Source organism: Prionailurus viverrinus, chromosome C2, assembly GCF_022837055.1.
Source record: "Prionailurus viverrinus isolate Anna chromosome C2, UM_Priviv_1.0, whole genome shotgun sequence".
NCBI classification, from domain to species: domain Eukaryota; kingdom Metazoa; phylum Chordata; class Mammalia; order Carnivora; family Felidae; genus Prionailurus; species Prionailurus viverrinus.
This window is the reverse complement of record NC_062569.1, coordinates 100,545,452-100,668,905: the sequence shown is the minus strand read 5'-3', so window position 1 is coordinate 100,668,905 and position 123,454 is coordinate 100,545,452. Positions and strand designations below refer to the sequence as shown.

Sequence of the window (123,454 nt, the reverse complement as noted above, 5' to 3'; positions counted from 1 at the left end):
TTTTAACACTGTGAAGGGGCACATGGGTGGCTCAGTTGGTTAAGTATCTGACTCTTGATTTCGGTTCGGGTTATGATCCAAGAGTTGTGGGATTAAGCCCTACACTTAAGATTCTCTCTCTCCCTCTGTGACACTCTCCTGCTGTCCCTACTCCCAAATAAAATACAATATTTTAAAAACACCGTTAAAAAAAAGATAGCTTGGAAAATCAAAGGAAACTTCCTTTTGAAAGAGATTTATTAAGAGAAACAATAAATTTTGGAAAATTTTATGTTCAATATGATTCAGGAATTCATCGTTCATTTTGGGAAGTTGAGCAGCATGCTTTTTGAATCTTTCCAAATCTCCACATCAAAACAAATAGAGCAACTATATAGTGCTCACAAATAACATTCACCAAACACACACACACACACACACACACACACACACACACAACCCAGATAATGCACTGCCCAACAGACCACAGAGGAAGACAGACTACCAATAGGCATAAATCTGCATTATGTCAGGGGCACCTGGGTGGCTCAGTCAGTTGGGCGTCTGACTTCAGCTCAGGTCATGATCTCGCAGTTCATGGGTTTGAGCCCTGCGTCGGGCTCTGTGCTGACAGCTCAGAGGCTGGAGCCTGCTCTGGATTCTGTGTCTCCCTCTCTCAATCTGTCCCTCCCCTGCTCGTGCTCTGCCTCTCTCTCTCTCTCTATCTCTCTCTCTCTCAAAAATAAATAAACATTTAAAAAAATAATAATAATAAAAAAATTAAAAAAAATCTGCATGATGTCAACTCTGTGCTAGAGGAATAAGAGGCATGCAACAGGTATCTCTCAGATATGAGAATAAGAGAACCACCAAATAGCTAAGAGGACTAAATCACTGCAGCATATAGAAGGCCAAATGGAAAACAGCAGCTGAAACTGGGATGACAGTGCCCACTCAATCAGAAGGTAATCACAAAAGCCCACTGTCAGAGGGCTGGAAAAGCCTAGTCCCCATGAACCTTCAAAATGGAGCCTCATGGTCCCTCCCAGAACAGGGCCCTATTCTGAATAGTAACTATTAGGAGTGACATCAGAGCAAAATAGAATAGAGATGATAAAGATGAAGAGAAAAAAAAAGGTTCATATAAAGGTGGGGAAGGGAAACAGAGTTCAAAAAGTGAGCCACAATATTTTTGAACTGTATATAAAAAAAAGAAAGAAAGAAAATAGAGCTTTCTGAAGTTATAAAAGCTATAGTGAATCATTCTTCCTTTTAAAAATCTGGAAAAACTAAAAAACAGGAAAGTATTGATGTCAAGTCCCATACGAAATTATTAAAGGAAGGAGAATAAAAACAGAATAGCTTCCGTACAAACAATGAAAGCATTGCATAAAAGAAAGACATGTTTGCAGAAGAGATTCAAAAAAGATCAAAAAGAAATTAATTTACACAACACATGAAAGAACAATATAATTTAGATCAGAGAAATTCAAAATGAAGTGATAATTCAAAAAAGAATTAGAAATAAAGTAACAAAACTTATTTCAAAACAAAGACTAAATTAGAAGGAACACAGGAGTGGATTAGCACAACAGAATGCCTTAATGAAATACAAAGTGAACATGAAACAAATTTTTAAATTCTAAAGAAATGAGTAAGTAAAAAGGATTTGTAAACAAGAATTGAAAGTAGGCAAAGAAGATCCAATATGCAACACAGAAGAACTACAAATACAACCACAAAACAAGTAACAAAATGGCAATAAGTACATACCTATAAATAATTACTTTGAATGTAATGGAGTAAATGCTTCAATCAAAGGACATAGGATGATGCAATGGATAAAAACACAAGACTCATCTATATGTTGCCTACAAGAGATTCAATTCAGACCTAAAGACACATGCAGACTGAAAGTGAAGGGATAAAGAAACATTTAGCATGCAAATAAATGTAAAAAGAAAGCCAGAAGTGGCAATACTTACATCAGACAAGATAGACTTTAAAACAAAGACTGTAACAAGAGACAAATAAGGACATTATATAATCATAAAGGGAACAATCCAACAAGAAGACATAAGAATAAATATTTATGCACCCAACATGGAAGAACCCAAATACAAAGACAAACATAAAGGAAGTAATCAACAGTAATACAATAATAATAGGTGGCTATAATACACCACTTACATCAATGGACAGATAATCCAGGCAGAAAATCAACAAGGAAACGGTTGCTTTGAATGACACATTGGACCAGATGGGCCTTAACAGATATATTCAGAATATTTCATCCTAAAATAGAATGCATATTCTTTTAAGTGTACATGGAACTTTCTCCAGAATAGATCACATATTAGGCCACAAAACAAGTCTCAACAAACTCAAAAAGACTGAAATAGGCATCTTTTCTGACCACATATTATGAACCTAGAAATCAACCACAAGAAAAAATCTAGAAAGAACAGATACATATGGAGGTTAAATAATACACTGCCAAACAATGAATGGGTTAACCAATAAATCAAAGAGGAAAAAAAAATATATGGAGAAAAACGAAAATGAAAACACAATGGTCCAAAATCTTTGGGATACAGCAAAAGTGTTTCTAAGAGCAAAGTTTATAGCAATGCATCCTATCTCAAGAAGCAAGAAAAATCTCAAACGACTTAACCTTACATTTAAGGAGCTAAAAAAAGAACAAACAAAACCCCAAACCAGTAGAAGGAAGAAAATAATAAAGATTAGAGCAGAAATAAACAAAATAGATACTAAAAAAAGAATAGAATAGATTAATGAAACTAGGAGCTGATTCTTTGAAAAGATCAACAGAATTGATAAACCTTAGGCCAGACTTGTAAAACAAAACAAAAACAAAAACATCGAGAAGACTCAAATAAACCAAATCAGGAATGAAAAAGGAGAAATAACAACTGACACCACAGAAATACAAAGGATTGTAACAGAATATTGTGAAAAATTATATGCCACAAAGATTGGACAACTAGAAGAAATGGATAAATTCCTAGAAACATATAACTTCCAAAAACTCAATCAGAAATAAATAGGAAATTTGAACAGACCAATTACTAGCAGTAATTGAATTGAATCAGTAATACTAACAAACAAAACTCCAGGACCAGACAGCTTCACAGGTGAATTCAACCAACCATTTAAAGAAGAGTTAATACCTATTCTTCTCAAACTATTCCAAAAACTCAAAGAGGACAGAAAGCTTCCAAATTTATTCTATGAGACCAGCCTTACTCTGATACCAAAACCAGAAAAGACACTACAAAAAAGAGAACTAGAGGCCAATACTTCTGACGAACAAAGGTGCAAAAATCCTCAACAAAATATTAGCAAACTGAATCCAACAATACATCTAAAAAAATCACTCACCAGGATCAAATGGGATTTATTCCCAGGAAGTAAGGGTAGTTCAATATCTGCAAATCAATCAGTGTGACACATTACATCAAAAAGAGAAACAATAAGAACTATATGATCATTTCAATAGATACAGAAAAAAGCATTTCACAAAGTACAACATCCATTCATGATAAAAACCCTCAACAAAGTAGGTTTAGAGGGAACATACCTTAACTAAATAAAGGCCATATATGAAAAACTCACAGCTAACATCATACTCAGTAGTAAAAAACTGAGAGCTTTTCCCCTCAAGTCAGGAATAAGACAAGGATGTCCATTCTCATCAGTTTTATTCAACATAGTACTGGAAGTCCTACCCACAGCAATCAGATGAGAAAAAGAAGTAAAACTCATCCATATCGGTAAGGAAAAAATAAAACTTTCACTCTTTGACATGACACTGTAAACAGAAAATCCTAAAGACTCCACCAAAAAACTACTAGAACTGATAAACAAATTTAGTAAGGTCACAGGATACAAAATCAATGTACAGAAATCCTTGCATTTCTATACACTAATAATGAAGCAGCAGAAAGAAATTAAGAAAGCAATCTCATTTCTAATTGCATCAAAAATAATTACATACCTAAGAATAAACTTAACCAAGGAGGTGAAAGACCTGGATTCTGAAAACTATAAAACATTTAGGAAAGAAACTGAAGATGTTCCATGCTCATGGATTGGATGAACAAATATTTTTAAATGTCCATACTATCCAAAGCAATCTACAGATTTAATGTAATCCCTATCAAAATACAAATAGCATTTTTCACAGAATTAGAAGAAACAATCCTAAATTTTTCATGGAACTACAAAAGACCCTGAATAGCAAAAGCAATTTTGAAAAAGGAAAACAAAGCTGTAGGTATCATGATTCCAGATTTCACATTATATTATAAAGCTGTAGTCATCAAAACAGTATGGTAATAGCACAAAAATAGACACACAGATCAACAGAATAGACCAGAAAGCCCAGAAATAAACCTGTAATTATATGGTCAATTAATCTTTTTTTTTTTGAACTTTTTCAAATGTTTATTTATTTTTGAGAGAGAGAGAGACAGAATATGAGTGGGGGAGGGGCAGAGAGAGAGGGAGACACAGAATCCAAAGCAGGCTCCAGGCTCTGAGCCGTCAGCACAAAGCCTGACGCAGGGCTAGAACTCACGAACTGTGAGATGATGACCTGAGCTGAAGTCGGACGCTCAACCGATTGAGCCACTCAGGCGCCCCTATGGTCAATTAATCTTTGACAAATGAGACAAGAATATGCAATGGGAAAAAGTGTCCTCAACAAATGGCTTCGGGAAAACTGGTCAGAAATATGTGAAAGAATGAAACTGGACCACGTTCTTATATAAGACACAGAAATAAAATCAAAATGGATTAAGAACCTAAATATGTGGGGTGCCTGGGTGGCTCAGTCGGTTAAGCATCCAACTTCGGCTCTGGTCATGATTTCGCAGTTCGTGAGTCCGAGCCCCTCACTGGGCTCTGTGCTGACGGCTCAGAGCCTAGAGCCTGTTGTGAGTTCTGTGTCTCCCTCTCTCTCTGCCCCTCCCCTGCTCACGCTCCATCTCTCTCTCTCTCTCTCTCTCTCTCTCTCTCTCTCTCTCAAAAATAAACATTAAAAAAATTTTAAGAAAAGAACCTAAATATGAGACCTGAACTGATACAAATCCTAGAAGAAAGCACAGGCAGTAATTTCTCTTACATCAGCCAGCCATATAACAACTTTTTTCTAGATAGGTCTCCAGAAGCAATGCAAAAAAAACCAAAAATAAACTATAGAGACTATATCAAAATAAAAATCTACACAGCAAAGGAAACAATCCGCAAAACTAAAAGACAACCTACTGAAAGGAAGAATAACATATTTGATAAAGGATTAGTATATAAAACATATAAAGAACTTATACAACTCCACACCAAAAGCCCCCAAATAATCCAATTAAAAAATGGGCAGAAGACAGGAACAGACATTTCTGCAAAGATGACATACAGATGGCAAACAGACACATGAAAAGATGCTCAACATCACTTTTTATCAGGGAAATTAAAATCAAAGCCACAATGAGATATCACCTCACACCTGTCAGAATGGCTAAGTCAAAACCATAATAAACAGTAAGTGTTGGTAAGGATGTGGAGAAAAAGGAACCCTCATGCACTGTTGGTGCCAATGCAAACTGGGTGGCCACTGTGGAAGACAGTATTAAATTTTAATTTAATTTAAAAAATAAAATTAGAACTACCATTTGACCTAGTAATTGTACTACTAGGTATTTACTCAAAGAATATGAGAATACTAATTTGGAAGAATATATACACCTCTATGGGGTGCCTGGGGGGCTCAGTCGGTTAAGCGTCTGACTTCGGCTCAGGTCATGATCTCACGGTTTGTGAGTTTGAGCCCCGTGTCGGGCTCTGTGCTGACAGCTTGGAGCCTGGAGCCTGCTTCAGATTCTGTGTCTCCCTCTCTCTCTGCCCCTCCCCGACTCATACTCTGTCTCTATCTGTCTCTCAAAAAAGAATAAACATTAAAAAAAAATTTTTTTTAAAAGAAAGAATATATGCACCTCTAGGTTTATTGTGGTATTATTTACAATAGCCAAGTTATGGAAGCAGTCCAAATGTCCATCAATAGGTGAATGGTTAAAGAAGACGTGGAATATATATACAATGGAATATTATTTCAGCTATGAATGAAATCTTGCCATTTGCAACAACCTGGATACTCTAAAGAGAGTATAACGTTGAGTGAAATAATTCAGTCAGAGAAAGACAAATACCATATGGTTTCACTCATATGTGGAATTTAAGAAACAAAACAAATAACCAAAAGGAAAAAGGAGGCAAACCAAAAAACAAATTCTTAACTACAGAGAATAAACAGATGGTTACCAGAGGGGAGGTGGGTAGAGGGATGGGTGATATAGGTGAGGGGGATTAAGAGTAAGAGTATACTTATCTTGATGAGAACTGAGTAATGTATAGAATTGCTGAATCACTACATCTGAAAACTAATATATCACTGTATGTTAACTAAAGTGGAATTAAATTAAACTAAATTAAATTAAAATTAAAAAACAAAAAACAAACCAAAACAGAAGATGCAATATGGGATTAATATAAATCCTTGGTGAAGAAAAAAAGCAAGAGAATAAAAATACTTAAAAATATAATTAAACAGTTTTCCTGAAAACAAACAAAATATTGGCATCCAGACTATTATGTGTGTAATGTGGGATAAAGTAAGTATGTATTTATAGAATAGTATAATTCTACCAATTCCTGTGTCTCTAAGAACCATGAGTCCCAATGAAAGAAAGGAGATAAAGATGTAACATAGAGGTCAAAGACTGTAGCATCCTCAAATTTTGGTTGGTGGTATTAAATATTTTACGCTAAAGTATGTATAAATATATTTTTAAACATGGAACTAGGAGATAGTTGGATAGAAAAAAAAAAAAAGGAAAGAAAGGAGGGAAGGAAGGAGGGAGAGAAGACAGAAGGAGAAGGAGGGAGGGAGATCTTTTAAGATCTATCCACCCAAGAGGCCTAAAAACTGACCAACCCAGTAGCAATAAGCATCTCTAGTACTGAACTGTGTGGTCTTAACATTTTCCACTTGAAAACAAAACAAAGCAAACAAAGACAACAACCAAACACCAGGGCCTGTTGGAGAAAGTTAATTCAGTGCGTAGGGCAGGAAATGTACAAAATAAACCTAGAACATCTTGTCAGAAAGATAGCAAGGAAGTTATGAAAGATTACTAGGTTATATCAAAAGGGTTTGAAGAAAACTTGAAGAGGATCCTAATGGCCAAAGGTGGAACAATAGAGCATTTAAATAGATAACTGCAATTTATTAAAATCTATCAAGTGTGAGGAAATAAGTGAGCAGGAAGAAAACAGAAAGCAGGGTGCTTATCCCAGCAAGACCAAGACAGAAAACCTCATGTCAGTTTGTGGGGTTTGTCTTCTAGGTGGATTGAGCACAGTGATACTGAATCATGACTGTGTTTGCAGACATGATTCTAGGACAATCTATTACTCAAGAAAAATCAGAACAGCCATGGACCTGCTGGAGACTTTACCCAGAGTCAGGGAAGGATTATTCCTACTGAATAAAGTTTCAAAGAATGGTGAAGGATAAAAAAAAAATAATAATAAATAAAGTGATGTTTTGATTATAATCCATGTGACTTGTTTATTCAACATATCAGTTACATGCATAAAATATAACTCCGTCCCCATGGAGCAGACAATCTAGAAAGATTTTACATGCATACAAATAACAATAATGCAAAATAGTATGAAATTTGTGCCACAATAGAGGCACAATCAAAATTCTATAGTTCAGTAGGCAGAAATATCACTTCTGACAATGGTGAGAGAGAAAAGTAGGATCAGAGCTGGTCTTTCAAGGATGAGTGGCATCTAGTAGGCAGAGATGACAGGGAAATCATGCTAGTCTAAGGAAATAGATTGAACAGAAATGCAGGATAGGAAAGTACAGGGACTGTCTTGAATTGCAATAGGAAATTCCAACTGTCTGGAGAGAAGGTATGTGATGAAGAAGTGAGAGACAAGACTGGAAAGATGATTTGGGAACAGGCAGCTGCACAGGCCTGCATCATCAATGTAAAAGCTTGGAATTTATCCCATAATAGAGAGTCACTGAAAGTTTTCAAATGAAATAAAAGTCCTACCAACTAAAAAGCATTTTAGAGTACATGAAGGATAGGCTCAAAGAAAGAGCATGCAGAAACAGAGGGACCAGTGAGGAGGCCATGGCAGTCATTAAAGAACCGGGCTGCCATGGTGGCAGTGGGGATGGAAAGGAAGAAAGGGGTGCCAGAAATATTTTGAATGAAATCTCAAAATAGATTTTTGATGAATGACTAGATACGGAGTTGAGAAACTTGAAGCAGATGAGGTTAACTGAAACTACATGATCAGAAAGAGCTACAATTGGAGAGGAGAGAATTTTGTGTCTTCTCAACTTGCAGTATGTTGAGTGGGAGAAGCAGGAATCAGAGAAGAGCTGGGGAGAAACTGGAATCAGAGAAGAGCTGGGGCAGGAAACAGTTTTATGAGACAGGCCCAAAATGCAACTCTGGGAGAGTAAATGAGCACTCAAGGAAGTGCAGAGGAAGAAAAGAAGGGAATCAGTGACAGGCTCTTGGGAGAGACTGGTATTTGGTGAGGGCGGAAGGAATCAATGGAGAGTAGGGTAGACCCAGTGCAAATTCTCCGGCATAGTCTCCCAGGGCTTGCACTGCCTACCCTGGGTTGATTACATCAACCTATCCGTTCCACTAGACACTCACTACCCAACAGAAGGCACACTGTAGAGTAGCACTTCACAACCTGTGACGAAAGACCCATTTTTCCTTTTCGATTTGTTAGAATCAATACTTGTATAAAATCAATATAAGTTAATCACTAAAAAAGAAAATGATCAAGTGCTTCGATGTTTTGGCAATATAAACTGCTGTGAAAATTTTTGAAAGCTTACTTTCAATTTCTGTACTTACACCGTGGTAAATATAAACACCAATATATCCAAGTAGTGTAAGAGGAACTGACACCAAGACAGGATGCTGTTTCTAGTTCTGTTATTACCACTGTGACTACTGACAACCCTTTTAACTTCTTTGAGCTTACAGTCCCTTGTTTGTAAAGTAAGAGGATTAAATCTGTCCTATAAAGTCTAGATTGTATGTGTTTAAATGTTAGTTGAAACCACAATGGCCTGATTAAATTATCATTCTGCCCATTCTCACTTCCATGCCTAAGTGGGAAAGAACTGTTTCATCTCCTGGAGTATTTCCCCCCTCCTAATATTTTAAAGTGTATTGTTGTATTTTGAGGCTAGGAGCCTCAGGGAGCCAGATTTTCTGCAAAACTATTCTGAGCTAATCTCTAGTTGTCTCTAATCATGGTACATCAAAACCACAGGAAATCTAAAACAAAAACCTTAATCTGAATCACAGAGCCAGTTTACATAACAGGATCCATGATTCACCTACTCAGGATTCCAGGCTACCAGCACCCTGCACCGGGCTGAGGGTGTGCACATTTCCACATGCCCCAGTCGATTTGAGATGGTCAGTGGCATTTATCATATCCTGTTTATCTTCTTGCTAATGGGCATACAGTAAATGCCCAACAACTCTTTCCCAAGTAAATAAATGAATGAAGGTGAATGCCTCATGTCCTACAAAAGCCTTCCACACCCCAGGGTGACATTAAGTTTCTCTTTATTCAGTGTTTCCCTAGCACTTATTCCTTGAAGAAATTACCTGTTTCCTGTCATTTGCTGTAGGAATTGTGATTCACATCTCTGAAAAATGCCTGTCTGGACTGAACTGTGTCCCTCCCCTTTCTCCAAATTCATATGTTAAAGCCCCACCTCTCAATGTGACTGTATTTGGAGATAGGATCTGTAAGAGGGTAATAAAGGTTAGGAGAAATAATAACAATGAGGCCTTGATATGTTAGGGCTGGCATCCTTATATGAAGAAGAAATCTCTCTCACTCTCCCTGCACATCGCAGAGGAAAAGCCACATGAAGAGACAGTGAGAAGACAGCCATCTGTAAACCAAGAAAAAAGTCCCCGCCAGAAACAGAATTTGCCAGTATCTTGATCATGAACTGGGATCATGAACTAGGTGCTTAAGCCACCTAGTCTGTGGTATTTTGTTATGGCGGGCCAAGCAGACTAATACAATACCCTTTCCTGATTTCTCCCATGCATGCATCAGATGATCGAATGAAACTAGTTCCATAAAAGCAAGAAAACAGGACTATTCACAAATACATGAAAATTAACTCTTGAACAACTATTGAGTCAAAAAGGAAATCAGAAGAAAATTAAAAAACATCTCAAGACAAACACAAATGAAAACAAAACATACCCAAACCTATGGGATCCAGGAAAAGTAGCAATATGGATGTTTATGATGATAAATACCTATATTAAAAAAGAAGGAAGATCACAAATAGTAACTCTACACCTCAAAGAACCGGAGAAAGAATAAACTAGGCTCAACATTGGCAGAAGAAAGGCAAAACAAGTATCAGAGCAGAAAAAAAAAAAAATGAAAGAGACTAGAAAGACAATTATAAAGATCAATGAAACTAAGAGGATAAACAAAATAGAAAAATCTTTATCTACACTAAGAAAAAAAACAGGGAAGACTCAAAATCACAAATCACAAATAAAAGGAGACATTATAGCTGATAACACAGAAATACTAAGGATCATAGGAAACTACTATGAACAATTATGTGCCAACAAATTAGATAAACTAGAAGAAATGGATAAATTACTGGAAGCATATAATTTATCAAGATTGAAGCAGGAAGAAATAGAAAATGTGAACAGACTGATAACAAATAACGAAATTGCATCAGTAACCAAAACATCTCTCTCAACAAAGAAAACTCGAGGACTATCTGGCTTCACTGGTGAATTATACCAAACATTTAAAGAGGAATTAATACCAATCCTTTTCAAATTCTTCCAAAAAATAAAAAAAAAAGGAGGAAACACTTCTAAATTCATTTTACAAGACCAACAATATCCTGATATTAAAGACAGACAAGGGCACTACAAGAAAATTACAGGTCAATATCTCTGATGAACATAAATGCAAAAAATCCTCAACAAACCAAATTTAGTAGTACATTAAAGGAATCTGGGGCACCTGGGTGTCTCAGTCTATTGGGTATCCAACTTTGGCTCAGGTCATGATCTCACAGTTTGAGAGTTCGAGCCCCTTGTCAGGCTCTGTGCTGACAGCTTGGAGCCTAGAGCCTACTTCAGATTCTGTGTCTCCCTCTCTCTCTGCCCCTCCCCTGCAAATGCTCTCTCTCAAAAAATGAATGTTAACGGGTGCCTGGGTGGTTCAGTCAGTTAAGCATCTGACTTCAGCTCAGGTCATGATCTTGCAATTCGTGAGTTCAAGCCCCACGTTGGGCTCTGTGCTGACAGCTCGGAGCCTGGAGCCTGCTTCGGATTCTCTGTCTCCTCTCTCTCTGCCCCTCCCCCACTCATGCTCTGTCTCTCTCTCTCTCTCTCAAAAATAAACATTAAAAATTTTAAAAAAATAAATATTAAAAAAATTTTTAAAAAGGAATCATACACATGATCAAGAGAAATTTATTCCTGAATGTTTCAAAATATGCAAGTCAACAAATATGTTACAGCACATTAATACAATTAAGGACAAAAAGAATATGAGCATCCCAATGTAGGAAGAAAAAATTTTGGACAAAATTCAACATTCTTTCCTGATAAAAACTCTCAACAAGTTAGGTACAGATGGACTGCATCTCAACATAATAAAGGCTATCTATGATAAGCCCACAGCTAACATCATACTCAATGGTGAAAAGCTGAAAAGTTTTCCTCTAAGAGCAGAAACAAGTCAAGAATCCCCACTCTCATCACTTCTATTCAACATTGTAGTGGAAGTCCTAGCCCAAGAAATCAGACAAAAAAAAGGGGGGGGGCATGGAAATGGTAAAGGAAGAAGTTAAATCTTCTTTGTCTATAGATAATATTATATATAGAACAGCCTAGTGTCTGTCAAAAAACTATTAGGCTAATAAATTTAGTAAAATTTCAGGATACAAAATCAATACACAAAAACTAGTTCTTCTTCTATATACTAATAGTGCACTATTCAAAAAAGAAATTAATAAAACAACCCTATTTACAATAGATTCAAAACCAATAAAATATTCAGTAATAAATTTAACCAAGGGGGTGAAAGATCTGTTCCCACAAAAACTATAAAATATTGATGAGAGAAACTGAAGATGATACAAATAAATGGAAAGATATTCCGTGTTTATGGATTGAAAGAATATTGTGAAAATGTCCATACTACTCAAAGCAATCCATAGATTCAATGCAATCCCTATCAGAATTCCAATGGTATTTTTCACAGAAATAGAAAAATCAATCCTAAAATTCATATGGAAGCACGAAACACCTTGAACAGCCAAAGCAATCTTGGGGAAGAACAAACTAGAGACATCACACTACCTGCTTTCAAACTGTATTATAAAACTGTAGTAATACAAACAGTATGGTATTGACATAAAATCAAACATACAGACAAATGGAACAGAATCAAGAGCCCAGAAAGAAACCCACACATACATGGTCAATTAATTTTCAACAAAGGTGTCAAGAATAAACAGTGCGGAAAGGAGAGTTGCTTCAATAAATAATGTTGGGGAAACTGGATATACACATGCAGAGGAATGAAATTTGGGACCCCTACCTTATACCACACACAAAAATCAACTAAAGTGTATTAAAGACTTGCAGATAAGACCTAAAACCATTAAGCTCCTAGAGGAGAACATAGCAGACCACTGGCATTGGTTAGGCAATGATTTTTTTTTGGATTTGCCAACAAAATCTAAGGCAACAAAAGCAAAAATAAACAAATGGGACTACATCAAACTAAAAAACTTCTGTACAGCAAAGGAAACGATCAACAAAATAAAGGGCAACCTATGGAGTAGGAGAAAATATTTACAACCACATATTCAAAAAAGGGTTAATATCCAAATTATACAGGAACTCCTACACTTCAATAGCAAAAAACCCCACATGACCCAATTAAAAAATGGGCAAAGGACTTGAATAGACATTTTTTTCCAAATAAGACATACAAATGGCTAACAGATACATGAAAAGATGTTCAACATCACTCACTAATCATGAGGGAGATGCAAATCAATACAGTAATAAGATATCACCTCACATCTGTTGGGATGGCTATTGTCAAAAAGAGATAACAAGTGCTGGTGAGGATGTGAAGAAAAAGGACTTGATACACTGTCAGTGGGAATGTAAACTGGTATGAAACTGGTATGAGACTGGTATAGATGGTATGAAAAACAACACGGATGTTTCCTCAAGAAATTAAAACCGGAACTACCATATGATCCCGATACCTCGCTTCTGGATGTGTATCTCAAGGAAATGAAATCATTATCTCAAGGAGATATCTACAATCCCATGGTCATTGCAGCATTATATATGATAGACAAGATATTGAACAACCTAATTGTCCTTCGAAAGATAATGGATAAAGAAAATGTGACACACACACACACACACACACATCATATACACAATAGAATATTATTCAGCCTTTAAAAACAAGAAAATCTCGGGGCACCTGGGTGGCGCAGTCGGTTAAGCGTCCGACTTCAGCCAGGTCACGATCTCGCGGTCCGTGAGTTCGAGCCCCGCGTCAGACTCTGGGCTGATGGCTCGGAGCCTGGAGCCTGTTTCCGATTCTGTGTCTCCCTCTCTCTCTGCCCCTCCCCCGTTCATGCTCTGTCTCTCTCTGTCCCAAAAATAAATAAACGTTGAAAAAAAAAAATTAAAAAAAAAAACAAAAAACAAGAAAATCTTGTCATTTGCAATAACGTGGACGACTCTGGAGGGCATTTCACCAAGTGAAATCAGCCAGATAGAAGACAAATACCACACATTATCACTTATATGTAGAGTCTTAAAAAAAAAGCCAAACTCATAGAACTAGAGAGTAGAATGGTGGTTATCAGGGGCTGGAGGAAATAGGGAGGGGTTGGTAAAAAGGTACATTAACTTTTAGTTATAAGATGAATAAGGTATCAAAATCTAATGAATTGTATGGTGACTACAGTTGCCAATACTTGAATGGATTTTAAGTGTTCTCACCCACCTACCCTCACCCAAAAAAAGGGAAATATGTGGTTATGGGTGTGTTGGATGTGTTAAGTCTAAGAATCCTTTTGCAGTTTATTTATAAATCAAATAATCACTTTGTACACAGTAAACACAATTATACTTTGATAAGACAAAAATAATTTGAGTCCATTTTCCTAATTTTAGAAGGATAAATATGAAGGGTAGCAAAGGTGTTATGAGATTGAAACTGCAAATAATTACAAAAACAGAACCACAAATATTTGCAAACCACGTATTTGATAAAGGGATAATAACCAAAATAAACTGGATGCATCACTGTTATTCAATAAATGGACGGATGAGAATCTCAAACGCAAAGGATGTTCACCAACATCATCCATTTCCTTCCTCCATCACCACAAGAAATACCAGGAGAGAGAGGTAGTGATTTTTGGTAACTGACATCTCCAGTATGCTTAAATACTTAATTCTTGTGCTGTTCTACTGCCCTCTGCTGGACGTATGTGATACTCAAAACTAGGTCTAGGTGGTGGCAATAGTGCTCATTATCATATTAGCAGCAGCATTAAAGGTCAAGCACTGTGCTAAGTGCTTTACATGCACTATTGAATTCAATCCTCTTAATAACTCTATGGCTAGAAAATGTTATTCTCATTTTGTAGGTGAGGAACCTGGAGGTTCAAAGGCAAGCAAACTAAGTTTACACAACTAAAGAAAGGGAACTGGGAATTAAATACTGGCTCTAGAACCCAGCTCTCAGCTACCTCTTGTTCACTAAATACAAAACTTTCATACTATCAACTGTATTAGAAATAAACCTGGAAAGGTATTTTCATTTGAGACCTGTTTATTCACTAACAATGGAATCGAGAATATGACCTTTATTCTAAAAGCCCAAATGTGTATCTTCTAAGTTTTCCCTCTTAGGAAGCCCCCAAATTATTCAAAAAGGAAAAGTTTACTCCTCAATCAAAAGCAGGAGAGTGTTTCTTAGGGGTTCTCACGTGTGATCCATGAATCTCCTGCATCAGAATCATGTGAATTACTTGTTCAGTACACAGAATCCCAGGCATCCAGATGTACTATTGGAGGTAGAGAGGACAGAACGTTACTATGGCATCATGTGTTACTAGTGTAGGGATGGACAGAAAGAAAAATCAAAGATGATTCCTAGGATTTTTGGCTCAGCAACAGGATTGGTAGTAATGACATTAATTGAGATGGGGAAAATTGGAAGAAGAGAATGGGTTTTTAGCAGTTCACTTGTGATAGGTGGGTGTTTGGCAGTGGATACAAAACTGGGAGCTTTGATTTTGACATGTTAAGTCTGTAATGTCTAACAGACAGCCAAATAAAAATGGAAAACAGAGGAAACTACAAAGGAAGTAACTGAGACTTTTTTAAATTCAAAACTGTGTAAGATCAATCCATGTTGTGTTGTTTATCTATTCTGTTTCTAATAGCCATGTAGTACCTTGTAACACTACCAATGAAAATAGCCAGATTGCTTCCAACTTCTGTTACCACAAACAATACAGCAATGGCATCCTCCTATCTGTTCCCTGTAAAATAATAAATATATATTGATCCTTGCCCTCAGCTCTTAACACAAGGCTCCTAAACCTCTTAGAAATTCCTAAGTGATAAGAACATTAAGAGCATCTTTTGTTCTACTGAGGTGATTCTGGGTAGGTTCTTGGTTGGCTGCTGGTAACCAGGAAGACCAAGCCATGATTAGAAGCTTGGAATTTTCAATCCCACCCGTCATCCTCCAGAGAGAGAGGGGCTAGAAATAGTTAATGATTGATTATGCCTATGTGAGGAAGTCTTCATAAAATCTCAATAGTACAGGGTTACTTTCAGTTGGCCAAACACAGCCACACCGGGAGGGTGAAGCATCCCAATTCCACAGGGACAAAAGCTCCCACACTCAGGACCCTCCCGGACCTCATGCTATATAGATCTCTTCATCTGGCTGTTTATCTGTATCCTTTATCATATCTTTTAATAAACCGGTAAAACATTAAGTGTTTCTCTGAGTTCTGTGAGCCACTCTAGAAAATTGAGACCGAGGAGGGCATTGTGGGAACCTATAATTTGTAGACAAATTGGACTAAGTTGTGAGTAACCTGGGGACCTATTACTTGGAACTGGGATCTGAAGTAGGGTGGATAAGTCTTACAGGACTGAGCTCTTAAACTTTGGGACTGATACCATCTCCAGGTAGTGAGAACTGAGTTGAATTACAGGACGCCTAACTGGTGTCACAGAAAATTGCTTGACGTGGGGAAAAACCTCCACACATTTGGTGACTAGAAGTAAAATGTTCTACACAAGTAGTAAAGGAGAAACACAGGTGCAAAATATATCCCTATAAGATCTTCTGCATCTATTCCTTTGGATTATACACTCAAGAGTGAGACATTCTTAATTTGACCAGGTATTACCAGATTCATCCCTAAAATGGCTGTGTCAGTCTACACTCCAGCAGTGCACAAGGGTTGGTTCCAATATCTTCACATGTCTTTGAATGCCTGCCATTATCCAACAAAATGTTTGCCAACTGAATAGGTACAAAGAAGCATCTTGTTTTAACATCTTTCTGGTAAGTTTGACTATCTTTTTTTCTTTTTTTTATTGTTTGTTTATTTTTGAAAAAGGTGGGGGTGGGGAGAATCTCAAGCAGGCTCCGCTCCATCAGTGCAGAGCCTGACATGGGGCTCGAACTCACAAGCTGTGAGATCAAGACCTGAGCAGCAATCAAGAGTTAAACACTGAGCCAATGGAATCGCCCAGATACTCCAAGTTTGAGTATCTACACATCTTAGCTTTTTGAGTTTTTCTTCTATAAACTGCCTATTCATATTTCATCTTTTTAAAAAAATTTAGAATTCCTGGCTGTGGACTTTGAGTCTATAAAGTGACCCACAACGATCCTTGCCTCACAGCATTCACATCTTTGTATAGTTGCCTTCCACACTGGATAGGGCTGACCTGTGCAACCACACCAGATAGGGCTGACCTGTGTAACCACACCGGATAGGGCTGACCTGTGTAACCACACTGGATAGGGTTGACCTGTGAAACCACACTAGGTAGGGTTGGATACCAGGGAAACCACGCTGTGAATTCTCAGACTAGGTCATAAAATATACTGTGGTTTCTGCCGTACTCTCTCTATGACTTGCTCTTGGAAAAGCCCCGTCATGTGGCGAGGACACTCAAGAAACCTGATGGAGAGGGTCCACATGGTGACAAATAATCACTAGTCAGCACCAACCTGCTGGTCATCTACCAAGAAAGTCATCTTAGAAGCGGATCCTCCAGGTCCAATCAAACCTTCAAGCACCTGCAACCATGGCCAACATGCTGACTGGCAACATCACTAAGACCTTGCCCAGAAACACAGCTAAGCCACTCCCAAATTCCTGATCTACAGAGACTGTGAGATAATAAGTGATTATTACTGTTTTAAGCCACTAACATTTTGGGGCAATTTGTTATGCAATGGACTGACACCCTGATTTTTCTGTTGTTGATTTGTAGGATTTCCTTGGATAGTCTAAAAAGATGAGTCTCCTGTCAGTTTTAGACTTTATAAATATCCTTTTCCAGACTACCATTTAATAGAAAATTTGTCTGTATTGTCTTTTTAAAACAAATTCATAATTTTCATATAGTAAAATTCATCTATTTGCTGAATTATGGTTCATGCTGGGTAGGGGAAGGACTGGTTTTCAAGGAGACTTCTACATACTAGGTCACAAGGTATTTCCTATATTTTCTTCTAGAAAGTTTTTAATTTTACCTGTGATGGCTGTTCTGGCCTACTTCATCCTCTCTTCAGGGAAGGTTTACCTCAATTCAGGCATATGTAATTTTTTGCTGCAAGAATATGCCCCTTCAAATCTTTGCAAGTAGAAAGAGTGTAAGTTATAAATTCAAAGCATTTTCCATTCTGTAGCTTAACAAGTAATAAGCTTTACCTATAAAGCTCACGTGCTTTTAAGAGTTCCTTCTAACAAGCTGTTATTTTTACCTAATATTTTAGGAAAATCTAGGCTTGAGTTGCTTGGTTGTCTGTCCTTACTTCAAATAGAAGTCTATATCCTAAAAAATAAATCAAGCATTATTTAGGTAAGTGAGCTTCACAGAGTGCTTTAGGAGCTCTCAAGTCATTATCACATCATCATGTATTTCCAGAATAAATCATTCATGTGCAGAGGTCACAATAAACATTCTTCTATTTGGCTTAGCTGAGGAGTATATTTTGAAGCTAGTGTTTTAAAGTTTATTTGAGAGAGAGAGAGAGAGAGAGAGAGAGAGAGAGAGAGAGAGAGCACACATGAGTGGAGGAAGGGCAGAGAGAGAGGGAGAGAGGGAATCCCAAGCAGGCGCCATGCTCAGCACAGAGCCCCATGTGGGGTTCAATCCCATGGAGCTGTTAGATCATGACCTGAACTGAAATCAAGAGTCAGATGCTTAACCAAAAGAACCACCCAGGCACCCCAGAAATTGATGTTGTAAAAAACATAAAGACCTCTGCCTCAAGATGTAGAGAGCTGAAAAAAGTATTTCTTCTGTCCTTGCGGCAAAAAAAGAAAACTAGCTTCAAATTTAAGAATTTATGTAAACCCACAGGAGACCTGAGGTTGCAGAGAAAACACCTGGTCCAAAAGCTTCCCTCCAGGAAGAAAGAAGGGTGGCACAAGCCCACCAGAGGGAGTAAACTGGTATGGCTGGGAAGCAGTGAAGGCAGACTCCAGAATGCAAAATACTGTGAAACCTTTGGGGCCAAACATACTGGGGGGGAGTCCACACCCTCTTCTTCCATGGACTCCATGCGGCACTCACAGAAGAGATCAGAAGGAGCCTTAAGAAGTATCTGCTGTGGTGCTGACCCAGGGTGGGGGAACAGCTATGCACGGGGGGGGGGGGGGGGAGGGGGCAGAAACTCCACCAAGATTGTTCCCCTCTATCTCTACTATAGAACAAAATCCCTCCAAAAAATACAGATTACCAAACTCAAGAATAGTTATGTCATAAACAAAGTAACTATATTTGTATTTAAAACTTCCCCAGGGGTGCCTGGGTGGCTCAATCGGTTGGGCATCCGACTTTGGCTCAGGTCATGATCTCATGGTCTGTGAGTTTGAGCCCCACGTCGGGCTCTGTGCTGACACCTCAGAGCCTGGAGCCTGCTTCAGATTCTGTGTCTCCCTCTCTCTCTGACCCTCCCCCGTTCATGCTCTGTCTCTGTCTCAAGAATAAACATTAAAAAAAAATTAAAAAACAAAAAACAAAAAAAAACTTCCCCCAAAATCTCCAGGCCCAAATGGATGATTTCACAGGAAAATTCTATTTGTACACAATATCTTCAAGAAAATAGAGAGGCAACACTTCCCAACTCATACTATTGGGCTAACATTACTGGAAAACCAAAATCAAAATTAAAGACATTAGAGGAAAACCATTGGCAATATCCCTCATGAACATAAATGTAAAACTCATCAATAAAATTTCAGCAAATTTGAATCCAGCCATAATAAAAATATGTGGTTCATCTGAGGAATGCAAGGCTATCTCAATAATCAATGTAATCCTTTTTTACAGGCATAATACAAAACACCATATGACTGTTTCAATAGATACAGAAGACAAATTTGACCAAATTTAACATTTATAACAAAAATTCAGCAAACTAGGGATAGAAGAGAGATTCCTTAACCTAATAAAGGCATAACACAAAAAGCTACAACTAACATCCTACTTAATGGTGAGAAACTGAGTGCTTTCTCCCAAAGATCAGGAACAGGAAAGGATGTCCACTCACATTACTCCTAATCAAAACTGTATTGTTCAATTAGGTAAGAAAAATACAAGACACATAGATTGGAAACAAAAAACTAAAATTATCTATATATGCAGATGATATGATTGTCTATATAAATAATCTATAGGACCTGCAATAAACAGGAATTGAAAATGAATTTAGCAAGGATACAGAACACATCAGTATATGAAAGTCTGTTGTATTGCAAGCAATAAACAATTGGAATTTGAAATTAAGAAACCTAGTCTGACTTCAGCTCAGGTCATTATCTAAGCTCATGGGTTTGGGCCCCAACGTCGGGCTCTGTGCTGGTAGTTCGGAGCTTGGAGCCTGCTCTGGATGGTGTCTCCCTCTCTCTTTGCCCCTCCCCTGCCCGTGCTCTGTCTTGCTTTCAAAAATAAATAGTAAACATTAAAAAAAAAAAAAAAAAGAAACCTAGCAGACACCATCTTAATCAACTGCTTCCTAACATAATGTTAAAAGGGCACACCAGCTCTGTGGTATTCTTTCCCAAATTTTTTAACCTCAGTCTCATCATGAGAAAACATCAGATAAATCCAGATTGAGGGGTATTGTACAAAATTTCTGACTATTACTCTTTAAAACTATCAGGATCATGAAAGATAAAGACAGAAACGGTCACAGATCGGAAGAGACTTAAGACAACTAAATACAGTGTATCCTAGATTGGATTCCGGAACAGAAAAAAGACATTAAGTAAAAAAAACTCAGGGGAGTGTGAATAAAATCTGCAGTTAATAGTATGATATCAATGTTAATTTCTTAGTTTTGATAAACATGGTTACATAAGATGTTACGACAGAGGATGCTGGGTGAAGGGTATACAGGACTTGTAATGCTTCTGTAAATATAAAATTATTTCAAAATAAAGTTAAAAAATAAAGAAAACTATTGCCATCTGCTACTATTTATACAAATCAGAGTTTAAAAATACCACCACAAAGCTAATATAAAAAGTAAATTAGGTGCAAAGGCTTTAAGACTGTCATCCATGATCCAAATTTCATCAAAACAATTATTGTTCTCATAAAACTCATGAGTTTAAAAACACATTCATACCATTAACACATCCATTTTGTATATATTAAGGATCTATACAAAGATTTCAATTGGAAAAAATTACTGAAACTAAAAAAAAGTTTGACCAACAAAATGGCTTATGCCACCTAGTGGTGACTGAAATATGACCTTTACTTGAAAAGATTTGAGGCTATCTATATTATTGATAAGACTAACTGGGAAAAAGTGCTGACTATGTGATAATATCTAATAATGGACATAATTTAGATTAAAGGTATTCAAAAACAGAACACTTCAGTAAAATCAGTTTGGAAGATTAACAAAGGAAAAGAGCTGGCTGGCTTTATGAGCAAGCAGGATATCTGAAGTGTATTTGATGATGCTCATTTTTGTATCTCCATATGACACCCTATCAGACAGCATCTTAACTCTACCAAAAACATTATCTTTATAATGGAGATTTCCTTGCAATAAAAGAACTGAACTACAAATGGGAAAAGGAGAAAAGTAAAGGGGCGCTGAAAGAAAGGAGAGTATTCTTGAATGATGAGAAAACAGCAACAACAAAACAAGGAAAGTTCCTTAGAGGCAGGGTTAGCCATTCCATTATATGCAGAATGGAAAGAACAGAGCCAAGAGGCAAAGTACAAAGAGAATATATCCTAATGGGCATTCTGGTCCTTCTCCCTAGTTGGTCCCACAGTAGAATGCATTTGACCTTTCTGAACTTCTACACCCAGATCTATACACTGATGTGATACAACCAAGAGATCCCTTTAAATTCTAATATTCTACCATGCAATTTCCAGAGATTTTTTTTTAATGTTTATTTTGAGAGAGGGAGATGAGAGAGACAGAGAGACAGAGAGAGAGACAGAGAGAGAGACAGAGAGAGAGAGAGAGAGAGAGAGAGAGAGAGAGAACGAGCACAATTAGGGGAGAGGCAAGGAGAGAGGATCCCAAGCAGGCTGTGCACTGACAGCTCGTTGGGCTCGATCTCAGGAACCGTGAGATCATGACCTAAGCCGACATCAAGAGTCAGATGCTTAACCAATTGAGCCACCCAGGTACCCCCCATTTCCAGAGTTCTAACATACTACTATCATCTTTTGATAAGAAGCAAGAAAAACAGTCTCTTTACACTCATTTTTATTAAACAAATAAGGCTGGTAGTGGAACTTTTTTTATTTAATGCATAAACATATAAGTCCCTTTATTAGAGAAATTGTACATATTGGTGTATATGGTCAATGTCACATCTATGGGTTAATTCTTTAAAAATCAGAACCAGTAATTAGGATAAATTCTATGCTCTCTTCGTTACATTGTGAAGTGTCTTGTGTAGTCATATTCTATTGTTGGAATGACAGCTTGTACGAACTTCAAGAAAATTAGAAGATACCTAAAGGTCTTTAGCTAAGGAAAATTGATTGGTAAATAGTACTAGGATTTAAGCTAACATTGTAATTATCCTTATTAAACAATTTCTCAGAAAAAATACATAAGACAAAATCTTAAGTATATTAAAAAATAATTCATGGAAGTTTGTGTCTACTCAACATGAGGTTCTCTGTAACTTGAAGACTGCTTGACCTACTCCCATTTAGTATTTAAATGTGAAACTTCCTAATAAGTATGAGTTTGCATGAGCCCATTTTTTTTTTTTTTATATAAAAGTGAGAACAAGGTTGTTCATGTTTAAATGAGTGGGAAATGGTTCCTTTACTGCCTATTAGTTTGTTAGAAAATAAGACAGGGTAAAAAATATAAAAGCACTGAAGCAAAAGAGAAAAAAATAATTAAGTGGAAACCCTCCATAAGGACTGATTGTAGTTAGTGTATGTACTTGCCATACAATCTGCTACACTAGACTGTGTTTAATAAAATCCTGAATTTTTTTTCTATGTTCCACTGCACCTGAAAATATTAAGACCTTAATTTTTATTGGGGGAACTGATGACTCAATTATTAAACACAGAGTCTTATAAGTCGCTACCCAGTCTCCAACACAGAGATGAATGCTCAAGTTATGCGCAATAGGGTTTCAGGAATCAGACTGGCTTGGTCCGAGGGTTCCAGGTTTGTTTCAGTGTCAAATAAGCCCAGTGTTCCTCTGAGGGACATACTTTATTAGTAATTTTTAGGTCCCCTCACAGTCTACATCTAACACTGAGTGGCAAGAACCAAGTGTTATATCAATCTAGCACCAAACTTATGTAAACTATTTGGCATCTACATTATTGACTTTGGCTGCTTTTGCCAAATCCATGCTATGGGTACATGTATTTCAGGATCCAGCAGTTTACTTAGTTTATTCTTGTCAACCCCAGAAGTAGGAAAACCATAGTAAGATATAAGAAGGGTGCTCTTAAAATAAAAAAGATACTATATTTTAAGAATATATGAAATATACTTCGTGTGCTTTACTTTTTATTAACCTATTAAGCTGAATTCTGTTTCAGAGACCTCAGAATGACACAACCTAACTTTACTTTTACCTGATGGGAAGCACATTTTTTAATAATAGTTAAACTGGAAATATACTTAGGGAAAAGATACTCATGTGTTATCCTCTAAATTAGTAGGTTACTCTTCTTTTTGCCCGTTTTTTTCCATTAAGAGCAATGGTTCTATATTCACATACTCTTAGCCATTGCCTCTTCCACAAACAAAAGCAACTAGCAAGCTGCTACCTAGACAAACACACTGACCGAGGTTCTGTCATAAGGCAGGGCTGATGGGAGCACAAAGGAACATGTGCTCATCATCTGGACAAAGCATAACTATCACAATATGGCATTTTCTAAATAAGGACCCCCATTAAGACTTCCAGATATGAGGGGCTAAAACAAGTTATAGGTACTGTGTCATTAACATTATACTACATGTCCCAAAGAGGAAAACAATCCTAGGAGCCAATGTGCCACTAATGACATACACAGATAAGGATACATATGAACACCAAGTTCTCCCCCTCCTTCTGCAACAGTCTCAATGATTTTCTTCATCACCTCAGCATGCCTAAAAGCCAAAGAATAAATAAATCTTATCAGCATAGATTAGATCAAAATAGGAAAAGCAAGGAATCTACCTTATTAGTGTCAGTGAATTAATTTTAACGTAATAGTTATATTATAAAATATTCTCCTTCCTATTCCCAAACAAATCAGATTGTTGAGTCATGTAGAATATTTTACTGGAGCTCAGGCTAAATTTTAAAAGCTATGGTAGTCACAAACACAACGGCACTAGTTAGCTATCCTACAACGCGGGCTGAAGGAGTTTGGAGGATAGTGCAGCAGAAAACTAGAGAAAAGGGAAACCATGCCAGGGTATAATTGCAGAGCAAGGGCTGTGTGCTCTAAGAAACAAGAATTATACCAGGCAAATTCAAAAAACCTACATGGTAACAGCTAATCAAAAAACAAAAATAAATAAATAAAAGACATATTTACAATGCTGGGATTTCAGCTGCTCAAATATTTAGCTGAGAATAAGCCCCTGGTCACTCTCTCTCAAAATAAAAATAAAATACAGTTTAAAAAAAAAAAAAAAAAAAAGATTCTCAGAGTCCTGAGAATCCAAAAACATAATCTGAGGTGGCCCATGGCCAGGCCTAAAATGTACTTGAAATCTTACCTTATAGGCCCCCAACTTTTTGCTACTTACATTACATTGTATAATACAGCCATTTATTAAAACGTTTAACATTAATTACCAGTTAAATTACTTATCTCTTTTCCCTAACACAGCTAAGAAAGAGACATGCCTCAGTTTGATAAGCACCATCCTAAAACCTCAAACCATCAGAGAAGGCAACAAAATAAAATGAAAACCTTTCAGATAATCCAAAACTAAAACTAAGGACTCTTGAATTACTTTTCAGTTAGCAATATTAACAACTCTTGACATAAATGAACTGGAAAAATGAACTAGGCTTTCTATTGGATAAAGTATGAGGACAAAGAGGTTGCAAAAAATAAGAGGAGAATACTAAGAATTTTTAAAAACTAGAATGTTGCATCTAATTAGTCAATAGAATACCAAAGTTTTCATCCAAAAAATATTGTTACCAGAATTTCTCAGTGATTTGTAAGAGTTACCCATTAGAAATAACAGAGTAAATTGTGCATATAGAGCCCGCTTCACTTACTTGGCCCTACGAAAACACAATGATGCAAAGAAAATCCCAAATAGTAGGGCTGAATATCTCTTAACTGGAGACTAAAGGAAAATAGAAACTCTGAATACATCTTCCTTCACTAACCAATAAAAGGAGATAAATAAAAAACACAAGGATAACTTTATACTCCACATTCATAGCAAGATTTATCACAATAGGGCAAACCATGTCTAAATGATGAGTACTTTTTAATCTAAAGAGCATCTTCTAAATTATTCTTGGAGCTGAAAACAGTAAAACCACAAAGATCTATACTACACTATAGCTAAACACACAAAGAGAACAAAAAATAGTCTTATTAATTAAACTTAAAATGAATTGGGTCTTTTTCCTTTGTTCTTACATATTTAAGCACAAGAACCTTTCTAAAAAAGACAAAAGAGAATTTTACTTGCTTATTAAACTTTTCTGTTAGGACACTTTGTTTACAGACTCTCAAGTAATAAATCCTTATGGACACACAACACACACACAACACACACACACACACACACACACACACACACACACACACACACACACCTGCACGGGTGAACTGAACACATAGGAGGAGGTGGGAGATGAGGGTGATTTTCAATGGTCACTGTTTTCTTCACATGATCTTGACTGATGTCTTCATACATGTGTTCAACTGTTAAAGGCTGCCTTTGCTGAAATGATAAAAAATGTTTTGAAATCACTGTTTAAAATCTTTTAAGCCTGGGGCACCTGGGTGGCTCAGTCAATTGAGCATCGAACTTTGGCTCAGGTCATGATCTTGCGTGGTTCAGAAGTTCAAGCCCCACATTGGGCTGGCTGCTGTCAGCACAGAGCCTGTTTCAGATCCTCTTTCCACCCCCTGCTTGCGCTCTCTCTCAAAAAACAAAAACAAAAACAAACAAACAAAAAACACTTTAAAAATTTCAGGCCTAAACTTCAATGTTTAAAATAGATATATCCCTCCCTCCCATATCACCTGCAATACACTATTACAGACTATTTCGAATCACCAGACTCTTTGGGGAAGAAATTACAATTTATTTATACTAGGGAAAGGAGGAAGGAGTCTGTACACCAAGGTTATATAACTTCAGCTGCAGTAAAGATTCCACAAAAAAGTAAGTTCATAGCTGTCAAAACAATTTTTTAACTTTATAATTCATCTTTGGGGACTATTTTGTTTTACTTTTTTATTTTCCCATTTATAGTCATAAGAATGACATACATGTTAAAACAAGTTGATTGTATTTCAGTTATCCCTTAATTCAATTACGTAAACAAGTTAAAAAAAAAAAAAAAAAAGGTTTTCCGTCTTAAGGAAAAAAAACACACGCAACATGATCATTTTGTAAATGTCTTATGTACGCAACAAATGTAATACCCCCAAAATTTAATACAAGAAACTAAGTTCAATTTCTCTTATATTTTGAATGAATAACCTCAAGAACAAAGCAATAAATATGTAGCAGATTATTTCTGTTTAATTCTTAGTAGTGTTATTGTCACACTGAATAATTCATAGTTTCTTTAAAATAAGAATCAAGTTCAGTATTAATCATGAAATTATAAAACAAATGATTTCTAAAATTTAAAAGGTCACAGTATATACACATGGACCTAATGACAAAGGAATTAAATCCAAAAATTTTAAATATATTTTCTGTTTGTACCTCATCATAGCCGAACAACCATAGCCGTGGTGTCTGGTAATATTTATCATAAGTGATATAAAGGTCGTAAGTTCGTGTTTGCAAAATAGCATCTTCACCTCCAGCATCAGTTTTAGCTTTACAAGCTTCTACCATTTTCCTTGTGTCTAGGGTAGCCTAGCAATAATGGAGAAAAATTTACAGCCGTTAAAATTAGTATGAATGTAACAATTTAGAAAAGGTAATTTTCCCACCTTATATTTTTTTCCAAAAACAAATAGAACTTAAAAGTCAAAGCTAAAATGTTATACGCTATAACCAATGTAAACATATAAATAAAAGTTTACTGGAAAGATCAAGATACTATTAGAAATATTAATCAGCAAGTTTATTCAGTAAAAGTTAACTAAAAACTCAATTTACAAACCTCATCTGTTTCCAACAATCCACTCTCTTCATATTCTGTTATAAAAAGCAACAAAAGATTAATCAAGTACAAGATTTCTTAAACCAAATAACATATATTACTTCAGAGTATCATTCAAAACCTGGGTTTTGCTTTTGTTTTTACTTTATTTACTTATTTATTGACTTTTTTATTTTGAGAGACAGAGACAGCATGAGCAGGAGAGGGGCAGAAAGAGAGGGGGAGAGAGAGTCCCAAGCAGGCTCTGCACTGTCAGCACAGAGCCTGACACAGGGCTTAAACTCACGAAACCATGAGATCAAGACCTGAGCCAAAACCAAGAGTCGAACGCTTAACCGACTGAGCCACCCAGGCACCCCTGCTTTTGTTTTTAACTGAAGATACTGAATAGGTATGAGTGGGCTAATTCCACACTTCCAAAGCAGCACTATACCTGACAAAGCCAGAGAACATTAGCATGGCAAGGCTTGGTCCACACTACTGTCTATTAGCAATACCAAATGGCATGATACTGTAGAACCCTCAGTGACTCCACTGTATAACATAAGGCTGTTTATATAATTGCATAAAGTGTGCTTATTAAAATCATCAGTGACTTCCTCTTTGCTGAATCCAGGGGTAAATTCCCAGGTTTCATCTTAACTGACCTTCCAAGACCATCTGGATGATTTATTCCCACCTTCCTGAACACTTTCCTTGGCTTTGCCTCTCATCTCAGTGGCTTCTCCTTTACTAACTTCTATGTTTGGTTCTTCTTCATCTCAACTTTATTTCCTTTTTTTTCTTTCTTTTCTTTTAAAAAAACTCTATAGTAACCAAGGGCTCAGTTTTTGGACTTTGTCTTTTCTCTATCTACCCTTACTCCCTTGAGGATTTCATCCAGTCTGAATAGCTTTAAATGCTACTGATCCCCAAATTTACCCCTGCTCACAATATCTAACTCTTTACCTATGGCTCCAATGGAATGACTAATGTACATGGCAAACAGCACACATCTAAAACTGAACTCCTAAACTCCCCCTCCAAAGCTATTTGGTCCTACAATTTTCCTCATCTCAGTTCAAGACACCTTGCCAGACACTCACACCAAAAATCTTTGGCTACTCTGTCTCTCCCATGCCACTTCCCACTCAGCAGCAAATCCCTTTGACCCTACCCTCAAAATATGTCCAGAAGTCTATTTTTCATCACTTTCAGTGTTGCCACTCGAGCCCAACCTCTTATCATTTCTTGCCTAGATTATCCAAACAGCATCCTGTTGTCCCTAATCCCCTTCAGCCTGTTCTCAATACAACAATTACAGTGATTCTGTTAAAATAGTAAATCTTATTCTAAGTTGCTCTTTTAGTTAGAAAAAACCTTCCAATAGCTTCTCATCTCACTGAATTAAAGCCAGGGCCCTACATGATCTGGTCCCAAGGTTACCTCATTGACTCCATGCCTTACTTCTCTGCCCTCGCTCATCTCTGGACACAGGATTTTTTTTTTTAAAGTAAGTTCTATACCCAATGTGGGGCTTGAACTTATGACCTCGAGATCAAGAGTCACATGCCCTACCGACCGAGCCAGCTAGGTGCCCCTGCTCACAGTATTTTATATAAGCCACACAAGCTCCTTCCTCAGGGCCTCAGATATCCAAATAGCTTGCTCACTCACCTCCTTCCAGGCTTTACTTAAAATTCATGTTCTCAATGAATTTCTTGACCAACCTATTTTAAATAGTACTCATCCTTCCCCAAGACTCTGTCCCCTCCCCCTCCTTTATTTTGCTAATACTTATAACCACCTAATAAAGTATATTGCTTATCTATTTTTTTTGTCTCCCATAACTAGAATATAAGCTCCGTAAGATGTCTACTGCTTTATCTCTAACACCAAGAACAGTGCCTGCTACATAGATACTATATTGCCCAATACACATTTGCTGACTAATGAAAACTGCCTGTTACATTAATTATTATATTACCTCCTATACCATCAACACAATTTTTTAAGCAAAATTCCACACACAGCAATTTTTTCTTCAGCTCTATCCAAGGGAAATGTCACAAACACACTAAAAGGCTGTCGGTCAGATATTTAAGGCAGTCCCACAACTTGTACTCTAAAAACAGTGCTTTCTTCACTGTTTTCTTCCTACCCTCTACCCCAGCCTGGATAACTGTACACCATTCAGACAGATGGAATGCGCAAAAGTATTTGTGCAAGAAGGTGGTTCTGACAATTATGAGACATCCAGGTACAAAGGAAACTACACAAGTACCTCTGAAGTTCCGGAGATCTGGACTGGAGGTTTAGATACAGAAGTCGATCACTGGGATGATTGGTATGTGAGGTTGCTGTGAGCAATTCTGGTTACAAGTAACTCATACAGATTTCTTCCAAGAATGGGTGTTTGCCACAAAAATAAGGACAAAACTCTCACTAGAATTCAGTAACAGATATACAGCTAGGTTTCATGAAGACTCAAAAGTAATTTAGAAAACAAAACAGAAAAGTACTTTGAGTCAAGACTATGCTGGTAATTCAGCTACGCGTCATCTCCTCATGAGCAAACGCCACTTGCTATTAACAGCACCTCGACTCTCCCTGGCACCATCTTCTACTTCTGCGTGCTACAGAACATTTCTATCTCACCATAAATTCTTTGTATTTGGTCAAAAGAAGAAAAGTAAATGCATAATACAAGAGCACACTTTGCTCTGCTCTGAAATAGTTTTCAAGAATTAGCTTTTAAGTGGGCACCTGGGTGGCTTAATGGGTTAAGTGTCCAACTCTTGATTTTGGCTCAGGTCATGATCTCTTGGTCTGTGAGTTTGAACCCTGCATCCAGCTCTGCGCTGACAGCATGGAGCCTGCTTGGGATTCTCTGTCTCCCTCTCTCTCTGCCCCTCCCCTGTTCAAGCATGTGCCCACATTGTAGGCTCTCTCTCTCTCTCTCTCTCTCTCAGAAATAAACATTAAAGAAAAAAAAAAAGAATTAGAGCTGTCCCCAGTGTTAAAGATTTATGACTGAGATGTATCCCACTAGAAATAATGCTATCAAGGCTATGCCTTAGGTAAAGTAGAAGAGTCCAAGATAAGGTAAGTTCTGCACTACTTAAGTTTAAATAAAAGCCTCTGTAGGCTGTTAAATGTTAAAACCTAGAACACAATGGAGTAGAATTCTTGTCCACCTCAACTACAAATACTCCAAAATCCATATTCTAGTGTGATTAAAGCAAATCTAGAACACAAATACCTTCCATATCTGCAGCTTCTCCTTCATCTTCCTCTTCTTCCTCCTCACATATTGCTGAGCAATCTTGAAGTTTTATACTGTCCTTTGAAAATAAGTATATTTAAAGTCACTTAAGTATGTCCATTAGTTCACACACTAAGCACTCATGCATCAGCACAGTGCAAACCACCGTGAAAATAAGAGTGGTAAAGACAGTTCTTATCCTCAAGAAACTCCTACTCCACTGGAGATGACAAACCCATAAGCCAAATATTAAAAATGATATGCTAAGTGCTGTGACTGAAAAATATAAAAGTATTATAGAAGTACCAAGAATCACCTAAGCTCTCCATTTAAAAATAGTTGTCAGTTGCACTTCCAAAAAACTGTATTTTTATTTAACCAATTCATTAGTATTAGGAAACTGGTTCATAGTTATAACTTACTTACACACATAATTTAAAAGAAAAAAAAGGTATATTTTATAAATCACAATACATTTATAAGTTAAACTTATTAGAAATCAAACATTATGTTCTAATTTGTTAACAATATCTTCAGTTGAATTTAGTAAAATTATCAGACTCTACAATTACTAAAATATGTAAGATTTCAGTTCAATTTTTAACCTATATTTGCACTAGAATAAAAGAATAATGCTAACCAAAGACAAGCCTAATATAGAATTATTTCACAAAATCAATATTCTAAAAAAGTGAAGTCAATGTAGTAAAGTAAAAAAAAAAAAAAAAATCCTGGATATCTAGTTTCACCTAATTCGTAATTTTACTTAGGGAAGATTTTATTTACCACTAGAAGCTTAAATTGTATGTATCATTATTACACTCAAAATGTGAAACCAGAGAAGAAAGATAATATCTGGTTAGAAGAGCCAATATCTGACAAAGTGATTGTTAAGGGAAATTTTAATCATGTTGATGTCATGGTGATCATACTTGAAACAGAATACAGTAGAAATCAACAAGAAAGATTAATATTTGGGTCTGGACAACAAATATTCTAAGCACTAAATTATGAAAAATAATATAAATTCCATATTAAATAGGAAATGACAGGAAAGATACATTCCAGTTGTCCATTATTCTAAGTATTCACACTTTAGTAGGACATAAGGATGTTAGATGGGATATCAAGTACCATATTAACCACTACTGCATTTATAAAAAATTCTTTCAAGAATTATCATCAACCTATCATAAAATGCTACCCCACACTACACTGCCATTTATCATTCCCAAAGGCTGAAGGATACATAATTAACAGCCGGAGTAAACAAGATTTTCTAAAGTAGCCAAAGCCATTTTGGGGTTTTTCAGTCATTCAAACTCTCCAAAAAACAGAATTTCAAAAGGCTGAATTTTCAGGCCAATGAACTGAACCTTAATCCCTAGCACGCATAAAACTGTACATTAAAAAAACAAAACAAAACAAAAAGAAAACTTGTTTTAGTTTCTAACCCTTCCTGTTAAGACTCAGTTACGAATCCCAAAAGATCTAAATGATAAAAACACACAAAAAAGAGTATCTTAAACTTGTAGCAAATGTTGTATCAAGTTTTTCCTAAGGACAAAAGAAATGCAATTATTCTGTCCAAACATTCTGTTCTCTAAGAGATCTGACTATTAACAAAATAATAAAGAAAAGGTAAGAATAAAGGCATTTTGTATTTTTCATATTATTTCAAATATAAAAATATGAAGACAGCTTCAATCATCCTCTCTTTAGAAATGAAAAGTTTCTATAATAAAGTTAGCTTGGGGGCGCCTGGGTGGCGCAGTCGGTTAAGCGTCCGACTTCAGCCAGGTCACGATCTTGCGGTCCGTGGGTTCGAGCCCCGCGTCGGGCTCTGGGCTGATGGCTCAGAGCCTGGAGCCTGTTTCCGATTCTGTGTCTCCCTCTCTCTCTGCCCCTCCCCCGTTCATGCTCTGTCTCTCTCTGTCCCAAAAATAAATAAAAAAACGTTGAAAAAAAAATAAAAAAATAAAAAAATAAAAAAATAAAGTTAGCTTGAATTAACTGAAAATTTTCAAGCAGAAAAATTCCACCCAGTTACAGATTTTTATCCCCTCTCCCCACAATAAACCATACAATAAAATCCAACTGATTTAGCTCCCACTCAGTCAAAATCCATTCTGGATGATGTTAAAATTTACCTTTAAATTTTCAAAAACAAAATTTTCAAAAACAAAAACTTCCACTGAAAACAACAGTAAATTAAGAGATTACAGAGGGAATGAGTAAATTACTGAAGACAATGTTTAAACTACAAAATTTGAAATTAGTAGCTACTAATCACTGAGTACATAAACCTCTTCAAAAACTTCTATTCCCAGAAAATTTTGTACTTAAAAATAAAAAAAAATTTCTTTTAAACTAGCGTAGTAGCCTTCCCAATTAGTGAAAATTAGTTGTTTTTACCAGTTACAATCTGAAAAAAAAATTTTATCATACACAGATTTAGGAAGATAAGCACTGAGAAGGAGTAGTGTTGATATGATCATATAAAAAAGTGAGAGGAGAAAAAAATAACTCGAATTTTAAAAAGCTTGAATAAGAATATATATATGCAAATAATTACAACACTGAATTTAGAAATGTAACTAATTAACCAGTACCTTGCTCTCCAATGTAATCTCCTTAACTGCTTCAGTTATTCCTGCAATACCTGTTTAAAATTCAAAAAAATACCTGAATTAAAGTGTAAACATCTACCATTTCCCAGATTCAAACAACATATAAATTAACACTTAAAATTACCTAAATTCTCACAACTCCTCTGAAATAAGGAGGCAATGTTAGCAGTATTTTTACAAATAAACTCTAATAGGAATAAATAATGCCAAAAGCACTTCTCAAATTAAAAAATATACCAATTTGATATTTTACCATGAATTATTCTATCACTCATTTACCATTCCTCATTTACTTTCCCTGTGTGAGTCTTTATCAAATATATATTCATTCTCAGAGTGAACACATTAGAAGACTATAGGATTCATATTCATATTTCATTTAAACCTGCATTAAAATTTTCTCAAGAAGATATTAATGTTATTTGTTTCAGAAATCTAGGAGAGCCAGAAGTAGTAATACCATACCACACTTACATGGACCTTTCTATTTTATTGTTTCCATAGGTTATTTGATCCTTATAAACACTATCCTTTGAGATAATTAGGTAATCATTTCTCCTTATAAAGAAACGAATGAGACTTGCTGAGTCTCACAGTGAAGAAACTGGGACTCGAATCCATATGTGCTACCTTTTAGTTCAATGCTCTGTCTACTGCACCCCATTAAGCAACTACCTGGAACATACTTGTCTCAATGAAGGTGGCACTAAGCAGATGGCAGCACCACAAGCCAGCTAAGTACATTTTCATTTAAAATACATGTCAGTTTATTTATTTTAAGTTTATTTATTTATTCATTTAGAGAACAAGCATGGGAGGGGCAGACACACAGGGAGAGACAGAGAATCCCAAGCAGGCCTCAATTTGTCAGTGTGGAGCCTGATGCAGGGCTCAAACTCACAAATCATGAGATCATGACCTGAATTGAAATCAAGAGTCAGCTGCCTAACCAAATGAGCCACCCAGGCGCCCCCACCACCACTTTTTTAAAAGCTTCTTTATTTATTTTGAGAAAGAGAGACAGAGACAGGGAGGGAACATGAGTGGGGGAGGGGCAGAAAGACAGGGAGAGAGAGAACATGTCAATGTTTCTAATTTGATAGTTTATTTTAAAAAAATTTTTTTTTAAACATTTATTCATTTTTTGGAGACAGAGAGAGAGCACAAGCAGAGGAGGGGCAGAGAGAGGGGGAGACACAATCCGAAGCAGGCTCCAGGCTCTGAGCTGTCAGCACAGAGCCCGATGCGGGGCTTGAACTCATGATACGCAAGATCATGACCTGAGCTGAAGTTGGACACTTAGCCAACTGAGCCACCCAGGTGCCCCACTAATTTGATAGTTTAAGAAGGATGAGATACACTAGAGAAAAAACTCTACATACAAAATATGCTTTGCTCCCTTTTCAATCTTCTAAAACTTTGAGAAATCTGTTCAACATGTCCAAAGAATAACTCACTTTTTACTAATAGAAAATATCACAATCCACAGCTCTAGCACAATGCTTTTACTTCATCCTTTTTTAGAAATTATTATATAATAGATACAATTATTTCATAACATTAAGACCCAAATCTTAACATACTGAACTGGTATTACAAAATGATTCCCTGAATCCAATACATAGATACAAAGAAAATAAACTTCTTCAATTTATTTATATATAATAATGCAGTAGTATGCCACTAGACTCTTCTAAATGTAGGACTAACAAAGAAAAAAAAAGCTCAAATGACTCTAATGAGGGTAACATTCTCAAAGACTGTGATGGTTAATTTTATGTCACCTTGGCTATGTTACTGTGTCCAGATGCCTGGTCAAACACCAGTCTAGATGTAGCTCTGAAGGTGGTTTTTAGATTTTTGTAGACTCTAACATTTAAATCAGTAGACTTTGAGTAAAGTAGATCACTCCCCATAATGTAGGTGGGCCTCATCCAATCAGTTGAAGGCCTTATAAGAAAAGACTGAAGTGCTCAGAAGGAAAGAATTCTGCTTTCAGACTATCTTCACACTTAGGCGGAAGCAATCAACCCTTACCTGGGTCTTCAGCCTGCTGGTCAGTCCATCCTATAAACTGCAATCTTGCTAGCTACCACAATCATGTAAGCCAATTCCTCAAAATAAATCTATGTATACCTATATATCTATACCTGTATCTACCTCTATAATCTAATCTATATCTATATATACATTCTATTGTTTCTGTTTCTCTGAGAACCATGACTAATACAAGGGCTAAAAGAAATAAAAGAAACCTATGAGAAGCAAGGATGAAGCAAAGAGAACTGAGGTAACTAAGGAACCGGGCACATGGCCTTTTGAGTCCATCGGAAGTAGTGTTTTAATCAGATCAGGATAGAGTTTAAACTAAAATTCTAAGGATATCTCTCCAGCAGGGCAAACATTTTTTCAGTTGTTGAATTTCTTTAATAGACTTTCATCAATCCAATTGTACTAATACCTACTTACCTCTGTAATGAATGCCTTTGTAAATATGCACCAAATTTTGAGCTAGTGATTATGGAATAGAATACAACCAGACAACAGAATAGCTCATTTACTTCCATCAGAAACATACTGATACAACTAATGGCTTTGGTTAGTCAACAATTGCCTATAGAGGTCCTGCTCATGTCTTCCAGACACAGGAAAACTAAAGCAGAGCAGCTGAACAATTTTGGAAAGGTCAAAAAATAAAGGTTTTCAAACCACATTTTCTTAAGGCCTTGACTAACACTCAACACGTTAAGAAACAAACAAGTTTCAGAATATTATTCAGCCATCAAAAAGAATGAAATCTTGCCATTTACAACAACATGGATGGAACTAGAGTATATTATGCTAAGTGAAATAAATCAGTCAGGGAAAGACAAATATATGATTTCACTCCTATGTAGAATTTAAGAAATAAAACAGATGAACACAGGGGAAGGCAAGGCAAAATAAGATAAAAACAGAGAGGGAGGCAAACCATAAGAGACTCTTAACTATAGAGAACTGAGGGCTGCTGGAGGGGAGGTGGGTTAGGGGATGGACTAGATGGGTGATGGGCACTAAGGAGGGCGCTTGGGATGAGCACTGGGTGTTATATATTAAGTGATGAATCATTATTTTTGTTTTTTATATATATATATTTTTTTTTTCAATATATGAAATTTATTGCCAAATTGGTTTCCATACAACACCCAGTGCTCATCCCAAAAGGTGCCCTCCTCAATACCCATCACCCACCCTCCCCTCCCTCTCACCCCCATCAACCCTCAGTTTGTTCTCAGTTTTTAAGAGTCTCTTATGCTTTGGCTCTCTCCCACTCTAACCTTTTTTTTTTTTTTTTAAGTGATGAATCATTAAATTCTACTCCTGAAACCAATACTGCACCATATGTTGACTAACTTGAATTTAAATAAAATCCTAGAAGAAAGAAAAAGAAACAGGTTTCAAATGAAGAAGCCCAAGCACTGAATCTATGCTTCTATCACCATGAAGAAACACATGGCAGTGTCCCTTTTTAAGGGTAGAGAAAAACTGACCTAACAAGGTACTTTTTCCTGTGCAGATTACTTAGCCCTCTGACCACTGTATGGGTCTCAACAGATGGCAGCAATATGTCCTTCACAGAACACTTGGTACTGTCTGAAGGCATTCTTAATTACCACAATTGGGTAAGTACTACTGGCATCTAGTGGGCATCTAGTACCAGAGATACTGCTAAATATTCTGCAATGTACAGGAAATGCTACAACAAAGAATCACGCAGCCCAAAACGTTAGTAGTGCTAAGACTGAGAAACCCTGTGCTAGTACTACTTTTGATACAGCTGCTACTCTCTAGGACTTAGAAAATTTATTTTTAGTACCTAGATTTAAACTCAGAACACATTTTCTCCATTAAAACTAAGCCAAAAATGGCACTTATATAACTGTGTAAATTAACTAATTGTTAACTATTAACTAACATTAATTAATTCATGTAACTGTATATTATGTAACTACATACAACTACATAAATGCACATTAGTATATGCTGCTGTCCCTGTCATAAATGGTAGTTAGCTATAGCAGCATATACTAATCTACGTTTACATAGTTAAATACAGTAGCAAAATCGGTGTTTAGGACTTGGAATAAAAATCATATTCAGATTTACAACTTCTGCAAACACACTTATGAAAGGCTTAAATTTAGTCAATTTCTTTAACAAAAATCTATTGATCAACTTGTGTATCAGATACTATGTTAGATACTGAGGATTCAGCAATGAATCTCTACCTCCACAGAGTATACAGTGTTTGTCACTGAACAAATAATTACTAAATAATTTTAAATGTGGGTCTCTGAGTACAATAAATACAAGCGTAGTTCCTGTCCTAAAGTTCGTCACACAGCAATGGAATGACACATAAATAAGGAACTCCAAAGCAAAGCAGTATGCATACTCAGCAATACTAATTGTCTTTCTTTCTTTAGAAATAAAGAAAATGATATGGATATTTCTTTAGAAATAAAGAAAATGATATGGATAGTACTAAAATTCTATAGTACTGAAGTAGCAGTACTATAGAAATTTGGTATTCTCCAAAGGCACTTTTTCTTTTTTTTTTCCAATTTGTCTTCCTGCTATTTTTCAGGTAAAAGTGTATTGGGACAACTGTGCCTTATGTATCCTTTGTTGTTGTTGTTTTATAAAATCAATGCTGTTATAAAAGATTGTAAAAGGGTTTAAAACAATTTAGACTAAAATACAGTATTTTATTCTCCTCTTACCTGTGTTATGGTAAGTATCTACCCATCCCCCATCACCATCATCTTCTTCAATGATAGCTTCCAATTCATCTGAATATTCCATCTGTTTGCACCGCTTGTAGCATGGCACTGTTAAACAAGTGGCAAATACAGTTACTAGCACATAATCTGCTTCCTATGAATCCATTAGAAAAAAAGAGAAAATTTATTCCATTTTAAGGAAATACTGTATTTCATTTCTAATAAGTGCTTAAGTAAGTGTTTAAAAAATTATATTCAGCTCATAAATACATTAATGATCACACTTATCTTTCCCTAAATAGCTCTGTCAGAACACAGGTAGAAAAGTTCTACTGAAAATTTTTTTTGTTTATTTACTTATTTTGACCGAGAGGGAAAGGGGGAGGGGGAGGGGGAGGGGGAGAGCGAGAGCGAGAGCGAGAGCGAGAGAGAGCACAAGAGGTGGAGGGGCAGAGAGAGAGGGAGAGAGAGAATCCCAGGCAGGATCCACACGGTCAGCACAGAACCTGACATGGGGCTCAATCCCACAAACTATGAGATCATGACCTAAGCCAATATCAAGAGTCCAATGCTTAACTCACTGAGCCATCCAAGTGCCTCTCTACTTGAAAGTTTCTGTGTATTCTTTACCCTGATGGTCTGTGAAGAACAGCAAGCTAAAGCCAGAGATGACACTGTACAATTTCAGGCTAATGAATAATAATACCTTATTTTAATGGCTTTACTCTCAAAACATGAAGGCACCACCTGGCATTCTCAGAGGTGGTAGAGGTGACCTCCAGTTTGCAATGCTGCAGTAACTTTCAATATGTATTTCATAATTCATACCTAAGTTCCAGCTATTCATAAAGGATAAGCTAGTGTAAAAGTCACTGACTGCTAAATTTTACTATCTTCTATAATATCGGAGCCAAGTTTTTCATATAGCATATGTGTGAACAGTTATTTTTATTCACATAAACCTAGAACTGAACAATTATAAGGTAAAAACATGATGTAGAGTCGAGAAATTGCTATTCATCTCCTGATTTCTTTAAAAAACAAGCAGGATATAAATGATCAACTCTAATAAAACATATGCTGTAGGAAAGAAAAAAAACCTGGTATGTTATACATATTTTCATTTGCTGTAATAGATAAACCAGAACAAAAATCAATGTGCTGTTCTGTGATTAGATAGGGACTATAACAACCTTCTGAGGCTGTTTTCATAAATAAGAAACCACTTGTTTCAAAAAACAATTTTGTTCCTAAAGGCAATCTTTAAAAGACACAATGGATAATAAAATCTTTAGCTTGGAGCTTTTAGATGTCAAAGGTAGTATCAATTTCATTTTTCATGACAAATGTTTAAGTCTAAAGGAGATCAGAATCAAACAGCTAAAAAAATTATGACTATGAAGTCAACTTTTAAAAAAGGCCATTAAAATTCCAACTCTCCTCGGGTCCTTTTCCTCCACACCTTACAAGTGGATCTTTTTGGCAAAAAGAAGTAACAAAAAGGAAGAGGGTAAAAATCAAATAAGGAAAAAATACTCTAGCAACAGGAAACACAGCACTTCATCAAATTTTTAAATTTCTGTCTGAGAGAAGCTGTAAGTATGGCTTCAAGCATAAATTAAGTTTTATTTTTTTAAATATAACTCTTTGTGCAAGATTTACTGATATATACAATGTAATTCTTACCATTTTTGGTGACCAAAAATTGTTTGCCTGTTGGTAGATATGCCTTCACTTTCAATTCTTCCCCTGTAGCCCTTTAAAGAATAAAAAGGACCAACTATGAGAACTATTTTAACAGGCAAAGACAGAACAGAAGCTATCACATCTAAATACCAAAACTACACAATCCACACTCTTGACAAAACGGTCTCAGGACTGGTTTGGGAAGGATGCTGTTAAGTGATGTATGTTAGGGCACGGAAAGACACAGCATTTTAAGTAAAATGTACTAAGAGACACAGACAGACCTAACAGAATTTATATTACACATGAGACAAAAAAGACAATACAGAATTACTAAACAACTATTATGTTTGCCTCAAACAAAAGGAAAATGTTGTTCCTTAGTGAGTATAATCTCAGACTTTGAGTTCTAAAGTATTGTTCATCTTCAGACCAAGAGGAGGGCAGAAAAATAGTTGCATGACATTACATAACAAAGTAGGTGGTTGGCAAGATCCTTGTTTCTTCCACTCTATTAAAATTGGAACTAAGAGAAAAAAGATGCTTTGAGTCACAAGATGATAATGTTAAAAATAATGAGTGAAAACAGAAAAAATCCTTTTATCAAGTATTTATTAACTGTAAGACTTAATAACTTTTATTTACTCCTCGGAACTCAAAGAGGTAATATTAACATCTCTATTTTAGCTTAAAGAAGTCAGATGGCTCACAGTCATAAAACCAAAACACAGAACAGCAGGGCTCCTGCTCTTCAACACTATTCCCTCTGTGGGTCAGAGCCAGCTATAACCATTTCTGATTTTTCATAGCTACTTTGGACTATCAAGAATTGGTTCAAAGATTCTTCTGTGGGTCTCATAATGGAATTGGCCAGAGCTGGAGCAGCATGTGGTTTACTGCAAAAACTGAGAGTCTGCTGCCTTATCAGAGCTTCAGTCTAAAGTTTAGTACATTTGAGCACAGGAAATGACCTACTATCTTTTAGTAGCCACCTAGGCTTCTTTAGACCATTCTCAACTGTCAAATTCAACAATGAAATGGCAATGCCTTAAGTTCTGAGTGAAGAATATACAACAAGGTCATGATGGTGCCTGCAGACACGAAACTGTAACATACAAATTATCTTTTTCTAGCACAGGTTTAAAATGAATTGCTCCTTTGGCTCCAGCTGTTCGGCCAGTATGGACACTGGAGTAACTAACTTCTAAGTTACAATACAATTATTTCAACTATCACATTTCATAAAGTGAAACTATAAACTACCTGCTAAAGAGCCTGACCATATACCAAACCTCCATAATACTACTATTAATCATATGTTTGAACTAATTAGACAAATAAAGACTATGACTAAGAAACCTAAAGAAAATGTATACCTATTAAAGAAAATCCTAAATTACTTCCTTTTATAAAATATATATTATTTTAAATTTTATATACCTATTTGACTTGAAATATAAAAAATTGTAGGCTAGAACCAAGCTAAATATAGTTTTAACAGACAATTTGTAATCTAAAAAAATCAATCACCCTTACTACATCAGACAACTGCTATGATATTAACTCAATTCTAAATACAAAACAGAAATACACGTAAGGAAGACAAGGACATAAAAATAAACCTGACATTTTGGCCTTTTTTTGTACATTAAGAAACAGTGTTCTAAAAGAGCAATTGACAAAGAGCAGTGACAACTATTTTGGGTATGTGCAAATATAAAAATTAAGAAGAGAATAGGCCACAGATAAAAGAGAGTTTCAACTTTGGCTTAAAACAGTTTTAACTATTTAAGCTCTTTAGACATGAAGGAAAACAGTATCAGTTCTAACTTTATTAATTTTAGAACCCCTGCTCCTAAATCAAAACTACACCTTTCAACAACAATTGTAAAAGTGTCATTGGGGGAATTAAAAAAAAAAAAGGGGGCGGGGGGAGAAGGAGTTGAGCCACTTATATCCAAACAAGATGGTAATTCCAAAACAATTCTAGCCTTTAAATTGAAACAGCTCTGCCAGTATTGGGATCACTTTTTCAGCCACAGTCAGGTAGTTTTACTGTAAGTACTTGAAAGTACTGAAACAGCATTTGTTTTAAAACATTGTTATTATTCAGAATATTTAAAATATGTTATGAGATCTGCTAAGTTGCTTAAATTAATTTTATAATTAAAAGTGTTAATAAAAAAATTAAAATGTAAAAAGCCTATTACCAGCAAATTTCCAGTTAAGACCTTAATGAGTATCATGAACCTTCTTTTCGGCTAATTCCTAAAATGGGAACATACTTTTGAACGTGAATACAAAGTTTTATGATTAAAAAACATAAGACTGTAAAATGTCTGTGTTTATTAATGTTATAAAAATATTCAATAAACATTTTAGTTAAAAAAAAAGTGAGCTGGTCATATTTATTGAACTCTTGAACATTAATTTTTAAAGATCCACCGTAAGATCAGACCTAGACACTACAAAGAAAGTGAATACTAATAAAGGAAGACATTTATCTCAAAAATATCTTTTATTCTAATGGAGCAAAACAAAATAGGTATAACACCCAATTTGTCAGCCTTTATTTTACTTTAAGTATCATGGGCACACTGCTTAACAAAGAAATCTACTAGAAGAGGGTTAAACTGGTCATTCTAAAGTTCATGCCCTAATTTATTCTGCCAATTGCCATGATTATGAAGTCATACCTTTTACTAATTTTCGATTTCTCACTCAAGATTACTTACCATTGCCATGTTGGACAGTGGTGGACTAAGTGATCTCCAGCTGCCACAAACTATTTAGGATTTAGAAGGAATATAAAGAAAAAGGAAAAAGAAAAATTGAACATCACTGAATGTTAGATGGTAAAATACCAAAGTGACCATCTGTGTAATCTTGTTACACAATAATCACATAAATGCAAACAACACCAAACCTGCTCTACCAGTCTGGTGATTTATTTTTTATTATTACTAAAACTGCAAAATTTTTTACATCCATAAAGTTTAAATTTTGGAAGAAAAAAAGTATTGAGTGTTATTTTTTATTCTTTATTTATTTTAAATTCAATTTTTATCTTCGGATTAAATAATGCCAAAAGGATACTGTATCATGAAATGAACAAAGGTAACACTGCAGGATTTAAAATGTCAAAACCATTTTATGGATAAATAAGATGAAGAGAGATTCTTGCTAGTGGTTGAAAACTCAAAGAAGATCTTTGTGAAAAATTACTAAATAGACACAGGCCTACAATGTAAGAATAGTTTATTACATCACAGTGTATACTTCCCTTTTTTTGTTCTTTTTTAAAATTCAGATAACAGCCCATTTTGAAAGCTTTTTCATATTAACAAGAGTGAGAAACGCAGTGCCAAACAAATGGAGAAGAAGTTAGAAGCTTTTGGATTGACTCAGAAAACACCAACACAGTTAAGAAATTGAATCCTCTAACACCTTGGACTTTCTGGGCAGGTTGAACACTGCACAAGTTTTTGTTTTTCTTCAGAAATAAAAAACTGAGAAAGAAAAGAGTTTAAGCTTTTGAGAATTTCCATTATACATGAGCATGAACTGATCTTACTATAAGACAGGAATCAGGCTTATTCTTGAGAGCAGAAAATGAAAGTCTGTTAAGCGTAACTGCAGTGTCCCAACTCAAGCAATACACATGCACATATTTTCCCAATTACTTCTGTTTCACAACAGCTCTAACTTAAAATCATTGTTCATGGGTTATTACACGCCAAAAAAAAAAAAAAAAGTTACCTTTAATCTTCCAATGCTTTTCTGAGAAAACAATGTCTACATTAATACTCTATCTTCGTTTAAGAAAGTAAAATTTTATAAAATAAGAATTCTAAGAGTAATTTCTTTAGAGAAGACACATTAACAAGATAAGATTTAGCAGCATATTCCCAACAGCAACTTTTCAAATGTTTCTGTTCTTTCATTTCAAAGAATCTTTTTATTATTTAAACTAGTTAGGTAAAGACAAAAAACCCAAATGAAAACAATACTCTCTCCCCGAAGTTTTAAGCATTTTAGTTCACTGTAACCAATGCTACCATTAGCTCTGTGGTTATCAGAAACTAATTTATTACTGAAAAAGTATTAACTCAACAAAATACAATACAAAAACAGTCAAAAACTTAATTCTTTAATGATATTGCCTTGACTCTAGTATTTTATTCCATGGCACCTCCAGTAGCATCTATTGAAAAACAACAGGGGCACCTAGCTGGCTTAGTTGGTAGAGCATGCAACTTTTGATCTTGGGTTTGTGAGTTTGAGCCCCACATTGGGTGTAGAGATTAAAAAATTTTTTAGAAATTAAAAAAACTAAAAAACACTAGAAGAAAAATTATAAAGGAACAAAGAATTGTACAGATAGCTAATATATGTACACATTTATCCTCATTAGCAATGGCCTTTATTGCATGCTTTATATGCTCAAATGAAACAAAATGCAAGGCAGACTCGAGTTTCTCAAGCTGTAGTTTCTCTCAGTGATTAAAAATTGCACTGTACTGAATAATTCCAACAAGACGGAACCAATATTAACATTTTAGTCAGCAACTTTATCCTTCAAGCTATTGTATTACTGATAATCCAGTCACATATATATACACACATACATATATATATATATATATTAATTTTAGTCAGACAATTCTGTATTAGATAATGTCTACCTCTCTTTTTAAACACAGTACTTCTAATACCTCTCAATGAAAACAAAAGAGAGCTGGAGACTAACAGCCAGAAGCCCAGAAACAGTAAGAGAAAACAAATACATAGATCAACTCAGTATATCATTTATCCGAAGTAAATTATGTCTTATTTTCCTCCTGGAGACTCATTCTAATCAAACTGAACTCTGTAACTGTGTTCTATCTCAATCCAGCATTATGTGGTTGGTACCCAGCTGAGCTAGTTTTGCCTTGCATTTTTTTTTTTTTAAAGGATGAAATTTATAAACCACTTAATGATACAACTCTGTTGGAGTATAACTGTTAGTTATTCATTCTATGGTGAGTAGCTGTTTTAAAACAGTTAGCTTAAGTCTATCCAATGACCACAGACTTGCATCTCTCACTCCAACTGTCTATTTACCAATTAGTCATCTTCCCATATATAAAGCCAAAGAGTGGAAGAAGAATAGCATACTTTCATTCCTGCTCTTGATTTCAGATAGTTTTAAGAGCTATGTCTAAATTATACGTTTGTCTGGCAAAGAAGTTAAGAATATCAAAACTTAATTTTATGTGGTATTCAAAATATTAAACTCTTGGTGCCTAAGGTAGAATCGATCCTTTAGAGAATGTCTAGCCAAAACCCCTCATTTTATAGACGAGAAAACATGAGGCCTGTGTCTAGTAGCTTAACTGATTCGCCCAAGTCAGAAAAGGAGAAATTAAGAGAAATGGGTCTAGAAGGTCAATCTCCCAGGTTCTTTCTATACCGCCATCTGTCTTCACTAAAAATAAAGACAATTTCAGATAAAAAGATCAGTTCAGCACACCATTCTCAGAACTCACAAGGATTTGGAACCCAAGAGATTCCATCACAATTGAAGACTGAAAGATCAATAAGTTCTTAGGCGTGGTCTTAGAATTTCTAGCAACAGCCAGATCACAAAGCATGGCCCAATTCAAAATGTTTCTTTCAAAACAGTAAGTAAAGTTCTATTGCCAACGAGTGGTATTTTTAATGAAAGTTAAAGGTGAAGCTTAAAATTTTCGCCATTTATTAAGACAAGAAAGTAAGTCTGATGCAACTGTAACTATTCATGAAACTGGAATGTAAAAGGATTTTAGGACAGTATTTATTTCTCAAAGGATAACAAAACAAACTACCTAAAAAAAGAGAACATTTTTATTATATAGATTTGGTGAACAAGTAAAATGATTCCTCAAAACCTAATTCTATATTAAAAGTTCAATAAAACACAACTGGCCTATAAAATAGCCATCAGTTTCAGCATTAGGTAGACTCAACATTACTTGGTTAGTAGAAAAAGTTAAAGAATTGTGAGAAAAAAGTCAGCCTTAAGTATGTAGCAATAAAATATTTAAGCTAAATACCGAAAGAAAACATACAAGCAGTAAGCCAAAGTTTCCAAATGAAAAGCCATGAAATCTCATGTTTGATGCAGACAAAGGCAAGACACAGCAAACACCACAAGAGCTCCTTGCACAGCTTCAATATAACACAAATATAAGTGAGGGGTAAGTGACCAGGAATATTTTCCATTCCCTCTCCCACCATTTCTAAATCAAGAGGAACTACAGAGAAATATGAGAAGTGGCAAACTGAGAGGGAAGTTACATCTTCTTCTCACATAGGAAGTAGAAGTCCCTATAAAACTGCTAATATAGTCAAAAGAATCTAATTTTAATCAAATCAAAATTAAACTTTAAGATATTTTCTTATAAAACAAAAAAGCCACACAGTTTAATATAATTGTAAGACATAACAGCTTCAGAATATCTTTAACACTCACCTCTTCTGGTGTGATTACACCTGTTTCCTTAAATTTTGATTCCTAAAAAGAGCAAAAAGAATTAACCTATTACACTTTCGCTTTCAAATTAAAGATGTTTGTGGGCAAGTATTTGCCTGGTACCCTTCTAGGCAAAGGAGCACATACAAAAAAGAATGTATCACTGGTACCTAGAGGAATATACAAGTCTAATGAAGGAAGCTGACATGAAATAATTACAATTTGATCAGTGCTATAATAGAGCAAAGCTCTTTGGAAAAGCATCCAAAGGTTTATACATTAAGTCTTACAATGATTTTGTACACATCTTTATTTTACAGAACGATAAAGATGTCTTAAAAATGTTTAGACTTTTTACTATTTAGTCAACATCTCCAACATCTCTCTTCAATGGAGTAATATTAGAACCCAAATCTAGAGGTCATAAATTATTTAGTCCTTTCCCATTATTATATCACCAAGATATTGATACAATATTTTCTCCTCCAAAGCAAAGATGCTATTTACCAAATGTTTCTCAATTTTAAGTTACATGTAAGATTTTGTAGTACAGTCTACAAAAATGAAAGAATTCATTTATGAACATTATTCATTCAACACGTCTTTAGAATGACCAACATGTGCCAGGCACTATTTGAAGTAATGGGGCTACCGGAGTGAATAAAATAGACCAAACTGATCCTTGTCCTCATAAGGAATTTAAACTCTAGTGGAGGGAGAAAAGCCAAATGGTAATGAAAACCACGAAGAAAAATGAGGCAGAGAGGAAACTGGTCAGGGGTGGAGGAAAAGAGATGGCTATTTAAAATAGGATGGTGAGAAAACAAAGACTTCCCTGATAGGTGACTACTGAGCAGAGACCTTAAAAAAAATGAACAAGCCACACAGCTGTAAAAGAGCATTTTAGGCAGATGGAGTGGCAAATACAAAAACACAAGGCAAGAGAGCATTAAACGGAGAAACAAACAGGACAGACTAGACTGGCTTAAGCCAAAGTGAGCAAGGACTAAAGTAGCAGTTGAGATAAGGGTCTCTCCCAGTCAAGTAGAGGCTTGAAGATCATTGAAAGGACTTTGGCCTTTACTGTACCATGACTTTTCTTAATTTCTACTTGCTAGGATAAGTCACTGTTTCTTTCAAGGGATTTGGTTTTTCTTCCTTGCCGTCTTATGTCTAGTAGGAAACTACAGGATTCTCTCTGTAAACAGGGACAGGCAAGGAAAGGATCAATAATTCTGCTTTCCTTATTACTAAAAATACACACTAACAAGTACATTCTGACAAGCTAACACTTTTCAGTTTGGAGAATAAGTAAAATGATTCTTCAAAATATAATTCTAAGTTCAATAAAATACAACTGACCAATAAAACAGTAGTTTTATATTTAATTTGGGAACTCTTTTTCTTTTCCTTGGAAAAAAAAAAGTTTAAGAATATGTATTATTTCAATGCTACATACCTTGGTAGACATATTTCTGAAAAATGACATAATATGCAAAAGAATCATTTGATTTAAATGTCAAAATTATTTTCAATTTCAGAGTTGAATGAGTTATTTTAATTACAAGGGATTTCACTGTAAAAAAATATATATATCATATAACATATATATACATCATATAACATATATCATATATAAAAGCATAGCAAGAGTGAAATTCTCATTTATAAACTTATCCCCCCCCCTTTTTTTTACTTGGCCCAACAAGGTATCATTTTAAAATCAGTCTTGGAAATAAATATTAAAAAAGTAAGTACAGGGCTAACATTTCCCTTTGTCATGGAAAGGGAGCAAAATAAAGCTACCCACTATTCCTAGCATACCAGAATAACTTCTTGAATAAAGAGGACCAAACATTTCCATGGGTATTTCATCCCTACCGTAAGATTTGTAAAATTTTTACTGAAAGCTTAAAAAAATAATAAAAGCACTTAAGAACTCCCTATTCATTTATTCTCATTGCTCAGTTTTCAGAAAGGAAAAACAATGACAACAAACTTAAATTTTAAGACTTATCAAAACTTGAACGCACTTGTAGAAATTTATCTTTGAAAATAAAGTCACTGCTTGAAAACCAGTATGCTACAAATTTTACTTTAAAGACGCCGTACTGACAATGCAAAAAAATAAGTATACCTAGGAGCGTCAAGCTGCTCCTTATTATCACTTAAATCCAAGATTTACAAATAGTTTTTCGGCTATTTAAAAAACTCAGGAAAGGGAGGTTTTGCCTGGTAGGTTCAATGGTACTGTTGGAGATAATGTTGCACTTCACAGTGTTCTCTGAAATCTAACAAGATGAGACCTCAGTCACAATTTACTCTTTCACACTCCTAATCATAAGAGACTTTCTGTGAAATTTGAGGAATAGTGACATGTCATTTTAATACCAAATACTGATTTCGTTTTTAAAAAGATAAGCAATACGCTCGTTTAAAAAGTTCAAAAGACTTCCGATGTTAATTTAACATTCTCAAATCTACTTAGCTGCGGACCACCTTCCAACTTGACCTACCCAGACGCGCTGAGCTCTGACGGGTGGCGACAGCAGTGCTCCAAGTTTACCTGAAGAGCCCGAAAGCCCTACAGAGCAGCTGGATAACACCTCCGGTGGGGCTGCGCCTTTGCCTGTGTCCCATCCCACCCTTACCACCTTCCTACACTTTCCCCCGCCGGAAAACACGGTGTCCCTCCCGGCGCCGGGTCCTCAGTCCCTGCGGAGTTGAGCGTGTACCTGACAGCCCCTGGCAAGCCCGGCCTGGCTTACCTTGAGGACCGGGGTCAGGTACTCAGCCACTTCCAGTGCCTTTCCCTTCACCGTGTTAATCACATTCTGCATCCTGGGGCCGGAGAAGCGGCCGGCCCCGCGATGGGGTGGGAAAGGCAGCGGAGGCAGGGACCGGGAGTCAGAAAAAATCCCCGCTGCCCCCGACGCGCATCGGCACCCAGCCGGCGGCACCAGAGGGGACGGGACGCGACGGGACGGACGGGACGAGGGGGAGGGGCGGCTGCGCCAATCGCGAGGGCAGGGCGCACGCTGTTCACAACCCAGGCAGCGCGCGGAGGACCGGGCCTAGGTGTCTCCCCGGCCGCAAGGGAGGGCGGCGGGGACGAGGGGAGAGTTGGGGGGAGAGGCGGGCGCACGCGCACCCCTCGCCTCCTCGGGAGCTGTCTTCTCCCCCTCGCTTCACTCGCGCCCCTTCCGGCTTCCCCTTCTCTCTCTTGCCGTAGCTCCGCCGCTACCTGGGCCTCACGTGACACAGGACTCTCCCGCCACGTGACGCGAGAGAGGGCTCGCTGGGGCGGGCTCAGGCCTCTTCTCCCCTCCCTCCGGAAGCGTGACACTGAGCGCGCCTGCGCAATGGGTGCCAGGTCCGCTCTTTCCTAGTCTTGACGTAGTTGTGCTTTTTTGTTCCGGAATAGGAGGTTCAGGGGCTTTGGTTTTTCGCCTTTCTTTCCCTCCCGTAGCTTCCCCGACCATGGACCCTAAAAGCTATTGCTGCCTCTGCAGAACTACACAGTTACTGTTTCAGCTGTAGGATGTGCGCTCTTCCACCAAAAACCCTTTGGACGGACAGAGGTAACCTCGCCCGGCTGGCAAAGAAATGCGCGTGCGTATGAGGGGAGGGCGCGCCGCTCGAGATCCCTACTGCGCATGTGTGACAAGAAGGCTTTTCTCCCTCCCCCCCCCCCTCCCCCGCCGTGCCTGGAGGGAAACCTGCCTTCCTTCAGTAGGGGAGGTGTCTCTTTTACCTCTACGTTTGCGCGCTGGTGGGCTGTCGGTGTTGACGTTTCAAGCCCATCTCTCACCAGTCCTCCCGGCCCTGTGCGCTATCCCTTACACAGGCAGGCTTTAGACAAGTTACTCAGCCTAGAGTTTAGTGCCCTCAACATGTCAGAAGAGGACTCTAGAGTCATTGATTTCTAAGCTCTCTTGTACTTTTAACACTAGTTAGGTGCAGATTCACAACACTGTTTCAGATATTCCCCTTTCGGTCATTATTGTAATGAACTGTCCCTCTTTCTAGGGAAGAGCTGCTACTGAGGTGAAGGGAAATCTGACATTCTCCTCTAGGGCAAAGTTGCTAATAGGAATGGAAGTTAAAATTGGCTTTCTGCAAAATTCTGCAGTCCCCAGATGTCAGTTGCTCACTTGCTACTTTTAGCAGCACTTCTAGTCTGGCGCTGCCTTTCTTTCTTTGGAGTCCCCCCCACCCCAACAACTTTTGACACTTTCATTTTCTTTCCCTTTTCTCTGGTTCTCCTCAGTTTTCTTGGTTTGGATACAACTGTAGCCAAACATCTAAAAAATTGCTTTTCTGTTCCTCACTAATCAGTGGTGTTTGTACTATGCTTTATCTACCAACAGTGTTGCTCACGAATATGTTCTCTTTAAGACCATTAAAAACCAGTGGAATGGAAAGCAAGTGCTGTGATCATCCCACATTGTGCTCCTTGTCAGCGATGTATACATTCCTACTAGGCACCATATTCATTGCTTTGAGCTCAAGTCGAATCCTACTGGTAAAATACTCAGCCAATGAAGGTAAGTGAAGACTTGGAATATATGGAACACTTGCATCTAATCACACCTTACGTCTCCTGTCGCTGGTATCCTTGTATGCAAAATAGAGAAAATACCCTGGCAAGTACTCTGCTTCATGTGAAGGGCAAAGCGTGTTTAAGTTTGATTCTTTAACCTTTTATTCCTTAGCAAGAAAATTTTTTCATGCTGAGTGAAATTTGGGTTAAATACAGTGTCACACCCTTTACAGAACAGATCATAACATCTGACTATTATTTTAATCAACAGGTATTTCTGGACCTATAGCAATATGTGTAATTATAATTTACTTTGAAATAGGAGGATATATTTGGTCACTTGGCATTTGTGAGTTAGTCTTAATTACTGTATCATTGAGGCAGTACAGATTATTTGCTTTGGAATCTTTGAAATTATTAGCTAAGAAGTCTTCTGTGTTTTGTTTTGTTTTTTTAATGTAGGAATTTGGATTTAGACAAACAGTTTAATTCTACAAAGCTGTATTGAGAGCCTCTCACTAGTTATTCAGGACACATAGAAGTATGACATCATGACCCTTAATGGTCTGCTTGGGGAGTCATATGTGTATATAAGTCTCTACTTCGGTTAACATTTCTGTCTTGGGCAGTAGGCTAAATATTAGGAACAAAATTCAAAGTGTATAAGACATAGTCGTTGTTCTCAAGAATTCAGTTTATTAGAGGAGAGCTGTATATTTGAAACGTCATGAAAGTACAGTATAATAAATGCAGCCCTATACCAAAGGTGTGGAGATAGTTTTATGTAGAAAGTGCTATGTTCTCTCTGGGACAGGAGGATGTGGAGTGCAAAGGGATTAGGGAATACTTCCCTGAGAAGGTGAAGTTGATCCACAAGAGGACAGGTGGGCAGTGGTATTCAAAACAGAAGCAACAATCCATAGAATCAAATAGATCTGTTTAAAAAAAAAAAGCAAAGCAGGATGGATTGTAAGAACATGTACTTCAGAATGACTGAGCAAAAAGTTTAAGGACTTGAAGGAGAGGAGGAAGGAACGCATGCATATGAGCAGAGGGGAAGTAATGATCGGATACTAAGGGACTTCATATGCCACGCTAAGGAACTGGGACTTTATTTTCTAGGCTCTAGAGTCTGGGGAATAAGGAATGCTTGAAGGATTATAAACAGAATGAGAGAGACTGTTACACTAGCTGAATAGAGGATGGACTTGGGAAGAGACTGGATGCAGAGTAGCCAGTTGGGGTTATTGCAAATACAAGCCACAGATTAAGAAAACTAACCATGGCTTTGGAGGTAGGAATAGAGAAGAGAGGATAGATTCAAGAAATATACTAAACATGAGAAAAGACAGGACTCAGAGAATATTGAACATAGAGACTAAAGGACGTGAAATATTAGACAGCTCAGAGGTTTCCTGTTTGGGTGCTAAGTGGATTGATGATGCTCTCAGCTAAGATGGAACCTATTAGTAGGAATAAGCAGATAGGACAGAATTCAGAAAGATTGAACAGTTTTAGTTAGGTACCTTCCGTGAAGTCAGGAGCTATGTCCTTGTTCGTTGCCGTATTCTGCACTATCTAGCACATCACATATATGAAGGAAATACGAATTAAATTTATAAATAGGAAGTAGTACTTCATGTGGATATGTTTAGTGAGCGTTAATGTTCCAGAATACAGATTTGGAGACATGAATATTAAATTGCTATTTAAAACCGTAGGAGCCAGAGGGCTTTTTCAGGGTAAGCACACAGAATGAGAAAATGAGAGCCAAGGATACAACTCCAAGGAAGCCAACATTTAAGAGGCATGCTGACACTCAGATGTTAGGAAAGAATCATCAAAGAAATAAGAGAACTAAATGCACATGATTCATAGAAGGGAAGGAAATAAGTTTGAAGACAGAGGAAATTGCAACATCATAGTAAGATAGGGGTTCAAGCATGCCCTTTGGAATTAGAAATTAAAAGATGTTTGGTAATCTCAGAGACCAGGTAGTTTGAATAAAGTGATGGGATCAGAAACCTGATTGCTTGGGAAGAAGACCTGAATGGAAAGTAGGTACAATGGAGATAATGAATGTTGATGCTGTTTTAGGGAAAGAAGGAGAAAGTATGGTAGCTGGGGCAGGGGTGGGATCGTATATTTTGTTTTTCGGATGGGACAGTTTGAGCATCCTTAAAGACCAAGGGGAGCAAGCCAGTTAATAGAAAGATAAAAGAGATACACTGAAGCCAGAAGAAGAAATACTCACTGAAGCAAAGTTCCTGAAGAGAAAGGAAAGTTTTAAAGGGGAGAATGGGTCATCCTGGGGCTATGGCCTGTTTCTTTGGACTAATGGGAGATCAGTAAGGATAAATGCAGTGTAGATTCGGTGTATGAGTGTCAGCAGAAGGTTAAGTGGAAGGAGGTACCACATGATGCTGAATCATAGTTTGGGATCTACTATGAGAGAAATATGATTTAAAAGTAAATAAAAGTCAAAGTGAGTTCTGGAGCAGTGGTAAGAGTTTGAGACTTCTAATCTGAAGACCTCTGCCTCCATTCTTGTGTGTGCATGTTCCCTCATGTGTGTATCGTAGAGATCAATGCAAAGTATTAGTGGAAGATAGTAGAGTGTGATTTCAGTCTAGGTTTAAGCTCAGAGAAGGGAGGAGGAGATGTTTTAATTAGGCTTTGAATGATGGAGAAAGTTTAACAGGCAAATATTAAATTCAGGAGAACATTTATCAAGTGCCTACCAAGTGCAGAATACCATTAACTGCCAGTTTTATCAAGATGACTGACATGGGCCGTTTCTCATAAGGAGCTTACATTCCAAGGATAAGACATACACAGAAGAAGTAACTATAATATAATGCGACAGGTACTGTTATAAAGGTTTATAGGTAGCACAAAAGGATTAGAAATGAATAAAGAATCGACTGTGTTTAGGTTGAGAAGGTCAAGGGAAACCACAGGAAAAAAAAGAAAAAAGGTATTCTGGATAGAAAGAGTGTTGAGTTGGCATTGTCCCCCTGTACTTGGCCAGTTTTGGTTTTTCATATCATGGCCAAGGAAAATAAGGAAATGTTTCAAATGGTAGGAAAAATGCATTCCTTAAAATAGGACCTACTAAAGTTTATGTTTGTCCTTGGCAAAATTTTACAGCAAGTTGTTTGTAAGCATTTGGAATAGACGTAACAACTAAGACCAAGGCATACAAACCTAACCTCATTTTCTGATTAGATTGACTTATAAGTGATCTTTCCAACTCATCAGTGGGTTTTGATATATCAGAGTATTTCCTCTCAGCCCTAGAGGTAGCCAGAGCTCTGGGCAGTTGCCTCTTGGCTCCTTTTACCCCAACGTACCGTTTATTCCAGAGTGCCAGACCAATACTGTTTTCTGTATGTGCCGTGATGCAAAACAGATAGGAAGATTCCAAGTTAAGGGACTATCACAGACCATTTACTTTGATTGTAGCAAGGCAAACAAATGACACAAGAGGAACCATAAGCTGGGTTATAATTCCGCCAGTTAAATTCATAGGTTTTTGATGAATCAGGCTCTCAGTGCTAAATAATGGTCATGTCTGATGCCATACCACAAAGCCTTCTGTGCCCATAGCCTTAGCCTCCTCAACATATTTATCAGCAACTTGGGTGAAAAGATGAGAAACTCATGAATAATAAAACACTGAATGTGGTAGGGATAGCTAATACATTAGGTGAATTGATTAAAAAAATCCAAGAGAAGAAAGCCAATTGGATGAAATTTAATATAACCAGTATTAAAATCCAGCTTTTAAGTTTAAAAACAGATATAAATTGTTACCTGTATACAAGCATTATATAGCACAAAATTTATAGTTAAAAAGTGCCTGTTACATTTCAGAGAACAAGTATGATTATCTTCCAACTACTGTGAACGTGTGCTCAGAATTGGTGAAACTGGTTTTCTGTGTGCTTGTGTCATTATGGATTTTAAAGAAAGGTGAGTCTTGAAGTCTTGAACTCTATACTTGTTAATTTTTATTTTTTTTATTTTTTTTATTTTTGAGAACATGAACGGAGGAGGGTCAGAGAGAGGGAGACACAGTATCTGAAGCAGACACCAGGCTCCGAGCTGTCAGCACAGAGCCCGATGCGGGGCTCGAACTCATGGACTGTGAGATCATGACCTGAGCTGAAGTCGGACGCTTAACCGACTGAGCCACCCAGGCGCCCCTATACTTGTTAAAAATCACAGAATCAAAACATTTTAGGAAAACTAAGAGGAAGATTTTATGTCATTTAGTCTAGCCCAGTAATTTTATATATGAGGACACTAAGATACAAACATACGTACAGTTACCCATGTTTTGCAAAAGCAAGGACAGGCTCAAAAGAACAGATGTTATGCAGTGGTAGGTAGGAGGGGGCAGAGCCAGGACTCCAGCCCCAGTTTTCCTCATGTCTTGGCCATTGCTCTACCTTGTTACTTGTTCCTTTGTTGGAGCACACAGCAAGTTCATTTTTATTCAAATTCAGGATTTTCTAAATCACTGCTGTCTGATTTGATATGTAGCACCACATTGCAAAAACAGCCCCCATTTCCTGCAAGGGAGGTAGCAGAGTGGATTGGAGACTATATTCTAGGGCGGGATTATTTTAACTTCTCTGAGTTCCAGTCTCATCAATTATCAAGCAGGGATACTCATCCCTTCCTCAAATCTAAAGCATCTAGCCTTTTGTGGCTCTTCCTGTGTATTAATTCTTCATCTTAGTTCCCCATTTATTGAGCCTTACCTTTCTCTGTTCTGCGATCTGCCTTCACATATGAAGTAAACAGAATTCAAAGTTTTAAAAGTCTTTTCCAAGAAGATTTCTGTTTTATTCTTAAAAGTGTCAGTTTGTGCAAAGATTCTAGTTCGTGGAATATATTTCTTAATCTCATGAATTTGCAGGACTTAAATTGTTTTCTATTTTTGCATGTTATTTTACATTCTCTGGTTATAGTACCTTCCTGAGTTCTTGGAACTCTGGAGATGGGATCATAACTCATACCAGGATTAGCAAAATTTAATTTTCTCTGCTCCTGTATGTATAAATCTTCACCTGGTACTCCTTTTCCTGATTCCCCCTGGGGGGAAAAAATCCCAACATAAATACTTGATTTATTTTCTCTGGATTCTAACTTCTTTCTTTGCTTTAGGCTCTCATAGTAATAAATAAAACCATAGTATCCTGAGTTGTTCTAAGTGGTGTTTCTATCTCAAGTTAACAGGAATTAGGAGAATCAGTATTCCTCAGGGTGTTGCTGATTGTCAGTGATGAGGTCTGGTGGGGAGTTGAAGAAAGAGAGACCATAAATGAAATCTTATATTGTGTTTAATTTCTTAAGGCTAATAGTCACTGATAAAAGTAAGTTCATAAAACCTCTTTCAAAGAATTGTATCAGTAATCAAATACAACTTGCTTTGTCTAAAAATATGGGCATTCTCATCAATATTCTTTGTTTATTGCTGTCTTTCTTTCTTTAGAAGATCATCAAAGTAGAAACTTGAGATGTGCTTCCTGGAAAGAATTCTTTAATTTCATGAAGTGGTCCATTCCTGCCTTTCTTTATTTCCTGGATAATTTAATTGTCTTCTATGTCATTTCCTACCTTCAGCCTGTAAGTAAATATGATAGAAAATAGCATTAGAAAAACACAGAGAAATGAATCCCAGAACTAATGTTTTTATCATTTTCCTTATCAGTGTTAGTTTCTCATTACTCTCAGTGGTCTCCCTGAGGTTTCACCAGAATCATCTGAATACTGAGTTACCAATCTGCTGCTCACTGTGTTTTTTCAAAAATTTTTATTTATTTATTTTGAGAGAGAGTGCACAGGTGAGTGGGATGGGGGAGGGACAAAGAGAAAGGGACAGACAGAATTCCAAGCAGGCTCCATGCTGTCGGCACAGAGCCCGACGCAGGGCTTAATCCCACAAATCATGAGATCATGACCTAAGCAGAAGTCAAAAGTTGGATATTTAACCAGCTGAGCCACCCAGGTGCCCCACATTCTCAGAAAATTGTATACTCAGTGCCCTACTTTTTCCTGCACCTGCTTTAATGTAGTAAATGTATTCTGTTTGTATGATTTTCTTTTTCTATCAGTCCTATCATTTAACCAACGAGTTCTTTAAGGGTAGAAAATACATTCTCCCAACGATAAATGCATAGTACATATCAGTACTATGACTGATAATACTAGGGATGTTTCTCATCTCTCTTGGTGTTCTCCATGCCACTTTAGGAATCCATTAGTAATCAGAATTAAAATTTGGGCTTTTGCTTTTACCTGTTACTCAGTTTGGGGGAATTTGTGTATTTATTTCCCTTAATTTATAAAATGAAGATTTCTGTTGCCATTGTTGCCAAAATGTATTTTAAGTTTCTTTCAAGAATAAATTCAGGCATTTTGATAATAAATAGGATTTTTATTGGTCCTAGTTCTCCACGTGAAGCCTTTTACGTATAGCGAAATCAGTTTGAGAGTGGGACAAGAAGAAAAGGATCAGTAGAGCACTAACTAGACAACAGGTATTTGATTATTTTGCACAGTTTAGAAGCTGTGTAACTAGGCAAGCCCAACTACTCTAAGATGACCATCTGTAAAATAGAATAACATTACCATACTAACCCAAAGGCAGGGACTGGAGCCAGGTGATCGATCGCCTGAAGTTCCTTTCAGCTATGTGATCCATGTTATTAGTAAGTGTTTTGAATGTTAGAATGTGTTCTCTCTTAAATTCTTACTTCCACTTTGTTTTTCAGATCTGAGAATTCCTGTACCCAACAACATAATTATTTGCATCAATGAGTACATATTTGTTGTACTTTATTTAGATTAGCTCTAAATTTATATCCCTTTCCTATATCCCCAGCATGAAAGCAAGATTGCAGCTTCCTTGTTCTTCCACCTTATTACTTTGCTCTTCCTTCCTGATTGTGCACAACCACAGATATTACAAAAGAAATCACATGGCATTTTCTGTGTATTGCTGTGCCCAGTCTAGTTGGAAAGAATTAAATAGAGATGCACAGAGATTTTGGGGCAAAGAGCTCTGGTGTTTTGTTTATTTTGTGCACTTGCATGGAAAGTAGGTTCTAAATTCATCATCAGGTCAGCCAGGCTGCTTGGTTAGGTGCATCCGCTCCATTGTTGTGGTTGATCAGAGCTACTGTGTCCTCCCTCTTCTTACCAGCCACTTACTTTTCTCCGTAGGTTTTTCTCTGCTTTTACCAAGGGGTTCACAAACATTTGTCTCCAGAGGACACAGTGAAATTCCTAAAACAGTGCTTCTCATAAAAAATTCAGTAGAAAAACAACAATGTTGTATTCTTGGAATTTTTGCTGGTTTTTATTGGATTCACTCTTATTTCTTTAATTTACCTGCATGATAGCCATGCTTGCTGGTTATATAGGACTAGTGAAAAATACTCTTTGGAGTTTAGTGAACTTAAACTGAGCAAGGAAGAAGGTAGAGTGAAGTAAATGAGTAGGATTTGTTTTTAATTTTTTTTTAATGTTGTCAGATCCAAATATGGAGGAGCACTGATGAAATTTCATACTTTTTGAGCCAAATTATATACATGTTCAGATTAATACTCTCTATGTGAAATATGACTGACTTCATAAAAACCCATCTTTATGAAATCTGGCTACCACATTTCTAAGTGTGTAGAGCAATGTGAATAAATCCAAGGACTGTCAGGTATGAGTTTGGGACTGAATCACTGGTATTGAATCACTGCAGTTCAACCAGGAGAACCGATTCAATTCCTGTAACAGTAAAGATGCTTAAAAACCTCTACCTCTATTGTCTTAATGTATAAATGGGCCTAATAGTACTTGCCTTCTCTCTACCTCTGGAAACGGTGTTAAAAGTCTATAAAGCACTTTAAGAGCCTGAAAAAGTATGCTTCATAAGTAAGGTCACTATTATTTTTGGACCTAAACATTTAGAGTTGATAAGTATTCCCTGATCTGCACATACAGATTATTTACACAGGCATTTGCTGAATTTAAACAAGTTTTCAAAGTCTGTCCAATAATTTGATCATATCTGTATAAATTTAACAAGCAATAAAAATGGAATTTCATCCTCTAGTGAAGTAGCTGCCCTAATAACCCCTCAGGTTTTTGACCAAAAAGCTTTTTTTGTCAGGTGAACCAGCAGGCTGGGAGATTTCTGAGGTCACTACTTTGTTTGGATTGTAATTCTATCTTCTCCTTCTTTCTAGGCCATGGCTGTTATCTTCTCAAATTTTAGCATTATAACAACAGCTCTTCTATTCAGGATAGTGCTGAAGTAAGTAACTTGCTCTGAAAGCATATATCATACTTTAAAACGGCACAGCCTTGTTTCAGATCATATACCCGGAGCACTGAACCCTCTGAATCCCAAGGCCAGGATTTTATTCCTAATTGGCTTTGGGCAACTTGTTTAACCCATCTGGAAAGCAGCTCCAGTGCTGGCCTATCTAAATCATTGCAACTAGATGTATGAAAAGTTTTTTCTTAGTATCTCAAAAATAAATAAATAAATAAATAAATAATTGTCCAGGTTACTTTAATTTTCAGTGCCAACTTTTCAACAAATTCATGAGGTTTTTTTTTTTTTTTTCTTTTCTTTTTTATCTTTTTCAGAATCTCTATACTTTAGTAGGGAACCAAGAAGTTCCTAAATATTGTTAGTACATTTGTTACTTGTAGTTTGGAGATGTAAAGAGTGGCAAATTCTTTATCAAACTACTTGAGTACATGATCTAAGCTCTAATTGGCAGAAGATTTACATGAGAAATCTAGTCAAAATTACAATAAATAAGAATGATAGATTTTTGCTTTTAAAAATGCTGTCACCAATGTTTCCTGTCACCAGGAGGACCTTTGAATATAGTAAACATTTTTAAGTAAATAGTCTCTGCCACCACATAAAGGCCAGAATATTCTAAGGTGTAATGGGATCTGGGCACTTAACTCCAGTTTAAGTTGTTACTTGATGATAAAAATAAAATTAACTTCTTGTTATATTTGTTGTGATTGTTTTTTTTTTTTTTATTTTACGTTCACTTTGCCCTTTTAATTTCTTATTCTCAATGTGCCATGTCATACTATGTGCTTTCATAATTTATGTGTATGTAAGGGTGAATGGCTTGGCACGTAGGCACTCAATAAATATTTGTTGAATACGTGATGCATTCAGTACATTAATTATATGGAGTTCTTGAAAGACTTTCTTTTACCCTGAGGAAGCATTCAATTTAATGCTTGATGTGAGAGATGGGAAAAAAATGAACATTATATTTCATCCAGGTTAAATATTAGAGTGCACTGAATTTTTTTTTTTTTTGAGAGAAAAAGCACAAGTTGGGGAGGGGCAGAGAAAATGTGGGTACAGAGGATTCGAAGTAGGCTCTGAAAGCTCACAGCAGAGAGCCCAGTACAGGGCTCCAACCCACCCACGGACCATGAGATCATGCCCTGAGCTGAAGTTGGACGCTTAACCAACTGAGGTGCCCCTGAAATTTGTTTCTGCATCAGGTTCTTCATTTAATTTATGAATTGTGAAAATAATTCAACTAGAAAGTGAAAGAATGCTATTCCAAAAATGTTTTGAAGTCTTTAAAATCAACATAAAAGCCACTTTATAGGACAAAAAGTTGATTTCTGAGGGGAAAAAATGTGTATATATATATATATATATATATATATATATAGTAATATAAATAGGTATCTATACATTCTTAAGTAGCTATATATACGTGTGTGTGTGTGTGTGTGTGTGTGTGTATATATAGTAATATCTTTATATTTATTACTGTGATAAAATTAAAGATGCATGTCCATGGAAGAAAAAAAATGGGCTCTGACATATAATGAAAGGCTCATTATTTAATAAGGGCATCTCATAAAGGGGTCTCAAAAACATGTTGGGTTTTTAAATTTTTTTCCTTTGAAATGACAGTTTATGGGTACACGTAGTGGTGTACTTATGTTACACAAGACGTAAGTATTAGATCAAAATTGTATCAATTTAAAATTGAAGTTTTCCAAAGCAAAAATATAAAGTATGTATTGCTAGGTTTGGAATTAACCGATAGCTCTAGCTGTGCCTGTAGTTGTATATAATATTTTTTATTGTTTTTTTTTTTTTATTTGTTTTTGTTTTTTATAAGTTTACTCCAGAGCCTGAGCTGTGGCTCTGAGGTTCAGATGAAGGGCCTCTCAGGCCTTATCCAGGGCTGGTCTTACTGGTTGGTAGACAACAGTGCGAGCAGGCTTTCAGCTGACAGTGACAAGATAATCACACCAAAGACTCCTCAGAGCCAAGGGCTGATCGGAGGGCCTTTCGCCTATCTAGACTTAACCCCCACAACAACCCCAGGAGGTAGGAGTTATTGTCCCCATTCATAAGTAGATTTGTTCCAAGCGGTGTCTGTGCGCAGAGCCACTGGGTATTTTGCAGTATTTATAAGTGGTTTTGACCATGGAGAAGGGAGTATGTGGGGTGGCAGTGTTAGAGGCAGAGACCAACTAGAACTGCCCCTGTCAGGCTGAGAGAGCTAATATATGGGCAGAGATGGCCCATTAAATTTTTAAGCATTTAACTATTTGTATTAGGAAAGTTAAGGGTGCCTGTGGCTCAATCAGTTAAGTGTCTGACTTGATTTCAGCTCATGTTGTGATCTCACAGTTCATGGGATGAGCCCTGCTTTGGACCCTGTGCTGAGAGCATGGAGCCTGCTTGGGATTCTCTCTTTCTCTCTCTCTCTCTCTCTCTCTCTCTCTAAAGGATGGATGGATGGATGGATGGATGGATGGATGGAAGGAAGGAAAGAGGAAAAGGAAGTTAATTCCTAGTGTAATCTAAATCTAGTTAAACTTTAAATGTTTGCTTTTATAATACTATTAGTTATAATAAGTATTATATTATTGCTAGTTTTAATAATAATTAACGTTATGAACTGAAGTTCCAAAAGGCCTTTTCACATATTTTACCTCTTAATAGAACAGTAATATTCTTAGACATGTGTTTGCTTTGTTGTTAATATCTGCTTTGAATCCTTTGAAGTTATTTATATTAAACAAACAATAAAATCATTTTTTTTAATTATTTTTAGAAGCACTAACTTAGCTCCCAAAGGGAGTCTTCATTTGAGTCACAAATTAGCACCGAAGCTACTCTTAATAGTGCTAAAATAATATAATTAATCTAATACTGTCTTTTATGAGAATGTCTTCCAAGTACTGTATTATCTATTATTACAGTTTATTTTATTTTATTATTTAATTAAAATTTCTTTTTTATTTTTAGAGAGAGAGAGAGTGAATGTACGAGCAGGGCAGAGGGGCAGTGAGAGTGAGAGAGAGAGAGAGAGAGAATCTTAAGGGGGTTTCACGCTCAGCAGAGAGCCTGATGCAGGGCTTGATCCCACGAGTCGGACACTCAACCGACTGAATCACCCAAGCGCCCCTATTATTATATTTTAAAATCAACTTTGTTCTATTTTGATCTTTTTGTTGTTGGTGGTATATATTGTTTGGTTTTTGTTATTCAGTCTACTCTTCTTTTGCCCTTAGCAATAAAATTTTGACCCAGGAATAGAAGCTTGAGTTCTGTCATATTCTTAATGTGTTTGCCATAAGTAACTCATTTTTCATGGTGAATATGAATATGAAAGCCATTGTCTTATACTTGACTCTAGCGGAGCCACCAAATACCTTTCCCATGAAGACAAATAGTATAAGGCTACAAGGTAGGGAAAAAGAAGCCCAGTGACTAATGCAAGAATTACCTGGAAGAATTTGGAAGCGGTACACAAAAGATCACCGTCCAAATGTCTTACCATATGTTCTAGAGAAACCCCATGTGAATGTGTGCATTTGCTCTTTGAGGAATAGCCACTGGTCCACAGTGGAGACTGGTCGCAGGTGTTATCCCTCAAAGCCTTGCTGGCTTGCTGTTTAAGGCTTGGTGAAGTTGTATAATATTGTTTAATTAGTCTTTAGGAAATGGTAGTATCAACCTGAACATTGAGAACTGGGGGCAAAAGGTAACCATTTTTGTCTAAAAAAATGTATATACGTTTCTCTGATATCTTCAAAGGAAAGCTGTTGGGGGAAAAAAAATCAAGGAAGAACATTTTGGCACAGATGATGGGTGTCTTAGAAGTTATGGTAACATTTACTCTTCAAAATCAGAGAAATAACAGTGCCACTCGGTAGCACAAGCATTTCTCCAAAATCATTCATTTGATAATTCTTTTTTATAATTTCTCATTGTAAATCTGCTACTGGTCACTCTGTGCTACTAAGAAATGTGTACAATTTTGTTTTAAAAAGTCATCTGAGTCTTTCCATTTAATTATTTTCATGTTGTGCCCTGTTTTAATATCACCAAATTTGGTAGGGATGCTCTTATCTGATACAATTTGGACTTAATTGTTGAGTTACTAAGAGTACTCAAAGTGGTGAATCATGTGTAAAAAATACATAAACAGTTTAAGATATCTAAATGTCCATTCATCATTCTTCTGAAGAGCTCAGGCCTTTGAGAATGTGTGGGATTTGCTGATTGGAGTGTTTTAGCTTCTTTCTTTTTAAATGTTTATTTATTTTGAGAGAGAGAGAGAAAGAGCGAGCATGTGCACGTGCAAGCATGGGGAGGGCAATAGGAAGAGCGGGAGAATCCCAAGCAGGCTGGGGGGAGGGGGTTCTGTCTCACAACCCTGAGATCGTGACCTAAGCCAAAATCAAGAGTTGGATGCTTAACTTACTGAGCCACCCAAGTGCTCTGTAGCTCTTCTTTCTTGAAGCTACATTCAATCTACATCATACATGCTTCCTGGTTCTAGTTTCTTTAAAATAGAGCAAGCTCTTGGGGCGCCTGGGTGGCTCAGTCGGTTAAGTGTCCGACTCTTGGCTTCAGCTCAGGTCATGATCTCATGTTTTGTGAGTTTGAGCCCCACATTGGTCTCCATGCTGACAGTGTGAAGCCTGCTTGGGATTCTCTCTCTCCCTCTCTCTCTGCCCCTCCCCTGCTCACTCTGTCTCTCTCAAAATGAGTAAATAAACTAAAAAAAAAAAAAAAAAAAAAAAAAAAAAAATTGAGCAACCTCTTAAAAATACTTTTAAAGTAGATTGTTGTAGATTTTTATTTCCTAATCTTAAAATTAGCTCACCTGTACCCAGTTTGAAGGCAGATTATCTTGTGAGTAGTGTGCCTTTAATTTTCCCAGAGCATTTAACTTTTCATAAAAACAGCAGTCCTTTTCCTTCACTCATAATTTGTCATTTATGTAATCATTAAAATATCTAATTACAATAATGAGGTCACTGGCAAAAACATAGGAACCAGGTCTCTCTGTGGGCAAGCAGTTCATTTGGGAGTCGAGGCCCTCAGGTAGAGGAGCCTTCTGGCTGTACATGTTCCACTCTGAGCAGCAATCCCAACGGTTTACAGGTGGTTTACTGGGGCAGTGGAGGGATCAGGTGAGTTTTTTACTGTCTCATCCACTAAACTGAGGAGCGAACTGTCACGCACTGTCATTTGTAAGAGCACCTATCCTCAGCTGACTTTATGGGATAATTTATTAAGCTTTATTTTCTTTGCTGAAAATCTACCATTTTCAGCCTAACCCTTAATAATTTTTACCTTCTAGAACATTACCTTGAATGAATGTTTGCAGTGGTACTGATTAACTTGTTTAAGACTGTTTAATTAGATTATTTTTTTCTCAATGTCCATGTTAGTGGAAAGTCTACAGCTATCAGAATTGAAAACTTCTATAGGAATTATAGATTGTTATTGCCTCATTTGTCTGGATGTCCAATAACTAGTTTCATGATGATATTTATAAATTGGGCATGTACTTTTCATCTGTCTTTCCTGTCTTCAATCAATTTGGTTTCTACCACTTAATGTGTACCAGCTACACCTTCAGAAATTTATGTGACTAGTTCACAATTTTGGACTTTCCGGGCTATGCTAGCCCCATCACTAAATGCTAGATCTGGCTTTTTGAAAGTGTATACATGAGAAAGCATGATACTGTGCACATGGTGCTGCTATCTAGGCTGGTCTATGCATTTATCAGTCTCCACTCATGAAGCTCTATGGAAGCATTAGTGAAATCAGACACATCTGCCTGTATATGAACCTTGAAAACTCATTATACTTAAGAGGGTCATTGGTCCAGGAAGAAACATGCAGACCATCACTCAGATCCCTTCTTTGCTCTTTTGTAAGTACATGACCTTAGGGAAGTCAGTCTTAAAGTACTGTGTCCTTCCTTGGAACAGAAATTGCTGATCCATGGTAGGGGCTCAGTAAATGCTCCAAAATCTTGTAACTTCTATATCTTGTAACTTCTATTTCTTACCTGTTGCTTTACACTTCTGCCTTTGCTTCTGGTATTCTGTGTGTGTGTGTGTGTGTGTGTGTGTGTGTGTGTGCGCACGCGCGCGCGCACGAACGCCCTCTCCTTCACCTGATAGGTCTTTAAACTTGAAGATTTTATTCCTTGACTACCCCAATCTGAGTCAGCTACTCCTCTTTTCTTAGTTAACATTGTATATTGTTGCCTTTTTATAGACTCTTCCCTCTGCCTGGATATATCACCAACTCCCTTTTCATGTGGCAAATTTCAGTTTATTTTTCATGTGTCAACTCAAGTGTCCTTTTATCTTGGAAACAATACCTGACTCCATTTGCATACTTAAGTGTTCCCTCCCCCTTTGTACCCCAGTTGTTCTGTGTATAACTTGTCACACATTATATTGTCATTACTTAGTTTCATGGCTCTTCTCCTATTAAAATTCCTTAGGAATGGAGATCAAGTCTTCTTTATCTCCCCAGGCACACAGCAGCTGCTTACTAAATGTCTGTTGAACTAAATAAACCCACAAAATAGATTGACAATAATGTGTGTCATTTATATTACACAAGCTTGTGGTTAGACAAAATAAATAAAGAAATAAAGCATTGTTAAGACTTTGTAAACTGAAACACTAAAAATATTTTTTCCTTGCCTTCCCAAACAGGAGTTTGCTATAAAATGCTTAATGATTAGGCCATGGATCTAGGAGCTAGCTCCCTCCTTAAATCTTTTTTGGTTCATGAACACCTTTGAAATTTGACAGAGCTTTGAAGGGTCTCATGGGATTGTTAGGGGCAGAGACAGGAACTCAACTGTATAGATGTGGCACCCACTGCAAGGACTTAGAGATTTCTGAAGCTCATCACATTCAGGTTCAAGGAAACCAGGTTGAGAATCCCTGCCATAACTTACTTTATAGCAAGATAAAAAGTTATTTTACAAAGATCTAAAATCAGCTCTGGAGGTAGAAAAGAGACTTAGTTAAACCTGTAGGTTAAAAGGAAACTTACAATGGCAATGGTATTAAGGGGAAGTTATTGTAAAGAAGAATAAAAATACCAAATTTAAGAAGCAGAGACACCAAAAGGTCTCCTTTGAACTTGAATTGGGAATGCTAGCAAAAATTGGGTACAGTTTATTCATCCAAGTAGTTAAGTGTCAGAGTTTTCAGTAGAAACAGTCAATATGGGAAGGGAGGGGAAAAAGTAGTAATATCCTGTTTTTCCTCTCTGAACAGGAGGCACCTGAACTGGATACAGTGGGCTTCCCTCCTGATTCTGTTCTTATCTATTGTGGCTCTCACTGCTGGGACTGAAACTTCACAGCATAACCTGGCAGGACATGGATTTCATCATGATGCCTTCTTCAGCCCATCCAATTCCTGCCTTCTCTTCCGAAGCGAATGTCCCGGAAAAGTCAATTGCACAGCAAAGGCATGGACTTTTCCTGAAACTAAGTGGAACACCACAGCTATGATTTTCAGTCACATCCGTCTCGGTTTGGGCCATGTGCTTATTATAGTCCAGTGTTTTATTTCCTCAATGGCCAATATCTATAATGAAAAGATATTGAAGGAAGGGAACCAGCTCACTGAAAGCATCTTCATACAGAATAGCAAACTCTATTTCTTTGGCATTCTTTTTAATGGACTGACACTGGTCCTTCAGAGCAGTAACAGTGAACAGATTAAGAACTGTGGGGTTTTCTATGGCCACAATGTGTTTTCAGTCACCCTTATTTTTGTGACTGCATTCCAGGGCCTCTCAGTGGCTTTTATTCTGAAGTTCCTAGATAACATGTTCCACGTCTTGATGGCCCAGGTCACCACTGTCATCATCACAGCGGTGTCTGTCCTGGTCTTTGACTTCAGGCCCTCCCTGGAGTTTTTCTTAGAAGCACCATCGGTTCTTCTCTCCATATTTATTTACAAAGCCAGCAAGCCTCAAGGTCTGGAATATGCACCTAGGCAAGAAAGGATCCGAGATCTAAGTGGCAGCCTTTGGGAGCGCTCCAGTGGGGTAAGTCTATGGAGATGCTGCCTTTCTCCTCTTCTTCCCAGATTCAGTTCATGCTCATAGAAAAGAAGTCGATCAGTGCTTATTTATCAAAGGGTGTATTAGATTTCTGTGACTTTTAAAAATTATTCAGCAAACATTCACTGGACTTACGTGTGCAAGGGCTCGTGATAATGCCATCAGTGGTCAAGAAAGAGTGTGAATCAGAGCCTCGAGGACCTTATCCGTTAGTTGTATCTTAGAATATTATAGAGCCACAGAGCTGGGAGACAGCACACAAGTTATCTTGTCCAGTCTTTCTGGTTTGTGGAGTGAATAAACAGATTTGGACAGGCTAAATGGGTTATAGATAGTACGTAAAAAAAACTATGATCAACCCATGAGGTCTCACTCCATTACTCTTTCCACTCTGCCATAGTCAGAGAAATATGCCTCATTGGCAACAAAAGTTGACCATCTTCGACATTAGTAGGTGTTGTTAGATGTAAGCTCCTTGATTTTCCATCTGTAGTTGCTTGTAAACCACACGGTGCCAGAAGGGTAGGCCTCAACTCACTATGAAGGTGATTTTCAAAACTATCTTCATAAGTAAGAGAAAAATATTTTCTAGAAACCTACTTATGTTGTTATTCTGAATAAGCATTATTCTTCCAGTTGCTTATAATTGTTTTCGGAAGGTCTGTCAGGCATGGTGTTGACAGATGAACAGTGATCTTTTGGAGACTGAAGTAAGGAGTTAGATATATATTTAAAAGATGAAACCAACTCCTCTAGCTTTAAATTTACAATTTTCCTGTACACCCAAAATGCCAAGCACTTCACAAAATGAACATTTCACTCTTTGGGAAAACAGTCTCTTGCCCATTAGAGTTCATGGCAGAGCTTCCATCAGCAGTGTCACTGAGGTGGTGGCACAACAGATGCCTAAGGTGAAAAAATCAGCAGCGCCTGGGTGGCTCAGTCGGTTATGCGTCCCCCTCCTGGTTTCAGCTCAGGTCATGATCTCACGATTCATGGGTTCGAGCCCCACTTCAGGGTCTGTGCTGACAGCGTGGAGCCTTGCTTGAGATTCTCTCTCCCTCTTTCTCTGCCCCTCCCCATTTCATGCTGACTCTCTCAAAATAAATAAATGTGCTTTAAAAAATAAATTAGAAGCGTGGGTCCCAAATGCCCTTATCTCAGCCAGAGTATAGTTTCAAAAGTCATGCATTCTTTTCCAGTGGTCTGATAACACTGCTTGCCCTACTTTATAGGTAAAAAAAAAAAGTAACAATTTAGATAGTAGCCTAGCTTATTTATACTGTACCTATTTCTTTAACCACTAGTTATTTCCCTTGAAGACCAGCAGAGGGCGCTCTTTACTGTGTTCCTGTTGTCAACTTTGAAATTCAAGCCCTGAGATGCTTGCTTGTCCATGTTTTGTGAATCTCCTTATGTGTCAAAAATGAACTTTCTAAGAACATAAGTATTTATTGAATTTCATTTGACTAGATTATATTTGTAGTTTAATGAAATACATTTACCAGTAAGGTTTCTCCTTAGTAATCATTACAAATGCTACATTTCTAGTTTTGTTTTAATTAATTACTGATTTCATATTTCTTTTTAGGATGGAGAAGAACTGGAAAGGCTTACAAAACCAAAAAGTGATATTGACTCAGATGAAGATACTTTCTAATTAGTACCCAAATAATTGGCTGCTCACAGAAACTTTTTTGCACACTTTCAGCATGTGTCATATTTATCTTTTCACTTTGATAAACACGAATATTTCTGAAGTAGAAAATTCTTTGCATATATGTAACCACTCCCTAAACAGTTCCATCCATGGCTTAGAGGACCCAAAGGCTAAAAAGTTCTAAGGAACTTACACGAGAGTAATAAATAGTATGGAGACTGCATTAATGGTACTTGATAAGTTACAAGTTATCTCCCAGGTTATTTTCCTTGTCCTCCAGGGTTCCAAAAAAACCTGTAATAATCACGTTAGCTGTACCCTAGACATGTACAAATATAGATCAGCTTGCCAGATATTCATAATGATGTAGTTCTACTCTGCATGCCAAAGTCTTCCCTTATTTATCATTATAAATATCTCCTAGGTTGTCCCTTGAATTTTGAAGCCCAAGAGAAGCTCATTTTGCTATTAAAAAGTAATGTGACTCTTTCTAAAAAAATTTGGTGGAAGGACCTTACTATCTATCTAGCTACAACATTGATTTGAGGGCAATATAGTCTATGCTGAATGTTTTGCTGAAGAAGCAGTTTTTCAGAACTGAAAGGTTAGAATTTTAATTTTTAAAAATTCACAGGGAATTTGATTTTCAGTGATTATTTTTTGATATATTTTTCTATACAAATAAGCTTCAATTTAGGTGAATGTTTGTTCCCAATTACCACGATTCTCACTTGGATTTTAAGTCACTTAAGCCATGGTGGACTTTTTCCCCTCAATTTGACCTCATTTCTCATAGATTATTAGATTTCAGAGAACTAATGAGCCATTTCATTGTATCAGTTGTCAATTAGAACTCATGTTTGTTATATATCTTACTATCATATCCTATCCCTAAGAATCAAGCCATTGGTTCAGAATCATAACAGATTGTCAGTAAGACTAATGCCTAAGAATTCCTTTTAAAAAGATCACCTTGCAAACAAATGACTTTCACTGATTATGAATAGTATTACTCTAAAATGAGGAAGCCTAGTAATACGTAAAGTACTTTATGGTAATATTCATACTTCAAGTGCATGGTATTTTCATGGTATTTTTGCATGCAGTCAATTGAGTATGAGATAGAGAATCCAGATGATAGATCATTTAAAAGTGAGAAAACAGAAGTGACTTGCCCACAATCATGCAGCTGGATGGCAATTGGACAGAGCTAGCTCACAGGCCTATGTTTACAGAACACTGCACTATAGATGTGAACTTTAAGGTGTCATTTTCATGCAGTCTGTACATCTCTTCTTTCCCCTAATTTTCATGCAGATGAACATGTGAAAATACTGTTATATAATCCATCTGTGATACCTGGAATAATATGACAGGCAAGAGTTGGTGGAGATTTATAAATAAAATAATTATTAAACCTATATCTTGAGTCATCACTCTGTCATGGGGCATGGGACATGGAACACTTTTCATTACAAAAAATGTACTGAGGCAAGAAATTCATTTTCTTTTTTTTTTTTTTCAACATTTATTCACTTTTGGGACAGAGAGAGACAGAGCACGAACGGGGGAGGGGCAGAGAGAGAGGGAGACACAGAATCGGAAACAGGCTCCAGGCTCTGAGCCATCAGCCCAGAGCCTGACGCGGGGCTCGAACTCACGGACCGCGAGATCGTGACCTGGCTGAAGTCGGACGCTTAACCGACTGCGCCACCCAGGCGCCCCACAAGGCAAGAAATTCAAACAACTTTTAAGACTTTCTTTTTCAGTCGATCTTGACCTCTGAGAATAATCATAAGTACACCCCTCCATGGTGTCAAAGAAGGAGATTGCACTATTATGGCAATTTATTTTATTTGTTTTTTTTTTAATGTTTATATTTGAGCACGCACGAGAGAGAGCATGAGCAGTGGAGGGGCAGAGAGAGAGGGAGACACAGAATCCGAAGCAGGCTCCAGGCTCTGAGCTGTCAGCACAGAGCCCGACACGGGGCTCGAACCCATGACCTGTGAGATCATGACCTGAGCTGAAGTCAGACACTTAACTGACTGAGCCACCCAGGCGCCTCGTGGCAATTCATTTTAAAGGTAAGGAAATCAAGTATAGGAAGACTTCACTTTTGGGAAATATACGAATCATATTATGGAACAGATAAAATTATAACATTATTCGCAAAGTTATTGCCTACATTAAATACATTAAGTAGATGTCACTGGTCCACAGAGCTTGATTTTCTTATTTACAAGTACTTTATCTGTAATTATAGGTTTACTTGTGTTAACTGACCAGATAATGAGAGAGAAAGAGCTGGAACTAAAATGTGAGGTTCTGGTGTGGATGCACTGTACTACTTTGTGGGCACTACTGCTTTAAAAGGAGAATAACTGGAAGGTGAGAGGTCCAGAAACCACATCCTTTCATCTCAGGTGCTATTGGAGTCAAGTGTTATGACCTGGGGAGAAGAACAGTTGTCACGTGGAAAAAGTAGTCTTTCCTACTCTAAAGAACCAAACTATAGTGAAAATTATAGGTTGACAGCTATTCTTTCCTTATATGAAGACTTTCCTAACTAATGACTCTCTTCAACAGTACAAAAGTCCCTCCTGAAGAGTGGTAGAGAGTACTAGTAAATTCTCCATCTCTGAAGTTTTCAGGAGAGATTGTACCATCAGGATGCTTTAGAAGAGGTTCGGTCACTGGTAGAGAAGTCGGCCTAAGTGATTTCTGAAGTCCCTTCTTATTTTTAGATTCTCTGCTAAGCAGTTATGACCTACAGCTAATATGCTGAATCTGCTTTCTTCATAGTTTCTGAATACCCTTTGGTTGGACCACAAGTGTGGCTTGCAGTGACCTAGTTCCAGCTCTGTCACTGGCCCTAGGACCCGAGTCCTGAGGAGAAGCAGGATGTGGATGCCGGTAGTAGAGGGAAAGATGGCCGAAAGCCAGGATCCCAGATCTGTGGCCAGCTGTGTCCTGCTGCTGTAGGTTTTCATGGTCCACATGCAGAGGGGACTCAGGACTAAACGACTTCGTTTATAACTCCAAGGCTTGCCTCTAAATCCCCATGTGGAAGCCCTGTTGCATGAGCTGGACTAGACTATGTGGAGCTACAGGGAATCCCTTCACTTTTCTGAACGGGCCCAACAGGCTCGACCAAACACAGCCCAGGTCCTCCTCAGTTCTTTTTTATGTTTGTGCTGATTTTTCCCACCAACTCTTGCTGCTCCAGCGTGGAGAAGAGGCAGAGAAAGCCAGACTCAAAGGAAAGACACTGGCTTTCCTCCTTCTAACACCCTAGAGCTGACTTTCTGAAATTGAGTAATACATCCTCCTCTTTTAAAAGAAAAAAAAATTCTCACAGAGATCAGCATTTGGCTTTTTTCTCCTTTGCTGTTATTTAAATTCATACAAACATAACATGAAGTATAAACTTGCTTATGGTTTTTATATGAAAACCAAAACAAATTTATAAATTAAAATAGAAATGTAGCTATAAAACCAGCCAACTTTCAATGCAAATATGAATTTAGTGAGAAGGTGTTGCTCTGCTCAAATAAAATCACAATAACCCCCCCACCAGACCTGCAGAACTTTTGCCCTCCCTTGCTATTTTATTTGCTTCAAGCTCCATCCCGTCTTTGCCAAGATAACTGAAGCCTGCTGACATTGCTAGTAATGCAGTTAATCCTGCCGGGATTTATCAGCCCACGTCCCTGACAATCCCATACGGATGTGGTGTGGGTCAAGCTGCCAACTCCCATTGGCCTCGGTGCCCTGGAAAGATATTTAAAACGTCAGCTTTATGTGTTCCCTAAAGTTTTGAAAGAACTCACCCACAGAATTGCCCAGGCTTGGCACTTTTTGAGGAACACTTTTTTCCCCCCACAATATTCTCTATTTACTCCTTGTCCTCCTTCTGGGTCTACTCTCTGTCACTTATGTTTTGCTAAAAAGTCATTCATCCTGGGGCGCCTGGGTGGCGCAGTCGGTTAAGCGTCCGACTTCAGCCAGGTCACGATCTCGCGGTCCGTGAGTTCGAGCCCCGCGTCAGGCTCTGGGCTGATGATGGCTCAGAGCCTGGAGCCTGTTTCCGATTCTGTGTCTCCCTCTCTCTCTGCCCCTCCCCCGTTCATGCTCTGTCTCTCTCTGTCCCAAAAATAAATTAAAATAAAAAAGTCATTCATCCAGATTTTCAAATTTACTTGCATAGGAATCTATGAATTATTCTCAGAATTCTTTTAATTTCCTCTGTTACTGTAGTTGTTTTCTTCCTTAATTGTGTGTGTGAATGGTTTCTCTATAGTCTTTTTAAATAAGTCAACCAGCAGTTTCTAATTTTCATTTTATTGAAGTTTATTTTATGTTCCATTTTTCTAAGATTTGTTTTATGTTCTTTTTCCATCTTATGTGTTTGAAATACATTCATTCTTTCTTGTTCATTAATGAACACTTTTATAACTAGTAGAAACATTTCTTGGAATGAGTACATATTAGGCCAATCCCCAAAGACTTTAAAATTTGGTACTATGATTATTTTCTAACTAATCTGTTTTGAGCCAAGGGCTGTGGGATTGAGGGATTTTTTTTTTTTTTTGTATTTTTGTTACTTTCTAGTTTTCATACACTTGGTTAGAAAGTGAGAATAGTATTCTTTCCATTGTTAAATGTATATTTTTATTGTATTATTAAGTATATTTTGGCTGCTCCTTTAGTATGCAATAATTTTTTTGAGAAAGTTGGTATTGGTTTGATATTTTGAACCAGTTCAAAGGTTTCTTGTAATATTTGAAATTTATTCCACTCACCTTTCTAATCTATTTCATCACTAGTAATTACTTTTACATTAAAAAAAAACAAACTTAGGGGTGCCTGGGTGGCTCATTCAGTTAAATGTCCCCCTCTTGGTTTCATCTCAGGTCATGATCTCACAGTTTGATGAGTTTGAGCCCTGAGTAGGGCTTTGTGCTGGCAGCGTGGAGGCTGCTTGGGATTCTCTCTCTCCCTCTCTCTCCCTCTCTCTTCCCCTCCCTTGATCACGCTGTCTCTGTCTCAAAATAAATAAATAAACTTTAAAAAAAAGCCAACTTAGAACCTTATTTACACATTATCAATTTCAAAAGTTAAAATACAGTCATTGACTCCTTTCACTGAGAGTTGAGGAACATAGAATATTGTGTCCTCCCTATTCCCGGTTTTCGTTAATAAGCTCGAGAATTTTCTATAGGTCTGCTAAACTGTATTTAATCTACTCTAAGATTCATGTTTTCCCATTACCATCTCTGAAATTGGAATGCCTTAAACAATCGCAGGTTAAACTAGCTGCCACCTTGCGGCGGTGGTGATGAAGTTGTCTTTGCTTGTGTATGCAGGCATTTGGTGTGACCAGATGACATTTCAGTCGGCAAACCACTTAAAAACCATTTGAGGAGAGGGTGAGAGCTCTGCTTGTTGTCTGAAAATCTTCCAACGATCCCTCCTGGTAAGATCAGGAACACGTCAGCACTGAATTTTGCAAAATGGTTATCAACAGCTTGAAAGTTTTTGGAAACCCTGGAGACAGTCGAGCAACTTAAGGAATGCTACATCATCATCAGTTCTCTCAAGGGCGCAGAGAACTCTGGAAAACTTCAGACATCTGCAGCTCTGTGCCAGAAAGTGATTCAAAGATCGTTGGCTCGAGATGGGAAGATTCTTTAGAAATAGCTTAATTAATTTATTTAACATACAGCTTTCCTTGTTATGTAACCAGAATATAAAATGTTGTCTTTAAAAGCTCTTTAAGGAAATATGAAAGTAAAACTCCTGAGTCATGAAAAAGAATGTTTAATTGACAGTGTGCTTTCTTAGTGGAGCATAAAATAGTGATTCCTTTTGGAAGCTGTCATAGGCATGTTGCAATTTGGAAGTTCATTAAATTTTTTGCTGTTGTGCTATAACTCTTCTTTCAAGAATTCATAGTTTGCCTTTTAGTTTGTAATCCCAATTATCACAGCTAATTAAACTTAATTTGTTCGTGACATAATTTCCTCATTTATAACTTTTTAATGCTAATTTTTCTCTCAGCTGAAAGCTGACACAAGAGAGGTTTTTCTCTTCTGAGAGTTTTTGGCTGATTCACTTCCTAAGGTCTTAGTTTTTTTTGTTTTTTTTTTTGTTTTTTTTGTTTTTTTTTTTTAGCATCTAGCAATTATTTACTAACTGCACACTTTTTCTTGTCATATTGCTCAAACATAGTCATTTAACATAAAGAAAAGCTTGCTTGGAAAATATTTCTATTTTTTTAAATTTTTTAGAGAGATAGAGAGTGAGTGGGGGAGGGGCAGAGAACAAGAGGGAGACGGAGAATCCCAAGCAGGCTTCGCTCTGTCAGAGCAGAGCCTTATGCGGGGCTCGAACTCATGAACTGTGAGATAATAACCTGAGCCAAAATCAAGAGTTGGATGCTTAACTGAGCCACCCAGGTGCCCGTGGAAAACATTTCTTGAGTCACCCGTTTTTTTCTATCAGAAATCTCTTTTTTATTGTTCAGTGTTGCCAAGAAGTTAAATGTTTCCCTGCTATTTTTATTATGCATGGATTTTTTCTCCTTTTGTAGGTGAGTTATTTTTTTAGACTAAGTGCTTGAATGCCCTTTGTATGAGTCCCTTTTTCAAGGTTTCTGTGTACCCATCTTTAAACAAATTTAACACTCCAAGCAAGCCAAGTACTTGCCACAAAATGGTGTAGGTAGAATCTCCTTTACTTATTTGCTCTTTACCTGAATACTGGGAAGCAGGGACCATAGAAAATTGCGACGAGGGACCTTTGTGATGAGTACTTTTCTTCTGTATTGGTTGAAATTTCTGCTTTGAGGGCCAGTTTCAAAAAGTGTCCTGTCTGTGAGGAGGGGAGTTTTAGTTTGTTCCTCTGCTTTAGATGGAGGCCCTGCTTTGGTAAGAAGTCAGATTAAGCAAAGTGCCTTGAAAGTAGCACACAAACTTTCTCTACAGCTGTGAAATTTACTGCTAGAATTTTTATATTACCGACTTCTATATCACAAAATATTTAATATTATTTTATATCTTATATACATGTTCTATGCTATATAAAATGTTATATTTTGTAAAGTTTTATATATATACACATATGTATACAAATACTTATGCATACTTATAATACTTATATATAATATAACACTTATATATATTTAAATATATATGTATTATATATATGTATTATATGTGTATGTCTGTGTATATATATATACACAGACATACACATATAATACATATGCACACCACCCTGCAAAGATTTCCCAAACTCGTATATTTCAAAGGACTCATCAGACTCCACAGAACACACTTATTTAAAGGCAAAGGATATGGTGTGGCAAGAAAAGGGGAGCAGAGATATTGGAAGTCCAAAAGAGGGCTCTTGACTAAGCTCTGTAGGGTTCTCATCTGTTCATGCAGACCACACCGTCTCCCCTGTCTCCTGCCTGAGCTACCAAGATCTGTGTGAGGAATCTTGACTTTGGGAGAGCTCAAAGCAGAATTTCCCAACACTTTTATTCCTCGCTGGCTGTGTAATCAGCTGGGTTTTCTTAATCTTTAGGCCAGTTGGAAACCATCATTAAAGAAGCTGACCCTAGGGATCACCAGAGTGTTCCAGACTTTAAACAGCACATCATAAATCCCACTGCCCTAATCTTGGCCAAGAGTCAAAAAACAGACATCCTCATGTTCTCAGAGATAAAGAGAAAGCATTTCCAGCCTAGCTGTAAACCAACTCTGTCTTCCATATCTATATACACCCTCACCTCCAAACCACCTTCCTCCCACAGAAGCTAGGTGAATCAGAAGGGGGACAAAAAGGACCCAGCCATATCACCTATCTTTGGGTTCTCAGACAGCTGACCTTTGCATGAGCAATGGACTACAAGTGTATTACTTATCTTTCCTACTGCCCTGTTTCTCCAAGTTGGGTATGGTGAATAGGCACACATTACCAAAGTTCATGCATAAGATTAAGGCCCTTCCCTAGTTTAAATCTTTTTTTTAAATATGAAATTTATTGTCAAATTGGTTTCCATACAACACCTAGTGCTCATCCCAACAGGTGCCCTCCTCAATGCCCATCACCCACTTTCCCCTCCTTCCCACCCCCCATCAATCCTCAGTTTGTTCTCAGTTTTGAAGAGTCTCTTATGGTTTGCCTCCCTCCCTCCCTAATCTAGTTTCAATCTTGAGGTAGTTTTCTTCTATAAATTCACTGATGCTTGTTCATTTTGGTTTATTTCAGGGAAAGGGTGGTGTTGACAAATGAATTAATGCCACCATCTTCCCATGGATATCCAGACAACTTCTTAAATCTGGGAGAGGGAAGAAGTTTCTAGGAGAAGCACTGTGAGTACCCAAAGCCCTTGACCTTGGTGACAATAGAGTCAATATGAGGCACTTGCTCACATCATTTGGAGCCTGACTGACAGAGCAATTTGTAATTCTAGACTCCAAAATACTGAAGAACTATCATCACTCATCTTTCCCTGGTCTCTTATTCACCCCTCACCCACCCTCCCTCACCCAAAATGAGGACCTATCATTGATTATCCATACACAGTGTTATATAATTAAATGTATATGACTGTTCTCTACTCGTCTGTGCAGGGAAAAAAATTTTTTTTCAGTTTTGTGCTCCTGATTTCTAGCAGACTACACAGAAAATAGTATAAAATACAATAAATGTTTGAATCATCATATAACTTGAGTCTAATCTACAAGCTAGTATCTTGGATTAAGAACCAGAATGACCAGATGGTTCTTTGCACACATCAAGAATTTCAGCAATTGTGGATCAGGTGTTGCCAAATTTGGGAGTATTCCAGCCTCTGCTTACCCTAGCCTACTTTGGATCTCTAAAGAGTGCTCATCACAAAGAAGTAAGCTAAAGATAGAAAAAAGGACTGGAGGAGACAAATGGAATGATGGTGAAGTCTGCAGGCAGAATTTAATTCTTTCTCTACATTTTTGGGAAGAAAAGTGAGGCTTGCTTCCAGGGATTGGCAATCTTCCAGAAGTGGTTTGTTTCCTACCTCTCTCCTTCAAGGATTTTCCTTTGCACTCTAGATATTCCTAGAATGGATGGCACCTTTAGCCTATAAGTTATGCCTAATCAATTGTAGCCATCTCTGAGCCAGAATGGATCATGGGAAAGTGCCCTGGGAAAGGGAAAAGGGCTGGGAGAGATGAAAAAAATTCTTATGTTGGAGGTGGAAAACCAAAGAAAATGTTGCCCAGAGTCACTTTTAGCTCTTTAAAATCACCCCACCCCTTCACCCAGCATCTCTGCCACATGTATCAACCCATGGATTGGAGGATGGAAGGTCATTCTTTTGCTTTCTAGAAGGAAAGTGGTAATATTGAAGGTCTCTGAAGTTTGTCCAGGGATTTCCCAGTTTGTAGAAGCTTCAGGATATCGGAGAGGTGATGCATGCAGTGACCACATTAGGTAATTGTGTTGGAGAACAAGTGTGTGCTTTGTTGGAGGGATTCCTTCAATGTTCAGGATGCTCAGTCTTTGCCAGCCTGAGTGTCCTTGGAAGCTCCAGTCTGGCTGTGTGGAGATGATGAAGGTTTCTCTGTTAGAGGTGATAAGCCCCTTGGGTCTCAGCTGGAAAAGTGCACCATGCTGGAAAGAAGTTAATACGTTTTCCTGTTCCCATAAAAATCTGGAACTGGAATCTGAACTATGAAGTCTGGATTCTCTAAGAGTTTAAATCTCTTGAGTTTAGCATCCTGCTTCCTAAAGGCAAAAGGAAGATTCAAAATACCATGGAGTTAGACAAGAACTTATATAATCTATTCCTACTCTTTCATTTTGTAGATGTGGCACTGAGTCACAAAGGTAAAGTGACTTGCCTCAGGTCACACACGGACTATGGCAGAGCATGGACCAGCTATTTTCCTAAGTCCAGTGGCCATTTTATGACACTACTGAATTCTATAACAACTGGCCCTTTGCCTCTCACTGCCCTAAACTTCGTTCCTGAGTTCCTAATAACATATCTGAAACTAAGAGAAAGTCTGGCATTGGGTCTTTGCACCAGCTTTGAGAGAACTAAAGAGAAGTAGTTAGCATTTAACTGTCCTTCACTTTGTCATGAAGTTAAGAGTACTCATCAACCACCTCCACTATCTGCACACCTCAAACCATTAAGTACAGAGCAGCCAAGAAGAAGAAAGGGGGAAAGGAAAGCAATCCTGCAGGAAAATGGGAGTTAATGGCTGAAAAACAAAGGTTCTTTTCAAGACACTTCTCTTTTTCTGGAATTTCTATACATTATTGAATACTGAGATCATCAGTCACGGCCCATCGAGCCATTATTCACCCTACTCTTGAGTTGTTTTTATCACCAAGGCTCTAGAAGTCCAGAAGGTGTGAACTTCAATATTAACCATACTCCAGAAAATGAGACCAGCTGGGTTCTACAGATTCTACTGTGTCTGGACTGCCTGTAGCAGGGGAAGGATTTCTCTGCTGAATTAATATTCACCTCAGAGCCTTGGGATTTCTCCAGTGAAAAACAATTCCTGGAAGTTTAGGGAAGAATTGTAACAACCAGTAGCTTTGTCTTCCTCAGAGTCTTCCGGATTTCCCTAACTCTACTGGGTGCTTTTCTTTCTAAATACCATAATTCTATAATAATTCTCAAAAACTATATTGTCTTTGTTGCTGTTATTTGGAATGAAGTGCTTTTATGAAAACAAAACCAAACAAAACCAAACAAAAAACAACACCCAGATTTCAAACAACCTGATCTATATGCCCTGAAGACAGAGATTCAGGATACCAAATTCTCTAATCCTCGCATTTACTGAAATATACTTTGTGTTTTTCCAGACTATGGGATTTGAGGACATTTACCAACAGCATCTTCCTCTACACGTGGCTCAGTCCCTTTGCTGAGCTATGGCTTATTCTACCACACTCCAAATGATGATTCATGGTTTCTTGGCCTGTGCACAAAAGGAAAAAGTTTAGATACATTGCTAATTGTTATTTCAGTGCCAGTGAAAAATAATCTCAGGTAATGAAAACAGTGTTGTCTTTCTTTGGTTGTGGAAGCTAGAACTTTATTAATATTATTATATAAGTAAATTGTCTATTATTATCTACTTAGTTTCCTCGGGAGCTGAATCTCCCTCGTTACTATAGTTCCTGAAATTGACACTATGTGGACCCCTTACTTAGAATTTGTCCCTATGTAATTTCAGAAGCGATGGCAAAGACACCCACTTTTATTGGGGATTTTAAGCTGTCCATCACCTTGGCAAAAATTTAAGAGCAATTACATAACCCTGCTTCTCCCACCTGCCCACTTCGAACAGCTGGTATATACTCTTCTAAAGGGAGAGAGGAAGTGGGGCACCTGGGTGGCTCAGTAGGTTGAGCGTCCAACTTCAGCTCAGGTCATGATCTCACGGTTCATGAGTTTGAGCCCCGTGTCGGGCTCTATGCTGACAGCTCAGAGCCTGAAGCCTGCTTCAGATTCTGTGTCTCCCTCTCTCTGCCCCTCCCCTGCTCATGCTCTGTGTGTGTCTCTCTCTCAAACAAGGAATACACAATAATAAATAAATAAATAAATAAATGGAGAGAGGAAGAAAGCTCTTCACCATGGAAGAGGGGTGGAGGTGGAAACAATTTACACAGTAAGAGAACTGTGTTCTAAAGTCACTTGAACTGCCTGGGCCTCAGTTGCCTATAAAACAAGTAAGAACGAATGGGATCTTCATGGAGAAGGAAGGGCAAAACAAGTAGTTTCTCAAGTTCGTTGAGCTACAAATTCTACTTTTACAATATAATTATTTATAACCGAGTCCAGATGATGTAAAGACAGATTTGTACAAATAGGCACAGATAAATGAATAGCAAATATTCACATGCGGCTTGAATGCAGTTATTAATCTATGCTCATTAGAGTTAACAACCAATACTAAGATGATTTGCAGGATTAGTCATTAATAACAGTGGCAAAAAAAAAAAAGCATCCCCACTACTGATAGAGGCTGGGGCTGTTAGGATGCTAAATGCCTGGGAATTGGACTGACTGCCTCAAGGCAAGTTCATAGATCTTAGTACTATTGTATTTGTTGAAAAAGAAAAAGTAGAAAAGAAGGAAGGGAAAGAGGGTAGGAGGAAGAGAGGATATTTAGTTTGAATTGCCATATCTAAAAACAAATGCTCTTTTTCAAAGATAGAGAATCTATTTTTCACCCAAGCTACACGTGTATCCGTTGTAACTTAGTAACATTTTCCTCTGAAAACAGAAAGAACCCTTGGGTGTAATCTTCTTTGTAATTTTCTTATATGAGATGCCACTATGGTAATAGACCCCTTAACAAGTAAGTACAGGGGTGTCAGGTGTGAGGGGGTCAAGGTTTTCCATGCCAGGAATTCACGGCATCTGCTAAAACTCTGGAAGTATCATGTCTGGCTGCCATGCCAGATTCTGGTGGTGATTCAGGGATTGCTTTTCCTGGCCCTCTCATCTATTTCTGAAAAGACAATAAGAGAAACAGGGCAGGAAATGGCTCTGATAGCAAAGCTGGGTTTGGTGCATTTCCTGGCTTTGGTGGCCAATATCATTGGACTCCTGTGGTATCAAGCTTTATGAAAGAAACTAACAATAGGAAGCAGGGCCATCTCAATCACTTTTAGACTGACATTTCCAAAAGTGTTAAGAAGCTATTTCCTCTGTTACATGTGATCAGATGTTTCCTGAAAACATCTGTGCTGTGGTCCTTAATTTTCTTTCACAATCAGTTTTACTTGCCAATTATTACTTTTAAAAAGTAAATAAGAGGTATTAATACTTTTATATAGAATTATGTGTTCCAAATAATGTCTATCATGTAAGAAAAGGGCAGTGTCCGTTCAGCACCAGGTCCCCACCAGTTAGAGAAACAAACAATTCTTTTAAACATCTTTATGATTTAAGGTTTCAATAACAACTCACAAGTAGGCAAAAGTTTGCTATTTATTTAATCTTGGAAGAACACAGAAAGAAAAAGGCAGGGAATGTAGGCAGTGTGGAAGAACTCCTTTGCATAGCTGGCCACTTGTGGCTTTAACAGCTGCAGGGGAAACTGGCTGGGGCTACGGTTACGTGTTTCTGTTCAGTAAGGATAGCCATGGTGGTAACTCTCATGATGACGGTGGTCATCCTGGTAACCATCCTGGTATCCTTGGTGGTAGCTATGGTAACCGTAGCCTGCGTACTCATCTTCTGGGCAGCGCATCCCCAGTGACTGCTGAATGGCCATTTCCTGTCTCCGGAGTTGCATCGAATCAATTAAATCATACACAATCACCATGGACCACATTGGGGAAGGATACCAGGATTTGACATTTCCATCTTTTCCAACTAGAAGCATGGAGAAGTACTCCGGGCTCACTTGAAAATAGTTACGGATGTCTTTCACCAAATGGGCTGATATGTCTTCTCGCTCCACAACAGAACTCCCTAGAAGAGGGTTAAAAAAGTTGTTAGTGGATTGAAGAGTCACCACTCAAGCAAACATCTAAATGAGAAGAACTCACTATGAGAATAGACAGAGGACACATGAGTCTATTCCCTTTGGTTCAAAATCCAATTAAAGAAGGTTGCTGGGGGTTTCCACTAGAAATTAAATGTCCCTAATGTTCTGCAACATTATTAGCATCAAACTTTAGGACACATGATGTCTCTTTTATAGGAATGTTACAAAATATAAAACCAGTCCTCTAATTTAATTCTGGCAAGATCAACTTCTTTCAAGTTTGTCATGAACAAAGATTATATTGTTTGTATTACTAAGTTTATTACCAATTAGCTTAGTTACTTCTTTGCAAGTATGGATTTCCTTTTGATACTGTGGTTTTTATAACAAAAAGCTTATTTTCTTGTCAGAGGGGGAAAATACCAATTATATAAGATGTGAATAAATGTATTTCAACTATTATGGTCAGTGAAAAGAAGAGGGGGAATGGGGAGGGTGCTGAGGCTTTTTGGGCCAAGGACTTTATGCACATTATCTCATGTGAATAGCTTGATCTTGGAAAGAAGAACTGATTTGCTTTCTGAAAACTTTAATCGCTAGTCATTTTTTTTACAGTGTTTCTGAGCCTTTCAAGCATTTGTCCTCATGTGCTGAGAGGGAATCAGTAAGATATGACCCATGTGCCTCATAAAATTATTGTGGGAATTAAATGAGATTACATAGATAAAAATGCTTTGTAAATCATAAAGTCCTATACAGACAGAAAGCATTATTCTAGTCAAGAAAATGGATATTTTTACTGTCATTTTTGAATTATTTTATATAAAGAACAATATTAGTGAGTGCACTCTACTTCCTGTGTGCACACGTGCACACACAGGTGCATACACACACGAGGTAGGTGGATTTGTGAACTGCGTTCACCTTAGAGGCACACCCACTGCTTGCATATAGTTTAATATAATTTAATAGAACTTAAAATTTTTTATTTTTTTAAAGTTTTTTTTTTAATGGTTTTATTTATTTCTGAGACAGAGACAGAGCATGAGCAGGGGAGGGGCAGAGAGAGAGGGGGAGACACAGAATCTGAAGGGGGCTCCAGGCTCTGAGCTGTCAGCACAGAGCTTGACGCGGGGCTCAAGCTCACGGATTGTGAGATCATGACCTGAGCTGAAGTCGGACCCCTAACCAACTGAGCCACCCAGGTGCCCCTAAAATTTTTTAAATATTTATTTATTTACTGGAGAGAGAGAGAGAAAGAGACAGAGAGAGACAGAGAGAGACAGAGAGAGAGAGAGGGAGAGAGAGAGAGAGATAGAACACAAGCGGAGGAGGGGCAGAGAGAGAGGGAGACACCGAATCTGAAGCAGGCTCCAGGCTCTGAGCTGTCAGCACAGAGCCTAACACAGGGCTCGAACTCATGGACTGCGAGATCAGGACCTGAACTGAAGTCGGACGCTGAACTGACTGAGCCACCCAGGCATCCCTAACAGAACTTAAAAGGAGTTCATACTGTTTTAAAATAACAGCACTTTACCGTTAATTGGGAACAGTTCTAAAACTCCCCCAATCTCCTCTCCAACCCCTAAAAGTTTCAGAATGGTTATGTGACGCAGACCTGAAAGAAAAAAGAAAGCCATAGAATTGGTAAATCATCTTTTACTTCCAAAGGCCAACATCTGACAATTAGAAATTTCTACCTTAAAAACAATATAGAACATAACCTGATTAGGTAAAACAATTCATCTTTCCCCATAAAAAAGTAATCAAATACTTTTAAAACCTTGAAAAAGACCAATTGCAGATTTAGGATTATCAACAGGGTCAGGTGTGGGTTGGTTTGCTTTGGTTTGTAGATTGAAACAAAAGAATCTGCTCTTAAACTGTGCTTCTGTTAAATAACAAAACAAAAATGAAGCCATCAGAACATTAAAACGTCTGGGATAATCTGAGCCGATTAGCATTCTGGAAAAAGAGTCATTCCTGAAGTTTCAATACTCACACGGATAATTCAACTGTCTTAGAGAAAAGACTGCAGAACCATGTATTGGGAGTGTCAGAGGAAGAGTTCTGGCTTCCTCGCACAGAAGTTTGTCAGCTTAAAGGGCAGTTTCTTATCACTTATTTAGAGGATTCAAAGAAGCGCTTAAGCAAGCACAGCTTGGCTTCCCACCCTCAGCTAAAGTTTCAGGAAAGGAGAGAAGGTCATGCCTTGGTAGCTTGTTGGAATTCTTTTGAAGATGAAGTACATGTGAAGGGGTTCAGGAGAGAAAACCTAGGAGGACAAGGGGGCTGTCAGTTCATCATATCAAGATTTCATGGTGTTAGACAAAATGCCAACCTTGTCAGGGTCATAACTGGGGACTATGAATATGAATTTTGATAGTGCTTATTGTTCAGGGGAGAAAACTGAAAGCTGTCAGGGTAGGGCTGTTTTAAGGAGGAGCTAAAATTCAAGCAAAAGGCTATTCCTAAAAAAAAAAGAAAGAAAAAAAAAAAAGAGTTTGTGGTCTTTGCTCTTCTCCCAGAGAAGTGAAGCATTCTGTTCTGCATGTTGTTGAGTCATGTTTTCTAAAGGGAAGATCACGAATTTCATTATTCCCGGAAAATATGACTTGTTTACATTTCCTGTATATTACAAAAGGGTTTGCTTACACTAATGTGATTTAGGTTCTGTGTGCATAGATTAAAAATGAAACACCACCTAATAACTGCTCCAAAGATGTCTTTAGAAAATTAATAATCCACGATTTTATTTATATTCTTATTGTGAAGAGTCATTAACTGCTCTAAGAACTTCTGTCTTACCTAGCAACATTGGTGGTTCTAAATAATTTAAAATATGCTTAACAATACAAAAAAATCTTATATATTGTTATAAAATTTTAAATTATTTGATAATAGGAGTATACATAAAAATTCACGACTTTTCTAGTTGTTCTTACTATTATGAACTTGTTTTCTGCTTGCTTGTGTGTGTTATTATTTCACATCTTAAAATTGAAATGTATTTCTAATTTCTAGGTACTGTGTCATAGCAGGGACCCAGGCTCTGTTAATGCTTTACAAAACCTACACCCCCATCTTTTTATAAATCAGGCACAGTTTTGTAACTAATAAATGATTCTTCTTCCTAACAGAAGTATCAAAATAATGCTGATTCATCTGTGTTCCAATTAGGAATTTTTAAAATCTGTGGCTCCTAGCTACTTTTCCACCCCTCTAACAACTGTTCAAATTCTTCCTCTGCAGAAGTGTATTTTAAATGAGACTTCAGTTGTGAGTTCCACTTTTGAAATTGCCCTTAGCTCCTTGGTTCACCATTGAACTTAGTAATAAGGTCTATGCATAATAACCATTCATTTTCCTTTCTGTATGTCCACATTCAAAATGATACTTTAGGTCACCAAGATAGTCATTTTGGTAAAGAAAGCAAATGTTACTTTTCAAAACACTAAGCAGTTCACTACAAAAAATAAATAAATAATAAACTATGTTTCTCTTTGACCTACTTGTCTTAAAAATAAGATTCTGTTTAAGAGATCTTGCTGTCTTTGATGCCCAATTATAGATCAAAATCCTTTTTGAGGGAATGGCAATATAGTACATTTTACTTCCATTAACATATTAATTCTCAAAGTCATTCATGTTTTTACAAAAGGCATTTCATCTATGGAGAAGTACCCCCCCCCAATGTTTTCACCTAAGTATTATCTAAGTAAATGATGATACCTGAGGTTTATAATGTTGAGACAAGTTTTAACAAATCAAACAAGAAGGCACATAGCACAGATCACTGAAAGTAAAACAGTAGTTATTTTCAAACACTTCAGTGAAGAATCCAAGGGGGGAAAATATTGAGAAAAAAAAAGAAAGAAAACAAAACAAAACAAAAAAACTCCAGTGGACTAAATCTTGAGTCTGAAAGCAACTTTATACTCAACACAATTGAGTAAGTGTCTGGGAATCTCCAGTCTGGACTGAGGAATATTTGGATGATCTAAGCTTCTATGTTCCATTTTAGAATTGACCAGGAAGAGAGTGGTATGGGAAAACGGTGATGACAAAGCTTCCCACTCACCAAAATTGCAGGCCTGGCCACTGAGGGCCGACAGCTGCTGTGAATAGGCCCAGTCTTCATCATTAGGGGCAGAGATCACCAGCAACCGCCTCCTCCATCGGAACCTGGAACAGACAGGAGGCCGTGATTACTGCTTCAAACAATAGAGGCTAGTGTAAGAAAGCAGACTCGCTTTGGCTGTAGGGTTTTCCTGTGCCCAGAATATAAAACACCGGCCCTTAGAAGTATCTCCTAGCACATAAAAGTCATTAAACTGCATTTCCACATTTCTTGCTCTCTTTCCGTTGTAACTTCACGGTCTGCTGACTGTGGCATTTGCACGAAACATCAGGCGTGAGTCTGGCCACGGTGCCCGAAGAAGTCACTTCCGGAGACTCGGAGTTTTAGACGCAATGAGGACTGGCCCAAATCGTTATGTTATGTTGTAGCCACAGAAATAGGGAATCCAAAGAAAACTGAAGAAAACTCACAATCTAATAGAGTTTGCTCAGGCTTGGAGCGGGTTAAGAATCAAATGTATGGATTAGAAACAGAGTAGAAAAAAGAGAACTAAGTTTTAAGGCGGTGACAGTGACAGGAAGAAGGAAAGTGGCAAAGCGGTTCCAGGGGCCAAGGAGAATTCCTGGGAAAACAAAGCCCTGTGTGCCTTTCTCAGTAGCCAGTTGTTCTTCCAGAGGCAAATGCAAGTCCTAAAACACAGCCTACTCTCATTAGTAAGACCCAACATTATAGAGTCCTCTGTGAAGTGGGATGGGGCTACATCTCGAGCCTAGGACTGTAGCATATATAACAAACTTGCTGCTCCAACACACTAGGGTAGTAGAAAGAGCTTTTGTCTTGTAACCTAGAAACCCGAGTTCATGTTTTGTCACTGCTACTTTTTGGGTTCCTTGAGCACATCGCTGAGTTCATCTGAGTCTCAGTTTTTCCTTATCTCTAGAATGAAAAATAGCATCAGCTTCAAAGAGGTATTATAAGACTTAGGCTAAAATCTGTCAGTGTAAGTTATTCATGTGATGACATGGGTATAGATGGTGGCTTAATCCGTGGGCTTCTTAGATGTAGACGTTTGTCCGTTAATAGACCTTGGACGTTTGTCTCCCATGCCATATGATAACTTAGTCAATCCTCATGTTTGCGTATCATTTCACAGCTCACGTTCATCTATACTGACAACATTAGAGGTCAGTGAAGGCACAGCTTATTGTCTTCATTGTACAGATGACAAAATGGGGCTTAGAGAAGTAACCTGCCTAACTAGTACATCTAAGAGGCGGTACCAAAATAAGATTTCTCTGACTCCCAGGCCAATGGTTTCCCTAGTTTATCCCCCTCAGGGATCCTGAGGCTTGGCTCATACAGTCAGGGTCCCAAAGGAGATACGAAGGAGAGAGGGAATGCATCCCAGGGGCAACTGTATGGAGTTATCTCAAACTCCACCTTCACTGGAGGAGGGGTTTTGCTTTCTGCCTACTGTGCAGACCCCTGTGGGGTGTTAGTACACTCACTGAGCTGGAAGCCACTCGATTTTATTCGTGACTTCTCTCCCTACGCTCATTCTAGCCTCACAGTGAACATGAGAGTTTTCAACCCCGAAGAAAATGGCCTCTTGGGGGAAGAGTGGTTTGGGTGAATGAGAGAAAATGATAGTCTGATGAAATACAACCTCTGAATGGACGCCTGTAGGAAGGCTCGCCAAGAACTGCTTACTGTGACATTACATTTGCTTCCTCTGCTTGTTTCTCTTCAAAGGAAAAGAAAAACTAAAATCTCCACTGAGGATAGGGAGATGAGTGTATCTGGCACGGAGGAGGGGAGAGGAGTGTCTGAGATTGTCCGAGGTCTCCCGGGAAAGGGAACAGTGATCACAAACATGGTCTCCTGTACTCTCCCGGCTTCCTTAGGAGGCATGCCAGCCCAGCTCTGGCCCACCAGCCAGCATCCAAACCAGGCCAGCCTTCCTGGCCTCACACAGAGCTGTAGGGTATCCTGGAAGGAGCTATTTTGGGTGAGGTATATTTTGGCTTGTTTACCTGTGTGCACCACTGAATGCTGTCCTGATTGGATGGGGACAGGATCTGAGACTCCCTGTCGCAGACAGAACCAGGCAAAGGTCATTCCCCCTAAGTAATGATTCTTTCTCCCACGGATCTTCACATTGAGACACAAGACTCCAGCTCACAACACTGAAGGAAGTAACTTCCAAAGGATGTAACAAGAGATGTCAGTGTGGCCCAGATCCCTATTTCGGGCAAATAGTTTTTCTGTCACTTTAACTTATCAGTAAATAAAAATTCTATGAGCTGTGTGTGTGTTTACTCCCCTTAACTGGCATTCCCAGATTAGTGTGCATTTGCCAGTCTTTGGGGCTTCTGTCTCAGAGGGACGTAATTATAGCCTGAACCAGATGAGTGTCACTAAAGACCAGACTGGCTTTAGAGTCTGGTCAGCTGAAACCAGGCTGTATAGACTCACCAACAACTCAGCAAATTTGAAGGAAAATTCCCATTTGGATACTCATTTATTTATAGAACTGCTATTTAATTTTTTTTTTCCTTCAGTTCTCTTTGCCTGGGTTTCAATCCTGAGGTGTTTACTAAATTTCCTCCTACTTCTTCCTTCATGACAAAATTCTCTAACTAGCAGCTGATTAACTTGTCCCAATACTAATAGCCAGCATTTATCGATTACTTACTTTGTACTAGGTCATGGGCCATTGTTGTGAATTTACTTTTCACAACTCTTAAGAATAAATACGTTTCTTATCTGCCTTTCGCAAATGAGAAAACTAAAGCCTGGAGAAGTTAAGTAATCAGCCCAAGGTCACACAGTCAATAAATGAAGAAACCAGGAATCAAACTCAGGGCTGTCTGACTCAAACCTTTAGGGTATACACAACTCCACATTAATTTTTAAGATCAATGATAATCATCAGCACAGTGATTTCATGAGTTGTGACCACAAATCAGGCATAGCTACAGGACATCTAAATTATAACCATATCCATCCTGAGTATCCACAACAGATGCATGTTCCTAAAATAGTACGGAATATGAAAGCCCGTAAGGTTCTGACATTAGAAAGGAGATACATTTACGCATCACAGTGCCCTAACCAGTACAAAAGACTTTAGAGGCAAAATGTGGGTCCAAGTCTTAAAAATCAAAGATATGCCAAATTCAAGTCAGTTATCAACTGGAATGAGCACTGCGAGCTTCGGGTGTGAGCAAAATTGAGATAATGTCAAGCTTTCCCTGTCATGTTTTGAAACCCATGACAGGGTGAAAAAGGCAGCCTGCCTGGGGATGGTAAGAAAAATCAGGATGTCTGTAGCTGCAGCTCTCAGGGCTGGCCCAAATCCTTGGTTATAAATAACATCAATGGACTGGGTAGTAACTGCCTGCTGTAGAGGCTGGGCAACCTGAGTTTACGAGGTTGGTTCAGCAGGTATGCATCTTATAGTCCTGGAAGATTTAGAATTAAGAAGAGAGGGGCGCCTGGGTGGCGCAGTCGGTTTAGCGTCCGACTTCAGCCAGGTCACGATCTCGCGGTCCGTGAGTTCGAGCCCCGCGTCAGGGTCTGGGCTGATGGCTCGGAGCCTGGAGCCTGTTTCCGATTCTGTGTCTCCCTCTCTCTCTGCCCCTCCCCCGTTCATGCTCTGTCTCTCTCTGTCCCAAAAAATAAATAAATAAACTTTGAAAAAAAAAAATTAGAATTAAGAAGAGCAAGTTTTCAAAGAATCAATCATAGTGATAATTTATACTTCTAAGAACGATCCTGGTCTTCTTTATATACACAATATATGTACTTGTGAAACTTAAGAGAATTTGGCTCAATAAAATGACAACCTTGAAACTTTAAATTAGAATTTATAATTGAGTAATTGGTTTAGATGTGTGGTTTTAAGTGATTGGAACACCTGAGAAACTCTAGATTCACTGTATTCACAAGATTAACTAATTAAACTTATGGATCATTAAAGTACTCAGAAAGATTTTGTTTGTTTATTTCAACAACTCAAAAATATATATTAAATATAAAATGCCCGTTTGAAATAATAAAATTGTTTAATTATTGAGTTTGTAAGCCAGATCAAACATTATTCAAAGCCCCGTAAAAGTGATGGCTAAAATTTGCTAGGTTGTAAATAGAATAATAAGATTAAAAGCCTAACTTAAAAGTTTAAGAGAGAGCTAAGGAAGAAAGCAAGGGAAGGAAGGGGTAGGGGAGAACGGGGGAAGGAAGGTAAAGGAAGAAAAACACCTCAAGGGCAACAATAGGCTTTGACCATCCATCTTCTAAGTCACTGCCATAGAGAGGGATGACCTTGGATCAGAAGTTGATGTTTCAGTGCCCCCAAGACTAGACAAGGAGCCACCTGTCAGGTGGAGAGTTAGAGCCCTTTCTCAGCTAAGAGAGTGGACTGAAGACTGGGTTGAGCCTCAAGTCCTTATAAAGTCAGGCACCTTCCATCTCCATTCCAGATGCTTGCATTGCACTGAAAATTGGGATGAAGGAAGAACCTCAGGTTCCTTTCAGCTCTGAAATCCTGTGGTTTTAGGGATGTCTCTCTTGGGCTCCTGGGTCCAAGACTAAAAATAATTCACATTATATTTTCAAAAGGAGTATTCGAAAAGAATACGGGCCTTGGGTGGCGCCGTGAGTCCCAGAGCTGACACTAGCTGGGTGATGGCCGAAAGTTACTTACTTGATCTCTGTCAGCCTCAGTTGTCCCCTCTACAACTCAACAATAGTTACAGTATTCAGCTCATAGGATTGTTGTAAAGATTAAACTTGGGAAGGTGAAGTGCTTGGCACAGAGGTGAGCATACAAAAAGTGATCCCAGAAACCCTGGGATGGAGTCAGGGCCATAGAGGCAACATAGCTGGTAAACTGCAGACCCCAAACTTGGATGAACAGTAAGTCCTGTGCTCTTTACACATCATGAGGTTATGTTTTAAGAGACCCAAGCCTCCTGAATCTAGAGGAGTTCAGATTATCTACCTACTTACTAAACAGAGAATCCTTGATTCTCCGACTCACACATAGAGAACATGCTTTATAGACACAAGTAAGGAAGTTCACAGCCTCCAAGTTAATGAGCCTCCAAGTAAATGCTTGCTCCATTTCTGGAGCCTCTTGGCCACACAGTACAGCTGGGTGGGGGCGGGGGGGGGAGGTGTTGGGGAGGGGAGATGTTACACGGAGATCTCTGTGCATTTATTTGCTGTAGGTGGAACTTCTGTAGTTTTGCATCTCCTAGGGCCCCAAAGGCCCTGTAGAATTTTCATCCAGCATAGGGGAAGGGATGGAGAAGGGAGGAAGTGGAGCAATTTTTTTTAACAGTCTTCTCTGTGTATTTACTGAAGTTTCCCTACAATGGTTTTCAATAAACCCTCCTCCCCAGGGAATCAGGGAGCTGGGTAAAGAGCATTTCTCCTTCTGAGGTCCTAGAGGGGCTTTTATTGTTTTCTGCAGAGCTGGAAGGAAGCAGAAAATCAAGCAGAGTGTTACAAATCCTGTTTGAAACCAGAAGGGCCTAATAAATAAATATGTAAAATAAAAATGCAGTATATAAAGCCCTCCAAATTCACTGATGGAATAAATTAACCCTCACAGGTCAGAATACTTTATTCTGTGCCAAGAAAGAAGCAGAAAAGAGAGAAAAGGCCTATCCAAAGCCACCAAATCAACATTCAAGCTTGGAGCTGACCCCAGTCAACCTTGTGACCAGAGCCCTTTTGACAGGAAAACACTAAGTCCAGTGGCCAGAGGGCCATGAGGTACACGGACCTTTCATCTGGGCAGGTCTGCACACACATCTACTTTGTGTTTCCTTAGCCTTTTCATTAACTCACTCAGAACACATCCCCACCTGCCTCCTCAGGGACTCCAAAGGTGAGGTACCTGGACAGGAAGTTCTCCAATGACTGCTTCTTGTCTTCCTTGCAAACAATGCCCTCCTTCTTCTGCTTTTCCATATCTTTGATTCGGGACTGGAATGTATCGATCAAATCGAACACAGACTTCATCGCTATGGGTACCTCGTAGTATTGCTGTTTAAGAAAGAATAGAAAGCATATAATGTTTAAGGGTGTTTCTTCCCTCTGCTCAGAGGATAGAGGGCCTGGGAAAATTCAGGGGAGCGCTGGAGAAATCAGAGTCTCGAGGGTTCATTGATTTACACATCCTCCTCTGCAAAAATACCTCTGCTGATGTTTTGGGGTTCAGAATCCATGAAGCAACTGTCCCTTATGTTTAATGAGAATTTCTTAACTGCGTGCCTTTTATGGGAAAGGGTCCATGACTTCCTTATCACACATATCCTAGGCTCACTTCCCTACCTCTGGGACTATGCTGGTTCCTATTCGCTACACAACTGAGGAGAAGGTGAGAAGTGCTGTAATTGACACGGAAATGGAACAACCTGTTGGAATATCTGACTTGAACTATCAGGGTAATTTTCCACCAGAAGGAGCACCGTTCTCTGGCCATCAGGAATCTAGATAAACTCTTTGTGATTCCCAGAGGCTGTTTTATTGAGCAAGCATCATTTAAAATTAGACCATGTTTCTATGTGTACCCTTAGAAAAAAAGTTGGAATCCACCTTAAAGATAATGCAATTCAGTTTCCTGGATCAGAGCTTCCTGCACTTATAACAGCAACCTAAGATGGATTTGATGGCTGGCTGAGCATTGTCAGCATAAACTACAGGGAAGTCTGGACATGGCTTGGAGATATGCCCCCAGTGGGAATTCAGTAAGCTAGAATGTAAAAGCTGGCAGAGACCTTTGGGCCCATCCAGTTCAGCCCCTCACGTTATAGGTGGGGCAACGCAAGTGAGGAATGCATTAAAGAAGGGAACTCTCTCTAGATCCAGAAGAGGACTACAGGTTGAATGACCTATTCTGATGGCCCAGGTGACCTTTCTCCTGATGATCTTCATGTAAGCATGGTATGCTATTGGTGCACTAGAATAGTAAAGACAGTGCAATCTGGAGTCAGCCTGTGTGGGTACCAAGCGCAATGCTAAGTGGGTAAACTTGGGCATGTTACTTAACCACGCTGGGCCTATCTTTGTTCTTCTGTGAAATGAAGATAATACTCATTATTTATCTCAGAGATTTGAGATAGGGATTGTAAAGGGTTGAGGTAAGTGTCTAGCGTAAGGAAGATACTTAATAAAGTTAGCTATTTTTGCTAGTATTAGCATTAGTATTAGTATTATTAGTATTACTACATGGCACGATTTTTCATGGTTCAGAACTTCTGTCCCTAAGCATAAGAAGAAAGTAGGTATAAAACCCTACTGTCTTGTCCACGTGGGATTGAGAGGTAAAACTTCCAGGCCCTTCCAGAGTGGGTCCATGTTAAATCTGACCTTCTTGAAGGAAGAAGCCAACTACTTTTCATCTTTTATCCCCAGGGCCTGGGACATCATAGCTACTCAACCAGTGTCTGATGAATGCATGACATTGATGTTACAGAAGAGTTTAGTCTGAGTCAAACAGCTGGGCCATACAAGGTCATCCAACCCAGTTCTTTCCATAGACTACATCTGTAGGCACAAATTCTGTAAGATAACGTGGAATATCTGGACCTTTTCAAAACCTTCCCACTTAATAAAATAATTTGTGCTTATTCATACGTCTAATAGATTCATTGACAAAAAATTCAGAGTTGCTATTCTAAGGAATGGAACTGTACTGTCTAAAACAGAAACCCGTACCTTGACTCTCAGGTCCACGTCTGTGAGCACCATGAAGAAGTCATTATAGGTCATTCCATACTCTTTCCTCAGCTCACCAATGAGATGCTGGTCTACCAGGTCCTCATCATCCACCACTCGCATGGGTTTTTCATTATCTTCAAGGAAATGAAATGTGAATGAATATGGGTGTGACGAGACCGAAATAAGTGGGAAGCTCTGAGTCTCCGTCCTGAGTTAATTAGAACAGCTTTCATTAGTTGCACACATTCAGCTAACATTTTGTTTGAACACAAGTTCCCCAAGTGAATAAGTAAATGTAGATATAAATGAATAAACTCATTTTGAAAGTCAATTCTCTACAGATAATCAAGCCCCATCTGTGCCTACCCTGATGGTAGGTAGTGAATCAGAAGGAGCAAAGTGAGAGTGAAGGCTGCTGACTCACCCCTGGAAGAAGATTGCCAACTCTATCCTGGGAATGAGTCATCACCCCATCTCACCAAGGAGCTTTTAAATTTATTTTAGTTTTTGTTTCTGTTTTTAAAAAAACGTTTTTTTTTTTTTAGTTTTCATTATTTATTGAGTCTAAAATCTCTGTCTTTTCCTCACTTTTATTACACAATCACTTTGAGACTCAGTGAACCATGTCATTGCTATAGAGAGAAACAAGCCTATGTTCAGACCTGCCCAATAGGTTCATTTTAACTCCAAAAATGTAGAGCTCTCCATAATACAATTTTTTAAGTTTATTTATTTATTTTTTTTGAGAGAGAGAGAGAGAGACACTATGAACAGGGGAGGGGCAGAGAGAGGGAATCCCAAGCAGGCTCTGCGCTGTCAGTGCCAAGCCCCATGACGGGCTTGATCTCACGAACCATGAGATCGTGACCTGAACTGAAATCAGGAGTCGGACACCTTAACCCACTGATCCACCCAGCTTCCCTCATTATACAAATTTTGTAAGTGAACACAATTTCAAGCAAAGTGTTACTAAATGTACAGAAGTTTTTAACCATTATGTATTTTTTTTTTAACATCAAGCCCTAAAAACAAATTATTATACTTCGAAATGGTTCTTGAACGTATCACTAGGTGGATGGGAAGTTTGAATATGGCAACTCTTAAGTCTGGAAATCAGTTTAACATCTCTGAGATGAAAATGCTACATCCCTCCCAGGTCACAGTGTTTCCCTCAACCCTGCAAAAATTTTTATCTGCCAAATGACTCCCTGTATTTAAAAAAAAAAAGTGAAAAAAATAAAGTCAGCAAAGATGTGATCATAGATATATTGGTGAAAGGACTCTATCACTTACTGCCCACATTGCTACCCACTGAATAGTACTACAGTAGAAACAGCCATGGTTTTACAGATACAGAGGTTATAGGGCTTGAGTACCACAGACCATTGCTCTTTTACTCATAAAAAGGGGATGATTACAATTTAACTATTACTTTGGTTTATTTGATTAGGATCACTGAAAGTACACAAACAAGGAACTTGATTTCCTCTAAAGCAGATCAAAATGCAAAGACAAAGAATCTGCTTTCTTCCCCCAAATTGTGACAGTTTTTCACAGAGGCAGTTCAAAGGCATGGGAGCCCACAGCTTATATGAGGACAAAGCGCTCTGCAAAGTGAAAAATTATATGCTTCGTACATATAAACTACTTTTTAAAAAATTTTTAAACGTTTATTTATTATTGAAAGACAGAGAGACACAGAGCATGAACAGGGGAGGGGCCGAGAGATGGAGAGACACAGAATCTGAAGCAGGCTCCAGGCTCCGAGCTGTCAGCACAGAGCCCAACGCGGGGCTCGAACTCACAAACCGCGAGATCGTGACCTGAGCCAAAGTCGGATGCTTAACCCACTGACCCACCCAGGCGCCCCCATATAAACTATTTGTTATGTTTACTTATTTATTTTGAGAGAGAGAGACAGAGACAGCAGGGGAGGGGCAGACAGAGAGAGGGAGAGAGAGAATCCTAAGCGTGGGGGTGGATGCCACAAACCGTGAGATCATGACCTGAGCCGAAATCAAGAGGCAGAAGCTTAACTGACCGAGCCACCCAGGCGTCCCTAAACTGTTTTTTAAATGTACATTTTTGCTGTCATGAATTAATTACAAAGTAATTAAAAAAATTGCCAGATTCATGTTGTTGGTTTTTTTTTACTACGTCTCATTGAGCTAAAAAAGCAAGTTGCTGAAGAAAATGCACAGTAGACATTATTCTTGCTTAAAAGGAAATACATCTGTACAGGAATAGACACTGGAAAATGTCCAGAAGGACATCTAGTTAGTAACAATGGTCGCCTCTAGGGAATGGAAAAGGTGAGTGGACACTTTCACTATTCACTCTACACATGTCTATATTATGTAAAATTTAACAAGGAGCATATTTTACAATTAGTAATAATAATAAAATAAATAATTAAAAACTGTTTTAAAAATGTTTTTAATAACTAATGATTCTGAAACTTTACAAGCAAGATTTTCTCTTGAATCTAAGGATTCCTAGTTTTAATTCTCAGCATACTTTTGTTCATTCCACAAAGTATTTGTTAATACACTGGAGTGTAATAACAAAGTATTTGTTAATGCACTGGAGTGTAATAACGAAGTATTTGTTAATGCACTGGAGTGTAATAACAAAGTATTTGTTAATGCACTGGAGTGTAATAACAAAGTATTTGTTAATACACTGTTAATACAAATAACAAAGTATTTGTTATACACTGTTAATACACTGGAAATGCAGCCAGTGTCCTGAGCTAAGTCTGTGCTGGGTGCTGGATTCAGAAATGAGTAATTTGGATAGAGTTCAAATTCCTAATTAGAATCAAAATGAGACCATTATCTCTACCTCACAGAGAAAGTTACAAAAAGCACTAAATGGCTGAGATGGAAGGAAGTTGGAGAATGTAGTAGATTTCAAAAAATGGCCCCAGTTCTTCACCTTTCTCCATACCTACACTCTTTGTCCAGTGACTGTGGCTCCTCTTTACAGTGATGAGTTAAACTGTCATGCCTCCCGATTCTGAGCTCATCTATACCACATGCTCCGGCCAGTGCTAGGTGATGTTAGCAAAAGTGACATAGAGGCTAGAAATGAGCCTGTACATTTGGGATTGCTCTTGCCTCTACCGTTGCCATGAGAACAACATGCACGCTAGACTTCTGAAGAATAAGCTAAACCAAGTTACCCTGGCCTCAGCCCAGACGGGGCGATTCCAGATCAGCTGACACAAGTTGATCCCTAAAGTGTTCAAGCCCAGCCAAGATCAGCAGGACCACCCAGCCAACCAGCAGCTGACTGGACATGCATAGGCCAGCCTCACCAAGGCTTGCCCAGCCCAGCCCAGGTGAGCTGAACCCTACAGGCTCATGACTGAATGTTTAATAATTACACGCCACTGGAGTGTGTGGGTCGTCATTACACAGCCTTATTGTGGCAACAGAGAAGTGATACGGACATTACCTAGCAGAACCCAGTCACATTACTGAGAAACAATAATATATGGTGCATTAGATGAAACAGGGACTGAAGCAGACACTGTGGTGCACTGTCCAGATCCTGCCTTCAGAAGCAAGGCTGCTGTGAAGGTTAGCCGCTGACTCCCTCTCTGCAAATCACTGACCTTAGAAAGGAGGGGCCTTTCTGCCAAGTCACACTCTTCCTAGGGGACAGCCCATATTCAGCGGCTGATGCAGTGGGGTAGATCGAAAAAACGTCCCCGTTGCCTCCAAGTGAACTACTACTCCGAAGGGTTCATTGCATTACAACTAAAACTCCCTCTCTGTTCTCTCGTATCCCTCCCCTCTCATAAGCATTATTCCGAAGATGACTCCCCCATTAACCGCATGTATGCAAATCTCAGTTTCAGAGCCTGCTTCCCAGAGAACAAACCCATCACAGACTCCACTAAGGAGCAACTGGCTCAAGTTTACCCTACTAGTTAATAACAGAGTGAGGGTTAAGGCTCAGTTAATACGACCTCATTCTTATTGAGTATTCTCTCTACTTGACCAAAACATATCCCACCCAAGGACAGAGAAGACCTAGGACCAAGATTTAAGCCAACCTTTGTTCTAACTGGGATATAGCAAGGAACCGATCTCATGGCCTGTTTTCTCCTTTCAAATAAAAGATCTTCGGAAACATTTTGACCTGACATTAAAAATAAAACATTTTACACTTCCAGACTGCAGAGTATCTACATCCCAAATGAATGTTTGTGCTGAGGTGGGAAATCACAGTGAAAGCACTGATCAACGGTGGCTCCTACAAAGGATGACAGCAGCTCTTCCATAAGACAGCGTCCCCCTCTGGCCCAATTCGGAGGAAGGGATGTGTGAGGCCAGCTCCCAGCTCCAGCTGCCTGCCCCTGCCCCAGATCTCCATTACGTTCCATGTTCCGTCTCAGTCAGGGCTGGGTGAACACGAGGCTCTTCTCGGTCTGAAAATGCAGCATCAATTTGGCAGCTTCTTGTTACATTTTTGTAACAGTTTTGCCAAAGCTCTCTAGTCCTTTGCAGGGCTTAGAAGTAAACATTCTTGAGGACGCAATCCTATAAACAGTTCGCATGGTCTTGATCCAGCTAAATGGATTCACAGATCCAAACCCATGTGGTGGGATTTGGTTATTCCACACAGACTGTCCTTGACCTAAGATGACTTAGGAGGGACAGGAGGGAGCTTGAACTCTGTCACACCCTGGTGGGGACTGGTCCTGTAAGTGGGGCATTGGCCTGGGTTTCCATCCTTTAAGGATCTCAATTCCCAAGTTGAGGTGGTAATAGATTTCTTCCATGTTCTTCCATGTCTGACCACAGACAGCAATGACGTTGCAGAAAAATTCAGCTCCAGCAACAACTTACTAATCACCAACTGTGTGCCAGGCATTACATTCGAAGTTTCCATCTGTGACGGCTCCTTCTCTACGATATCTGTGGTATCTCCTACTCCCACTCTGTCTCACCTGAGTTCAGGCATTCTGCCAATGTTCCTGGACCATTTCAGCCTCTCCCATTGCTTCAGAAGTTCTTTATCTCCTCTAACAGTTTTTCAAAGCATGATCCACTGTCTACCCTCACCTGGGTAGACAGGTGGGGCACAATCACCTGGGGCACTTGTTAAAATTACAATCCTTGGGTCCAGACCAATTTGGTCAGAATTTCTAGAGGTGAGGCTCAGGAATCTGCATGTTAACAAGTTTTCTGGGTCGCTATGTTGCCATCTAAGGACAGGGAACAAGGACAGGATAAAATCCAAATCCTAGGCATAGCGGCCAAGGCCATTTCTTCCCTGGACTCAGTCTATCTTAGCGAGCTGATCACTTAACTCTTCCATACAATATGCTCCAGCTTCTATTTTCAATTTCTAGAAATATGCCTTCTCTTCCTGGAATGCTATCCCTACCCCTGTCTACATGGGAACTCCTAATTACTTCTGCAACCTATCTTTACCTCACCTATGCACTCACAATACTTTTAGCTGCTTCTGCAATAATGCTTATCACCCTGCATTGCAACAGGTTGTTTACACATCTATCTTTCCACTAGATACGAGTAGTTCATCAACAGGGACTAACCTTTGATTGTCTTCTAAATCCCTGTAGCCTGGCACACAGAGACACTAGGTACAGATTTGGCAACCATGACATCTCTCCCCTAAGAAAGATGTCACGTGAGAAAAAAGAGGGTAGTGAGGGGTAGAGTCAAGGAGGTGAGCAGTTCTGGGTCCACATAGAAAACGCATCATCAAACCCTTACACTTCCTGTATCTTGTGAGTCTATAACACAGCCAGTCTAAGTATAATTTGAGAAAGCTCATCATATAGATTTATTTTCTAAATTTGGGTTTTCACATATGAGGTCTTATAATTGTATTAACCACATTTAAAAATTTCTATATATTATGATATTTTGACATGTTAAAAACCCTTTCTGACTAGGGAGAGACTGCCTTTCCCAAAGCTAGCCAATTCTTAGAGACAGCAAATCTGCAGCCTGCAATAGCTCTCTGAAATGTAAACCAACCAACCCAATGCCCTACCTCCTCTCTCTGACACGTGCACGCCAGGAAACAATATTCCTCTTCCTTAATCATCCAGGGTCAGGTACCAGGCAACTAGGGACCAGCCCTATAGCCCAAAGCCTGGTGAAATTATTCAAACTAGCTAATCAGAAACTATGTACTTTGTCCTGCCTCGCCTTTCTCTTGGGAACCCCAATAAAGACAGTGACCTAGGCTCTCCCCTCCTTGCTCTTACTGCTGCTTTCTGACCCAACCCTGGCTCCACTTGTGGGCCTAGGGGGCGTGCTGCAATTTCCTCTCTGGGACCCATGAGCAATAAACTCTATTTTCCTTTGGCATTCTGATCTCTTGAGTGTCATCCACTGCGCTGCACCATTCATCACCTACCTTAATAAACCCTTTCCAGGGGTAACACACAACATAGATAAAATCTATTTATATGGCATTTAAAATATAACTATCCTGGGGTGGCTGGGTGGTTCAGTAGGTTAAGCACCTGACTTCAGCTCAGGTCATGATCTCGCGCTCTGTGAGTTCGAGCCCCGCATCGGGCTCTGTCCTGACAGCTCAGAGCCTGGAGCCTGCTTTGGATTCTGTGTCTCCCTTCTCTCTCTGCTCCTCCCCCACTTATGCTCTGTCTCACTTTGCCTCTCAAAAATAAATACATGTTAAAATAATTTTTTTTAATAATAAAATATAACTATCCTATTCAAGAAGTCAGCACAGGCCAAAGCTATGGATAAATCTGAAGGCAAAGACTCCATAAAAAGCTGAATCTTTTATTTTAACCATATTTCTGGGATTGCTGACGATAACCCTGGCCTCCAGCTATGGGATTTACTTTCTTTTGATGGGAAACAGATTAATTTAAAGGACTCTGTAGTTGATTCTCTTGCTCCTATTTTACTATATGAATGGGTCAGTTGCCTGCCTACCAACCCATTGTGAAATGAGTGTCTGGATCAAATTGATAGGGGAGACTAACCTGGCCATTCCTGATCACAAAGTTGCTGTTTTCTTGGTCTCTAGAAAGAGCAACTTGTCCTATCTATGAAGAAAGCATCCTTCCAGCTTCCTTTCTGTCCTACAGATTGACTCCCCCAAACCTGGGAAGTTATTTAAAATTTATTTGAAAAATATATTTAGAAATCTTTAGTGACTTCACATGGTTTACCAAATAAAATTCGATTTCTCTGGGCTGGTGTTTGAAATCCTTTAAAATCTGGTGCCAACCTCTCTTTCACTCTGTCCTACACTTAACCGTCTGCTCTCCACCAAACCTAGCTGCAAATCAGAACCACTTGAGCAACAGTTTAAAAATATAAATGCCTGGACCTTATGCCCAAACTGGGTCAGTATCTTGGAATTGGGAAGAGAACTGGAGTCTCAATTTTCATTCTAATTTAGAAAGAGTACCTATAAATTGATATTAAGAAGAACAATCTTAAGAAGAAATTGATATAAAGAAGAAAAAAAAAGGCAAAGGACACTAAAAACAAAGTATGAATGCTCCTCAAACACATGAAAAAATGTCCAATCATACTCATAGAAAGAAAAATGCAGCCCACCAACACACTACGCTAAGATCTCATTTTTCTTTACCACATTGCCTGAAAACATTCACAAGCTTGGTTGTACAGTCTTTTGGAGAGCTTTAGGGAAACAGACACTTACACATTGCTGGCAGGATTGCAGTATGATACAACTTGTATGGAGAGAAATCTGCTGATATCTAATGAAATTAAATACGTTTTCCATTTGGCCCAATAATCCTGATTCTCAGAATCTATTGTAAAGATATACCCACATAGATAGAGTAACATATGTATAAGGTGATTTACTGTGAAACTGTTTATAATAGCAAAATACTGAAAGCCATCTAAATGTCTATTAACAAGGGTACTAGTTAAACAAACTATGATAGGATCTCACAATGGCTTAATAAAGAATTAGGATGATTTTTGTATACTCATAAGGGAAGATTTCCAGGAAATATTTTTTAGGTGAAAAAAGCAAAGTCCAGAGTATTATATATACTATATTTTGTACTAAAAGTGTGGAGGGAATACAGATGTTTATATTTATTTGTATTTGCATACAGAAGCACTAAATTCATAAATAAGGAATCATAAAAATACCTATGGGGCAGAGATCAACAGGATAAAGGGGTCAGGAATGGGTGTAACATTTGTCTGTGGGTACCTTTTTGTGTAGCTTTGACTTTGGAATCCAAAAATCCAATTCTCTTTAAAAAAAATAAATAAAAACAAAAAGTACTTTGATAGAATCATCATCTGTCAACAAATCTACTCCATTTTCAAGGCCCCTCCAATGAATCAACCCACTTTTCAAAATTTTCTGACATTTACACCTTCTCTAATGACTGCAACTGGAAGAGCTAATTCCTCCACCACATTCTCCAAGCACTTGTTTTGTATGGTTGGCTTATCAGGTGCTTTTCACTCCTTGATCATCAGGGGTTGATCTTGACACTGACACACTTGAGAGGCAAGAGGGCAGTGAAATGGGATGATGGACAAGCTGGGGGCAGGCTTCCCTGCCTTGAGGACACAGCGTGATTGATAATCAAAGACAGAATAAACAGAGAGCGACGCCAAGCCAGTGCCTGGAAGTGTGATCACTCCCCCAGCCTTGCCTCCCTGCACAAAGTGGCAGGGTCTGAAGAAGGCAGCTGCCAGGCACTGTCACTACTGATGGAAGAAAGGAGGAGTTGGGGCAAAGGGTCAAATTTTCAGGTGCTCCTGAGGAAAAGTGACACTCTACATTGTTATGGAGCCTATGAGGCTTGTCCATAAAGAACAATTCTCTTCAACAGGATCAAAGACAGAAAGAGAATATTAGGCTGAAATGGAGTCTATCATTTTCACCTATCAAAGGTATTTTAGAAATGCACCCATGAATTCTTTATTCATGGGACTATGGAATCACTTTCTTTCCTGTTGTCATGTTCCATCCATGAGCCCATCAACTTCCCCACCTCCTTTCTCATCAATTACCCTTAGAGTCTTCTTCCTTCAAAGGAGGCCATCAAAGAACTTCCTTTGCCCCATAAAAATGTCCGTATGTTCTGGCCCTTAAAATCCGGTGATTGACTATCAGTGTCAAATATTTTTCAGCCCTCTATTCTGCTAAGAAAGAAACATGTTTGCTGTGCTTTCCCCTCAGTTTCTCTTTTCAGTTCTGCAACAAAGTGTCTTAGGCCAGCAACTTCTTCCCATCTGCACACTTAGTCTGTAATTCCTCCTCTTGACATAGATACAAATTTTTCTACCCAATTGATATTTTAAATACCACTAACAATTGGGAATGCTTTAATGTACCATGTCTTTCTAAACTCTCATGTATAATATTATCTTGGATGAAAAAACCAGATGGGCTTATCCTGCATTGCAATTTGCTCAGGCATGAGTGACTTTCATTAGGCTAACGACTGAAATCTTAAGGTAAATTTCCTGGAATTTGTGGGTCCATCATTTATAGTTCAAATACACTTAGCGAGATGGACCAGCTGGTGAGTACAGCCCACAGTGTAGTTGGATGTGGGTCTCTGTTTTTGAGGCCCAGTAAAAGTCTGGAAGAGGAGAGACTACTTGATTTATTTTTAAGGAAAGTAAGGCCATCTGATAGATTTCCAGCTGAAAATTGGTCAAGGCTAGAGTTTGGTTCACTGAGCCCATGATGCATGCCAATTCCTGTTTTCCCATGGCTGGCTCCCAGTCTTGGCTGAAAGTTCTATGGCCTTTCCCATAAGGGTAAGCTGGGACATAACACGAGGAGAGAAAGGCCTTCCAGGAATTAAATGAGGAACAAAATAAAAGCCCCCCCCCGCCCCCCCCCCCCCCAGATCAAGTCCAAACTGCCATTCAGTGAGAGGCAAACACCAATGCACAATACCTGATTTCCAATAGGGCAGGGAAGAAAAACCCTCAGTGCCTCTACAGCTCATATTTAATCCAGATGTCTAAAAAACAGCAGGATTAATACTAAAAATTTGCCAAGGCAACACCAGATGCTTATAACAGTTGGGACCACATAGAGACTGAAGTAGAACATATAATGATTTTTCCAAACTTCTCTGAAATAAGGAATGAGGTTTCTTTGTGTAAGGGTTGGTGGGCAACACATTTGACACTGGAAACACCTGGTGGAGGAGGCCTTTTATCACCAGCCAGCACCAGCTTCTGCACTAGATTGAATACCTACTTCCTTTCTAGACATCTGGGCTGTAATTAAGCTCACTGGCTCTTGCTACTATTTAAAAATCCAGGAAGCTAATGGTTGAATCTCAGTTAAACACTAAATATGTGGCTTTGTAGTATTAGTCTTTTGGGCTTTGGTTTTATTACCAGGAGTAGTAATGCACCTTGTGACCTCGAAGGGCAGTCATGAGGGTTCACTGTTAACATTCTGTAATTAGCAGAAAGCAATTACAAGTCCCTTTTCATTATAGGTGCTCTAGTCCCTGTGACAGTTCGTTGATCTCCAGATGCCTGCCGGAAAAAATGGTGGTAATGATGACCCCATCATAGTACTTATTATATGGCACATATTTATACACATTACCTTGCTAAATCCTCACCATAGCCTGTGAAAGAGATATAATTATTTTCAAGGCTGAGGCTTAGGAAGTAACTTGCCCAAAGTCACACAAGAAATAAGTTGGGACTGTTGGTTTGAACTGGTCTGTTTGACTCTAGACCTTCTGTCGTATCTTCTGTTTGTATGTATGAGTATTGTTGTTTTGGTAAAGGACCTTGTTGTTGTTTTCTCTCCCAAACACATGCCGCACAAGGATTAATGTCCACAAACCAATCACCAATCCACAATGATTTATGATGGGACATTGGAAAGGATGGAATTTATTTTCCATCCTTTGGAGCTATCTCAGTGGAAGGTGAGTTAATAAAAAGAGAGAAGGCATAACTGAAATTCCGTATCTGAATAAATTCTAGAGACCTGCCATACAATATTGTGCCTCTAGTTAAAAACACTATACCGTGCACTTAGAAATTAGTTAAGAAGTTCAGTCTTCTGTTGTGTTTTAACCACAATTTAAAAAATATGATTTAGAAGCCAGACAATATTCAAACCAAATGACATTCTCATGACATAATTATGACTACTATGTGTTCTGTTACATCAAGATCACATGACAGAAAAATCTGTGAGCTAATGTGTTATATATATTGAAGCTAACTGTTAACTAATGGGGAAAATATGTTTTATATTCTTTCAGAGGAAATATATTTTATGAAAAATAGGCAGGATATGCATATGGTAAAATATGAAGGACTTTCATTATAGTTAAAATAAAAACTTTGAGAAGTCGAGAATACATGAAGGGTAAAAGTTTTTTTTTTTTAAAAGATAAAGCCCCAGAGATGTAATAATTATAAAAGAAACTGGGTGGGTCAGATCTGGGGCTTCTGACTTTGTGGCTGAACTACTCACAGTAAGTCTTGCGACATTCCCATGAGAATTGCAAGAAGTTAGACAGCTGCCCAGCACTGAGCTGTGCACCTCCTGAGCCTCACATGCACCATTAATATGAAAAATTGTGAAAACTCTACATTCAGCCAAATTCTTCTGCTCTCCAAAAGGACTTGGGTGCAGTTCAGTCCACACTTTCAGTGACTTTTCATTTAGCTGAACAGCGTCTCTCAGCCCTCCCCAGTCTTGCCAGAGTCAAGTGCTTCCAAGGGCCTGGCAGGTCCCCATCTGTGAGTGAGTCACCTGCAGCATGAAGGCAGCAGGAAGATCAGATGGTATTAGTCACAGGCAAGAAGACTCCAGATCCAGAAGAAACTGTCTACATACTTTTCTGGCTGTCCCACCACTGTATTACCTCTCACATTTTTCTCTACCTTATTGATCTGCAAACCATAGAATTCTTGCATATTTATTTTTTCATATTAAAGTGCCAAAAACCTACACCAGAACCATGTGGAACAGTTAACATAAGTAGGTAGGTAAGCTGACCTTTGTTACGACAAGGAAAGAGCCCTCTGAATATCTGAATTTTCCTCTTAATTTCCCACTGACCTCTCCCATAAAGTTTGTCCCACCTTACGTATGAGAAAAACAATAATGTAATTAAAATGTTTAAGAGAACCTAGCTGGAAGTGGTCGATTTTCATGGTGCTGTTGTTGACAGGGCCAAAGATGGTGATCACGGAGATTTTCCTGGTGGCCATCTTGCAGAAGCTTTCCAGATACTCATCTCGCTGTTGCACATACATGTTGTTCTCAACCTTAGGAGCGGTGATCAGCTAAAGGCAGGCGGAGGCAAGCAAATATTAATTCACAGTGATGGTTGTACACAGAGGCAAAATCCAAAGGGAACATTTGGAATAGAGGGCTGGCAGTGACTGGCACTAAAGTCAACTAAAGCGCTCCCCTGGACACTTAGCATAGTTAGGGCCAAAACAGGCCGTTCAGAAAGGCCCTCTTTATTTCAATGGTTCCAGACACCTTAGAATTTTCTGTTCCCACCAGTTATCTTTATCACCAGTCTCCATGTGCCTTAGTTTTCTCATCTGTGAAGTCTGCACAGGAATACTTGTTTTGCAAGGCTGTTACGAGCATTACATGAATGCTTGACATGTCATGATTGTTCAATAAATGCTATCTCCTTTCCTTCCTTTTGGTCTTCATAATCCTAATTGGCAGTTCACACATTTGTAAGTTCAGTGGTTTTTACTCTTTTGTGTCATGTCCCATAGGGTTGAGAGAGCTTCATAACCAGGCCTGGGGCACTACGGAACATTCAATGACTCAGTATCTTTAGTAGGCAACTTGCAGAAAGTTTTTAGGATGGCCTTTTCGCCTATGTTTTGTCACACTGGGCCCATACAGAGCTTGTGGCAGACTTCTTTGACATTCGAATCCCCCAACAGGATGGATTTTTACTGTTTCATTTCAGCCTTCTTTCTAACTCAGACCTGGTATTTTTCACCTAACTCCTTGTGTCTTTCAAGCTCACTTTGAACCCCTGAGTTCTGGGGAAAAAAGAGGAAAAATAGAGCAAAAGAAAGAGATGCTGTAGTCAGTGGAGCCATCTGGGACAACATATTTTGTAATTTTGTAGAAAAAGAGAATATCCTTATTTTTAGGGCTCCTGTTGAATGCTCTAAGAATGTCTCAATGCTCCTATCTAAGTGGATATAAAAGCTTTTCTGCTTCCTTGATTATTTTTGTAGCCTTTTCCTGAGCCTTCTCCAATTCTACCACATTTTTCATGAGCAGAAACCAGAACTGTATACCTCACTCCACAAGTGAGTGGGCATGGTGGTGTTCACCCTGCCCACTGATGTGAAGTTTCATTCTGAGGATGACCAGGTCTTTGTTGAGCTCTTTGACCCCACATACCTCACTAGGCTGGTGTCTGCATTGAAGGCTATCTATTGATCTTTTGCTAACTCGTCACTTAGCTTAGAGACCAGCCTCTACACACATTTCTCGAACTTGACCACATTCAAATTTATCAGCCACTTTTCTTTTTTTCTTTTTCTTTTCTTTTTTTTTTTTTTTTTGGTATTCCCTTTCCTTTCTTTTTCTTTTATTTTTCAATATATGAAATTTATTGTCAAATTGGTTTCCATACAACACCCAGTGCTCATCCCAAAAGGTGCCCTCCTCAATACCCATCACCCACCCTCCCCTCCCTCCCACCCTCCATCAACCCTCAGTTTGTTCTCAGTTTTTAAGAGTCTCTTATGCTTTTATCAGCCACTTTGCTACTTGCCCATCTAAACTTACAAAATATTTCTGAAGTTTGTGACTATTAGCTTGGCATTTTTCAGAAAGGAAGTCACCATGTTGCTAAACCTCATCCTCACACTTTATCAAAATGGTTACTAAATCTGCTCCCAGCTTGATATTGGTATTTATCTTTCTCTGTCAAAGATGTGTTAATTGTTGCCTGTAGGCTTTCCCTTTTAAAGATTTCCTGTGCCTGCCAAATTCTATCACTCGTGGATATCAAAATGTGTTCAATAACACTTTTGAGTGGAACATTAACAAAGATTTTTCTGGGATTAAATTCTTTTCCCCTCAGGTTGTTATTTACTTTAAGTAGTCATGATTTTGTTTATTTTTGATTTCATGTTTATATGCCTGTTCAGACAGGGTTGGGTAGAAAATGCTTATTTTAGAAATGTAATTTCCCAAAGGAAAAATAGTATTTCCCCAAATGTATTCCTTGATTCATACTCAGCCTTAAAAAAAGATTTAAAGTGGCTATAAAAAATACACGGTGATGATATTTTTGCTTTGTTTGTTAGTTTTTAATTAGCTTTATGAGATTTGAAAGCATTTCTTCAGCTTTGGTGGTGGCCCAAATCTTGGAGTTTTATTTTCAGTTGGTATGTTTTAGGTTTTTCTTTCTGGCCATTCTTTGCTCACAAACACACTATTTTAAAATAAATGAATGTTTACGTGAAAACACAAAACCGTCAAAAACAAGGGTAAGTTCTACTGGTAATGATCTTGGATTCCTTTTTCTATATTTAGAATATATTTAGAGGAGTGCCCATGTGCTAGATGACTGATAGTTACCTGCCACTGTAACTTCAAATCCATACATTTCATTCTTGACATATTTTGCCATGAACCATTACAGTCTATGATATGACATGACATGACATGACAGGATTTCCAGATTCCTCAAAACTACTTCTGGTCCCTTTGTCCTTCTTGTGCATAACTGGGGTTTGCAGACAATATAGAATCTCGTACAGAACCTCATCCTCCCCTGCCTGGCAGTTTTTCTCGGTACCTCTGAACACTACAGCCTGAGGCCATTGGATACCCAGTGGGAATCCAACAGAGGTAAATAAAGAGCCCTGATGTTTATTTGCATCTCAGGACCTATGCCCAGGGATGCCTTAACCCACCAGTGAGGTGACATTTATTTTGCATGACTCATTTCCTCCCTCCCTCGGCAACCTGGCCCCAGGCTCTCTCTTGCTAACCTTTCCTCTTATTCCTCCCTTACATGACCTCTTCACTCTTCAGCCAGACTGCTCTCAATGGTGAAATGAAAGGAATCTGGGCAGAGTGGCACAGAGAAAGGGTGTCTGCAGCCAAAGTGGGAGGGCCTGCATTTTCTCCTAGTTCCACCGTTGGCTACCCTGCAGCCTCAACAAGACCACTTAAACCTTATGAACCTTAGCTTTTGCATCTTTATAACAGAACAACTCTGCCACTCATCAAGTAGTGAAAATCAAGAAAAAAATTCTATCTATCTATCTATCTATCTATCTATAGGCTGTGTGCACACAAACACCATACGTGTATGTTGCCTCTGAAGAGTTCACTCTCATTCCTTCCTCTGCCTTGGCCCCTATCACTCTTTCCACCCAGAAAGCTCTCCCTCCCCTCCCCCTTATCCACATCTCATGTAGTCTTCAAATGCAAGATCCTTCTTAATGCCTTTACTGGCCCACAATGGCCACTTTCTTCTTTTAATTGCTCTTCAGATGCAGGCCAACTCACCAACGCGAGGGCCACATCAAATAAAAAAGGAACCAGGCTCAGAGGCACCAGACTGGGAGCCCAATGGGAAGTCGACTTCACTGAAGTCAAACCAGGAAAGTATGGTTTTAAATATCTTTTAGTATTTACAGACAGCTTCTCTGGCTGGGTGGAGGCATACCCAACCAAGCATGAAACGGCTCAGACGGTGGCTAAGAAGCTACTAGAAGACATCTTACCCAGGTATGGTTTTCCTGCCCTGGTAGGATCAGACAATGGACCAGCTTTTATCTCACAGGTAACACAGGCAGTAGCCAAGGCGGTGGGGGCAAACTGGAAATTACATTGTGCTTATAGGCCCCAGAGCTCAGGACAGGTAGAAAGAATGAATAGAACCCTAAAAGAGACCCTTACCAAATTAACCATGGAGACTGGCGGGGACTGGGCGACTCTCCTACCGTACGCCCTTTACCGGGTTAGAAACACTCCTTACACTCTGGGTTTTACTCCCTACGAGATCATGTTTGGCAGGCCACCCCCTGTTATTCCCAGCCTTCTAGCTGAACTTATTGCTGAGTTTAAAGATCAAGAACTTTTTCTTTCCTTGAGCGGGCTCCAGAGGGCGCACGAGGACATTTGGCCACGCCTCCGTGCCATCTACGAGGCTGGCCCGATCCCGACACCTCATCAGTACAGGCCGGGAGACTGGGTCTACGTGAAGAGGCACCACCGAGAGACTCTCGAGCCGCGCTGGAAGGGACCCTACATCGTGGTGTTGACAACCCCCACCGCTCTCAAGGTAGACGGCATCGCGACCTGGGTCCATCACACCCACGCTCAGCCAGCGGACCCCTCCTCGATCGGGAAGGACTTCGTCACGCGATGGGCCATCAGTCGGGACCAACACAACCCGCTCAAGCTCAAGCTACAGCGCATTCGACCTACCTAATATTGGTAACTCTGTTAACTCTGCTTGTCATTGCTCATGCTGCCGGGAGTCCCCACGCCCCCCAAAACATCACCTGGCAGATCACAGACACCAGCTCGGGGACAATACTTAATCAGACCTCCCAGAGCCACCCCAGGGACACTTGGTTCCCAGAACTTTGCGTAAACCTCCAGACTCTGTTCTCCTTGTCACCATAAATGCAGCCGGTCCCATGATTGGGTCCGTAAGCTACATGACAAGGGGGGAATGAAAGGGCGGGCCTACGCCAGCCGACTCCATCTTGTTCTGTGTCCTTCACCTTGACCACACCTCCTCCCCTTGAGTAAACCCTCCCTCACCTGCCGGACCCTTCCCCAGGACCCCTCCCCAGCCAATCGGCTGAGGCCATAGCCATTACCTCACCAACTGCCCCCAGGCCCCAATAAAACCTTTGTCCTTTTGAAACTCGCTCTCTTTCCCTGGTATCTCACCGCTGCCTCGGTGCAGGTAGGGGATTGAGCTCAAGCTAGCTCGAATAAAGGCTCTTTGCTTTTGCATCGGACTCGGCTCCCTAGTGGTCTTTGGGGATCACGAATTCTGGGCATAACAGGGTCCCACAGATTACTCCAGCCAGAGGAGAGGAAGTGGTCCCCTGCTGAAGAATGTCTAGATGCAGCCTGCAAACCAGCTGATAAAGACACTCCTCCCCCCCCCACCCCCATTTAATCTGTTCCTCGAGTTTGTATCAGAGGAGGCCAATCACGTGAACATATTTTGGCGACTCTTTCTCTGTATACTGACACCTCCAGCCCATTCACTGTTCAGTTCGGCAGTATTTCCAACGGTATTTAAAATGGTAACCATGTCCAGTCCCCTCTTCCTAAAAAGAGCATCCTAGAGCTTTTTGGTAAACATTATTGTCTGACACTTGCCCTCTTTCCAGTTTGGTGGTGATAAATCAGGGCATGTGTCATGAATAGAGAATTGTGTTGTGTTCTTTTTTACATTTCTGTTTCCAACTGGTGTGTTGGCACAAGGAGCCTCAGAATGTCATGAAGCCAGTTTGCATAAGTAAAGGGAGCAAACAGGAATGGGAGGATGCCAGAGGGAAGATATTTTAAGTTTCAGCTTCTTCTAAGTGCTGCGCTAGGATCAAAACACGAGATTTTTACAGGATTCTGAAAAATGACATTCAAGCTAGTCGTCTCAGTAAAGCAGAGCTTTGTATCCCTTTCTAAAATTAAACCAAATAAGTGGCTTGTTGTCCCAATACCCAGATTTCTGAGGTAAGGCTAAAAGTGTGAACCCAGTTGCATTAGAAGAGATTCAGTCTCCAAAGAGTACATAAACTTGATCTCGAGTCTATGCAGTCCCACATTATGAGGCCTCTTGCTAATTGACAAGTAGGGACATCTCGGGGCACAAAGTGGTGGCTTTAGAGCTTGGCTCCACATAGTTCCAATGTTTTCATGATAAAAGGCTTAACTGTGTTCTTACGTTGTCAATCCCAAACTGACACCAACCGGTCTGAGGGATTAGGTTAACAGGGATTCAGTCTATTGTTCTCCACTGACTGAGGGCCAGGAAAGCCAGAGAGCTAAGGTGCAGAGAATTACCTGGGTATTAAAGGCGGAAACTCTACATTGTTGCTTAGCAAAAAAATGTTGACAATTGATATACCTGGCCATTTACCTGAGTAATTTAGGGTTGAAAGTGAATTTTAAAACATCTGTATTGATTAACAGGATGAATCCTTAGTTTCCCCCTCACTTTACTGCTTATGCCCACTAGAAGCTCACACCTATAGGAAGGCAGAATAGAGGGAGAGGCTGGAATGTGAGCTTTAAAATCAAACAGGCCCAGGTGCCTGGGTGGCTCAGTCAGTTAAGCATCCAACTTTGGCTCGGGTCAAGATCTCACAGTTGGTGGGTTTGAGCCCCGCAACCAGCTCTGTGCTGACAGTGCGGAGCCTGCTTGATTTTTTTTCTCCCTCTCTCTCTCTGCCCCTCCCTGACTCATGTTTTTTCTCTCTCTCTCAAAATAAATAAATAAACTTAAGAAAAATCAAACAGACCCGAGTTCTAACTCTGACTCTGCCACATATTAGCTGCACACCTTGGGAAACTTCTCAACCTCTCTGAACTTCTTTTCTTGGCTGTATGGTAGAGTTAATCAGTCCTTTCTCATGGGGTTGTTGTGAAAATTAAACCACACAGTTTTGGTGAAGCACCTTACGTTGCCAAAGGATGTGCCCTTTTCTGTTCACAGGCTGACAGGCAGGGGCTTGGAAGGACTGACCTCTGGCCTCAGAGTAGGAAACCTGTTTTTACTTGCAGCTCCTTTGAAGGTCCCTACTATGATGTTCACTCATACCACTGCAGCCACCGTTTCTCTAAAAAATTGGATAAGGAGTGATTACATGATGTTTTCACATCTAAAGAATGATCTAAATAAGTGTAAAAGCACTAGGGCTTTGTGATAAATTGTACTTGGGCACCAGGTTACGGAAAAACTGGAAAGATGAGCTCAAAGTCCTGCGTGATTTCTGGGAGTGACACCTTATTTCAGTCCGAGCACACTGGGTTAGGTTGAGGCCAGTTGGAGGTATATGTTGTCAGCCGTCTTTAACAACTCAGAGCGTGCTGAGCCTTAGTGAATATTAATTGAATCACTGAACCTCCCGAGTAACACCGGCGTGTCGAATGGGAAAAATGAGTAGAAAAAGACAAATGGCACCAACAAGCCCTTTCGCCCAGAAACACAAGTCTCCTCTCTGCCTGGTGAAATGGAATTTCTTTTCTCTCCATCTTTTGCTATTTTGTCACGTTTATTTCATCTTGTCTTTTCTCGCCCATTCCTATTTTAGATATTAGCTCTTCAGAACACACATTTCTGATAGGATCATCAGCTGGGCACATGCGGGATGGCAAGATTGAACTGCCTCCTCTTGCTACTTTCTTTCTAATAACAAACCTGGTTCGTTCACCAGCCCCAAAGAGCAACACTGCCGTGAGCAATCCCAGCTGGTTTCTGTTTTGCCTCACATGACATCAGCAGAAACTGTCGCTTGATTTTCATTTGCTAGAAATTTATGATCAGGGATACTGTTTAAAGCAGAAAATAGCCAGCTGGACTTTCAAATCCCTGACTAAGGGAGTAGAGAGAAAGGGGGAGAAATGAAAGGCATGACTAATATCAGGGATAGAGTATGAAAACCTCTTTCTTTTGACTCAGAAACCAGGGGCAATGGCAGTATTTGCCAGCCGGGTGCACAATTACAATCCTGACATTTTACCCAGGATTATTTCTCCCCTGCTTGAACCCTACCCACGAGGAACACTTCGCCTGCCCTGTTGGCTAAATGGCCAGGGTTGGGTGATGTGCTTTCACAGGCTGGACTAAGTGCTGTGTACTCAGGAGGAGCACACTGCCAATGCTTGCCCACGCCCCAAAGACAGCAGTTGACTCCCTTGGGTTCTCTAATAAACATTTAAGTACCAGGTAAATTCTTCTCTGAAATAGCAATTCTTTTGGTTCTGACTAAAATATTCTCACTTAAATTTATGTCCTCTGAAAATAACCAAGTAGCTGTTAAAGTACTCTAGCAGACAGCATATCCTCTACTAACTAATTTATATACTTTAAGGCTCAGTTAAAAATGAGTAAAATATACCAAAAAAAAAAAAACACCACATAACAACACACATACACACACCACACAAACCTGTACAATCAATGAAAACTTACGTTTTGTTCTAATACATAGGTACACTATTGTGGAACAGCTAAGAGAATTTTGGGACATGTCTCGCCCATGATAAACACCACCAGGGACTCTGCTCAAATGCATCTTTCAGCTTTTTTGAAACCACTAAAGATGAATGGACACCAGAGTCCCGCTGCTCAGATTCTTAATCCATTAATGACCAATTAATCCATCATTAGTCTGGAAAAACTAAAAGCCCCTTTGAGACATGCCTTGAGAGAAGAGTGCCTGTCTCCTTTGGTGAGGATAATGCAAGGTGCAGAGTCACCTTGTGCCTTCGGTAGGACAGATGCTGTCCTCGGTGGCATGAGAGGTCTCCTTCCCACCCATGTATCTGAAAAAACTCATCCCTGACCCACATTGCCCAACATTAATTTCTGATCCTTTTCTCTGAAGTGATTGTGTGGTACCTTCTCCTCCTTGACAGCCTGGAGTAAAATGACAGTATTAAGAAGGGGTAGAAATCTTGGAAGGGCCCTGAAAGAAGGGGCAAGGAGACATGGAGAGGGGAAGGAGCCATTCTCACATGGCTGATGACAACTGCCCTTACATTTAGGATGGGATTCATTTCTGTCCAAAGGCTTCCTTGGATTTGACTAGATTCTTTTATCATTCTTTGGATGGAGGCAAGTAATGGCCAAAAGAGAGAGCTCCTGAGGTGGACCTACAGCTTGCTCAACATCAGTGGCTTCAGAAACACCCACAAAGTAGGAGAAAGAGCTGCTTGTCTCCTTACACACACACACACACACACACACACACACACACACACACACATTCATTTGACAGGGGATCAGGAGAAACTGACATCTGTCTCTAGGGTATTGGAAATTGGAACAATCAACCCAGTTCCTCACACTCTACCTTTTTGGCCTCTTACTGGAAGCTGGGCAGTGACGAGGGAGGCAATCTTTAAGGGGAGAAGACTTCAGCTGGTTTTAAAGTATTTGTGAGGGTCACACCAACAAGGACCCTCCCCCACTCCCAGTCACACTCACTCCCCACCCAGGCTGCCTTACTTTCCTTTTTGAGGCTTCCATGTGTTGATACAGACCTAATTAGGGGGAAGAGGAAAAACTTTACCAATTCCCCACACACATGCGTCTAGTTCCTAAGCTCATGAAGAGATAAGTCCTTTTCCTAAGTTGTCACCAGAGTCAAAGCATGCCATTTTAGGAACTATACCCAGAACTATCCCTTGGGAGAGAGCTAAGGGTGAGGGGTGGGCACTGACAGGTTTGGAAGAAGCTGAGCATAGGTGCCTCCCCAGGCACAAGGTCTGAGGTCCTCTGGCCATTGAGTCTGGACGTTAGGGCCAGGAATCTGTGTGGACAGAGGTTCACAGAGCACGGGCCTGGCCACCCTCTCTTGGCACACCTCCTGATCTTCTCCACACGGCCTGGGTTCAGCCACAGCCCGCCGTCTAGCAACATGATTTTAGAAAAATAACAAAGCAAACATTAACGTGCCCTGCTTCGGCCCACAGAACACTGCTGGGGAGATTACTTACAAGAAGTCGTCGTTTGCCTTCAAAGGACCCCAGCAGATCGGTCACGGACTTCCTGGGACTCTGAGCGAAGTGTTTTGTGGTGGGTTTCAGGTAGCCATCCTGCTCTGTTTTCCCTGCTTTTTTCTTCTTGCTCTTCTCTTTCTCCTGCCGGCTCTTTTTCTCAGCCTTATCCTTCTTCGCTTGCTTTTCACTCTTGAGTAACTTGTCTGTTTTCTCGTTTTTCACCTTTTTTTTCTTCTCCTTCTCAGGTTTCTCCAGCTTTTCGTGCTTTTTGGATTCCTTTGCTTTCTGGGGGGGAATATTCCCCACCTGCAACTCGTCCTCCAGCTGAGAGGCAGTTGGCCTGCTGAGGTCGTATTTACTCTCATACTCATTGCTAAGGATTTTGTCCTGGACTTTCTTTTTGGGAGGTTTCCCCTTCGCTGGCTTGTGAGGACCTGGCACCACGTTTGGGTCCCGGTGGCCGTGCTCCCGCCGGTCGGTGCGGTTGTCCCGGAGACGGCCCGCGCCCGCCCGCGTGCTGTGCTCCGAGGCGGTGGTGGGAGGGGCAGCCGTGAAGCTCTCCAAGCTGGTGGCCTTGCTGGGCCTCCTGGTGACCTGCAGCCTCTCCCTGTGCTGCTCCTTCCTGGGCTGGGGGTAGAGATTCTCCGAGGCCCCGGGCTCCCTGGCCGTGGCCACCTCAGCAGTTGCTGGGGGCCGGTGGGCGTCCGAGGAGGGGTGCGCCCTGGGGGTCCAGGGCCTCTGGGTGGTGGGAAAGGCCGTGGTGGTTGTCGGTCTTGCAGCCGCGGTGACCACCCGAGAGGTGGCCCGGGTCACTGTTGGCACTGCAGCAGGAGACAGGGTGGTGGCGGCCCTTGGGGTTGGAGGAGCGGGGGGAGCAGCGGCCGTGGCGGTAGCCGGCTTCCTGAGCACCTTCCCCCGAGTCTCTCTGGTCGGCGGGACTTGTGCTCGCCTCTGGTCTTCTTTTCTCTTCTCAACGCTCAGGCTTGGCCTTCCGGCTCCTCCACCATGGTTCCCCTCCTCCACCACCTGGCCCTCTACCCCAGACGCCTTACATTTTTGGACAAAACCCTTCTGCCTGATTTTCTCTATCCGGCGGATGGGGCCCTGGTCGATGATCTCATACAGGGCCTCCAGCCTGACCGGATACGGGTAGCGCTCCTCCACCTGCAGCGTCTTCTTCAACAGCACCATGCCGAACTTGCCTTTCTCCAGCTTCAAGAAGCTCATGAGCTTTGGGACGAGGTTGGGGTCCAGGGGCTGCTCCAGGACGCGGCCCTCGCTGGTGATCCTGCGCACCTTGCCTCCTTCCTCGCCGGCCTGGTGGAACAGCACGATCTGCTGGATGTGCCTCTCGGCCAGCTCGCAGTACACATCGTCCTTCAGGAGGCTCATCATCAGGCGGTAGTAGCCTTCCGAGGCGTGCGGCGCCGAGATGACCCACACCCTGTTCTTCCCTGCGAAGCTGGCGAGGATGTTGGGAGAGCTGGACCCAGAGGGGAAGCGCAACACTCTGGAACGGGCTGAGGACCCCTCATCTCGGATCATGTCACGCGGAGAGCTCGGGGCTCCTGGTCTCTGCTTCGGTCTCGCCGGGGCTCCACTGCCGCGCGGCCGGGCTGGCGGGGCTGTTGCGGGGGCCACCCTCAACACGGGCACACTCCTCCTTCTTTGGAGAGGCGGAAGCTTTGGGTCTTCCACAGTGGTTCTCTCAAGTCCCTGAGCCTTCCCTGTGTGCCTCAGAAGCCGGGCTGGCCTTCTGTGGACGGGGGAGACCAGGGGCACCTTCCGCCCTCCGTGGCTCCCTCTATGCATGGCATGGAGGTGGGGTTCTGATCCGCACACCAGCCACATTGCCAGCAGCATGGTAACACTGAGTCCCATTCTCCATGTCATTGTGCAATCCACTTTGAAAGGCAGCGGGGTCAAAAGACAGAGAGGGGGGAGGGGGAGTGAAAAAAAAAAAAAGAAAGAAAGAAAGAAAAGAAAATCATTTAATTGCAAACAGAACTGGGCATTTTTTCTCTTTCTCTATCTTGGCCAAGGGGTGGGGGAAGGGATGGTGAGAGAAGAAGGAAGGAGGTCAGGGAATGGAAAATAGGATGAGATCCTGTTGCTTTTAAACCCCTGCAATTTGTTAGTGCTTAACAGAGACCGTTCCATTAAGCAGGAAACCCAGCTCAGTTCCCCCATTCAGCCTGCGTGCAATGTTTCCACGGGCTCTCTGATGCTCCAGAGAAAAGGCACACTGAACACGTTAATGATGACAACATTCCTATTTCATTTCTTCAAATAAGCAACAAAGAAACAAACAAACACACCAAAGACAGAAAAGATTACACACTTACATGGTGGCTCATGGAGATGGAATGCAGAGGGTTTAAAAGGCAATCTGAAGTGTGGTCCCAGGACAGTTTTCTAGATGAAATACTTTTCCTCCCAAGCCTCTTTCTCCTTTGCAGGCTGAGCGGTACAAAGGGGGGTGTGCTGCAACTCCAGCTCCCAAAGGCGCCACCGACCCACAGCCTGTCCTGACCTGAGGGCTGAGCTGCTTTCTTCTTTCCTCTGGCTGTCTTTTCACCTTCTTGACAAGTAGGATGAGGTGAAAGGAGCTGTCCTTGTAAGTCTTTGCTTCTCCATTTGTCTGTAGTTTCTGCTCGGTCTTGTGTGTCTGTGTGTGCCAGTCCCCTGTGCCGACAACACAGGGCGCCCCTGGAAGTGGAGTCCCAGCTAGTCCTGAATCTTGCTCTCTCTTTAGAGTTCCAGGATCCTTCTTATCACCCTTTCCCCCACAGTCTGGCTTAGTCCCTTTGTTTCCAAGCGTAAAAGCACTGGGATTAATATGTTTTCCAGGCTGAGGGAAAACACAGGAATGTGATGTTGAAAAAGACTTTTTTTTTCTTTTCCTGCGCTTCTCTCCTCCCTTTATTTCTCCCCACCTTTTTTTTTTTTTTCCTCCTCTTTTCCTTCTCCTTTTTCTTCTTCCTCTTGCCTGGACTCGGTCCCAGAAATGCCAGGACAACCTCAGTTTTGATCCAAACCAAACTCAAACAACAGCAGCCGCTGGAAATCAAGGAAACTTCACTAAGAATTTAACAGATCAGCAAAACACCACCTCCTTCTCACTTCAGCACGTTGAGTGTGGACTCTCGGTGGGGAAGGGGAGGGCTGCTCTTTGGGGTGGGGGAGAGTTTTGAAACACTACCCATCATCATAAATCACTTTAAAATAGGATGGCTGAGAACTTAACCCCTTCCTTGCCAGGAAGGATAGTTTCCCTTCCTGTCTGTACTCACATTGTACTTTGGAAAGGGAAAATTCTCAGATTTCTGCATCTGGCTGCTTGGCTTTCCTAGAGACAGATACTCATTTGGCTCAGGGTGCTTGGCTGCACATCCACAGACAGTATATATATTTATAGTTCCATGTGTATATTTTTATCTCTTTCTCCCTGTTTCATGTGTTTAGTTTGAGGTTGGAAAAGCCCGTGGAAAACATGACTGGGTTGTTTTTATTTTATGCTAATTGGGGATCATATTACTGAGTTCTTGTTCCTAGTTTTCTCTTTGGCATGGAAGGAAGCTGGTAAAAGGTTAGAAATGTAAGCAATGGCTGCTGTTCTCCTGAGATTGTGATTGGTCATTACATCAGGAGAAGGGCATTATGATCTCTAGTTCTGGGCTCTGGCTAGAGACGCTAGGCTAAGAGAGAGCTTCCTCAGAGAACATGATCGTGTGTCTGGGGGTGTGGGGGGAATGTAGTGCAGTATTGTGCTCCCAGAGGCTTCTGCTGTCTGGAGGGTTTTAGGCAATCCTTAGAAGTTGTCATATCAGGTTCCAAAGGAGAGACTGAGACAGCTCTGTGCATCCACCTCCTGGACCTGCCATGGGGATTTAGCTCTTGGTGGTGAGAGAAGGCGCCTCGGGGTATACAGATATTTAGCCCGGTCTCTGAAAGAGCACCATTCAATCGGGATTAACGGCCATAGACAGTGGTGAACCAGGATTCTCAGAAGCCTCCTTCAAGCTAGGTCGTGTTAATGGTTACCCTCACTGGTTCCTAATTGCCACCCCCTTGATCAGTCCCGTCTCCGACTGGTCACATTTACCTTTCCTTCACACAAACTCCCAGCACTGAATTAAAGACCTGTAGGGGGTTGAGTGTAGGGTTCTCAGCCCACAGCTTCAAGACCAAGGTGTGCCAAGAGGGAAGGCTCTCCTGTGAAGCCCTTTCTGACACTTGTGAGTACAGTAACAAAGATGAACTTCAGACAGAGACTCTGTATCTACTGGGGTCGGGGAAGACTCCCCCTTTCATGGGATTCACCTGTTAAGTTGATCAAATAAATGCCTCTGCTAAGTTGGAAGTCCCAGATGTTATTTTCTTTCTTACATCATAATGTGTTCCACATCTATCCCTTACTGAGCTTTCTTCTTTCCTTCTCTTTTACTTTTGTCTTTTCCCTACTCATAACACTACCATTTATTGTGCATTTTCACATGCATCCCTGGACCTGGTGCTTTTGTATCTTCCTTTATCTAACCCTCATAGCATCCCTACAAGGTAGGGGGGATGACCCCCATTTTACAGATGAACAAATTGAAGCTTAGTAAGTTTAAATAAATTTCTCAACATCGCACGAATGGTAGGTGGTAGCTCTGAAATTTGAACCCAGATTTAGAAGTATCTACCCAGCATTATGCTATCCTGTCTCCCTCTTTCATTTTCTCCCCATGCTTTCTCTTTTTTCCTCTTCCTTCCTTTTTGTGTTTCTCATATTCAGAGAGAAGTATTATTTGTTTTCTCAGCCAGAGTACTTATATTTTTAGAGTGCTACTTTCTGGAATAACTAACAGTGCTTCTTGACTTTCTTAATAGGTTCTCAAAGTCTTTTATCCTCTTCCTTAAACATCCCATGCCTTTCAGCAACCTCCTAACGATGTGTACCACATTTGCCCCCTGTGCACTGGTAAAGTTGAAATACAGTCAGTTTTGCCATGGGGAATTGACCCAGAGGGGAAGCCAGCCCAGCCCTGAGCTGTGTGTGTGTCTTCGTGGGGCTTTCTTCCCTTCTGTGAGCTCCACTAGATGGCGCGCAAACCACGTAGGCGGAGGAGGACCGACTCCGTGCCTCCCCAGAGCTATCTGCCCCCCACCTTCCCGCACAGACGCACTGCCAGAGTGGGGCTTCTCCTGCCTGTTAGGAAGTTTTCAACCTCAATACCTAAAGCCTTCCCTGAGACCTTAAGAGTCCAGGGAGCACATACTTAATAAAAGCAATTAGGAAACAAGTGAGAATCCACAGCTTTCTGGAGAATCGTGTACTGATACATGGTTTGCAAAGATTCTGAATTTCTAGTCCAAGATTTAAGAGCTCTGTATTAAAAAGTCTTCCACAGAGATGCTTCCATTTTTCTATAACCTAAAAAAGAAGCAGTGACCCATTAACTGAGAAGAGAGATTTGAAAGAGATGGATGCTGAGGCAGACGGGGGTAAAAGGAATACAAGTTTAAAGTGGACTTTAGAAATGCTAGTTTGGGAATTCACTGTGTTGAAACTGCCTGACACCCGTTGCACAGTAATTTGGAGGGAGGAAAGGAAATGAATGAGCAAAACAGAATGGCTTTGGAGATACAGGGTTGGGAGTAGTGTTTTGATGAATGTGGGAGTGAATGTAAGGAGGCATCCAGAAGAAGGTGTGCTAACTGGTCAGACCCACACTGACCTAAAGCTTCAGCAACCTGGTACCAAGACTTGGGAAAATAGCAGGGCTGTTTTATCACATCTTTGTGTCAGAAGCATGGAATGGCGCGTTGAGGTTACTGCTGGGTGTTTTTCGTTTTTATTTGCAGACCTTAATCAAATGTTCAGTCTTAAGAATGAAGACCACATTTGTGTCTTTCAGAATGCAAAGGAATTCTCCTCTTTCTCAGTATTCAAAGGGTAGGACAATGAAAGAAATAAACAACAGGGTCCAGGGGAAAGCCAGGGATGTGTTAATTCAGGATGCTGCCAGTCCAGAGAGGCTCTGAGACAGGGTAATTCCCAACAAAGAAACACTCTAAAATTGTCCCTGGAATGTCAACAGGGTCACATGTTTGATCCAAAATTGATGAATATGTGTATTTAAAAAAGTAAAATAAAAATAATTATTTGATAAGATAATGTCCCAAACTATTGGGAAACGGTTATTAATATTCTTTTTATTCATTTTTTTAAATTGCTTTAGAGTTTGTTGGGGGAGACTTAAAGGCACTTTTTTCCCCAAGCGGAAGGTTATTTAATTAAGAGAATGTTGAACTCCTAATAAGAACAAGTAGAAAGATCTTGCTATTAAGGAAGATTAGGGAAGATTAGGGAAATATGTGAATCACCTAATGGCTCATTTTAAATCTTTGAGGTCAATGATTTGAAATTTAGGTCCATATTGATTGTCATTCTGTCTGTGCAAGAGGTGTAAATTTGTGGGCATATCAATTTGCTGCTTGGGAAGGGATAGACAGTACCTTGTTAAAAGTCTTAACCATTGGCCATGTAATGCATGCAAAAGATTTCCAACAATCAGGTTTAAGGAGGCAAATTCTAGTTATGCTGGTCTTCACACCTTTGTATATAGCCAAGAAGAGATCAGTGATCCATTTTTTTTTTCTCCCTTCTTTCAGCTATTCTCTCAAATATTTGCCAAGAGTGTAGACTTTGTATCAGGAGTGATACAGGACCAGGCAGTCTCTTCCCCTTAGAAACTCACAGCCCATTGGAAAAGATAAACAATTTTCAATTATACTTGCACAGCAATACCACCAACTTCCTCTTCGTGTAAAGATTCAGTGCTGACTATGGCTACAGCCAATATGCAGAGTCCATTCCTGTTGGAAACTTTGCTCCTTCAGTTCCCCCAGAAAGAGGCTTTCCATGGCAGCCACTGCATGACACTGGAATATCTGCTTGGTATGTTCCATTGGCTCTAGAGTCCCCTAGAGTCTACAAGAGTCTAGATACTCTGTGTGTGGCAGGAGGTGCTGGATTGCCTGACCGCCCTTTCATCCTCGTTTTCCAGTCCCCATCTTAGTTCTGTCTTCTGCACTGGCTCTGCTAAGATTGCCCCATCGTTCACTTGTAATTTCTCTATACTGTGCCTGCACTCTGGGTTTTGATCACATCACTCAGGATACCACCTTACATAAGGAGGGGCTAACCAAGAGGATGGCAATGCACTCATTCAACAGATATTTATTCAATGCCAGGCATTGCTCTAGTCACAAGAGGTATAGCAATGAGCACTCCCTGACCTCATGGAACCTATATGCCAGTGGGAGGAAACAGGCAATAAGGATATGAATAAATAAATAAATAAACAAACCTGTACCCAGATAAGTGCTTGGAAGAGATTTTTTTTTTTTTTTTTTTTTTTTTTTTAAAGAGAAGGGAGTAAAAGGTGATGAATGGAGTGTGGCCATTTTTAAATAGGGCTCGAGGATAATGGTCCTAAGGGAAGCTAGGGGAGCTAGTCACTCAAGTGTTGGGGGAGGGGAAGAACATTCTAAGCGGAGGGAACAACAGGTACACAGGCGCTGAAGCAGACTCTTACACAAGTGTATCCCAGAAGAGCAATGTTTGAACGCTTTTAAGCAAGGATGTCACAAGAACTGAATATAATATGAAGTGATTACTAGGGGGGCTACATGGCGAATAGACAATGG

The 123,454-nt window shown here is 39.2% G+C and overlaps 3 protein-coding genes across 8 annotated transcripts; 1 reads left to right on the top strand and 2 right to left on the bottom strand.

Annotated features, from left to right (window-relative positions):
- Window positions 1–22,152: 22,152 nt before the first annotated feature.
- Window positions 22,153–49,336, bottom strand: ATG3 (autophagy related 3). The gene is made up of 12 exons (XM_047874705.1): window positions 48,844–49,336; window positions 46,076–46,117; window positions 42,315–42,364; window positions 39,580–39,650; window positions 37,894–38,001; window positions 33,113–33,162; window positions 30,498–30,579; window positions 27,257–27,291; window positions 26,851–27,006; window positions 25,724–25,851; window positions 23,971–24,039; window positions 22,153–22,420 (listed from the first exon to the last, which is right to left on the bottom strand). Exons 1-12 carry the CDS (start codon window positions 48,913–48,915, stop codon window positions 22,339–22,341), a joined length of 945 nt encoding a protein of 314 aa, XP_047730661.1. The 5' UTR covers window positions 48,916–49,336; the 3' UTR covers window positions 22,153–22,338.
- On the top strand, window positions 45,185–70,125 carry SLC35A5 (solute carrier family 35 member A5). Of its 5 annotated transcripts, none has more exons than XM_047874701.1 (9): window positions 45,185–45,245; window positions 48,564–48,686; window positions 49,545–49,687; window positions 50,474–50,622; window positions 54,495–54,593; window positions 56,122–56,255; window positions 58,874–58,941; window positions 66,249–67,029; window positions 68,636–70,125. In XM_047874701.1, exons 3-9 carry the CDS (start codon window positions 49,617–49,619, stop codon window positions 68,702–68,704), a joined length of 1,371 nt encoding a protein of 456 aa, XP_047730657.1. In that variant the 5' UTR covers window positions 45,185–45,245; window positions 48,564–48,686; window positions 49,545–49,616; the 3' UTR covers window positions 68,705–70,125. The 5 variants fall into 5 exon arrangements, with proteins under 5 accessions (XP_047730657.1, XP_047730656.1, XP_047730659.1 ...); XM_047874700.1 differs by lacking the exon at window positions 45,185–45,245 and adding an exon at window positions 45,259–45,334; XM_047874703.1 differs by lacking the exons at window positions 45,185–45,245; window positions 48,564–48,686 and having other exon boundaries at window positions 49,455–49,656.
- An 8,629-nt stretch (window positions 70,126–78,754) lies between these two features.
- Window positions 78,755–119,061, bottom strand: CCDC80 (coiled-coil domain containing 80). 2 transcript variants are annotated; one of them, XM_047875117.1, is made up of 8 exons: window positions 118,102–119,049; window positions 115,754–117,660; window positions 106,188–106,344; window positions 94,034–94,170; window positions 92,211–92,359; window positions 86,303–86,406; window positions 83,759–83,839; window positions 81,702–82,205 (listed from the first exon to the last, which is right to left on the bottom strand). In XM_047875117.1, the coding sequence occupies exons 2-8, from the start codon at window positions 117,647–117,649 to the stop codon at window positions 81,859–81,861; spliced, it is 2,871 nt and encodes a 956-aa protein (XP_047731073.1). In that variant the 5' UTR covers window positions 117,650–117,660; window positions 118,102–119,049; the 3' UTR covers window positions 81,702–81,858. The 2 variants fall into 2 exon arrangements, with proteins under 2 accessions (XP_047731074.1, XP_047731073.1); XM_047875118.1 differs by lacking the exons at window positions 81,702–82,205; window positions 83,759–83,839; window positions 86,303–86,406 and adding an exon at window positions 78,755–78,765 and having other exon boundaries at window positions 92,162–92,359; window positions 118,102–119,061.
- Between the last annotated feature and the right edge of the window lie 4,393 nt (window positions 119,062–123,454).

Bases quoted from the DNA above. Each gene is read 5' to 3' on its own strand.
- CCDC80 (XM_047875117.1), bottom strand. From the start codon at position 117,649: ATGACATGGAGAATGGGACTCAGTGTTACCATGCTGCTGGCAATGTGG. The intron at 94,171-106,187 runs GTTCTCTTAAAC...ATTTCCTTGAAG, and splicing joins AATCGACCACTTCCAGCTAG to ATAATGAAAAACCCATGCGA. The intron at 86,407-92,210 runs GTACCTCACCTT...TGTCTGTTCCAG, and splicing joins TTGGAGAACTTCCTGTCCAG to GTTCCGATGGAGGAGGCGGT.
- SLC35A5 (XM_047874701.1), top strand. From the start codon at position 49,617: ATGTGCGCTCTTCCACCAAAAACCCTTTGGACGGACAGAGGTAACCTC. The intron at 50,623-54,494 runs GTAAGTGAAGAC...GTTACATTTCAG, and splicing joins AAAATACTCAGCCAATGAAG to AGAACAAGTATGATTATCTT. The intron at 54,594-56,121 runs GTGAGTCTTGAA...TTCTTTCTTTAG, and splicing joins ATTATGGATTTTAAAGAAAG to AAGATCATCAAAGTAGAAAC.
- ATG3 (XM_047874705.1), bottom strand. From the start codon at position 48,915: ATGCAGAATGTGATTAACACGGTGAAGGGAAAGGCACTGGAAGTGGCT. The intron at 46,118-48,843 runs GTAAGCCAGGCC...TGCTCTTTTTAG, and splicing joins ACCTGACCCCGGTCCTCAAG to GAATCAAAATTTAAGGAAAC. The intron at 33,163-37,893 runs GTAAGAGGAGAA...AATTTTAAACAG, and splicing joins AGATACTTACCATAACACAG to GTATTGCAGGAATAACTGAA.